This window comes from Oryza glaberrima, chromosome 12 (genome assembly GCF_000147395.1).
Source record: "Oryza glaberrima chromosome 12, OglaRS2, whole genome shotgun sequence".
NCBI classification, from domain to species: Eukaryota; Viridiplantae; Streptophyta; class Magnoliopsida; order Poales; family Poaceae; genus Oryza; species Oryza glaberrima.
In genome coordinates this window covers 2,768,507-2,912,685 of record NC_068337.1, presented here as the reverse complement: position 1 = coordinate 2,912,685, position 144,179 = coordinate 2,768,507, and the positions used below count along the sequence as shown (strand labels likewise).

General features: G+C 40.7%; 11 protein-coding genes and 1 pseudogene across 12 annotated transcripts; 4 read left to right on the top strand and 8 right to left on the bottom strand.

Moving 5' to 3' along the window:
• Positions 1–8,496: 8,496 nt before the first annotated feature.
• LOC127756900 (transcription repressor OFP13-like) lies at positions 8,497–10,048 on the bottom strand. Its single transcript, XM_052282285.1, has one exon. The coding sequence runs from the start codon at positions 9,838–9,840 to the stop codon at positions 8,806–8,808; it is 1,035 nt and encodes a 344-aa protein (XP_052138245.1). The 5' UTR covers positions 9,841–10,048; the 3' UTR covers positions 8,497–8,805.
• Positions 10,049–35,756: 25,708 nt separating this feature from the next.
• Positions 35,757–36,886, bottom strand: LOC127757658 (protein GL2-INTERACTING REPRESSOR 2-like). The gene is made up of 2 exons (XM_052283225.1): positions 36,822–36,886; positions 35,757–36,561 (listed from the first exon to the last, which is right to left on the bottom strand). The coding sequence occupies exon 2, from the start codon at positions 36,553–36,555 to the stop codon at positions 36,184–36,186; it is 372 nt and encodes a 123-aa protein (XP_052139185.1). The 5' UTR covers positions 36,556–36,561; positions 36,822–36,886; the 3' UTR covers positions 35,757–36,183.
• Positions 36,887–49,769: 12,883 nt separating this feature from the next.
• On the top strand, positions 49,770–54,117 carry LOC127758247 (uncharacterized). 2 transcript variants are annotated; one of them, XM_052283875.1, is made up of 8 exons: positions 49,770–49,942; positions 50,063–50,165; positions 50,267–50,374; positions 51,146–51,231; positions 51,480–51,718; positions 52,937–53,126; positions 53,319–53,502; positions 53,593–54,117. In XM_052283875.1, the coding sequence occupies exons 1-8, from the start codon at positions 49,881–49,883 to the stop codon at positions 53,896–53,898; spliced, it is 1,278 nt and encodes a 425-aa protein (XP_052139835.1). In that variant the 5' UTR covers positions 49,770–49,880; the 3' UTR covers positions 53,899–54,117. The 2 variants fall into 2 exon arrangements, with proteins under 2 accessions (XP_052139835.1, XP_052139834.1); XM_052283874.1 differs by having other exon boundaries at positions 50,063–50,183.
• A 14,998-nt stretch (positions 54,118–69,115) lies between these two features.
• On the top strand, positions 69,116–70,930 carry LOC127757643 (B3 domain-containing protein Os11g0156000-like). The gene is made up of 3 exons (XM_052283209.1): positions 69,116–69,734; positions 69,876–70,068; positions 70,236–70,930. Exons 1-3 carry the CDS (start codon positions 69,116–69,118, stop codon positions 70,243–70,245), a joined length of 822 nt encoding a protein of 273 aa, XP_052139169.1. The 3' UTR covers positions 70,246–70,930.
• LOC127757642 (pentatricopeptide repeat-containing protein At5g04780, mitochondrial) lies at positions 69,952–77,056 on the bottom strand. The gene is made up of 4 exons (XM_052283208.1): positions 76,762–77,056; positions 73,948–76,214; positions 73,530–73,682; positions 69,952–70,049 (listed from the first exon to the last, which is right to left on the bottom strand). Exon 2 carries the CDS (start codon positions 76,058–76,060, stop codon positions 74,168–74,170), a length of 1,893 nt encoding a protein of 630 aa, XP_052139168.1. The 5' UTR covers positions 76,061–76,214; positions 76,762–77,056; the 3' UTR covers positions 69,952–70,049; positions 73,530–73,682; positions 73,948–74,167.
• A 5,872-nt stretch (positions 77,057–82,928) lies between these two features.
• Positions 82,929–90,006, bottom strand: LOC127756635 (cationic amino acid transporter 6, chloroplastic-like). The gene is made up of 5 exons (XM_052281990.1): positions 89,499–90,006; positions 88,029–88,251; positions 86,485–86,836; positions 85,580–85,811; positions 82,929–83,807 (listed from the first exon to the last, which is right to left on the bottom strand). The coding sequence occupies exons 1-5, from the start codon at positions 89,926–89,928 to the stop codon at positions 83,242–83,244; spliced, it is 1,803 nt and encodes a 600-aa protein (XP_052137950.1). The 5' UTR covers positions 89,929–90,006; the 3' UTR covers positions 82,929–83,241.
• Positions 90,007–95,780: 5,774 nt separating this feature from the next.
• Positions 95,781–96,347, top strand: LOC127757359 (protein DETOXIFICATION 42-like). Its single transcript, XM_052282864.1, has 3 exons — positions 95,781–95,858; positions 95,960–96,148; positions 96,246–96,347. The coding sequence occupies exons 1-3, from the start codon at positions 95,781–95,783 to the stop codon at positions 96,345–96,347; spliced, it is 369 nt and encodes a 122-aa protein (XP_052138824.1).
• A 15,553-nt stretch (positions 96,348–111,900) lies between these two features.
• LOC127756194 (probable F-box protein At2g36090) lies at positions 111,901–113,057 on the top strand (annotated as a pseudogene).
• Positions 113,058–113,886: 829 nt separating this feature from the next.
• On the bottom strand, positions 113,887–118,106 carry LOC127757339 (mRNA-decapping enzyme-like protein). The gene is made up of 8 exons (XM_052282847.1): positions 116,683–118,106; positions 116,517–116,557; positions 116,352–116,401; positions 115,597–115,741; positions 115,213–115,269; positions 114,996–115,119; positions 114,308–114,769; positions 113,887–114,226 (listed from the first exon to the last, which is right to left on the bottom strand). Exons 1-8 carry the CDS (start codon positions 116,872–116,874, stop codon positions 114,173–114,175), a joined length of 1,125 nt encoding a protein of 374 aa, XP_052138807.1. The 5' UTR covers positions 116,875–118,106; the 3' UTR covers positions 113,887–114,172.
• A 3,640-nt stretch (positions 118,107–121,746) lies between these two features.
• LOC127757340 (G-box-binding factor 1-like) lies at positions 121,747–123,292 on the bottom strand. Its single transcript, XM_052282848.1, has 4 exons — positions 122,788–123,292; positions 122,564–122,641; positions 122,388–122,453; positions 121,747–122,293 (listed from the first exon to the last, which is right to left on the bottom strand). Exons 1-4 carry the CDS (start codon positions 123,121–123,123, stop codon positions 122,195–122,197), a joined length of 579 nt encoding a protein of 192 aa, XP_052138808.1. The 5' UTR covers positions 123,124–123,292; the 3' UTR covers positions 121,747–122,194.
• A 6,128-nt stretch (positions 123,293–129,420) lies between these two features.
• On the bottom strand, positions 129,421–130,621 carry LOC127757912 (NAC domain-containing protein 90-like). Its single transcript, XM_052283504.1, has one exon. It carries the CDS (start codon positions 130,557–130,559, stop codon positions 129,636–129,638), a length of 924 nt encoding a protein of 307 aa, XP_052139464.1. The 5' UTR covers positions 130,560–130,621; the 3' UTR covers positions 129,421–129,635.
• A 9,873-nt stretch (positions 130,622–140,494) lies between these two features.
• LOC127756744 (uncharacterized) lies at positions 140,495–141,372 on the bottom strand. The gene has a single exon (XM_052282120.1). The coding sequence runs from the start codon at positions 141,218–141,220 to the stop codon at positions 140,720–140,722; it is 501 nt and encodes a 166-aa protein (XP_052138080.1). The 5' UTR covers positions 141,221–141,372; the 3' UTR covers positions 140,495–140,719.
• Positions 141,373–144,179: the final 2,807 nt, after the last annotated feature.

Here is a 144,179-nt window from a genome sequence, read left to right as displayed (position 1 = left end):
CTGTCATGTTGCACGTTTTACTTGGCGATGTGTCTTCTTTGCCTTCAATATTCCCCCTCTCCACAATGCAAAAGATATTTTTGGTAACGGGCTAAGGGGAGTGCCTAGACCCACAAAAATGATTTTATTTGGAGCTAGTGCTCTATGTTGGTCAATTTGGCGTTGCCGTAATGATATGGTTTTTAACCATAAAAAAATGCCTAACATCATGCAGGTTATCTTCATGTGTTCCAATTGGCTCCACTCTTGGTGTATGATGCTTTCACAGGAAAAACATGATACTATGCGCAATGGTGCTACACGCTTGGAATTGGTAGCCAAGGAACTTTTACTCAAGTTTGGATGGCGTAGTACCTACAGAATTTCGTGATAGACTCTACGTGATTTTAAAAAACATGATTTTAGTAGATCATATTATCGGCAGAAGTTGGGGGTTTGTCCTATCTCGCCTTTTTTAACCTCTTTTCTATTCACTTCTGGACTTTTTGGTTGTGTGCCTACAGGCAGAGGCCGGAGATGTAACCCATTTCCATTATCTTAAAAAAATGTAATACTCTCTCCGTCACCTTAAAAAAAAAGTGAATCTAGGACTGGATGTGATACATCTTATAGAGAGGTATATCCAAATTTGTAGTACTAGAATGTGTCACATTCAATATGATTGGTTTTTTTTGAGACGGAGAGGGTAAGTGGTTGTGGATATTCTTTAAAACAAAAATCCAGATGTTATTCATCATTAAAAAAGAAGATGAATGCAGTATCTAGTATTGGCATTGACACGATGAGTTTAAGTTTTTTCTGTAATACTATTTTCATCGTCAAATATAATATTTTTTAGCTACGTATTTGTACGTATCCTTTTAAATAACTCGTGGAAATTGTTGCTCATTTCTTAACTGGAAATGGGAGGGGCCCTCTATACTAAAAAAAAAAAGAGTTTCGAATAGTGTCATCGTCATCGACCGCACCTGCAGTTGCAGTACACACACAGTAGCAACAACACAGGTAAGATCAGTACTATACCAGCTGGAGTAGTAGCTAGCAGTAAAAATGGCAGCAACCAACTCGCAATTGCTTCACATCTACTCAACCAATCGATTTTTTTCCAACCTGTCTTTCTCTGTCTCTTTTATTTATTGTTACTACTGATCCCCTGTTCTTTCGTCTTATCGGCTGGCTCCTGTGCTTTATTTCCCGGCCTCTTTCTGAGAGACATGGATCTTACTCCCTTCCTAAAAAAAAATATTCTAAGATAAAAACTAAGATCGAATATGAGATAGTACAATAAATTTAGACATAAACCTATTTTAAGTTCGTTTAATTTTTTATGGGACAGAGGGAGTACCTGCCTCCCTCCCTTTAATTTTAGCAAGTAAAACTAAGATAACGGAAGAGTATTTTAGATAATGCTGCCTCTAATAACATCTGATTTTTTTTCTTTTTGTGATTGATGAACCTTCTCTCTCCGTCTTAAAAAAAATAAACCAACCTCTTATTATATGCTCAGATTCGTTGTACTAAGATATATCCTATTCTAATACGAGATTGATTTATTTTAGGACGGAGGGAGTAGGTCCACTTGTGCTTGCTTCTGAGTTGGCCAGCCTCAAGAACTGAAGGCCTTATCCAGATTAATACTTACCAAGATTTTAATAAGCTGTAATAGTTGCAGAATCAAGAAAATATACTAAAAGCCATAAGCTAAAGAATCTACTACTACCTCTGTACCAAAATATAGTAACTTTTAGCTATTTATCTGAACACGCCCTTATTCAGATACATAGTCAGAAGTTAATGGGCATCTTGGGTAGCTTGTTACAGCGCTATATGCAGCAGCATGTAACAAGGTCTTTTACTACAACTAAGCACATGTTGGCTGTCAAACAATGTCTAGATCATGCTGCCGCACAGAGCCTACCTCAATTTTTTGTGTCGCATTGGGACTTATCCTGTCAGATATCTTGCTATTCCTGTGCATTTTAGAAAGTTAAATTATAAGGATTGGAAAATAATAGAGGAGAGAATTGAAAATAACTTGAGCAGTTGGAAAGGAAAACATTTGTCGATAGGAGGTAGATTGGTTTTAGTTAATTCCGTCTTGTCTTCTCTTGCAATGTTTATGATGTCTTTTTTTAAAAGATACCGAGAGGAGTTCTTCAAAAAAATTAATTTTTAATATCACATTTTTTCTGGCAAGGTGATAATCATAAAAAGAAATACATATTGGCAAGATGGGATATCATATGTCAACCAAAACAACTGGGAGGACTTGGGATTCATAATATAGAGATTCAGAATCAGCATCTACTAAGCAAATGGTTGTTCAAACTAATTAATGAACAGGGTGTTTGGCAACAACTATTGCGAAGAAAAATATTTGAAGAAGTATTCAATTACTCAAGTTGGGTCAAAACAAGGTGATTCATATTTTCGGTCAGGTCTTATGAAAGTTAAGGACAAATTCTTACATCTCGGAACTAGGGTAGTAAATATGTTAAACAAGTAAGATTTTGGAAGGATATTTGGGTTGGAAATTCATCTTTACAAGATAAATTTCCATTTTCATATAATATTGTTCGTAAGAGAAATATTTCAATTGCAACTGTTATAAATTCTGTTCCGCTTAATGTTTCTTTCAGAAGAGCGTTGGTTGGTCAGAACTTAATTAACTGGCATAATTTAGTTGCATTGATTTTGCATACTAATTGAATGGATCTACTGGTTCTTTCAAATGGATCTTCATCAGAATGGCAATTTTCTATTAGATCAATGTATTCATCCTTGATTAATAATGGTCATATTGAGAGGAACAAATTTATATGGAAATTGAAGATGCCAATTAAGAGTAAGATTTTTATGTGATTTTTGTTCAAAGGTGTGATTCTAACGAAGGATAATTTAGCGAGAAGGAATTGGAATGGGAGTAAAACATGTTGTTTTTTTTATGAAAAATGAGACTATTCAACATATTTTATTTGACTGCCATATTACAAAATTTCTCTGGAGAATAGTTTATATTTCCTTTGGTCTAAAACCTCCGGATAGTATTTCTAATGTGGTTGGAAATTGGCTAGGTGGTGTTGACTCAAATATTAAAAACCTCATCTTTATTGGAGCTTCTGCTTTGTGTTAGGCTCTATGGTTGAGTAGAAATGATGTAATGTTTGATAAATCTCCAAATGAATCTTATATGCAGGTGCTTTTCAGGGCAGCACATTGGCTCCGGTTCTGGGCACATCTTCAAAAGTGTGAAGAGCACTAAGAGATCTTATATTCTGCACGTCGAAACTTAGAAATTACGGTCATACAGATTTTTGCTAACTACGGATGGAGATTCATAAAGATACTTCAATAACTGTTTTCTCCTTGTGTGTTGGCCTTATTATTTATGTTCTTATTGTTGCCTGGGTATTCGCTTTCTTTGAGAGAATTTTGTAATAAGTGAATGCAGCTTCTTTGAAGCAAAGGCTGGAATTTTATTCCATTATTAAAAAAATATTTTGAGACGGAGTTAGTGTAGGATCACATAAGACCAAACAAACCTACCAGAGGGGGTGAATGGTAGGGAAAACCAAAAAACCTAAAATCTTTTGCGGAATAAAAGATTAATCTCGAACGGAGTAGATGATGAAGTCCTGTCACCGCCGGTCGAACCGCCCTCCTGTCGCCGGTCAGACCGCCGAAGCCTCGCCGGTCAGACCGCCCGATCACCTGCGGTCATACCGCCGCTATCCCACCGGTCAGACCGCGCGCACACCTGCGGTTAGACCGTCGGGACCCAGAAACACTGGTAGATGACAAACTCGAAGATGTAAACTGAAACTTTTCGACTTTATTGCATCAACTAGTGTTTACAAAGTGCACCAACATCACTTCTCACCAAAATCTCGAACTAAACTTGAAACCCTAACTTTCTCTCAGCTCAAGTATCTTTAAAACTGATACCGGGAGGCCTCACCCTCCCTCTCTATTTATACATGAGGTAGGCTGTGCAAAGCTCATGAATCTAACTCAACTTAGGACTCCTAACCCACATATAGGAAACCCTCTCTTGCAAGTATCCAACTCATCCCTTTAATTATCTCAATCAATCTTTCCGAATTCAGACTCTCTTCTGAATTCAACCCCTCTTTCAATACGTACACAATCCCTCTTGTATACCATATGAATTTCATCTTCACCACGTGCATTGTCCTCTAGCCTTTAGTATCCCACATGATCTCTTGATCCCTGGACATCAACTTCTCCAAGTCGACTCCGATCTATCACCGGCAATACTCTCCTGAGGCCTCAAGCAACACCTGCACATGCAATAACCAAGAAACCATATTCCGAGCACAAGCTTGTCCCAACTTGACTCACATTAGTATAACAACAGCATCCATACGCATAGAAACCATGTAGAAGCCAAATCCCCGAAGGAAACATCCAAATCTAACAAGACAACCCGAAACCGACAACGATCAGGATCTTGCCGGTCAGACTGTCGGGTCGGCCGGTCTGACTGGCGGCACACGACCGGTCTGACCGCCAGGGTCAACCGAAAACTCCCACTTCACAAAATCAACCGTCTTATTAAATCTCCAAATTAACATTAGCAAACCACCAATATTTTCAGCATAAAATATAAATCAACTTCTTGATTTTACAATTAATATTTTTTTTATTTCTTTCTAACTAGCTACTCACAAGCTTTTTTTTTTAAAATCTCGAGCTTGTCCCGATAGGACCAAAGTGTGTACTACTCCTATGGCCAAAAAAATCTGGACAGCTGAGAGCCTTCTTTGGGAGATTGGGCCTGCAGGTAGCCCATGAACACCAGAGGCCCAGTTAATTAAGGTGATTGCCAAGTTGTTAACTCGAGAAAACTGCTCCTTGAAACCCGAGAAAGGTCACTGCATGCAGTAACGAAAGATTACGCCTGCATGCGTCGACACATGGAGTAGTTAAACTACACAACACATGCATCTGTTCACTCTTATCGAGGACGATAATTGGCTCGCGATTTAGGACAAGCACGCGCGCGCGTCGTCATCGCCGTGCCACTTGGGATAAAACAACCACGAACCCATAATTAGAAGCTTCGCCAGATGGAGTAGACGACTACTCCGAGATAATCTAGAAGACATTATATATCTTCATCATAAATATCTATATATAAAAGTAAAATATTTTAAATAAAAAAATAGTTGCATATTATGATAGTTACATCAATTTTACATGATTTTTTATATTTTTGTTATAATAGTCAAAGCTAAAATTATTTGACTTAGTATTAAACTAAAAATGTTTGTTTATGTTTCAGGACAGAGGAAGCAGTGTAGCGTCGTCTTCGAGAAAACAGTGTTATCCACCGGAATTAAGGAGAGATGTAAAATTAAATAATAACTGATTGTGATTACTAGCTAGTTCAGATGCGAAAATATATGAAGAAATTCAATAAGAAATAATTATATAATTGGATTAAGACAAGCAAGCCGCTATATTTTGAGATGAATTAAAATTCGAACTTTAGAAGTAACTTATATATTTTGGGACGTATAAATAATATTATACTGATCTATAAGCTTTGGTAGTGCAAATTTATCAAAAAAAAAAGCTGAAAATATATAGTAGTTTTTATGGGAAGGAGAGAGTATCTCATCCATGGAAGAATCTTATATCGCATTGCTCGAGGATCGAACAATGTAGACTACGCGTGCAGATTGAATTGTACTACTATACAAAACTGACTAATTGATCGACTGCCCCTTCGATCGGTTGTTAGCGCTCAACAGATGGTATATAGAGGGTGAAAACGGTACAAAATTTTCCAACCATATGGATATCGTTTTCATAAAACTAATACTATAATAATATAATTATCTATTGTTATTGTTTCTAAAATTTAATTTTATACTTTCTATTAATGCCATATTGAAGTTAACATTAAATAGTTAAATTCATAAATATGAAATTTTAACTGTTTCCATAAAAATAATATCTTTTCCAACCCTTTTTTATCCCATGTTCCTACAACTCCATCAAATGATCAAAAGTATGGAGTCCTTTTTCCGGAGAGCAAGCTCTACAATTAATTGTCGTAATTAACATGTTTGGTAATTAAATTGTTATCGTAATTTTCCTATATAAAGCTGAACAGTGTGTATATATGTGTGTCATGTAGCTGCTACATGCTGTGTACTGGTAGGAACTGAGATGTCATTGAACTGGTGTGTGGTCGCTGCCACGAGTAACGACGACGATGTGTACACGACGACCGGCCATGGAGGCTAATGTCGCTTTTCCCGCCTACTACGTGTGTTTCAACTACACGTACGTCGTGGCTTTCTTTCTACAGTTCTATATACGTACATAATACTCCTTCCATTACATATTACTCTCTCTCCGTTTCTAAATATTTCACGCTGTTGACTTTTTTTAAATATCTTTAACCGCTCGTCTTATTCAAAAAATTTAAGTAATTATTAATTCTTTTCCTATCATTTGATTCATTGTTAAATAAACTTATATGTATACATATAGTTTTCGAATAAAACGAACGGTTAAACATGTGTTAAAAAGTTAACAGTGTCAAATATATAGAAATGGAGGGAGTACATACTACTCCTTCTATTCCATATTGATCATCATATAATAAAAAATTAAAAACTCCAAATTAATTATCATTATATAATAACACTTGTCCCTTCATATGGTGTGCAATATTATCTATGCATGTAAAATGTGTAATATTATCTATGCATGTAAATTGAGTAAGCGTTCGGTTATTGTGCATATGGGGAGTATTTAAAGTCTACATGTTTCTTCATTATTCTCCACCATGTACTTTTTTTTGAGAACTCTCTGCCACATACTTACATTAATTAAAACGCATGATACACATTATAGTTAAGTCTTTTTAAATCTTAATGAAAAATATATGATGATAACTATGAGGGAGTAATATTTATATACTGCTATATAATTAAGCTGGAGTACTGGCTACTAGCTAGCTAACTTGATTTTTTCGATCGGTAAACTTCAAGCTATGCATGCACTTCCCTTATTGTTCATTCGTACAATATCTCTGGGATTAATTACAACCAGCACGTACAAATATTCCCTCCGGTTCCATATTAATTGACGTTTTGGACAAGATTAAGGTCAAACTTTTATAACTTTAACCATCAATAACTTTAAAAATATTTAGTTTAAAGGAACTAGAACAATATATATAGATTTGTCTTTTAAGTCACTATAATAAAAGTAAACATGCATATATATATATATATATATATATTATAGTAGAAAAATAAGATAAAAAATATATCTTGTAGACCATATTATTGTCCAAAACATCAATTAAAATGAAACCGGAGGGAGTAAGATAGAAGTAATAAAAACATTGGCATTGAATTAAGTTCGCCCGAATGTACGTAATATATCTATGACTAGCTAGGTTCGCAATTTTAAAATACAGTTTGAAATTTCAGCTCTACTCGTGGGTCCTTGTCAAAAAAAAATGATTTGTTTGAATGTTGTGAAAATTTATCCAAGTTAATCAGTGAATATATTTTCAAATTCAGATTATTTTTTTGTTTGAGATTTCTGAAATTTTTCACCATTTAGAATTTATTTTGAACCCATAGATATGGCTACAACAATGCATTAAGGAGGAGTAGCAAAAGACACTAAATTTAAGTATACATTCAAGTGAGCTGGGAGTAGTAGTATTGTGTATAGTGTGCAAGTATGCAAGCACATAAATTCAGGCACATGCAACTACCCAGCCCACCATTAAATATGCCTCAAGATCTGCCCCACACCCGGACCGGTGGGTGTATTGAATGATTTAAATCTGAAGCCTGCTAAGGGGTGTTTAGATGGCGTTAAAACTTTTTAGCCCATGTCACATTGGATGTTTAGACGCTAATTTAGAATATTAAACATAGACTAATAAAAAAACTAATTTCATAAATGAGAGCTAATCCGCGAGACGAATTTTTAAGCCTAATTAATCCATAATTATCAAAAGTTTATTGTAGCATCACATTGTCAAAATCATGGCGTAATTAGACTCAAAAGATTCGTCTCGCGAATTAGTCCAAGGTTATGGAATGGGTTTTATAATTAGTGTATCTTTAATACTCCAAATTAATGTCCAAACATCCGCTGTAACAGGGACTTGGAATAAGTCCCTGGAAACCAAACAGGCCCTAGTCAAATTATTCTTCTCTTTATATTAAATTTCTAGTAAGATGTCAAATGATCATGCATGTGTTTTTATCATTATTTCTAGTAATTATGTGTTCAAAACCTTATATGGTTTAGGAATTTATAAATTAAACTCAATACATACTTGAGCATGTGAATTGATTCTGAATTTGAATTGTCAAACTCATGTTGTCCTATAGAAGGTTAATTACTAATGTATGTAGCACTAGCTACTATATGCACATAATATCACAATTGCATCCAAATTTGGATCCAGCATGGCTGAAAGAAGCATGACAAGCAAAATCAAGATGACCAGCAGTGCAGCTACACTTTAATCCCATCATCACTTTGCAATTAAGCAAGTCTCTCTGCAATTAAGCAAGTCTCTCTGACTCGTTGATCCAAACAGTGGCCGTGGTTAACATATCATCATCATGCAAAATCAAGTTCGGTACAAACCTAATTATCTAAACAGCAGAAAAAGATATATTTTTCGTCCCTAATTTTTCACAAAAGCTAAAATGATTCGACTTTTGGTGAAAAATTAGGGACGAAAAATAGAAAATATTTTCTTCCTTCCAATATCTAAGCTAATCGATCACCTGCCTAGCTTATGGCCGAGACCTCTTCATGGTCATGGTCAGAGGCGGCGCAGCAGGAGGAAGAAGACGAGCAACCAGCTTCCTCATCCCCACCGCCGCCGCCGCCGCCGCATTGCTCAGCCGCAGTGGCGGCGGCGGTGACACTGGTGGCGCCATTGCTGGTGGTGCTGGTGCTCGCGGTGCTGCAGCTGGTGTCACTGGTGGTGGTGGTTGCGGCGGTGGTGGTGGTGGTGGTGGTGTCGGAGGAGGAGGAGGGGGCGGCGGCGAGGGCGAGGAGGAGGTCGACGAAGGCGGCGACGATGAGGGGGTGGTTGTGCTTGCCATTGACGCGGAGGTACCAGGAGAGGAGCTCCTCCAGCGCGTCCCAGTCGCGGAGGCCGTGCGCCGCCACCATCTCCTCCATGGACGCCCTGAAGTCCCCGTACGGGTCCTCCGACTCCACCGCCACCGCCACGCTCTCCTCCACCAGCTGCGACGACGACGTCGACGACGACTTGCCGGGGAGTTGCGCCGCCTCCGCCGCCGCTTTCTCTTTCTCCTCCTCCGCTGGTGGTGGCGGCGGCGGTGGTGGTGGTGGCCGTCGTGGCCTCACCGTGGCGAGGATGGAGTTGGTGGCGGCCGGCCGGCCCGGGCCGGCGTCGAAGAAGAATCTGTCGGTGGAGGTCCGGCGGCCGAGGCTGCGGATGACCGCCTCCGACCACTCCTCGTCGGCCGCCGTCGTCGTGGAGAATCTGTCATCGTCGTCGTCATCCTCACCGGAGAAGGCACAGCCGTCGGCGACGGCGTGGGCGGCGTCGGCGGAGTCATCGAAGAAGACGGAGTTGACCGTCTTATACATCTCGTCCCCACCCTTCCTCAACCTCCCCGCCGCCGGCGACCTGCCACCACCTCCCCCTCCCGCCGTCGTGCATGGCTCGTCGACGTAGTAGAACCCTCGGAACGACGCCGTGTGCGGCGGGTTCTTCGCGCAGGACGGCGAGTCGGCGGCGGCGACGGCCAGCCTGGAGAAGAGGGAGGTGAGGCCACCCTTCTTGGCCATTGGATCGAGCTCGAGAGAGGAGGAGGTGGTTGAGGCGATGGAGAGATGGAGAGGAGGTGAGGTGAAATGGAAGTGCAATTAAGGAGATGGAGTGGTGGTGGCCTGGTGGGAGGGAGGAGGAAGAAGAAGATGGGGGAGATGGGGCCCGTGGGTCATGTGCTCGTATTTATGTATTCTGTTTTGTGCTGTGCTGTGTTTGTGTGTTCTTCTGTAACCAGGTCAGATGAATTGTAGGAAGTAGAATAAGAGATTATGCACTTTTAGGACCAGTTATTTTCAGATTAAGATATGGAGATTTTACCTCGGTTTTTATTAGCACGTTTTTAAACGGCTAAATGGTTTATTTTATGAGAAAATTTTCTATATAGTTGTTTTACAATACCATATAAATCATTTTTTTAGTTTAAAGTAACTAAAAGTCAATTAAATACACCTTAATGATTTTCACAGTTTTGCGTACTCCCTCCGTCCTATAAGGGATTTTGACTTTTCGCTTGCACTGTTTGACCACTCGTCTTATTAAAAAAATTTATGCAAATATATATAAAAAAAGAAAAGTTGTGCTTAAAGTACTTTGCATAATTGCAAAACAAAGTAAGTCACAAATAAAATAAATAATAATTCCAAATTTTTTTTTGAATAAGATGAATGGTCAACCAGTACAAGCAAAAAGTCAAAATCTCTTATACTATCTCCGTTTTTTAATAGATGACGCTGTTGACTTTTTCTCACATGTTTGACCATTCGTCTTATTCAAAAAATTTACGTAATTATAATTTATTTTGTTATGAGTTGTTTTATCACACATAGTACTTTAAGTGTGATTTATATCTTATACATTTGCATAAAATTTTTGAATAAGACGAATGGTCAAACATATGAGAAAAAGTCAACGGCGTCATCTATTAAAAAACGGAGGGAGTATTATGATACGGATGGAGTACCTGTATTTAATCTTTATCTTTATCTATCTAGAACAGGGCTAATTAGTAAAGGCAATTTTGTCGTCATATCTTACTACAGTAGAGTGTAGTGATAAATCCCAAATATAGTGCCTGTTTAGATCTCCTGGTAAGTTTTTTCACCCTGTCACATATGTATGAAGTATTAAATATAGAAAAAAAACTAATTACACAGATTGCGTGTGAATTGCGAGACGAATCTTTTAAACCTAATTGCTCCATGATTTGACAATGTGGTGCTCCAGTAAACATTTGCTAATGACGAATTAATTAGGCTTAATAAATTCTTCTCGCAGTTTACAGGCGGAATCTAAACAATCTACGTTTAATACTTTAAATGTGTGTCCGTATATTCGATGTGACACGATAAAAATTTTCACCCCTGGGATCTAAACACAGCCATAGTATACTTACATATAATTTTCTATGGATAATTTGGGCAATGCCATCACAAAGATACATGAGCTGTAAAATATTATCACGAGTAAAAATGACTAATGGGGCCCGGACCGATGCGTGAATGACACAAATTCTGTGTCAGTAGGGTTTACCTTCTTTCTAAATTGAAAACCACTATTCACAGGTTTGCTAAAAAACGATTGAAAACCTGTATAAAAACCTATGACTTTCCAACAACACTAAACTGTACGAAAACCAGCTAATACGTTACCGATCGGTTTTCACAAACTTACCACCGGTTGTTTTACAAAGACTACATTTGAAGTACATGCATGCACTGCAACAGGCCCTAGTTTGCATATATTAATCCTCTGCATTTCAGACTATTTTAAATTTATAGTGTTGATTAAATAGCCACGGAAATGGTTGAGACGTTTTCCAACCGTTTTCATCCCTATCTACGCATAAGAATTATGTATAATAAGTGTAATTATATCATACGTTTGGCTGTGTACATCCTCTCATGGATGTAGAGGCTGGGTTTTATAACCCATTATCTAAAAATAAGTCTACCATACATTCAAGAATAATTCTAATACAAATCACGTGTGCAAATGATTTAGTACTAGCTTTCTTTTTCAACTTGACATTTTTGAACATCGATGCATTAGTCTTCGATACATACACACACACACATATATATACACACACACATATATATACACACACACATATACATATACATACATACACATATATATACATATACATATATATATATATATACATATATACATATACATATACATACATCGACGCATTAGTCTTCGATACACACACACACATATATATATATATATATTTACATATACATATACATATACATATATATACATATATATATATATATATATATATATATATATATATATATATTTGGCAATTAATTTATCATATCGTACATTTATCAAAAGAAAATTATTAAAAATCTACTAATGTCATTTTCCTACTCAATAATTTTGGGCATTAATGATTTATAATTTTGATGTTTGAACGTGTACATTGTAGGAGACAATCTGGTTTAACTTCTAAGAACAAACTCACCTCTGAAATATGAAGCATGAATCCTGTGATATGAACCTAAGACACTTTCCAGTCATATTAGCGAACCCCAAATCAGTCTCAGATGGATATATTTGATTATTACTTTATCATATCATATATTTATCGAAAGGAAATTATTGAATATAACTACACAACACGACAAATCTACTAATGTTATTTCCCCCTATTTATAGTTTCTACACCAACTATATTTTTCTGTCTATATCACCTATTTCCATATGAATGTATTTGCAATGGTAGCGTATTTTCCTTTGAGTTGTCAACAAGCCCGTGAATGTGAGGGGATCTTATCTTTTACATTTGTATAGTTAGTTAGGTTAGTCATTTGAGCCGTTGCATTCTCCACCATAATCACCATCAATGGTTGAGCATAATGGAGGCCAACATGAGTGATGGTCCCCCACTATATTGGGAAAAAAACTTCATATAGATAGCACAAGTCAATAACTTGTGCTGGTTACTAAAACTTTCTTGTTTCATTCCATAGGTTTTGGGTTCAACTCCTCTTTTAACCCCATTTTCCCCTCCCCTTTTTTTCTACTTATTGCCCTCTAATGTGAAGAAAATGTCTTTAACACTTTCTTTTTTTTCTATAAATTGCCATCAAATGTGAAAAAAATGACTTTAACACTTTCATTTTTTTCCCAAGTAGATCGCCCTCGAATGTGGGGAAAAAATGCTTTTAACACTTCCAAAAAATATTTCTATAGATTGCCCTCTAATGTGGGAAAAAAATTGCTGCTAACACTTTCATTTTTTTTCTCATTAGGTTGCCCTAATATGAAAAAAATGCTTTTAATACTTCCAAACTTCGTTTTTTCCTATTGATTGGCCTCTAATGTGAAAAATAATTTTAACACATCTAATTATTTTTTATCTAATAGTAGTGCATATGTTTTTGGTACTATGAATAATACTTAATTTTATTCTTTTTACCACTACGTCTATTTTCCAAGTAAATGATTCAATCGCCTATAATGAATGATGCCCTTGCTGGAAGTTCTCGATGGCATTTGCATGCATTAGAGAAACATATTGTTGAGATTTTCCTTTACCACTTAGCCATACCCAATCCTGTTTCCATCGTCCTTAATCGTCCTATGGCCAAGAGCGGTCAACTCCTCCATCCCGCAGTCCTCAGTTACACGTGACTAACAACTCAGTACATTCAAGCATAGGCTACATCATCTATGGTAACATCATCTTTCTTTGATTTTCTAGCAAGGCAAGGACCTTTGAGCAAATCACCTTTGTCGACTTGGTGTACTTATATAACCGTTGGTGTGCCAACTCATCTGTACACATATTGTTTTGCCACTACATATCTTCCTCCCAAGTAAATGATACAATACCTGTATTGGATGGCTCTTATGCTGGCATTTGGATGCATTAGAGAGATTCATTGATAGGATTTTTCGTTATTAGTGAGGCATGCCAACACTATTCTCAGATCTTATAGTCATACTATAGCTGAAGCAATTCAACTCTTCCATATTGTAGTATTCCGTTACTTGTGACCCACAACTCACTACACTCAAGTGTAGCCTATGATGGCAAAGGAGGCCCTTCACTCGAAATAACAGCATTAAAAGTTGCTCTTATGGGTGGCAATTATTTCCATTTTCCATTATCCAGTCGAAACCTAAGTTACACATCAAAATTCTGTAGCGGTAACACTTAGCCCCGTTCTTTTCTGATTAAGATACAAATATTACCTCAGTTTTTGTTAGCATGCCTTTCGGACTGCAAACGGTGTATTTTGTGCAAAAACTTTCCATATATAAGTTATTTTAAAATATCAGATAATACCATTTTCAAGTTTGTAATAATTAAAACTCAATTAATCACACGCCAATGTCTTTCTTATTTTTCATGCCCTAACTTCATTTTCATCTTTAGAAATGAACACCACCTAGTGTCAGTTTGGATACATGCAACCTTTTCTTTCTTTTTGGGACTATCTATTACACATGTGGTAGAAAATGCCCCTCAAAATCTTGCAATTTAGGACCGTTGGATAGGCTTTAAGATTCGTGCAAGGCCCAAATCCTAATCCCTTCCTTCTCCTCCTTTCCTTTTCCACTCAGCACCGCACGCCCAAAGCCCCAAACATTGTTTCTCATCGTCGCTGCCACCCAACCACACTGGCTTGCCGGAAGGCATCAAGGACATGAGGCTCCCCTGCCGGCCTCCTCCCCCCCCTTGCCCCCTTCCCCTCTCTCCTCAATCCGGTGCCGACAAGATGCCCCCGCTCCATCATCTTCCTCGTTTCCGACGGGTCTCCGCCACCACCATTTGCCGCCTCCTAACCACAAGCTTACTTTGCCGTAGCCACTAATGCCATCCCACCGCCCTCTTGCATCCTCGCGGCTTTAGCGCTTGCGCCTTGCTGCCCGCCCGTGTCCACCGTCCACCATTAGGCTGCCTCCTCCTACAGCCATCCCTCCAAGCTCGGTGATCTCTGTCCTCTTATCCCTCCCCCATCCCCTGCCTCCCCTACCCAAAAGGGGACCTGGAAGCCTAATTCCATTGCCTTCGTCGGGGTCGCCAGAGGTTCCAAAGCTGGAGAAGAAGGTGGCGTCAGAGCTAGAATCACGAAGAAGGTTGCCGAAACACGAATCGTGAAACAAATCCCAAGGTCAATAATCTGCAAGATTTCAGCCCCAAAATCTGTCACTAGGAATTTAGCCATTCCATTCTTTATTTTCTCTTGTGTGCAGTGTCTCACTTTCGGGCTCATTTGGAAAAAAAAAAGAATTTTTCTCATATCTAGGGCAATTGATTTTTTTTTCTTTTGACGTTAAAGGGCAATCAAATTGATTCCTACGAAAATCTTTAGAAAATTTTTGTGAGTTTTCTGCATTCCAAAGGAGGCATTCATCTGTGTGCATATGCATGAATGTGTACATAGGTGATGCTGGGAAAATATGTACTGTAAACCTAATGGAAACCTGAAAAAAACAACTGTTGAATTGAAAAAAACTTATGAGATTTGACCATGTCACCTAGAGTAAATATTTTACTCACATATTCAACCATGAGCACTTTTGGTGATATGGACAGATATCAGACATTCATTTTTAGATCTAATGGTAGTTTTCAAGATTCCACTGAATATGTAATTTCCACTACATATTTTCCATCTCTCAAATATTTTCACACCAAGGCACTAAGCCCAAGTTTACGGCCTTGTTTAGGCTGTGTTTAGATCCAAAGTTTGGATCCAAACTTCAGTCCTTTTCCATCATATCAACCTGTCATACATACACAACTTTTCAGTCACATCATCTTCAATTTCAACCAAAATCCAAACTTTGCGCTAAACTAAACACATTCCAAACTTTTTCTTCAATCTTTCAACTTTTTCATCACATCAAAACTTTCCTACACACATAAACTTTCAACTTTTCTATCACATTGTTCCAATTTCAATCAAACTTTCAATTTTAGCGTAAACTAAACACACCCTACATCTTCCTCTACACTGCGTGCGGCCTATTTGAAATTTATAGTGTTGATTAAATTAGTTGCCATGGAAACCGAACTGTTTGAATCATAGTTTAAAAAAATATTATATTTTAGATCTGAAGGAGTATCGGACTTTCTTTGTCCTAAAATCCAAACTATGCACGGGGAAGAAGTAAAGGTCATGTTGATAGCTATGTTGGTGAGAGGTGCAGTAAATTGTTCTAGAGCTAGACTTCTGACTCTGAACAGGGATATCAATAAAAATGGATATCACTCTGAAGATTGCCTTGGGGAGTTGTGTTTTGAATCTACAGGGAGTCCAAAACTGAATTTGAATTTCAGAATTTGATTATACTTATTGATCAATGCTACCACTCATAATTGTTTGCCGTATACTCAGTTACCATGATCAAAGCCGACCGGCCGCGCATTCATGCCATCATCGAAATGCATACTCCATCACTCCATGTCTTGTATACTCAAGGTGCAAGCTGCCCATGCCCCATAGTAATAATATATTTTCCTAAACTGTAGCAATTTTTGTCAAGGTCGGCCAGATCGATATAAAAATATATTAGGGTTGACTAACTACGGTTTTTGAATATTTTACGAACTTTGATATATTCCAATGAATTAATTACCTTATTACCAACATATCAGTGCTCTAGGGGAAAAGAAAGGGTACAGAGACGTAGAAACGAGCAAACGGTTAAGCTAGTTCAGCAGCAACATATATTCAGCATCCAGATAATTAAAAATGGGAGAATACGGCGACCATTTTGAATTCTCGGGAGGAACCATAGTGCAATTTTTATATGCATGCAGGTTTCTCCTCTCTTCAAATCGTGTTGATTTGACGTTGGAATTCGTAGGAAAATTATTGAAACAACGCAACTTACTCCTGCTTTATTTCTTCCGATTTGTTTTATTTTTAGGATTAGGGCTCTCCCTCCTACTCCACCCCTCTCTTCTTTAAAGGTTAATTTAGTATCGGCTTTCGTAGGGAATTGACAAATAAGCAAGGACCCTGTTTAATTCATTTCCCTTTGACTTTTTTTATTCTACATATACTTTAGCCAAAACTATCACGAAACTATATATTTAAAGTTGGTGTATTACACAATTACATATTGAACATTGAGCTTTTTAGCTAGCCACAATATCACAACTCTACAAACTTAGTGCCAATTTTTTCACAAAACTATAAAATAATTAACTAGAAAAGGATATTAATGTTAAGAATCTAAATACTAAATATATAGTTTTACAATATACTAAATTTTTATCTTCCATTAAGCCTTAATCTACAAATTTACGTTTCTTGGTAAATTTAGTGCTAATTAAATTTGTAGTTTTGTGATATTATCTTTTTAAATTTGTACTCTATACTACAAAACCTCTCATATATATAGTAAAAATATGATATTGTTACTATAATTATCGAATATTGTTTACTACATATGTGTGAGAATAATGTTAAGAATTACTATAGCTACAGTAGCCATATACAATACTGTAGAGGATAAACATCATACACACAAATTAATATGCATGTACTTCTAGCTGTGTATACATAGGCTTCATAAATGCTTTGTTAGAACCTGCAGCTATCTTTCTTTTTTTTTTTTTTTTAAAAAAAAAAACCTGCAGTTATCCTTAAGGCACAGTTGTAATGGGTTTCATCGTCTCTAGAAAATTTTTGGAGTACGTCCACCGCTATAGTTCGAACTAAAATAACTATAAATTGCTCACATATCTTGAATACGAGGATACCTAGCTAGAATGCTAGATGCAGATTTGAAGGGCATCACGCGGAAGTGGTGATGCGACGATATTGCGATGGATGGATATGTGCGGTCGTTGGTCATGCAGTTCCCATGAAATTCTGGCGATTGACGACTCTGCAACTAACGTTTTTCTTCGGCATTTTTCTGCCCTGCCCATCAGTTTAATTTCAGCACTGTACATGTGATTTTCAGTTGGCCAAGGCCGGTCAGGCACCCGATTCATGGCGCATGGGTCACCGACCAAATTACATATGTGTTTTCTAGTTCTAAGTTATAGACAATGGAAATCGCCTATGAAAAACTGATGTTTAGAGGTAGGATTTAAGGAAGACTGCCCGTGAAAATGAAGAGATTTTTGTAGGTGATCGTCTATAGGTCCCGCTTCTAAAAGTTTATTTTTACAGGTGGCACTATACTACCACTACCAGTAGAAATGATAAGGTTAAATTAGTAATTTACTAATAGAGTGATTATGAGTAACTTTGTCATTTATGTTTTTTTTTCTGGATCAATCCGTGGTCATCGCTTATATTTCATCAGAAAAGTAAAAAAATGAGAGAGAAAAAGTTTAGTCACTACTAAATGAATTATATCCCTCCACACCTTTTCTTTTTCATAATAATGTCTTTCCATGTTTCTACTACCTCTTTACTGAGGTGTAAGAGGTGATGGTATAAATAAGTCTAAACCTTTCGATAAAATAAGATCAGCGATTCAGATTGTAGTTGAGCTCTATTTTTATAGGTGGCATTTTTTAATGTCCTATGGAAATATATGAAATCCAAGCTTGGGAAAACTTGATTCAGCTAGTATACTGAATCAGTTATCAAAGATCTTTCGAATAAAATGATGCAGTTAGTAAATCATAAAGGGGCTGCTATATAACGGGATCCTGTTTTCGAACGGGATGATCCCGAGTAAGTATCATGTCTGATACCTAGGATTCTACACAACAGGATGATCCCGAGTAGGTATCAGGTGTGATACCTATCAGGTATCAGACGATTCTACACACGTTTCAGGTGATACTTGTAAGTATCATGTGATACTTATCAAGTATCATGCGATTTCTACCACGTATCACGTGATACTCGCGATGTATCATGTGAAACCTATCAGGTATCAGATGATTTCAACCACGTACCGCGTGATACTCACGAGGTATCATGCGATACCTGTCATGTATCAGATGATTTCTACCACGTATCGTATCATGTGATACTTGTCAGGTATCAGACGATTTCTACCATGTATCACGTGATACTTGCGAGGTATCGGATGATACCTATCAAGTATCACGTGATTCCTACTAGATATAGCTGGGCATTCCGTTAGGGGAGGAGCACCCCGACACGTGCAGTCGGCCCCTGCAGCCGTTCCTTGTAGACGAGGACAGCGACGGCGGCTGCAGGGGACGGGTGCAGCGGCGGCGGCGGGGGACGGGCACGACGGCGGCGGGGGACAGCGACGGCGGCGGTGGGGGATGGGCGTGGCGGCGGCGGCGGCGTCGACGGGGGACGGGCGCAGCGGCGGCGGGGGACAGCGACGGCGGTGGCGACGGAGGCGACGGGGGACGGGCGCAGCAGCGGCGGGGGATGGCGACGGCGACGAGTGAGCAGGCCTGGTACGTGTATGGATAAGAATTGCGTTGTGGAGGAGGAGCTATCCTCCACCTAGCAGCTGCCAGTATTAATTTTCTTAAGAAGAAGAAGAAAACATAAACAGGCAGACAAATAGCTCTAGCATGATATGAATCACATCAATAATCGAGGTGCATGTCTCCCATAAAGTACTAATACAAGTTTCTACTCCATATATATACTCATCCATTTCAAAATGTTTGACACCATTGACTTTTTAGCACATGTTTGACCGTTCGTCTTATTCAAAAAATTTGTGAAATATGTAAAACTATATGTGTACATGAAAGTATATTTAACAATGAATCAAATGATATGAAAAGAATAAATAATTACTTAAATTTTTTGAATAAGACGAATGGTTAAACACGTACTTAAAAAGTCAACGGTGTCAAACATTTTGAAACGGAGGGAGTATAATTTTATCTAAGATAAGAACCTCACATGGATCATAAATTTTATTCTTTATTTTTTTTTTCCAGGAAACACATGGAACATAGTTGACAAGCTTGATAGTAGTATATACTATTGCTTCTTCAGTATGATACGAATAAGCATGCGGCTTGATTCGATCATATGAGGTAGTACTTTTTTTCTTTCTGAGAGAATCAGTTTTTTTGTTTTGTTTGCGAGAAAGAGAGGAATCAGCTTTGATAGATAAGGAAATATGGGCCCTTGGGATAGAGCCAGAAAGGAAAAAGTCCATTTTGACTCCCTTAAAAAGTCGGCCGAATCTAATTCGTGCCCCTTAACCATAAAACAGGATAGAACGACTCCCCGAAATATTGAAACCGGTATAATTTGACTCCCTTAGTGGTTTTGGAAGGTGGTTTCGCTGACGTGGCACTTACGTGGCAGTGTTGATTGGGTCTTCTTCACACGTGGCGTTGACGTGGTGCCTATGTAATATTAGAATTAAAAATAGATGTGTGGGACCCACATGTCATTCACACACCAAAAAATACAAGGACCCATTGACTGTGGGGTCCACATGGTCCTCCTCTCCCCAACGTTTCTTCCCCCTTCCCCTCTCTCCGACGGCGGCGACGTCGATGGCGATCCATGCCATGTCGCAGCTGGACGGCAGTGCCGACGACTCCTCCCTGTCCCCTTCCCCGGGCGCGAGGATGTTGCCATCGCGGATCTTCGCGGGGCCGCCGACGGCGCGCGGGGTGGCTGACGGCTCCTCCACCATGGCGAGGGGCGCACGGGGTGGACGACGGCGAGGGGCGCGCGCCGTGCGGGGTGGCCTCTCTCTCCCTCTCCCGCTCGCTTCTCTCCGCCTCTCTCTCCCGTCGCCGGCGGCCGCGGAGTCGTCGCCATCGTGGATCTTTGCGGGGCCGCCGACGGTGCGTGGGGTGGCCGACGGCTCCTCCACCACGGCGAGGGGCGCGTGGGGTGGACGACGGCGAGGGGCGCGCAGGGTGGCCTCTCTCTCCCTCTCCCGCTCGCTTCTCTCCCTCCCTCCCTCTCTCTCCCGTCACCGGCGGCCGCAAGGTCGTCGCCGTCGCAGATCTTCGCGGAGCCGCCGACGGCGCGCGGGGTGGCCGACGGCTCCTCCACCACGGCGAGGGGCGCGCGGGGTGGACGACGGCGAGGGGCGCGCGGGGTGGCCTCTCTCTCCCTCTCCCGCTCGCTTCTCTCCCTCCCTCTCTCTCTCTCCCATCACCGGCGGCCGCAAGGTCGTCGCCGTCGCGGATCTTCAAGCTGCTTCGCAAGCGCGCCCACGACTACAACTCCAACGACAAGAAGCGCCTCTCGGCGGAGGATGAGGAGGAGGAGGAGTGGGCCTCCAGCTCCGGTGACGACGAGGCCGCCGGCGCCGTCGTGGCGTATGAAGGGGAAGAGAAAAGGGGGAGAGAAAAGAGAGAGAAGGGAGAGAGAGGGAGGAGAAAGGATGACATGTGGGCCCCACATGTCAGTGGGTCCCACTATGTTTTTTTTTTGAATGACATATGGTTCTCACAGATATTTTTTTAATTCTAATCCCACATAAGCGCCATGTAGGACGAAAACCGGGTCAACACCACCACATCAGTGCCACGTCAGCAAAACCACCCCTCAAAACCAGTGAGGGAGTCAAATTGCACTGGTTTCAATAGTTTGGGGGTCGTTCTATCCGGTTTTCTGGTTGAGGGGTACGAATTAGATTCGGCCTACAATTAAGGGAGCCTAAGTGGACTTTTTCCAAGCCAGAAATGCACGTATATATGGGCCTCAGCCATCCGAAGGGCCCACTTCTCATATAGGCTCTGCACTCTAGTGGGCCGAAATATGGGTATCAGCCCATCCGGAGGGCCAACTTCTCATATAGGCTGTACTCTAGTGGGCCGAAAATATGGTTGTCAGCCCATCCAAAGGGCACACATATAGGTTATGCCATGTAGTGGGCCGAAATATGGGCCGTCCGTCCGAAGGGCCCAAATTTTATGTTAGGCTCTGCCCTCTAGTGGGCCGAAATGGATCTAACCCACATCATGGGCCTCATCGAGCAGGGCCCTGTGGCCCATGTCGTGTCTCGAGCCTGGCTCGAACGAATTCGTAGCCGAACTGAAAAGTATGGGCCGAACTATTAATTTATCAATTGATTATTTGATTATCTCGACGCATGCTCACGTACGTATACGGTTAGGTATTAAACTATTAATTAAATATATTTGTTTGGTTTGTGAGTATTTGGCATAAATACGGTAGACATCATGTTCACGTACAATTCGTTGCAGTATCAATGCTGCGACGACCGAATGCCCATGCATATGCGTTGTAGGCGTACTCCACTACGTATACGTACGTATATACATACGTCGTCGCTAGCTACTAGCTTAAATGCTTAATTAAATCGAATTTGGTGCTTCCATCCATCTACATATTTCGATATGTGTGCCGCTTTTGTAGTACGCGTACGTACGCGCATAAATATATGCATACGTACATATGAATATGGTACAGCTAAAAGTATACGTACCCAGATTAACTAAGGAAAAACAATATATTGCGCCGAAATTACTAAAGATCAAGATTTGCTGATGATTGTATTAGGACTTCTTCAGAATCAAACTACATTAAAAAAAAGCTTTACTTAAATTTTTTGAATAGATGAATTGTCGAACACAAGGTAAAACATTAATAGCGTCATATATTAAGAGTAGGCCTGAATCGTGTATTTCAATTATATACAATATATTTTCAAAATTTTCATCATATTTTAAGAGTTTTAAAGGGGATTTCGAAGCTAAGTCTAGAGCTCAAGTCCTAACTCCTAAATCCCCTTACCTAATCCAGTGGAGCCCCCCTTTTGTCATAGGGGCGTAACAAGCTAGGTGGCACCGTGGTCTACGGACCACCTAAAAATTTAAAATTATAGTATATGTGCTAGTTAATATAGTAAAAATTGTATAGTGGACCACCCTTTTAATTGACATATTACATATAGATGGACCACTTTTACTTTAAATCCTAGCTACGCCTCATAGAAGAGGATCTGAATGTTATTTTTTTCGGATCATGGTATGTTTAGTCCGCTCTAATATTTTTGGATCGTCCCCTGGATCATGGTATGTACAAATGTTACAACCGATCATCAATGTCAATTATTACAAACGATCTAATCTCTCCGTCCCACAGTATAAGAGATTTTGGGTTGACGTGACACATCCTAGTATAATGAATTTGGACATATTCTCTATCCAGATTAATTGTACTAAGATATGTCATATCCACCTAAAATCTCTTATATTTTAGGATAAAGGAAGTAACATAATTCAGTACCTGTACTAGCTGTAGTTCCAGAGAGCCCTTAATTAACTGCAAGCTAGCTGCTGCAACTTTGATATCACTGGTAAGTACGTGTACTTGCATGAGCAATATTACTACTAGAACTAAATAAAAGCTGATTTTATTTAGGTACTAGCACTACTGAGATGGCCTTGATATATAGCTAGCTGAGCTGCTGTTAAATTCAGAGGAGAGCTGCTGTTAACAAGACTACAAGAGCAGGCAGGCAGATGCAGAAGCAGAGGCAGGGAGGCAATGCAACGACTCTGCAGGTGGCCTTTAAAACCGCAGCTATAGCTTCAGCCTTCAGCTATAGCCGGCGAGGTGTGGCAGTGGCAGTAGTGTGCCTGCGTGTGTGTGTGTTTATGCAGGAGCAGAGAGTACATTAACATGCAGGAGATCGATCGATCGAGAGGAGAAAGAAAGTATATATGTCCTGTCCATTGGACATTAACTTGCTGCTTACTGCTAGTAGTAGCTAATACTATAGCTTTATTATTCAGTGCTGCTAGCTAGCTGCATTTGTGAGCATGCATGATCGATGCAGGCCTTGCAAGTAAGGTTTTAAATCTCTGGCTATAAACTGTCACTGTCTTCGGAGATAACTGTTGGAGAAGAGTTTAGCTATTTGCTTTTATGTACAACTGAGCCACTATTTTCATTTAGTTCGCTATTAGCTGTCTGAGAAAGCCGATCTCTTGCAATTCATGGCAGCTTGATGAAGCCTGCAATAAGCTACTACAAGCCTAAGCTTGCTTGGATCATCATCGATCAGCAGCAATGCCATTTTCTGAAATAAATCTTGCTACTGCTACTGCTATGAACTCATCATCATGGATCGATGTCCCAGCTGATAGTTTCCTACCTGGTCTCTTCTTCTTCTTCGTCTTCCTCTCATCAGTCATCAGTGAGGGGATCGATCGGTGTAGTATTAATCGGAGTGACGCAGAGAGGGAGGCGCATGCGTTGGCGTCGCACCGCATGCCATTACTGCAGCAGCGCGAGGAGGCTCAGCTCAGCTCATCTATCTATCTCTCCCCGGCCAACTGCTTGCATTCATGCTGATTTGTTACTACTCCATCTCTCTCTACTTGCATATATTGCAATTCAAGTCTCTCTCTCTCTCTCCTGCAGATATGATAACAATGGTATATCTGATAGATTTTGAGAAGTCTAGCTATCTCCTCTACTACATTTGAAGTACAGCCTGTGTATATCTTTTTTTTAATCAGCTTAATTAATTATGGTTTGTGGTGAAACGCTGCCACATTTTCTGCGGTTTGCCTTTTATTTATAGTATTTTTTTTAAAAAAAGATGCGTCTTTCTAACAATTTGAGAATGTTGCAATGACATTTTTTAAGGAGTAAATTGCATTACGGTACATGAACGTGTCAGGTGGGTGCAATTTAGTGTATGAACTTGTAAAATGCTCATTTTAATGCATAAACTTGTCTAATACATGCAAACTAAAACTAAAATGGCATGACAAGACTAAAATGTGTGCATAATATACTACCTAGCTTTCTTTTTCAACTTGACATTTTCGAACATCGAAATATCAATCTCCGATACATATATTTGATGATTATTTTATCATATCATATTTATCAAAAGAAAATTATTAAAAATATAACTAGGCTTCACTTCAAATCTAGTAATTTCACCTTTCATACTCAAATAATTTCATGCATTAATGACTACAGATTTTGGTGTTTAAATGCATGTATATTGTTCATCTGTTATAAATACAAACTGTCATCTGAAATGTAAAAACATGAATTTTATGCTATGAAGTTAAGACACTTTCCAGTATTGGTGAGCCCCAAACCACTCATATAAATATATTTGATCATTACTTTATCATATCTTATATTTCTCGAAAGGATATTATTAAATATATAACCACATCTCACGACAAATCTACTATGCCATTTTCCTACTCAATAATTTCGGGCATTAATGATATACGATTTTCGATGTTTGAACGTGTATATTGTAGGACACCATGTGTTTCTAAGTACAAACTCTTCTCTGAAATGTAAAACAAGAATCTTGTGATATGAACTTAAGACACTTTCCAGTCATATTGATAAGCCCCAAGCTAGCCTCAGATGAATATATCTGATCATTGCTTTATCATATCATATATTTATCGATAGGAAATTATTAGAAATATAACTACACAACAGGACAAATATACTAACATCACTTTTCCCTCTATTTATCATTTATATACCAACTATATCTTTCTTTCTACATCACCTATTTCTCCATTGATCAAATATAGGCGAATGTTTTGGTCATTGGGAGGGGGACCCACCTTGTAGGTTTAGTCATTCAAACCATTATTGCAATCTCCAACATTCTACACATAGTGGTGGTTTTGCTTGTAACATCATAATTATTCTCATTAATCAAAATTCTCTCGTTCGACAGCTGTAAATATATAGTTGTTGGTGTGCCAACTCATCAATTCTTACTAGTAATAATGTTTTTTTATCACTACGTAATCTTTACTCGGTTACGCCTCGATCTTTCCCAAGTAAACGTTTCGATCACCTCGAATGAATGGTAGTCTTACCAAATGTCGTTGTTAGCATTTGGATGGTTCAACAGATTTGTTGTTTTGCTTTGCCCTTATCACTGAACTGTGTCAACCCTTCTTTTAGACTCTTAGTCATACCATAGACAAAGGAGGTCAACTCTTTCATTGTGAGTAATTCGTTACCCATGACTCACAACTCACTATATTCGAATCTAGGTTATTGTGGCAAGGAAGGCTCTTCATTTGAAATGGTAGCGTATTTGTCTTTGAGTTGTCAACAAGCCAGTTAATGTGAGGGGATCTTGCCTTGTACATTTATACAGGTAGTTAGGTTAGTCATTTGAGCTGTTGCATTCTCCACCATCATCACCATCAGTGGCGGAGCTTAGTGGAGGCCAACATGGATGATGGTCCTCCTAGTATATTGGACGAAAAACTTCATATAGATAGCACAAGTTACTAACTTCCTTTCATATGATGGTTACTATACTTGCCTGTTTCATTCCATGGATTGTCGGTTCAACTCCTCCCGGCCGACCCCATTCCCCCTCTCCCCTCTCGCTTTTTTCTACGAATTGCTCTCTAATGTGAAAAAAATATAGCTTTAACACTTTCGCTGTTTTTATATAAATTGCCATCTAATGTGAGAAAATGCCTTTAGCACTTTTAATTTTTTCCTCTATAGGTTGCCCTCAAATGTGGGGGAAAAATATGCTTTTAACACTTCCAAAAAAAAATCTATAGGTTGCCCTCCAATGTGAAAAAAATGCCTTTAACACTTTCAATTTTTTTCTCTATAGATTGCACTCTAATATGAAAAAAAAAGCTTTTAACACTTCCAAATTTTCTTTTTTTTTCCTATAAATTGGGCTCTAATGTGAAATTTTTTTTAGCACTTCCTATTTTTTAATACTAATGGTATTGTTTATGTTATCGGTACTATGAATAATACTTAATTTTATTCTTTTTACCACTATATATGTTTCCCCAGTAAATGATTCAACCACCTATAATGATTATGCCATTGCTAGAAGTTCTAGATGGCATTTGTATGCATTAGAGAGACGTATTGATGAGATTTTCCTTTACCACTAGCCATACAACCGCATTTCCATCCCCTGTAATTGTCTTATGGCCAAGAGTGGTCAACTCCTCCATCCCGCAATCTTCGGTTACATGCGACTAACAACTCAGTACACTCAAGCATAGGCTACATCATCTATGGTAGCATCATCTTTCTTTGATTTGCTAGCAAGCTAAGGGACTTTGTGCAAATTAACCTTTACGACTTGGTGTGCATATAACCGTTGTTGTGCCAACTCTTTTGTACACATATTGTTTTACCACTACATATCTTCCCCCAAGTAAATGATGCAATACATATTTTGAATGGCGCTCATGCTGGCATTTGGACTCATTAGAGAGACTCATTGATGAGATTTTCCATTATCACTTAGCCATGCTTACACTGTTCTCAGACTCTTATAGTCATTCTATAGCTGAAGGAGTTCAACTCTTTCATCTTGTAGTATTCCGTTACTCGTGACCCACAACTCACTATACTCAAGTGTAGGCTATGATGGAAAAGGAGGCCCTTCACTCGAAACAGTAGCATATTTTCCTTTTGGTTGTTCGCAAACTAGTGCATAGGAGGGGATCTCGCCTTGGACAATTAGATAGATAGTTAGGTTAGTCATTCGAGCCATTGTATTCTCCACCATCACCACACAAGGTGGTGGTATACCTTGTTTGTCAACATGGTGTATATATATAACCATTGGTATGCCAACTTATCTATACACATATTGTTTTACCACTATGTATCTTTCCGTAGTAAATGATTCAATCACCTATAAATGAACGACACTCTTGTTGGAAGTTCTTGTTGGGATTTGGGCGCATTAGAGAGACGCTTTGATGAGATTTTTCGTTACCACTTAGCCGCTCCAACCCCATTATCAACCTCCTTAATCGAACGATGTCCTAGACCTCAACTCTTCCGCAGTCTTCGGTTACATGAGGCTAATAACTCACTTCATTGAAGTGTAGGCTACGTCACCTAAGGTAAGCATCATCTTCCTTTAATATTCTAGCAAGTCGGTGACCTTTGTGCAAATTAACTTGTACACATAGTTGTGAACCGTCTTCCCTTTCGCTGATCTCAAGCATTTGGGTTTATTTCCTCGGAGTGAACATTTGATGTCATTGTCCCTTGATTGATAGCTCATATATCTTGGTGACAGTCAATGGGAGGAGGGGGGGGGGGGTCCCATCTTGTAGGTTTAGTCATTGAAGCCATTATATTGCAATCTCCACCGTCATATGTGGCTTTGCTTGTAATGTAGCTAAATAATTACCTGAAGTAGGTTGTGGTGAAGAGGAGAAGCTAGGACATGAGTTCTGCTCTATTTGGTTGATGGCTTTCAAGGGCCCCAAGAGGGTCCTTATATAGGGGTTCAGTAGGTGGAGAGGTCAATGCTTCTCTTAATTCGGTGTTGATGCAATGCAAAATAACAAGGCTCCATTCATCCCCTCCCCCCCCCCCCCTCTCTCTCTTATGTCATTCATTTCCTAGTTTTGTTCTCTCTATATCTTGTGATTAATTCTAAGATTAATAGACATATATCTGCACATAGGGGTGAAAACGGTCACGGAAAATCCTGATCGACCAATGCTCCTTTTCAGTTTTTACCGGCCGAGCAATGTGCAGATGGTCACCAACGAAAACAAAAATAGGAATGGTAAAAAACATATGGAAATTTAAACGGAAACATTTTTGCTGCATACCGAACGTTTCTGACTTTATCGTGTTCGTACGGTAATTACTTTTTTATACTATGTAATTATTGTAGTTCTAAATACACTAATATTTATGATATATTTCTTTAATTGACCCATGGTTTAGAGAGACCCGTCGATTTCTTAACCAGACCCTTAACTTGAGTACAAGGTTAAAAGGATATAATTTGGAACCTTGAATTTATATTATCATATTATATACTTTTGCAAAGCTAAATGTGCTATTGTACAGTTTAATATTTTCGATATTTATTATCGGCTTCTGATTGATACCGACATGTTTCTGTCCGTATTGTCCCTTTCCAGTTTTTCGATATTTCCTGTATTGTTTTCATTTATGTCTTTACCATTTTTGAAAAAATGGTTTTGGAAATGGTTGAGATGTTTTCCGACCGTTTTCATCCTTATCTGCGCATTACAATGATCTATATAAGTTTGGCTGTGTACATCCTCTCATGGATGTAGATGCTGGGTTTTTTAATCCATTAATTAACAAAAATGTATCATACGTACATTCTAAATTTGAAACAATTAATATAGTTTTTTTTCAGATGAACTTTGATTCATGAACAATTCTAATAGAAATCATGTATGCAAATGATATACTACCTTTCTTTTTCAACTTGACATTTTTGAACATTGACACATCAATCTCTGATACATATATTTGATTATTATTTTACCGTATCATATTTATCAAAAGAAAATTATTAAAAATATAACTATACTTTAAGACAAATCTAGTAATTTCACATTTCAAACTCAATAATTTCATGCATTAATGACTACAGATTTTGGTGTTTAAATGCATATATATTGTAGGATGTCATATGTCCTAAATACAAACTGTCATCTAAATTGTAAAGTATTAATTTTATGCTATTAAGTTAAGACACTTTCCAATATTAGTGAGCCACAAACCAGTCTCATATGAATATATTTGATCATTACTTTATCATATCATATATTTCTCGAAAGGATAATATTAAATATATAACCACACCTCACGACAAATCTAGTAATATCACTTTTTTACTCAATAATTTTGGCATTAATGATATAAGATTTCGATGTTTGAACGTGTATATTGTAGGACGCCATGTGTTCTAAGTAAAAACTGTCCTCTGAAATGTAAAACATGAATCCTGTGATATGAACTTAAGACACTTTCCAGTTATATTGATGAGCCCCAATCCAGCCTCAGATGAATACATTTGATCATTGGTTTATCATATCATATATTTATCGATAGGAAATTATTAGAAATATAACTACACAGCAGGACGAATCTACTAACATCACTTTCCCTCTATTTTTCGTTTATATACCAACTATATCTTTCTTTCAACATCACCTATTTCTCTATTGATCAAATATAGGCGGATGTTTTGGTGAAAGCCATTGGGAGGTGGTCCCACCTTGTAGTAAGTTTTATAGAAATACATATTTTATGGTCCAAGTTGCAAAAAACCACACACACTTTGACATTGGTTACTTAACTACATATATTTTAGATTGAAGTTTCACAAAACTACACCATCAATGAACGGGCCCACCTGCAAGATGACGTGTCTGTTCCACCTAGGATGTGGACTTGGGAGCTTTATCCTAGGTGGAACACTCATAATGCCACGCCAGCATCCTAAATATATGTAGATAAGTAACCATGTCACCTCATGAGTGGACCCATTCGTTGATTGCGTAGTTTTGTGAAACTTTAATACCAGAATATATATAGGTAAGTGTCAAGTGTCAAAATGTGTATGTTTTTTTTTTTTTGCAACTTGAACCACGTTGGTGCAGTTTTATGAAATTTACTCTTCTTTTTTAACTTGATATTTTTTTTTAACAATGACACATGAGTCTCTGATACATATATTTGCCCATTATTATACCATATCATATAATATGAAAAGGAAATTACGGGTGCGCTAAAACACACCCAGAATAAGCAATAACTATAACACGTCCTTTACATAGTAAAATTTTTATTATGCCTTTACATAGTAAAATTTTTATTATGCGTTATATGTTTTCAAACACCTAATAACTTTACAAATAGGTTTAATAGGCGACAAATCTACTAATATAATTCTTCATACTCAATACTTCATGCATTAATGACTTAAGATTTAGAAACTTAAATGCATATATTGTAAGACGTCATATTCTGTTATAAATACAAACTCTCTTCTCACAAGTCAAAGTGGAGATATTCCTCAAGGTAGGGGTGGGCATTCAGTCTGACCGCAAATTTCGGTCTTAGTCTTCGGTCTTTCGGTCATTTCGGTCTTGGAAAAGTAAAGACAGAATTTCAACGCAAAAATGTCAGGACCGACAAATTCAGTCTCGGTCTTGGTCCTGACCGAAATTCAACAACATTTTCATATATGCAACGAAATAATGGAAATTTTCAACACAAAAATCATAAAAAAAATTCGTAAGCACGTATGACTAGGAAAGACACTTATTAGTTTGCATGACTAGAAGAAGTAGGGATGTGAAAATTAGAGTTTAATCCTATTGAATTTAGTGGGTTGTAGGTTGCATTTAGACATTTTTTGTTAATTCGGTCTTTTCTGTCTATTCGATTAACCGAGGAAACTAACCGAATTGACGGGACAAAATTCGGTCTTTCACTACCTGGGACCGAATTTCTCGGTCTTGGTCTTTTCGTTTTGGTCTTTTTTTGCCCACTCCTACCTCAAGGAAATGCTATGGTTGCAACGAGTCCGAACACTTCATCGCCGAACCCTTTGAAATGTAAAACACGAATCTTGTTATATGAACTTAAGGCAATTTCCTTTCATATTTGTGAGCCCCAAATCAATCTTTGATAATATACTTGACCATTACTTTATCATATCATATATTTATCAAAAGGAAATTATTAAAAAAAGCTATAACTAGAATTCATGACAAATCTACTAATGTTATTTTTTGTGCACGATAATTTTGTGCATTGATGACTTACGATTTCAATGTTTGAAGCATATATTTTAGGACGCCGCCTATTCTACTAGTTTATCTTGTGAGAGAACTCCAATCAATTCTTGAGTACGCAATAACTAAAACACGTCCCTTACAAAGTAAAATTTATACTACGTGTTATATGTTTTCAAACACCTAATAACTTACTAATAGGCTTAGTAGGTGACAAATCTACTAATGTAATTCTTTATACTCAATAACTTCACGCATTAATGACTTAAGATTTAGAAACTTAAATGCATATATTGTAAGACGTCATATTTAGTTATAAATGCAAATTAACTCTCTTCTCACAAGTCAAAGTGGAGATATTTCTTAAGGAAATGCTATGATTGAAACCAGCCCGAACACTTCATCGTCGATTGCCCGAAACTCTGAAATGTAAAACACAAATCTTTGTTATATGAACTTAAGGCAATTTTCTTTCATATTTGTGAGCCCCAAATCAATCTCTGATAAGTGTACTTGACCATTACTTTATCATATCATATATTTATCAAAAGGAAATTATTAAAAAAAGATATAACTAGGTTTCACGAGAAATCTACTAATGTCATTTTTTGTACACAATAATTTTGTGCATTGCTGACTTAAGATTTGGATGTTTGAATGCATATATTGTAGGACATCATATGTTCTACATACAAACTCTCCACATTGAATGTAAATCACGAATCTTGTAGGATGAACTTAAGATATTTTCCTATCATATTGTTGAGCCCCAAATCAATCTCAGATAAATATATTTGATCATTACTTTATCCTACCATATATTTATCGAAAGACAATTATTAAAAATATAACTATGTAGGATTGAACAACAAGAACTAAGCCAACCAGAGAGGGGTGAATGGTTGGATCTCACCGGCCCTATGCACCTGGTCTGATTGGTCCCACACAAAGAACACCACTTCTCTCTATTTTTCCAACTATATATACCAACTATATCTTTCTTTCTATATCACCTATTTCCATATCGATCAAATATAGGCGGATGTTTTGGTGAAGGCCATTGGGAGGGGGTCCCACCTTGTAGGTTTAGTCATTCAAACCATTATATTGCAATCTCCACCATCCTACACAAGGTGGTGGTTTTGCTTGTAACATCATATATAGTTGTTGGTGTGCCAACTCATAAATTCTTACTAGTGATAATGTTTTTATCACTACATAATCTTCACTCGGTTAAGTCTCAATCTTTCCCAAGTAAATGATTCGATCACCTCAAATGAAAGGTAATTTTACCAAATGTAGTTGTTAGCATTTGGATGTGTTCAACAGATTTATTGTTCTGCTTTCCTCTTATCACTGAACTGTGCCAACCCTTCTTTTAGACTCTTAGTCATACTATAGCCAAAGGAGGTCAACTCTTCCATTGTGAATATTTCGTTACCCATGACTCACAACTCACTATATTCAAGTCTAGGTTATTATGGCAAGGAAGGCTCTTCATTTGAAATGGTAGCATATTTGTCTTTGAGTTGTCAACAAGCCAGTCAATGTGAGGGATCTTGCGTTGTACATTTATATAGGTAGTTAGGTTATTCATTTGAGTTATTGCATTCTCCACCATCATCACCATCAGTGGCAGAGCTTAGTGGAGACTAACATGGATGATGGTCCCCCTAGTATATTGGATGAAAAACTTCATATAGGTAGCACAAGTTACTAACTTCCTTTCATATGTTGGTTACTATACTTGCCTGTTTCATTCCATTGGTTTTGGGTTCAACTCCTCCCGACCCCACCCCCCCCCCCCCTCGTTTTTTTTCTACAGATTGCCCTCTAATGTGAAAAAAAATATGTCTTTAACACTTTCATTGTTTTTCTATAAATTGCCATCTAATGTGAAAAAATGCCTTTAACACTTTTAATATTTTCCTCTGTAGATTGCCCTCAAATGTGGGGGAAAATGCTTTCAACACTTCCAAAAAAAAAAATCTACAGGGTACGTGAAAAAAATGCCATTAACACTTTCAATATTTTTTTCTCTATAGATTGCACTCTAATATGAAAAAAAGAGCTTTTAACACTTCCTATTTTTTAAAACTAATGGTATTGTTTATGTTATCGGTACTATCAATAATACTTAACTTTATTCTTTTTAGCACTGCATATGTTTCCCCAGTAAATGATTCAATCACCTATAATGAATTACGCCCTTACTAGATGTTCTCGATGGAATTTGGATGCATTAGAGAGACATATTGATGAGATTTTCCGTTACCACTAAGCCATACCAACCCCGTTTACACCCTCTGTAATCGTCCTATGGCCAAGAATGGTCAACTCCTCCATCCTGCACTCTTTAGTTACACGCGACTAACAACTGAATACATTCAAGCATAGGTTACATCATATTTCTTTGATTTGCTAGCGAGCCAAGGACCTTTGTGCAAATTGACCTTTGTCGCCTTAGCGTACATATATATAACCGCTGGTATACCTATATTAAATGGCGCTCATGCTCGCATTTGGACGCATTAGAGAGATTCATTTATAAGATTTTTCATTATCACTGAGCCATGCCAGCCCTATTCTCATACTCTTATATTCATACTATACCTGAAGGAGTTCAACTCTTCCATCTTGTAGTATTCCATTACCCGTGACCCACAATTCACTACACTCAAACATAGGCTATGATGGCAAAGGAGGCCCTTCACTCGAAACAGTAGCATGTTTTTCTTTTGGTTGTTCACAAACTAGTGCATAGGAGGGGATCTTGCCTTGGACATTTAGATAGCTAGTTAGGTTAGTCATTCGAGCCACTACATTCTCCACCATCATCACCATACAAGGTGGAGGTATACCATGCTCGGTTAGTCAATTCCTTAATGAACCTATATGTTTGTCGACTTAGTGTGCATATATAACCATTGGTATGCCAACTTATCTATACACATATTGTTTTACCACTATGTATCTTTCCCTAGTAAATGATTCAATCACCTATAATGAGCGACACTCTTGTTGGAAATTCTTGCTAGGATATGGGCGCATTAGAGAAACGCCTTGATGAGATTTTTTGTTACCACTTAGCCGCACCAACCCCATTACCAGCCTCCTTAATCAAACAATGTCCTAGAGAGGTCAACTCTTCCGCGGTCTTCAATTACGTGAGGCTAATAACTCACTTCATTGAAATGTAGGCTACGTCACCTAAGGTAAGCATCATCTTCCTTTAATATTCTAGCAAGCCGGGAACCTTTGTGCAAATTAACTTGTACACATAGGGTCATTTGATTTATGTTCTTCTTAAGGCCCTACACATAAAAAACATCCTAGGTCCTTTGGTTTGATCCTTGCATAAAGTTCCACTGCAGACTACACCCTCCGTCACAAAAATAAGTTCATTGGTGGGTTTTTGTGTTCAACGTTTGACCGTCCGTCTTATTTGAAAATTTTATAAAAAAATTAATAAAAACAAGTCATGCATAAAGCACTATTCATATTTTCACATCTAATAACAATCAAAATACTAATCATGAAAAAATTTAAATAAGACGGACGGTCAAATGTTACACATAAAGAAACCTACAAATGAACTTATTTTGGGACGAATGATTGTATTTTCTGGTCCACAGCTGCACAGGCTTCTGATTTCTTCTGGCCTTTGTAGCCTTGATGCTTAAGCTCAGATCCTGACTGTTTCTGCAGTTGGCATCAACATATAATTGGGTAATGATGCCCTTGTTTATGTCTCTCCAATGCGTGTGTCGTCTGTGGCCTCTGCAGTGGTCACCCATGACTGCACCTGCCAGAGATGCCCCCCTGCCGCTGTTGCCAACAATATCTGTGACGTCCACTCGTTCTCAGCCGTCAGATTTCGATCAGACCATCACTTTCTTCTCAGCCATTACATGCACACACTTTCTTCTCACAAATTACACACATTACATGCACACACTTTTTTCTCACAAAATTAGAAAATTACACACATTACGTGCACACACTTTCTTCTCAGCCATTAATTAAGTATTAACAACAGCTGTCTTGCAAATTAATTTTCTCAAGAGAAGGGTTGATCATCAGAGGGGCAAAATCAGGTTTAACAATCCCGGTTTTGGTTATAAGGGGTATCCTCGGTTTTCACGCCGTTGTTAAACTGATAAAATCTGAATAAATCTTATAAAAATATTATAATTTAGTTTGATTTCTTTCGAACTTTAAATAAAAACAAACGATTCGTGTTTTCGACCCTATCCAAAAAGTCCAGATTTCGTGAATTCCACGGAGATCGTAAACCCTGCACAATATTCACTCTACTGTTTTTTTTATCAAAAGATAGTGGGGGAGTCCCCCACGGTTAAAATGTTATATAAATAAAAAGGAGACAGTTTATGTACACACTCTACTGTTCTTGGTGCAAGAACAGGACAAGAACAGAGTCCACCAGTCACAAACAGATACACAAGTACTCTCTCTTGACTGAATCATCATTAATGGTCACTGTTTGATTAGGGACAATGATCACCTTCTTAATCTAAAGTCTTATCTTGCATTTCTTCAATGAAAAAGGGGGAGTTACAACTTACTGCTGCTACAAGAACCATTAAGCCACCACCACATAATTAATTCCCCCCTACTAAAACACACACACACCAACCCATAACAATAAAACATAAGGTGACACAACCATTTTTTTGGTTTTTTATGACGAAACCAAAGACACTTAAAGAGGCTACTACTACTATAATAATGATGAAGAAATCCGGCACCATCCAGTGGATGATCCAACGGCTGTCACTCGTCCACGCATGCATGGATCCTGATGAGGTAACCATCCGTGTGAGCATCCACTGGACGGACATGGCCGGCGGCAATGGTGGCCTTGTCGGCGGCGGCGTCTTCACTTGCGCTTGCCGCCGCGCTTCTTGTCGGCGTTGGCGTCGGCGGCGGCGGCGTCCTGGTTCTGGAGGAGGTCGACGAGGGAGGGTTGCTTGCAGTTGATGCAGGTCGGGTAGTCCTTCTTGGCGACCATGCAGTACATGAGGCAACGGGTGCAGGCGCCGATCACCATCGGCGACTTGTCCCCGGGGCTGCCGCCGGCGGAGCTGCGGCCGTCCGACGACACGCACGACGTCGGCGACGACGAGTCGCTGTCGTCGTTGCCGTCCACCTCCATACCCACCGCCGGCGGCGACAGGTTCAGCTGCAGCTCCAGCCTCGCCCCCCTCGTGCTCCCGCCGCCGCCGCCGCCGTTCCCGTTGCTCCGGCTCATGCTTCCCTGATTCACAAATCAAGATCATACATGTAAATAGAACACCATTGGTAGATATACAAAAACGAAAGAAAAAAGAGATCGATTGTTTTTTTGCTCGTGAACAAGAACAGCGCACATCGATCAAGATCGATCTTTGTTTGGTCATGAAAAAGAAGAGCATATCAAGATTGATTTTGCTTTTTGTTTTTTTGCTCATGAACAAGAAGAGTTTATGAAGAACTAGAAGAACAAGTCAATCAAGAATCAAATAACAAAGTTGCTACCTGAAGGTTGTGGAGAAGAGAGGAGAGGAGAGGAGAAGAGAAAGAAATGGACACTGCTCTATTTGGTTGGTGGCTTTCAAGGGCCCCAAGAGGGTCTTATATAGGGGAGTTCAGCAGGAGAGGTCAATGCTTCCCTCACTTTGGTGTTAATGCAATGCGAAAATTCATCTCCCCCCTTCTCTGCTTCCATATCTTTGTGATTAATTCTATGAATACTAACCAGATATCTGTGCATTTACAGTTATCTATAATATCTATAATAAATTAAGTATCATATGTTTTAAACTTGAAACAACATTTTTTTTTCGAGCGTTGTTGCGGTACAGCGGTCGGTACCAGTACCGCCCGGTACCAAAATCCTGGCCGTTGGATCTGACCCGATCCAACGGCCGGTAGAGTTTGGTACCGGGCGGTACCAATTCTGTCCCTGGTGCAGTACCAAGTGGGGAACTGAGGTGGAAGGGCAAAAACGTAAGTTTGTGTGCAATGAGAACAGACTGTTACCCTAGAAATCCCGATCCGCCGCCGCCATGTTCCTCTTCCACGTCGTCGCCGTGTTTCTCTTCTGCTCCAGCGCTGCCGTGTTCCTCTTCCGCCCCGCCGTCGCCGTGTCTGCCACTATCGTGTTCCTCCTTCGGCGCCGCGAGATTGGCCTCCGCATTGTCTGCGAAAGCGGAGGCGGAGGCGAATGAGCCAGCGGCGGAGTATGCGGTTGCAGCGGCTGAGGAGCCGCTCCGGTGGTGGCGCCGGAGTAGGCCGTGGCTGAGGCGCGGCGAAGGAGGAGGCGGTGGAGGAGAAGGCACACCCATTTTCTCTCACGATCCTTCCCTTCCCTAATTCAACGGTTGGATGATTTTTGGTACCACATTCTGCTGGACAGTAACAAATCTCTTTTTTTTCAATTGAACTTTGATCATAAATAATTCTAATACAAATCAGATATACTACCTTTCTTTTTAGTAAATTTTATAGAAATACATATTTTTATGGTTCAAGTTGCAGAAAACCACACAAACTTTAACACTGGGTACTTAACTACATATATTTTATATTGAAGTTTCACAAAACTACACCATCAATGAACGGGTCCACCTGCAAGATGACGTGTCTGTTCCACCTAGGATGCGGACTTGGGAGCTTTATCCTAGTGGAACACTCACGATGCCACGCCAACATCCTAAATATATGTAGATAAAGAACCATGTCATCTCGTAAGTGGACCCATTCGTTGATTGTGTAGTTTTGTGAAACTTTAATACCAGAATATATGTACTTAAGTGTCAAGTGTCAAAATGTGTATGTTTTTCTGCAACTTGAACCCCAGAATGTGCAGTTTTATGAAATTTACTCTTTCTTTTTTAACTTGATGTTTTTTTAACAATGACACATAAGTCTCTGATACATATATTTGCCCATTATTTTACCATTTCATATAATATGAAAAGGAAATTACAGGTGCACTAAAACACACCCAGAGTACGCAATAACTAAACATGTCCCTTACATAGTAAAATTTTTGCTACGCGTTATATGTTTTCAAACACATAATAACTTTACTAATAGGTTTAATAGGTGACAAATCTACTAATGTAATTCTTCATACTCAATAACTTCATGCATTAATAACTTAAGATTTAGAAACTTAAATGCATATATTGTAAGACGTCATATTTTGTTATAAATACAAACTCTCTTCTCACAAGTCAAAGTGGAGATATTTGTCATGGTAAGGGTGGGCATTTGGTTTAACCGAAAATTTCGTTATGGGTCTTCGGTCTTTAGGTCTTTAAAAAGTAAAGTAAAGACTGAATTTCAACGCAAAAATGTCAGGACCAACAAATTTGGTCTCAGTCTTGGTTCTTGACCGAAATTCAACAACATTTTCATATACGCAAAGAAATAATGGAAATTTTCAACACAAAAATCACAAAAAAAAATGTAAGCACATATGAGTAAAGACTCTTACTAGGTTCCATGCCTAGAAGAAGTAGGGATGTGAAAATTAGAGTTTAATCGTATTAAACTTAGTGGATTGTAGGTTGCATTTAGACTTTTTTTTTTGTTAATTCGGTTTATTTGGTTAATCGAGGAAAATAACCAAATTGACCAAACAAAATTGGGTCTTTCACTACCTAGAACCAAATTGATGACCGAATTTCTCGGTCTCGTTCTTTTTGGTTCAGTCTTTTTCTGCTCACCCCTACCTCAAGGAAATGCTATGATTGCAAAGAGCTCGAACACTTCAGCGTCGATTGCACGAAACTCTACCTAGTGGAGTTGAAACTGTTTGATTGGGCTCCAATTCTAGGAGAGGTGGAAAGCTGGAGCGATGTCAAACAACCCCTCAATCTCCAATAAATATATTTGATCATTAATTTATCGTATCATATATTTATCATATAATATGAAAAGGAAATTACAGGTGCGCTAAAACACACGCAGAGTACGCAATAACTAAAACATGTCCCTTAGATAGTAAAATTTATACTACGTGTTATATGTTTTCAAATACCTAATAAATTTACTAATAGGTTTAATAGGTGACGACAAATCTACTAATGTAATTCTTCATACTCAATAACTTCGTGCATTAATGGCTTAAGATTTAGAAACTTAAATGCATATATTGTAAGACGTCATATTTAGTTATAAATACAAATTAACTCTCTTCTCACAAGTCGAAGTGGAGATATTCCTCAAGGAAATGCTGTGATTGCAACGAGCCCGAACACTTCATCGCCGATTGCCCGAAACTCTACCCTCCGAAATGTAAAACACGAATATTGTTATATGAACTTAAGGCAATTTTTTTTCGTATTTATGAGCCCCAAATCAATCTCCGATAAATATACTTGACCATTATTTTATCATATCATTTATTTATCAAAGGAAATTATTAAAAAAGATATAACTAGACTTCACGACAAATCTACTCATGTCATTTTTTGTACACAATAATTTTGTGCATTGATGACTTACAATTTCGATGTTTGAAGCATATATTGTAGGACGTCACCTAGTAGTCTACTAATTCATTTTGTGAGAGAACTCCACTCCCATTTTGAGTGGAGTTGAAACCATTTGATTGGGCTCCAATTCTAGGAGAGGTGGAAAGCTGGAGCTATGTCAAACAACCCCTCAATCTCCGATAAATATATTTGATCATTAATTTATCGTATCATATATTTATCGATAGGAAATTATAAAAAATATAGCTATACCTCACCACAAATCCATTAATGTCATCTTTTGTACCTTGAATAATTTAGGGTATTAATGACTTAAGATTTTGATGTTTGAATGCATATATTGTAGGACGTCATATGTTCTACATACAAACTCCCCACATTGAAATGTAAATCATGAATCTTATAGGATGAACTTAAGATATTTTCCTATCATATTGTTGAGCCCCAAATCAGTCTCAGATAAATATATTTGAGCATTACTTTATCCTACCATATATTTATCGAAAGACAACTGTTAAAAATATAACTATGTAGGATTGAACAATAAAAACTAAGCCAACCAGAGAGGGGTGAATAGTTGGATCTCATCGGCCCTATCCACTTGGTCTGATCGGTACCACACAAAGAACACCACTTCGCCAATTATCATCAAATATCAAAACCAATTATCTATCATGCTAATTGTTCATCATGAATTAATAAATCAAAACACACTTTGATTTCACAAACTAAACCTTACGACTAATGCCATGTTTTTTACTCCCTCTGTCCCATAATATAACCTAGAACCAGATGGGACATTTCATAGTACAAGAATCTAGATAACCTCTCATCTAGATTCATTGTGCTATGAATTATGAAATGTCTTATACGGTCTTATGTTGCTATATTATGGGACGGAGAGAGTACTTAATTAGTAAGTGTAATAATGACTTAAGATTTCGATGTTTGAATGCATCATCTATTCTAAGTATACAAACTCCCTATTGAAATGTAAAATATGAATCCTGTGATACGGACTTAAGACACTTTCCTGTCATATTGGTGAGCCCCAAATCAACTTGTCCTGCTGGTGATTGCCCCCTCTGCGTATCCACCATGCTATTGCCAATACCTGTGAGTATGTTTACACCATGCAGCAGTTGGCAATAGCTGTATGACAGTGTTAACATCTTGAATGCCCTTTATGAACAGAATTTATGGCCACAGCTGATTCTATCTAGCAAAGTAAATGTGCATCAATGTGTCACTGGTTATGTGAATAAATAGATCTTAAATAGGAGATGTGCTACTTTAGGTAAATAGTGTCTTTAATTGAACGGCGAGGTCGTACATATGTCTTTGCAGCCTCTCCTTCAATGCTCTTTACACTTCAATGAAGTTATAGGAAACTAGCAGCCCATTAACTTCAATACTTCATTTGATGTTTCACAAGGTGCAGCTTGTGAAATGACATCTCACCAGCAAGCTTTTAGAACCCTATCGCATCTATGCTTGATTTCTTTTACTGCTTTTTAGTTGGTTATTTTTATAAATGTACCGCTTAAATTTGCTGATGTAATTGGGGCTCTGCTCGTTTAGTCAAAGAGGAGTTTATTCTTGCCAGTTTGCTCTGACAACGAAGCTCTATAGCATTCTAGGGTTGACTCCGAGTGTATCTTGCAGGAACCAGGACGAGACAAGCAACAATACCAGTACTCTGAATAACTTGTGCTCACATAATATAGCTCCAAAAAATATGCATGTATGAAAAACCTAGATCTCATTTTTAAAGAACAAGTAAAATTAAAATCATACATATTTTAAGTGAAGTGTATCTGACCTAAAAGTTGTAAACATGAGACATGGAAATTAAAGATTAGTACTTTCAACTTTCAATCACCATCATCAGGTAAAAATAAGAAGCATCTGCTTATCTGTAGCATATATTTAAGCTGAATTAGGCTCATCTCAAAGGAGGGAAAAATTACCCATTCCCAAGGGATTTAACAGTTCCATGTGAAATTCATGCTTGGTTACTTAGAGGGATATCAGTATCAGACTACTTATATTTCTATCAAATGATAATTGTCCTCAAACTTAGCAGACTCATCCATGGTGGACATATGAGGTGTCAAACTCTTGTTCATGTTATATATGCAATCTTTTCAGTAAGGGAAGTTATATATGTAATCTGACGGTGTAAGCATTAGATAGAAAAGAAGGTAATAGTTATGTTGTTCACAAAAAAGTTTAAAAATTGTGCACATGAACCTTGATAACCTTATACATGAATAAATATAACAGAGAAGAGAATTTTTGTTGTCTAACGGATTAATAATCAGATATGCATATAGGATTTGACCTTATTACATACATAAACAGGAAGTTCTCAAAGAGACAAGGTAGTAATTGTTTTGATAATAGAGGAGCACTTTACATGGACTGTGCACCAACAGTAGACGATCAACGAATGCAACCTTATATGCATTGTTTCCTTTTTTTTCTTTTGAGCAAATTCTATGTACATATCTTAACATCAGGGCAATTGAATGATGGTACTCAGTACTCAGTACCCAGGGGATTTGATTACTGTACAGACAACATGTGCGATTTAAACAAGTATGGACTGTTATTGCACGTGCCAACTTGAATTATATATTCGATGAGGATTAGGATTTTAATTTAAAAGTATATTGTAGACCATTTATTCATAGATTCAGATATTTCACAACTAAGACATGTTTCAAGATCTGTTCTGCTATGTGCAACTAAGGAAAAAAATGTGACATGCCGGATTCTGATGAGTTTCAAACTGCAGAATGAAGTTGCTTGCAAACTGATATGTAATGCTCGAAATAAAAAATCGACAAGCTAAAAATAATAATAATCATACCTTCAGGTCTGATGATCACCAGAACTCCAGATGACAATTATATGAAATCTGTGACACAGGTGAGATTACTGATGTTAGCTGAAAGCCTGAATAAAGCTCTGAGTAAGTTGTGTAAATACGCACAGATCAATGTACAACAAAAATATGTGAGGATAAATATCAAATATATATTATCTATTTCTCTGTACTTATCAATTACTTAAAGTAAATAGAAATTTCCAAGACCATAACTAATCAGATCATTCAAACCCCATGGCTGCTGTTGTCTTGTGGAAGGAGAGAAATAAGAGAAGGGTGATCACAAGTGAGGACAAATCAGCATAGCAGGTGGAGCAAGACAAAGCTAAATCCTTAACAGAAGATAGAACAAACGATCTACAAGTGGAAGTTGTGTATCCAACGCGCTGATTTTGTTTTGCTACTGACAGAAGAAAAATTGCCATTTGTTGGATTATGACATTTCACACTAAACAGAAAATGTACAATATAGCATGATTGGAATGGAACCCTAACTGCACTTCCAGTGTGCTGGTGCAATACAGTCTGTTGAGGTTTATTTATATTAATTTCCAGTTGCAAGAAAAAACACTGACTGGATTACCATAGAATGGACCATACTCACAGAGTAACAGGATTAGATACAGCAGACTCTGAAAGAGTTGGCTCACATTCTTATTGTACTTAAGTCAGCACCAAGTCAAGTGATCAACAGTGAAGACTGACCAGCATGTGGACCCACACAAGGCAATACTCCCAATAGACCTGCTAGTTGTATGTGCATGTGGCATTCCATTACAATGATTTTGCTATCGATACCTCTCATCTGTTTGCCTTTAAGTTTCTGAGACGAAACTATTGCAAACCAATTAAAGGACGCTAGGACAGTCAGAGCTTGCGTTCTTATGCAATAAAACCAGCTACAGTAGCGAAATAACTGTGTAAATCAGAACACTTTAATGTTCTATCTTGGTCACTTCAATTTCATCAGAGTACACATTTCCCTAACTACAAATATGTACTCTACGCAAGAACTATCACTTTTTTATCGCATGAAAGTAGAATGTGATATAAAGCTCACATTTCTCAGAGTAGCAATTCACAATTGTACTTGTATTCTTTCAACAACTATTGTAGTTCTTGTGCGAAATGCTGGCAAACTTTAGGGTGTGTTTAGTTCATGCCAAAATTGGAAGTTTGGTTGAAATTAGAACGATGTGACGGAAAAGTTGGAAGTTTATGTGTGTAGAAAAGTTTTGATGTGATGGAAAAGTTGAAAGTTTGAAACTAAACTCGGCCTTAACTGAAAAGGTAAGAAGAAGAGTCAGGCTCTTCCAAGATTATGATGCAATCATCTTTTTAACCTTAGACATAGATTACCACTCACTGGATGAAGCATGGAAAAGTTACGAGTAAGACATCTAATGATGCATTTGTTGTAGTATATCTTACTAGCAACTTAGGCTCTAGCTAATCAATAGTATTATCGTCTTGAAAATCCAGCAATTTGTAACTTATTTCTCCATTAACTAGTCAGGAATCTTTCCTACATTTATCGTTTCTGCGCCAAGGGATACCAGTATTAAGTTGGCATCGTTCCTCAAAATGGGCTACAACCTTTATGAGCTCAGAGCCTTAAAGGCAGGTGTAAAGAGGGACATGTCTAATCTTTGACCACAAAAAAATGAATTAACCCAGGAACCAGTGCCATCGTGGATAAATGAATCCCATTGACATAACTCTCCAGCAACAGGTAGAAATAACTCAAGGAAATGAGCAGGTACTTCTCCCTCCCTCACCACAAATATAAGTGTTCCAAGCATTTAAAATTTGTCCACAAATATAAGAATTCTAGAATACTACTTATTCATCAATTATATCTCATCTGAATTTCTTCCCATCCTGCCCCCAACAACAACCATCTCTCCTTCAATAATGGACACCAAAGTCTTTTATCCTCAATCTTAAATCTACTAAACAACTTAGAATTGCTTATATACGTGGACAGCGGGAGTACTCTACAAACATAATCAATGCATTATGGAACACAAATTTATAGGATTGAATACAAGTAACCAAGCCTACCAGAGGGGGGTGAATGGTAGGGAAAACCAAAAACCCAAAAACTTTTAGCGGAAATAAAAGTTACCCTCAAATCGATGGAAATCTCGACGTAGTCCTGTCGCCGCCGGCCGGACCGCTCACACGCCGCCGGTTAGTTCGCCTCCCTGCCGCCTGAACCCGAAGAAACACAAATCGAAGAACTCTCAAAGTAGATGACAACTTTATTGCTTCTCTCTGTGTTTACAAAGTGCACCAACAACACTCTTTACAAAAATTTCGACTAAACTCGAAACCCTAACTAAACTAGCAACTCAATTGCTCTCAAAAACGATACCAGGAGGCTACCTCTCTCTCTATTTATACCGAAAACCTCCTACTCAAAGTAGAAGAACAACTCCTAGTCACACTAGGACTCTATCCTCAATTACCAACCAAATTACAATTTACCAAATTGTAATTCTCTCAAACTACAGCCGCACGCATCTCCTATACCGGCTCGGTCTCGGTCTCCATCGCACGGGACGACACCAACTCGGCCTCTCTACCTTGCCCTCCAGGCCGACACGGTCTGTATCCAACCGAGCCGCTGCATCGCTACCTGTTTGCACAGAACGCACACACATGCATGCTACAGTACCGCCCGTACTGTAGCACCATATGCCAGCCAATCACAGACACGATCAATCACACATATATGCATGCTACAGTACCTCGCCGTACTGTAGCATCATATACTCTTCCTCAGTTTTACTCCAATCCCCTTCGCGAACACCGACGCTTGCACGCATACCTTGTGAAGCCTGTTGCGAAGATCTCTCCTACACGGTATCCATCCACCGTGTGGCATCTCGTATCCAACTTCGTCACCCGGTATCCTTAACAGTCTGGATCTCAACTCCTCCCTGAGTTTAGTCCCGATCCCCACCGTTGACCGAAGTTGACCTCCAAGAATCCTGACTCTAGTCACCTTCTCACATGGTATCCCGACCGCAATAGACCTCTGCTCCTCCCTGAGCATAGTCCCGGTCCTCACCATTGACCAAGGCTGACCTCAAGTCACTTACACACAATCAGACAAAACAACCGTTTCTGGGCACAGATATCACAACCTAACCCACATTAGTCACACGCACTCACACCAACATCCACACATACTTTCAAACCAAATCTTTGATTAAATCATTTGCATAGCCAATTGTTCATCACAAATATTAATTATAACAATGATTTCACAAAAACTATTTAAGACACCATGTACTATAACATAAAAAAAAGAAGAGGTGGTCAGAAGTACTTCTTTCTCATAAAATTTTGTCTCGAAGATCTGATTTCCTGAACAAAGATATGTTTTCCTTTGTACAGGACAGTAGGACACGTATAGACCTAAATGAACAACTGAAAAGTCAGGCAAGAAACAGAGGCCGAGTTTAGTTTCAAAATTTTTCATCAAACTTTCAACTTTTTCATCACATAAAAACTTTCCTACACACATAAACTTCCAACTTTTCCGTCACATCGTTTCAATTTCAACCAAAATTTCAATTTTAGCGTGAACTAAACACACCAGAAATGGGCCAGAAACTAATATCCTGAACCAAATACAGAAAATGAGTTAGACAAAATGTATTTCAGTTTTGACACATGGAAAGGGGCCATCCAAGTATCCAAGTAAGATCTTTGCTCGATACAGTTATACAGAGGCAACATAACCTGCAATCAGCAGCAGTAATGCACATGAACAATTGAACACAGATGCTGATTTACCTTTGAGTTCCAGAACGAGACAGATGATGCCACCTCTCCAGCCATGTTGGCAACAACATCCAATAGAGTACCAGGAAGCGCAGAAAAGGTGTCAGGGAACACACATACAGACAGAGGCAATGGTGGTGGTCTGGTGGATGCCTATCTTGTTGTCGTCCCGTCCCGTCTCGTCTCCTCCAGGCAGATATGGCTGAGAGCTCCAGTCCATGCCGCGCACACGAGCTAGGCACGCACGCGGCACGCTCCTCGTCGTCAGGCGACCTGGCTGCAAATCCAAGCGGGGGGTCCTCTTCAGGTGTTGTTGCGAGTCCAATCCAGCCGTCGCCTCACTCTCCCCCACTGGTGCCCTTCGGCGCGGCATTTCGTCAAACACCTCGTCGCCATGCGGTGATGCATGCGCGGTGCGCCCGTGCCGACGAGCAACTTGGCAACAGGAAACAGTCCTCCTACGACGAGTGGCCCAGCACTTTCGAGGCGGCGGCGGTGGATGTTTTCTGCCTCGGATCAGCTTGCCCGCACCGCCGCACGCCGGCGGCCGCGGCGGCGGCGGACGGTTTTGCTCAGACAGAGACGGTGAGGGTATGGCCCGTGGGCCGCCTCTCCACCATTCTCCCATTCTTGGGCCGTCTACCGATCTCCTATTCTCCCTTGGAATAAGTTCACCGGAGGTCCCTCAACTTAACAGCGAGAATTTGCGAGGTCCCTCAACCATAAAACCAGAAATCTCTACCCCTAAACTATACAAAACCGTTCACTCAAGGTCCCTAAGCAGTATATATGGGTGGTTTCGCTGACGTGGCATCCTAGTCAGCAAATAAAAATTTAAAAAGTGCGTGGGGCCTACATGTCAGCTGCACATATTCTTTTTCTTCTCTTTTTCTTTTCCTTCTCTTCTCTTTTCTCTCCTCTCTCCTTTTCTTCAGCGAGGGAGGCGGCGGCAGGCGGAGCAGCGGAGGGCAAGCGGGCGCGAGCGCGGCCGCGGGCAGAGAAGCGGGCGACGGGGCGCGTCACATCACTAGACGTGTCTATGAGCCGCCTCACCGGCGAGCTCTCACCGGCCATCACCAACCTCACGCAGCTCGAGCTACTCATCAACCTCACCTCCAACGCCTTCTCCGGGAGCATCCCCGATGGCCTCGGCTGGCTCTGGCGAATGTGGTATCTCAGCCTATGCAACAACGCGTTCGCCGGCGAGATACCTGACGTGCTCCGCAATTGCACCGCCCTCGATGTCGCGTACCTCAACAACAACCTCGATCGTCGGCGGCGTTCCACGGTGACTCAACGCGTTGCCGAATCTCACGGTGCTCCGGCTCAGCCACAACTCGATCTCCGGCCACATCCCGCCATCGCTGGCGAACCTCACGAAGATCGTGCAGCTCGAGTTCGACCAGAACCTTCTGGAAAGTTCCATCTCCGACGGCTTGTCACGCCTCCCGGCGCTCCGCATGTTAGCCTTGTCGCAGAACAGCCTCACCGGAGAGATCCCGCAGAGATTCTTCAACATGACGTCGTTGCGAGGCCTCACACTCGCGAACAACGTGTTCCGCAGTGAGCTCCTAGCCGATCGACGTGGGCGTGCACGGACCAGCACATTCCTCCCAAGTTCTAAACGCAGATCAAACCATACAAGTGTAAAACTTCATCACCGAATTCGCATTTCTATCTACTCCACGATTCGGACGTCAACTAGCGATAGCACTGTAGTCTGTACCATGAGTTCACGACCCGACACCTCCAGGCTCTATCCCTAACCCGAGTAAGAACCAAAAGAACCCACCAAACCTGGACATCTCGAGCGATTCCCACACGGATCTGCGAGGGCTAGCGAATCTATCGACACTACATAAATCAGAGTAAGTCCAAAGAAGCACCTTGTGGCGGAGGTGCTCCTTGGGGATGCCGGAGACCATGCTTATCTCGCCTGGCTTGATCTCGACGAGGGCGTCGGACGCTGTCGCGGAGAGCATCCGCGCCGGCGCGGGAGACGATGAGAGGAGCGCCTGCCCCAGGGAGGGGAGGCTCCGCAGGAGCGGGGCATCCATCTCGTCGGAGCTGTACGCCGACCGATGGCGGCGGCGCCTGGGAGTTCTTGGACAACCTGACCAACTGCAACGCCTTGGCTGAGATATTCCTCGACGGCAACATGTTCGCCGGCGTGATGTTGAGCTCCGTCGTGGTTCCATCCGCCATTGGCCGATTGGCGACCTCACGCAGCTACTCAAGCTCGACCTGAGTGGTAACTCGCAGCTTGCTCCGCGCCGCCCGCCGCCTTCCGCGCCCGCCTCCTGCCCTCCTCTCCTGCTTCTTCCCCACGCCCCGCCGCGCCCGCACCCGCATATGTCCGCCTCTCCAAAGAAGAGAAGAGAAAAGAGAATATGCAGCTGACATGTGGGCCCAAGTACTTTTTTTAAAAAAATTGCTGACTAGGATGCCATGTCAGTAAAACCGGGCAAAAATACTGCCGAGGGACCTCCGGTGAATGGTTTTGTATAGTTTAGGGGTGAAGATTTCTGCTTTTGTGGTTAAGGGGCCTTAGAAAATCTCGCTGTTAAATTAAGGGACCTCCGGCGAACTTATTCCTTCTCCCTTTCTTGGGCCAGTGGTCCATTTTGAAACGTCAAATGTTTCATCCCTCAAAAAAGAAAAAAAATAAATTTCACAAACTAAGTATAATTCCACCAAACTATTACAAAACGGCAGGTTGATGTGTTGGAGTATATCATAATCACAGATTGAACATTATGTGTACTATGTAAAACTACATATCTACTCTCTCTCTCTCTCCCTAAATATAAGGGATTCTAGTTGTACCAAAATCCTTATATAAGGGATTTTAGTTGAAAGTGACAGGACGGAGGGAGTATAAGCGTATAAGTTAGTACGGATTAATAAAGTTATTATTTTTACAAAGTTAGAAAGCTATAGTTTTATTATGTTTGTAGTTTTGTAAAAATAAAATTGGTAATAAATCTCTAGTTTTGTGATTTTTTGTTTAAGCAATCCCTCCGTTTCTAAATATTTGACACTGTCGACTTTTAAGCACATGTTTGACCGTTCGTTTTATTTAAAAACTTTTGTGAAATATGTAAAACTATATGTATACATAAAAGTATATTTAACAATGAATCAAATGACATAAAAAGAATTAATAATTACTTATATTTTTTAAATAAGACGAACGATCAAACATATTTTAAAAAGTCAACTTTATTTAGAAACGGAGGAGTATATATTTTATTTTTTTTAAAAAAAATACTTAAAAGAAAGAAAGGCGTCTCTTGGTGGCGTGGCGGGCCGCGCAGCTGCTGCACTCCAACTCTCCAAGAGAGAAGGAATCGCGACTTCGCCGCCGCGGCCGCAACACCGACTTCGCCGGCGGCGGCGGCGATGGGCAACGCGCAGGCTTCCGCCTCCTCCACCAGCTCCCCCCGCTTCTCCATGGCGTCCAGGTAGTACCCCCTGGGCATCGAGAGAGCCTTCCTCGTTCTCGCAGCAGCCACTTCAATTCCCCTTACTCGATTCTCCCCTCGCGATCTCACTCGCTCTCGCTGTCTCGTCTCGCCGCGCAGGGCCTTCTCGAGGCAGGAGCTGGACGACCTCCGCCCGCTGTTCGTCTCGCTGGCGGCGCAGTCGCAGACCGGCGGCCGTGCCATCTCCCGCCCCGTCTTCCTCGTGAGCACACCACCACGCGTCCGTTACCGTTGAATCGAGGTTCTGGATCTGGGAATTCCAGTTTACGGAATCTGACACGCGCTGTTGATCTTCGCTCGCAGGAGTATTTCGGGATACGTGGGGCGCTCGGGGATCGGCTGTTCCAGCTGGTGGCGAGGGAGAGCGGCGGGGGTGAGGGGGTCACCTTCGAGGACTTGATCGTCTCCAAAGTGAGTTGGTGCCTTCCTTTCTCCTACTTCTCAATTCATTCGGTCCGTTTTGTTGTTCAATTAGGTGTTGCAAGTGTGAGTTTTAGTGGATTGGACAAATTTATTAGGGCATTCTTGCTTGATTTCTTAGTGCTAGGAGCTCTTTGCGTTCAAAGGGACAAATGTGCTTCGTGCCATATATTGTTCGAAGTTTAGCTAGAATTTATTAGAGAAATTCGATAATTTGACACTTTTCTGTTACAAATTTGCTTTAATTTACATTTGTGCGGATGACATGTGTGACCATCTGGGTGAATGAAAGTGGCCCAGGATGTCAAATAATTGAAGCCCATTTTAAGAAGTGCCAAATTATCAAATCTCTCAATTTAGAGAATTATGAACTTTCATCTCTTTCTTTGCAGTTTTTTAGCTTTGTTGCATGCATGAAATTGTTAGTTCGACTTGATATCATGTTTCATTAACAGTGTCAGTGTACTAGAGCCTTGGATTCTGTCCAAAATGGCAAACACTACAGCAATGGAAATTGTTTTGCTTAACCATACTTCATAGGGTTTTATCTTTGAAACCTTCTACCTCTATATAAATTTAGTCATGAGGTGATGTAGTTTATGTAATTATTTCTTGATTTATCAACACAAATGTCTCTACCCAGTGTTCTAGCGTAAAATGGATATATGCCATATTTTTTATGGATACCAAGTGCTTTCAAACATTTTATTTTTATTTTTTTTCTTGTTAGGTAATGTTTTCTTTGTACAATCTACCATGTAGGCAACATACGAGAGAGGAACTCGAGATGAAGTTGATGAATTCATTTATCAACTATGTGATGTTACAGGAGATGAAGTCTTAGAAAGGTACTGTCGACTGTTCTCGTATAGACTGGTCTTCTCATGGTGTGTACTGTCTATAAATTTGTTGCACTCTTCTGATCCAAATTAATTTATGTGACAAGAATTTCTTCTTTGAAGTATTCTATCAAATACTTAGATTTATTTTGTGTTAGGTTTTATTATTAGCTCTTCTGTTTTTTTATGATCCGTTTACTCTTCTTCTTTTTATGAATGGTCATTTTACATTTGCCTTTGCTGTCCTGGATTGCCAGGTCTGATCTGGAAACTATCTTGGCATCTATTCGTGAAACCATATTTTCAGAAAATAAGGAAGCTGGGGAAGGCTCAAACAAGAGGACATTTGAAGCATTTATCAACTCTGCAGTATTTTCAAAGGATGCTGAAGGAGTCGCAAGGAAGTCTATGTCGCTATCAGACTTTAGGAGCTGGTGCATTCTCATTCCATCCTTGAGGAAGTTCCTTGGAAGTTTGTTGATGCCTCCTGATTCAGGTCTGTTTTTCCATTCTGTGTATTCCCTACAGCAGCAATTTGAAAAGAAATGTCTTTACTGCATTTTTAATAGACTCGACTGCATAGTCTAATTAATTTGTATGATCAAGTATGATAATTGTGTTAATCGGACTAGCATTATGTTTATCTCATACACATATTATTCCTCATTTTTAGAATTTACCCTGTTCCAACTTCCAACCCCACTCAAATGGTGAGTGTAGCTTTTGTGCAGACTACAGATGGTGTTTAGGGGATAAGCCTCTCTTTCACAAGTCCTGCAATAGGAATTTCTACGTCCCTCACATGTAATTATGTGTATAGGCAGGACAAAAGATTAGAAGAACCCCGAGACCATAGAAATCAAAGAGTGTTAAGACATCATTTTCTCTTACTTCTATTCTGTCTATTTCTCAAACATGCATTGTTTCCGGTCATGCTTGGAATGGACATGTACTAGGCCTGTTTTAGGGTACATATACATCTGGAATTACATAACCTGCATACTTTTATTATCGGTTGAGGGAGATTAACAATGGACGTGTTGCCAAGAGGTCATGCATTGAGACGTCACAGCGCATAGCTAACTTGACAGAGGCTTAGGGATTTCCTGTGAACATCCCAATCTCACAATAACAAAGGAAGCTAAAATGGATCAACATTCAATCTACCATCCAGTTTAGTAAGTAAGAAACCTGTGGTTGATTCAATATTTTCATGTGTACAACAAAGCCAAGTCCTGCAGGTGAAATGAATATGCGAGTTAACATAGATCTTTTTCACTTCATTTGGTAATTGGGCAGTTTCTAGTGGGCATGAATGACTGAATGAGTCTGAATGGTGTCAACTGGGCACATGGTGTTGGCATGATTGCACCAGTCTGCTGGAACAAGATGGACAGTTGGTGTAGACTGTAGGCTGCCTGTAGAGGGCCTTCATCTTAGAACATTCCACCGTTATTCAAAGTGAACCTTTGATCAAAATCACCACAATGCTTGTTATTCCTCATTGATATGATCCTACTGTACCCTTGCTTGTACCTTTTGAAACAGTGTCTCTATTGGTTAATTTGCATGCGATCTTTGATTATGCTATACCTTTTTTTAGTGTTTAAGCAGTCTAAAACAATTCTTCATGAAAATATGTGAACTCTGAAAAGACCATATCTAACCTGGATATGTATGGTGTATCATGAGCATGATTTGTGTTATTCTGTAGGCAGACCAGGCTTCCAAGTACCAGCGCTTCATTACCTAGAAAACATCTCCCCAGATTTGCTACTTTTAAATAAAGAGTATGCTTGGCATATTGGAGGTGGTTTTTCACAACAGGAGGTGCAAGAATGGAGGCTTCTATATCACAGTTCTCTTCATGGACAAAGCTTCAACACTTTCTTAGGCAATGTAACGTGAGTACTCTTAAATATTGGTGATTCCATTTGATATAATAATACCCATTTCAAGACTATCTAATTCTAAATAAAAACTACACATACAAACTAAATGTCATGATAATCCTTTCGCTTGGTCTATCATATCTGATATACCATCATGATTTTCCAGTACGTGAATAATCCCTGGGAATGTTTGTCATTTTATAGGAATGGAGATGCACAGACTGTTATCATCGTTAAAGATACTGAAGGATTTGTTTTTGGTGGATATGCATCACATCCTTGGGAAAGGCACAGTGATTTTTATGGTGATATGAAAACATTCCTGTTCAAGTTATATCCTGAAGCATCCATTTTCCGCCCTACAGGAGCGAACAAAAACCTCCAATGGGTATGCTCTGTTCAATTTCAAGTGCTCTCATATGTATCTATGCTCGGCATGTCAAATTTAAAGGAGTAAACCTTATGTATTTTTTTCCAGTGTGCCGTGAACTTCAGCTCTGACTCCATTCCAAATGGCATTGGCTTTGGAGGGCAGCCGCATCACTTCGGTTTTTTCCTATCCGCAAATTTTGATCAAGGGCACTCATTTACATGTACCACATTCACCAGTCCTGCCCTTTCAAAGACAAATAGGTTCAGGCCAGAGGTAATTGAATGTTGGGGCATACAAACGAAGGGGGCACTTGATGAAAAGGCAGAGCTTGTCAAGGGGACAGTCCTAGAGAGATTCAAGGAGGATCGGAACATGCTGAAGCTGGTTGGTTTGGCGAACGCGAGTGATTGACAGCTGAAAGAGGATCACCACGGCAAATTCCTGAGGACCCTGTACAGCACAATTTTACAGAAGAAGATAGATCCTTATATACGATTGTCACTGCTGAACTGAGCTTTATGAAACTTGTTTAGCTGCAAGTTGGTCTGTACTGTGTGTTGTGGCTGTATTAGATCAACTTCAATGCCGAATTCGAGATATGATGAGAGAGAAACTGACTGTATTTTGAAACATTGTCTATTTGTTTGTTAATATAAATGTTGACTGCTGAATATAGATGTATGACATGTACTTTAATAAAAAGATACTCCCTTCATTTCTAAATATTTGACGCTGTTACTTTTATAAACATATTTGACCATTCGTCTTATTAAAAAAATTAAGTAATTATTAATTCTTTTTCTATCATTTGATTTATTGTTAAATATACTTTCATGTATACGTATAGTTTTACATATTTCACAAAATTTTTTTTGAATAAGATGAACGGTCAAACATGTGCTAAAAAGTTAACGGCGTCGAACATTTAGAAATGGAAGGAGTAGTTGGAATACGTTTGAACTGAGGATTCCGAAGAAATGAAATGCCAAAACAAGAGAAAAAGGGGACATGACAAACTCCGAAACAACGAACGGCATAATGGGCATCGATGACAGCATAGCCTGACAATCACTGCACTTGCGAAAGTACATGTACATCTATGTATATATATGCCTGTAAATAGTAGACAACATTTTTGGCATGTCCAGGATCTACCATATAGGGCTGGGGCTAAGTAAATTATGTGCTGGGCCAAATTATTATTGGACCAGGAGATATTGATTTGTCCATTAATTTCTTCTTCAATGGGCACACGGATTGTACCAGTGCAGGGTAAGCTATCCGACTCAGAAAATGAAATTACGATGTACATTCATCATCTGCATGTAGAGCCACAGCCAAAATTTAAATTTCAAAACTTGATTTTTAGAGTAAAATTCAAAGTTTATTTTTCAGCGTGGACTTTTAAACCTTAAAAAAAACTTTTGCTCATAAATTACTTTTTAGTAGCTTAGTTCACTTCTCCATGGCCGTAGGTCCAGCAAATTTTAAAAATCCGTTTCTACACAGAATTTCCACAGCCAAAATTTAAAATTTAAAACTTGATTTTTTGAGTAAAATTTGAAGTTTTTTTTATCGTAGTTTATTTTTCAGCGTGGACTTTTAAACCTTAAAAATAAAACTTTTGCTCATAAATTATTTTTATAGTAGCTTAGTTCACTTTTCCATTGCCGTAGGTCCACAACAAATTTTAAAAATCCGTTTCTGTACAGAAATTTTCGACCATATAATAATTGTTCACCTACAGTCCCGAATACTGTAGCATATCACTAATCTCACTAAATTCTTGTTAAAATCTCATCTACATATGTAAAATATTTGTGAGCACCAGAATTTGAACCCTAATGGGTAGAATCATGCAACTATGATTCCACCACATCATTGTGTTTCCCTCGCAATCCCTTTTCGTTTGTTCTTTCCTCCGAAAATATATTTCAGGAGCACATCATGTAGATCTCAGATTAACCAATAATATAACCTAGATCTGGCTTGAATTACTATGTGATGTGGGGCCACATAATTCTACAATGAAGATGCTCGAGGTTTAATTATGCCATATTCGGGCAAAGATCAAATTACTCCTATTTCATTTTGATATGTTCAACTAACAGAGCGTGAATTATCAAACATATCTGAATAGATCACAATAATTTAGATATCTGAACATAGCAAACCATAATTACATGTATCTAAACACATCTGTGTTCCACATGACCAGCACATCTCATTTCGGGAATACAACAAAGTGTACAAAATGCTGCCGAATTTGAACCATGCAATCTCCTCATGCAAACCGAAGGAGATATATCAACTTATCATGAATCAAGGACCACCAATCAGGAGGGCATAATGTGCACAAGAAAGCTCTCTACAGATGACATCCTAACCATATTTGTGAAGAATTTGCAGTGCATGTGAGATTCGTGATAGAAAGATACTTTGCATATTGGCCACTTTGAAAGGGACAACACCTAAGAAGATCACTACATGCTAGACCTAAACATATGTACATTGACCACCGATATTATTTGTGCCAGCATATCGCGTGAAGCTTTGTATTGCACAATAATAACTCATCAAAGCTTAGTACACTAGTTCTTCTCTCAGAACCAACAAGGCCACGTTATCAATAAAAACTCATGTAGCTAGAGCCAGGGCCACGGCCAGCCCCTGAGCTGATCACTCAGTCCGATCTGATCAGACCCAACTCTCTTCAATCATCACTGAAACATGCATATGCCCCCCATTAATAACAAGATGGACCCAAACACAGAACTCTCAAGGAAAATAGAACATGTATACTTATGCTCCTTTCACATGTAGTCTCATCTAACTACTTTACAGTAGACGCGTTTCCATTATCTACGTGCCTGTACGGCAGGGTCCAGCTTCAGTTTCACCTCTCTTAGAGTTGAAGCCAACTAAATGGTTTCAGGTTCATAAAAAAAAAAGGAGTGAAGTAGACTAGTGATTAAAAAATGAACTAGAGGAGTGGGTTAGGGTTCAGGACGCTCCATAGCTCTACTCCGAACTTCGCTTTTGGAGTTAGATTTTGGAGTTGGAGCCTTAACAAACATATCGTGCAACTAAAGCATTTCATCTTGCCATTAATCTTGATATAATTTTATGCATGATTTCTTCCCATATGTTAATTCTTCATAATCTAACCAATTTATGCATTATTCCTTCTGTCTTCAAATACTTGTTACAATGGGTACTATTCATCTTCAAACTGTCTTATTTGAAGGAAATGAATAGATATTTAGAGTGTGTTATATCCTAAATATAATCATGAACTTTCATACATCATGATCTAACCAGGGGCGGAGCTAGAACGAAAAGATGAGGGATGCCACTCGCTTGCTTTACTCTATTTTAGACTGATATAAGTACATGAGTTTGGATTGAGGGGGTGCATATATGGTGAAAATAATTAACTATAGCTTAAAAAAATTTCTTGACCGAGTTCTTGGGCATCCCCTCTCCTATCTAGCTCCGCCCCTGGATCTAACCATAAAAAAATATTAATGGTAGGGAGTACAATTCACCCCATACTTGGGCCCTGTTTAGTTCACACCAAACTTCCCCAAACTCCCAACTTTCCATCACATCACATTACATCCAAAACTTTCCTACTCACATAAACTTTCAACTTTTTTTTCCAAACTATCAACTTTCCCCAAACTTCTCCCCAATTTCAAAAACTAAACACAGCCTTGCTTCAGCCAGAGTCGGGGCAGAATCCCAAATGCTCAGAATGCCTACCTACACATTGCAAAACACATGCAGATGATCAGATGGTGGGTTGAGTGGCATGCAGAGTTTGGAGCACCAGCACCTTCCACCACCTTGGTCCCTACTAATTAAGTTCCCTCCTCTGATATATCTTATCCCTATCTCCATCAATAACTGTACGCTTTATTCCATTTTTTTCATCTACTCCATGAGTGACAAGATGATGAGGATGATCAAAGCATATAGATAGCATCATGGCAATTTGCAAAACATTATACCGGTACTTCCACCACACTCAAAATAGAACAACTTCTAACCTTTAAAATTTGTTTCAAAATACAACTTCTCCACTTATGTACATTCTCTTATCAATCAATCATAACATTTTACCATTAAAATTCTCTAAATATCTCTCTCTTCAACAAATCATAATTTTCACCAATTTAATTTCATCAACTTTTTTAATAGTCTTGTTTAACCCTAAAACTACTTAGAAGTATATTTTAAGATGGAGGTAGCAGTAGTAGATACCAGTGTGGCTTGCAAGGACAGAATTGGGTAAAGTGCATGCTAGGGGACCAGGGCCCATGGAGGGCCTGCCTGACAAGGCGATCTGCATCGGCAAAAGCCTAGCTAGAGTCCAGAGAGAGAGTGGAGGCCCACTTGGAGATGGTGACGTCACCAGGCATGCACACGAGGTTCAGGTGTCACCGGACAAGGGGACCCACCTGCAGGTGACGAGAATCATTGATCATCACGCTAGCTAGCTCCCCGCTGCTGCTGGTCCGAGGCTTCACCCAAACTACGTCACTCTAGCTCTAGCTAGATCGATCATCGATCAGCTCAAGGAAAGAGATGAAAGAAGGGGGGTAATGTAGCAGTGGTTGATCCGTGGATCAGTCTGCATTCAGGTTACTGATTGGGCAGCAGCAGAGAGAGAGAAGCAGCAGTACAAGAACGGTGTGACGCACGTACCCGATGCATGCATCCAGCTGACAAGATCCAACGAGGCGTGTATCGTGCATCAGCATGCACAGTGGTTAGCCTGGTGGTAGTACTTTCTTCGTTTCAAGATAAACAAATTTAATATGAAATATAACATATGCTAGCATTGTACGTTCGTAGCTTTAGAATCCATCACATCTCATACTAGGTTAGTTCCTCTCCAAGAAAAAAATCCACTATAAAATGGTACTACCTTCGTCCTAAAACAAGTGCAGTCGTGGATATCCGTGTCCAACGTTTGACCGTCCGTCTTATTTGAAAAATTTATGAAAAAATTAAAAAAATTAGTCACACATCAAGTACTATTCATGTTTTATCATCTAATAGTAATAAAAATACTAATCATAAAAAAGTTTCTAATAAGACGACCAGTCAAACGTTGAACGCGAATAGTGTAAAACTGCACTTATTTTAGGACGGATGGAGTAGAGTACTACTAGATCGGATCAACATAGTTGGTTCACACAATAATATATTACTATATTTGTTTTCAGAAGTAATATCTCTATCTTAAAAAAGTGTAACTTGTTTAGATTCGTAACAGTAGAACGTGTATAATACAATCTTATGTTTGACGGAGGAAGCAGTAAACAAAGAAGCCACAAGGGGTAAGCTTATACGTACCGTAGTGACTGAGGTGGACAATTAATCACCGTTTCCAGCGGCATTATGCATTGCAAAGCTGTGACGATCATTCGCGCGCTGTGCAAAGTGTGTACCCCAGCAGCATGCGAGAAACTTGATGGCGTTTTGCTCCGAGGTCCACATGTACAGTAGAGATCGGGGACCTCATCATCACCTTCACTTCACCCCTGTGTGTGGCCCGCGCGCGTGGAGGAGAGCGCTGAGCTAGGCTGGACCGCCGGCCGGCTAGCCGGGGACCCCTGCCTCCGGCTCGCCGGCGCGGCGGCACGTGGACACCGGCGCCCGGCCCCAGCCAGTTACAGCACGCGTGCCTGCAACCTGCATGCCTCCTCCTCCTCGTCTTCGTCGTCGACAACCCGCCTAACAATGGCAGCAGCAGGGGACCAGAGAGAGATATATGTGAGATCAATTCATCAATGGAGGAGTCTAGCTAAGCAAACATAATGCAGCTTGATTAGGCCCCGTTTGAGTTTGCTCAAGATGATAAAGTACGGGGCACGCAGAAGGAGAAAACCTCTAACACGTGATTAATTAAGTTTTTATTACTATTATTTTAAACTTGAGAAATGGATTTGTGTGATATTTTAAAGGAAAAAGTACGAATTACCCCCTGAACAATTGTGGTCGGCCGAATTACACCCCTAAACTTGAAAACCGGACATTTTACACCCTCAATTATCGAAACCGGACAAATAACCCCCCCTAAATACTGTTTTGAGTGGTTTCGACTAGAAATTACACACGTGGCGCCAATGTGGCAATCCAGTCAGCAAAACAAAATAAAAAAACTCCCTGAGCCCACTTGTCGGACTAATTCTTCGACCCAATTCCTTCCGTCCGGCTCTCTCTTGCGCATGCGCTCGGACAAGGAAGCCGTCAGCGGAGGCGGCAGGCAGCCGGCGGTGGAGGCGGACCTCGCCCGTGCAGTGGGTGGCGGAGGCGTACCGAGCAGCCGGCAGCGGAGGCGGGCCTTGTCCGGGCGGCGGGCGGCGCAGACGAACCCGGCAGCAAGCGGCGGAGGCGGACCTCGCCTGGGCAGCCAGCGGCGGAGGCGGGCCTCGCACGGGCGGATGGTGGCAGAGGCGAACCTGGCAGCCGGCGGCGGATGCGGGCCTCGCCTAGGCAACTGGTGGCGGAGGCGAACCCGGCAGCCAGCGGCGGAGGCGGACCTCGCCCGGGCGGCTGGTGGCGGAGGCGAACTTGGCAGCCGGCGGCGGAAGCGGGCCTCGCCTGGGCGGCTGGTGGCAGAGGCGAACCCGGCAGCCGACGGCGGAGGCGACTAACGCGGAGCTCGGGCTGCAGGCCGGTGCGGGACGAGGGTGACGGCGATGGGGCCAAGGCGGCGGTCCTGACAGCAACGACGAATGGGCTCCTCCTCTTATGCTCTTCTCTCTCTCCTCTCCACGCGCGCCGCGGCGCCGGCACGGCCCATGTGGGCGCTGCTCCAGCTCTCGAAGATGGATCATCCGGGGTGTTGTCGCAGCCGGCGCGTCGCTCCACGCCGACTATCCGCCATGCATCTCCTACCTCACCTTCGCCGCCAGCTTCGTCGACCCCCGCCCTTGCCACGACACCGAGTCCGAGATACTCGGCACGGTCTCCACCGACATCCACGCCACGAGCGGCGACGGCCTCGTCCTTGTCTGTTTCTGTGACTCCCGCAACCACGTCCCCACCGTCGGGAGCCGCGGCGGCGAGCTGATGCGTGAGTGGTCCGCGAGGAGGCAGTCACGCGAGCGGGACAGTGCCGGCGCCTGGTCGGCCTCCGCCTCCATCGTCGGCCGCCACTGCCTCAACCACCGGCTGCCCCAGCAAGCTTCGCCTCAGCCGCCTGCCGCCCGGGCGAGCTCCGCCTCCGCCGTCGACCGGCTGGTCCGCCTTCGCCTGCAGAGCCGCCTGCCTGAGCGTGCACGCGGGAGAGAGAAAGAGAGCGACCGGGGAGGCGGGGAGAGAGAGGGGTATGACCGGTTGTAGGATCGAAATGTCGACTAGAGGGGGGGTGAATAGGCGATTTAAAACTAAATGACACATAATCAAAACTAACCTAAGTTGCTAGGCTTGGTGAGGGTGAACTCTAACTAAGCAACTAAGTTATGTTTTGCAAACCTAGGGTGATAGTGGCTCAATTATATCTCTAGGAAAGTAAATCACACTCCTATGTCAATGTTTAGCAATTCTAGGGTGATATGATATCAAGTATGTCTCTAGAAATGTAAATTGCACAAATGTAAATGCGACAATCAAATGAGACAAGGAGACGAGATTTTTCACCGAGGTTCGGAAACTCGCCGGTTTCCTACTCCCCGTTGAGGCGAGCCCAACTCCACCGCTCAACCACGAAGCCACCGCACGCCCCCTTCGTCAAGGGGTGGACAAGGCGGGAGCCGGCCCACGGAGAGGACTACCCAAGCTCGATCACTAGGGTAGTTCTTCCTTCACTCCGAAGGTGGTGAACTCCAAACCACTCACAAACCGGCGCCGGGCCTCCTCCACAATCTTCTCGGAGATGTCACCGGGCAACTCCTCCACAAGCCGTCTAGGAGGCGGCAACCTCCAAGAGTAACAAGCAATGACCCGGCGTGGAGATGATCAATCAAGTGCCACACTAGCTCTACAATGGAAGCAAATGCACTTGACTCTTGGCTAGATCAAATCTCTAATACACTAGATGGATGAACACAAAGCTCAAGTGGGTGTGAGAGAGGTGCAAGGGGTGTATGCAATTGAATTGGGTGCCAAGAGAGTCCCCTTGCTGCTGGTGGGGGAGTATTTATACTCCCACCCACCAAAACTAGCCGTTGGGGGCGAAATCCCCCAATCATTGTGCTCTACCGGTCTGACCGGAGGTATGTGGCCGGTCAGACCGTGCTACTCTGCAAGGGCTAGAAAACTAGCCGTTGAAGTGCAGTCAGAGGGCCCCATCGGCCTGGCCGGTTAGACCGGCGTTGAGTGGGCGGTCAGACCGGCCTCGGCTCGGTCAGACCGCCATCGACTCGGTCTGACCGAATACGGCTCCGTCGACTCTGTATCGGCCACCCCGAGTAGCACCATCCCGGCCTCTAGGGGGCCGGTCTGACCGCGCATGGGCCGCCAGTCAGACCGGCCTTATGCACCGGTCAGACCGCCTTCTTGCGGCCGGTCAGACCAGCCAGGGCACGCCGGTCAGACCGCCACTATGTGGCCGGTCTGACCGCCCCTGGTTAGGCCGAGCCCAGTGAAATTCCAAGTGATTGTGTGTGTGAGATGAAAAGGGAGCACAAGTCTAAATGCATAATGACCTAATGTGGCAATTAAAATCATCTCTTTGCTAGGTCATTACCCCTCTTAATATTACAGCGAAACTAAAAAATAAACTAGCAAATTTGATCGCCCTTCACCTCGATCAATTTTAAAACTAAAACACTACTTTTACCGTTTTCTTTTCTTCGCTTCGCGCCATCAAATTTTAATCCATCGATAGTCATCCATGCGCACACATGACGTGGACCTAACTTAAAATGTATAACTCAAAGACAACAGTTAGTCCACAATTAGTGCTTGTCATTAATTACCAAAATTAACACCAGGGGCCTAGATGCTTCACCGGTGAGCCCAAGGGAGTTATTTTTATTTTTATTTTTATTTGCTGACTGGATTGCCACGTGGGCGCCACGTGTGCAAACTTAAGTCAAAACCGCTCAAAATAGTGTTGAGGGGGGTAATTCGTCCGGTATTAAAAGTTCGGGGTGAGTAATGTCTGGTTTCCGGGTTTAGGGGGTAATTCGGTCGACCACCATAGTTTAGGGGGTAATTCGTACTTTTTCCTATTTTAAATAAACTTTGATATAAAAGGTTTTCACATGAAATACAATATTGTTTGACAGTTTGAAAAATGTGTTAACAAAAAAATCGAGATAAAACTTGTATTTTAGTTAGAAATAAAAGAGCGGGGGGCCTTACTTATGCCAGTCTGCGTGCCGAACTGTTCCGGTGGGGAAGGAGAAGACGACGACGAGGAGCAGCAGTGAAAAGGACCAGCTGTTGCTGCTGCTGCGATGATAATACGATCGATATGATGCATAGCCCCGTGACAGAAACTGCGATATGCAACTGTGCAAGAGTGATGCATCTACACAAAAGTTGTTCTTCATCTTGTTACCTGCTGCTCGCATTGCATTGCTGCTGAATGCTGACGATGATGATGAGTGATGACTGGTCAGGTTCGTGCAGGGACAACAAGCGGCTGACTCTTCTTGGTACTGATACAGTGCAGCTGGGTACGTACCTGTCCCGGGTGCTTTTCTAGCTCATCCAACTGGATCGATCTTTCTTTCAGGTACCCCTTGGAAGAGACCACCAGGATAAATATAAGTTAATTTGGTGTTTTCTGTTCACGCAAGAAGCCAACAATAATGTTACAATTAAAGAGATGTCATTGGTAAAAAAACGGAGATCAGGCATATGGAAATTATTAGCAGAAGTGTTATATTTATTGAGTTTAATACACCAACTACAACTAGCAGCTTAGCTAGAAGATTAAGCCAATGCGAAAAGTGAGCCGCAGTTTTAAAGAATTGACATCTTGTCTATATGTCCATATCATGAATAAATGAAGGATACAAAGAAAGCTGTGGCTGATGAACTGTAGAAACATGAATTAATTAATTAAAAATTCTATACAGGTAAAACCTTTATATTTGTACATTTTGAAAGCTAATGATGGAAAATAAAGAACAATGAGAAAACCACAAAATCAACTTAGAATTAAGTTTGACAATTTAAATTTGGATTGTAGTCAATAAGGAGCAGTTATCTAATTTGAGTACCACAATGCTCAAACTCAAATTTACTACTAGTTCGGTTAGGGACCCCACCCCACCTTCCATGCTTCATTAGTTCCTCTTAATACAAATAATGCAGTTACAAATTGAAATGTCAGGATTATGCCCGTACCCAGTAGGGGAAAGTTTAGTTTTTAACTTCAGCAAGCGACAAAAACAAGCTGAATATACCGGTTAATTAGTGACAAAAACAAAGATATTACTGTACTTTCTCTAATCAAACTTATATGATGTAGCGAAAACTGAGGTTAGTTTTTCCAACGTCAAATGTTTTTGACTAAAGAAAGTACTTAACTAACATGATGCAATAGAGCTGGACTCCATCAATGCAATTATCATCATGTCACTATTAAATACTCCCTCTATATTATAAATCGTTTGTTTTTTTGTCAAACTTTTTTTAGCAAATTATAGTAACATTTCCAATAAAAATAAACTTTGTATCAAAATATATTCGATGTTGAATTTTATGAGACTAATTTGGTATTGTAGGTATTGCTAATTTTTTTTATAAATTTGGTTAAATCTATAAAATTTTGACCAAGAAAAAAAATCAAACATCTTATAATATGAAACGAAGAGAGTATTAATACAACTGGCAAGTCCGCCGTATGAGGGGAAAATCCTCACCTGATCACACCATTGTAACCTGTGTGTGTTCATCCTTTTTAGGGCCTAGTATCAAACTCTCACTTTCTCTTTCTCGTGGTACTCAGGAGGGCCTTGCTTCCACTTTGTCTCCCCCCTTCACTCCTATAGGAGAGTGTACTCTTTAACCCTGACAGAAAGTGAGTAGTAGTAACATGACAGCAATGCAGGCCGGCCCTGCGACTGCGAGGGTAAAAAGGCATCTGAAAACATACCAGTTTTTCTCTGCCATCATCTCCTCCCCTGCCCTTCTCTATCACGTCAGTCAGTCTTTCTTCAGTGCGCCAAAACAGAAGAAAAAAAAAAAAGCTCCAATCTTGAGATCATCTGCACCTCTCCTTTACGCATTCCCACAGCACACACCAAGATCTGTTCAAAAGATCTCAGATTTAGTCGCACCTGCATGGTACAGAAATTTAGGCAGTCGTCACAATACTGCAACATGACCATGCATTCATGCAGAATGCTGTTACAAGTACTACTACTATAATGTTTATCATTAACCTGGGAAATCTTACACAAGAACGCTAATTATGCTAGTACTTGCCTACTAGGTCCAGGACCCATCAAGATCATGGCACTGAGGCAATAAGATCTGCTACAATAACAAAAGTTTATTTTTTTTCATCTTCCATTGAATCAAAGCAAAGAGAGGCCAGAAACTAACCTGGATATATTAGTAGTTGAGGACATGTGTGCATTAGCCGCGGGCCACGTAGAATAGACATCACATTGGGTATTAGTTTACATCAACCAGCGACAAGCCACCACAAAAACAATCTTCGAAGTTCGTACATCTTAATTAAACCAACACCATTCCTAATAATAAAGGTGTTGTATATATGCTCCCCACGTCCATCATGCCGTTCAAGGCTCTTGGTCATACACACATACATCTGCATGATCCTGGCAAATATAAAAACGTAAGTACGTGGCCTCATGGAAAGGAACAGAGCCACACGGAATAACATAATGAGGAGCATTAGCATGTGTCCCCTTATCTAGAGTTTTATCTGAATATACAATTCTCCATAAGATACCAAATTCGTTCATGTGCATGGAGAAACACAAACCTGAATTATCAAACGATTGGGCAGGTGAGCTGCATGATTGAAGCTTGTAGGATGAAGAACCTGCTGCGTGGCTCCCTAGCTCCGATCCTCATTGCCACCTTTAAATATGATGCACTTGGGGCAACAATTCACAGCCAGTGCATGCATATGCACTGTCCAGATGCTATGCCTTGCCTGCAGATGGGTACCAGTTTAGTAGTTCTGATCTGGTGTGTTCCTCCACTCTTCAACAGATACGTACACAGCTATACAACTGAAAGTACAGTACACTGCATCATTTCTTCTTGGTCAATGTTTTGACAATGATGCAATTGTCAATGACTATATTATGTAGTATATGTTTAACTACCATCAGAATCAGAGGCCCTGTTTCATAATTTTCAGGCAAATCCTTCCACTGAGTTTTATAAGATGCAACGAGATTAATGCATGCCCTTTCTTTATTTTCAAGAGTCTAGTATTTCACAAGAGTAGAGACATGCATACATCAGCTGAAGTTCAGAACATAGTAGTACAAGGTACAGACAACCTATGAAACATGAACTACGAAATTTCTCTTTTCGAAGATTAAGAAAGAGTCGAAATATCTTGAAATAAATAATAAGCATAACCTTCTACATGATATAAGCATAACCTTAATGAATTAACTAACTTCTTTTTAAATTAAAATAAAAATGGAAAATCTGGCCTCTTAGCATTCTAAGGTTAAAAATCTAGTTTAAAGTTAAAAAAAACCGTCTTTATGTAAATTAGGCTCCATCATTTGCATAAGACTGCAATCGAGTAACCTCCATGACTTTTCTTGACAAGATTCCATAAGAAAACATGCAACTTGAATTTAATCATGCATGTTTTCACAGCCCAAGAGATGCTAAGCATAGACTCATCATGCTGACAGAGAGATTTACTATAGTAGTTTAATAAAAGTGGAGTATTATATATCATGCATGCGGTTAACTAATACTACTGGAGTATTACATATGCAGCAGATGAAGCCATGTAGGTGGTGATCTTTATTGCATATCTGATACTACTATCTCAGGCCCTGTTTAGTTTCCACACGAAAATTTTACACCCTATCACATCGAACATTTGAACACATGCATGAAGTATTAAATATAGACTAAAAAAATAACTAATTGCACAGATTGCGACTAATTTGCGAGACGAATCTTTTAAGCCTAATTGCTCCATGATTTGACAATGTGGTGCTATAGTAAACATTTGCTAATGACAGATTAATTAGGCTTAATAAATTCGCCTCGCTATTTACTGCCGGATTCTATAATTAGTTTTTTCTATTAGTGTCCAAATATCCCATACGACACCCTTTATAATACTCGATCTGACACACCAAAACTTTACACCTTGGATCTACACACCCCCTCAATGTGCATGCATGCACAGAGAAAACAATAGCAGAAAACTTCTAGGGATTAGTAGTGACTACGAGGACCAGGAGTTGTACACGCAACAGCAGGGGGTGAAGGAATTGGGGACAAAAATCTGCATCACCCCATTCATGAGGTTATTGGAAATTGGAGAAGGGGGATCTCTGCGCAGGTCCAATCTTGATCCTATTTCCCATTTCAATGTTAGAATATTTTGACGTTTGGGAACTTGGAGCCCCCGGCAACACCAAGGCAGAACAGGTAATGCCAAGGCCACGTGAGATAATAATAATCATGTATTTGCTCCAATTTTCCTGGTGCTAGTTAGGCCAGGGTAGAAGAAAACATAATGTTTAGATGATACTGGTATTTGACATATGATCTGGATGGGTGATATTGTGCTAATTGAAAATAAGAAGCAAATAATAAAATTAATGGAGCAATTACCTATGAGGAGATCCGTTAAATCACCGTTATGATTGGATTCTGGACAAAAAAACGCCCCATCTTGGGCCCTCCGGTTTCTCCAAAGGCTGACAAACTGAATAATACTTGGCCATTAGTATACATCAGTGAGCACACAATGTATCTGACCATGTGATGGAATACTTGTCTCCAAAGAAGCAAGCAAAGCGACATTGCTGATTTTATCGTTAATATTTTACAGAATCTGATACAGATCTGTCGTTAAAAAAAATATAAAGAACAGATCATATTATGTTCTGTATTCCAATCCTCCAGCAGCAAGAGGTGCCCCCCCAAAATGCCCTAATGAAATGATAAAGAACCACCACTGATCTTACTTATTACTATTAAGGTTATCATCCACACAAGAAGAAGCAGAGTAATGACCGATGGCTTTACTCCCACGCAAGCACACACACTCCTTACAAGTGGAATTGTGTGTGTCCTGAGCAGGGTAGGTTGTCCTAGGGCAAAGGTTTGAATGGAAACAATATCTTACAGCCAATTCAATTCATTGTGTGAGAATCCAACCAAAACCAGCTTGTAACTTGCAAGTCTTGTCCTCTTAAGGGGTGGTCAGCACACATTCAATGAGACAGGCCTCCTGACAAAACCCCTTGATTGTGTTGAATCTGAGATCAAAGAAATGGCTGGTTGCTAGTAGTAGGAGTACTCTACTCCATGGCTGTGCATGATAATTAGAGCACACAGCCCATCCACCTCAAATGTCACATCTCTCACAAGAGGCCTCCTCTACCCTGAACAAGTTATTGCCTACTCCCTCTGTCCAAAAATAAGGTAAATTATAGGTTTTCGTGTCCAACTTTGACTGTCCGTCTTATATAATTTTTTTTATAATTTGTATTTTTATTGTTGTTAGATGATAAAAAATGATTAATATTTTATGCGTGACTTGTCTTTTTAATTTTTTTCATAATTTTTTCAAATAAGACGGACGGTCAAACGTTGGACACGGAAACCAAGGTTTGTCTTTTTTTGGGACGGAGGGAGTACACCAGCTATTCCAAGTGGACCACAAATATAAACTGCTGCCAATCTATCAATCCACCCCTTTTAGCTAGTAAATCTATACTAAAATTCCATGTCTTTCTCCACAGGTTAAATTGCAATGCAACAAGAACAAGCCTCCTCATTCATTCATTTCCAAATGAACAGTGGGATAGACTCTTATTGGAAATTGGGTTCCTTACCCAGGACTTCCAAAGCCAAATCGAAATTTGGTGCCCTGCAGCAACACACCAGGAAGCTAAAGGAACCTGGACCTCTACAAGTTAAAATGGGGAGTTAAGGACAGTGGTCATACATGCATATGCATAGGCCCCCAACCACCCATGCACATGGAAAGCAATGGTAGGGTCTACCCCCCTGGATGGCTGTGATTAGGCCACAATGGCCAGGCACCAACTTTTAAGTACCACCACCTGATCATTCCTCATCACCTACACTCAGACTATATATTCTAACCTCACCACCTTTGAACCCCCCTTCACTTTGATTCTTCCTGTCTACCTAGGTTAAAAAAACTCCCCATCTCTCTCTCTCTCTCTCTCTCTCTAGAGATCTAGCAGTAATACATGCATACACCAAAAGAACCTCATGTACTAGTAGCAAATATCAATACATAAAGCTCTACACTTCTACTACTAGTATAGTTGGAAGGCTATAAATGCCTAGCCATGATATATGCATGGTTCTCTACACAACACACCATCATCATCTTCATCTCCTACCTCCTCTCCTCTCCTCTTCTCCACTACCCAACTTTTGCTCCCAACACATCTTTGTTTCGATCGACCGATCGATCAGCTCTAGCTCAGCCGCAGCAATGGCCATGCACCCTCTCGCCCAAGGGCACCCCCAGGCGTGGCCATGGGGTGTAGCCATGTACACCAACCTGCACTACCACCACCACTACGAGAGGGAGCACCTGTTCGAGAAGCCGCTGACGCCGAGCGACGTCGGCAAGCTCAACAGGCTGGTGATCCCCAAGCAGCACGCCGAGAGGTACTTCCCGCTCGGCGGCGGCGACTCCGGCGAGAAGGGCCTCCTCCTCTCCTTCGAGGACGAGTCCGGCAAGCCATGGCGGTTCCGCTACTCCTACTGGACCAGCAGCCAGAGCTACGTGCTCACCAAGGGCTGGAGCCGCTACGTCAAGGAGAAGCGCCTCGACGCCGGCGACGTCGTCCACTTCGAGCGCGTCCGCGGCCTCGGCGCCGCCGACCGCCTCTTCATCGGCTGCAGGCGCCGCGGCGAGAGCGCGCCCGCGCCGCCGCCCGCCGTTCGCGTCACGCCGCAGCCGCCCGCCCTCAACGGCGGCGAGCAGCAGCCGTGGAGCCCAATGTGTTACAGCACGTCGGGCTCGTCCTACGACCCTACCAGCCCTGCCAATTCATATGCCTACCATCGCTCCGTAGACCAAGATCACAGCGACATACTACACGCAGGTAACTAACTAAACACGCAATTGCATATCTAGTAGTAGAAACTCAAGAACAAATTAATTAAGCACTTTGATACTATAATTAACATGCAACTACAGCAAGTGATTAAAGATCATATACCTTTCGCGGTGGAACAATTTGCAGGAGAGTCGCAGAGAGACGCAGACGCCAAGAGCAGCAGCGCGGCGTCGGCGCCGCCGCCGTCGAGGCGGCTCAGGCTGTTCGGCGTTAACCTCGACTGCGGCCCGGAGCCGGAGGCGGATCAGGCGACGGCAATGTACGGCTACATGCACCACCAGAGCCCCTACGCCGCAGTGTCTACAGTGCCAAATTACTGGTCAGTATTTTTTCAGTTTTAACAGCCATCTAGAATTACGGTTGCAGCATTAAGCTAGTAGAGAACGAACTAGAAATCAAATGACAGCAACGACCAGCACTTCTCCAAATCAAATTCAATTGTTAATTCTAAGGTTTTCAAACAATTCTCTTGTTTTTGCACAACAGGGGCAGCTAGTTGATGAGATGATGAGGAGATCTGAGGCCTTTGCTTGCAGAATCCTAACCACCAACAATGAAACTAGTTACTACTACCACCAGCCTACTACTACTACACTCTGAACCAAGTGACAGGTTCGATTGAATTGACCTGTTGGAAGGGAAAAAAGAAGAAGTGGGGAGAGATCCCTTGTTTCCCGGGCAATCTTCCTTCCATGAATCATCAGAGTGCCCCTTTTCCTGGGTTTTTTTTACATTCTTGTCTTCCAGAAACCCTACTTACAGTACGGGGGCCCTTGCAGCAGGTGGGGAGGTTTCAGGAAACATCAGGTTGAAAAGGAGAGGGAGGAGAGAGATGGTGACACACCATGAGAAACAAACAGGAGAGAAAAAGAGAGAGGAAAAATTGACATGTTTTGCAAGTATGTATGTGTCATCTGTAGTATGTGACTGTGAGTGGGTCCATGAACAAACTGTGAAGTTGATGTATCCTTCTCCTGCTGCCTCCCCTGAACCTGAAGAAACAAAGTAATACCCCAATGGGGATTTTGTTCTCTTCCCCTTTTCTTCTACCACTACTACTGTTTCTATACATGCATGAATGACTCTTCTACTGTTCTATACTTCTACATGCATGATGCATGAGTTGTTCTTTGTTTTAAAAAAATAAATTTAACCTCGTGCAATCAATTCATTCAATGCTTTCACCTAATAATGAGTAATGCAAGGAGGAGGGGGGCATGTGCAGTGCATTTCTCCTTCTCTAAGCAACAGGGTGGTGGTGATGCACTAGCAGTAGTAGGAGTAGTGAAATTATGGAGAAAAAATTCATAGTAGATGCCCCAAGGACCATTAAAGAAGTGATGTGCCACAAGCAATGCCGACACCTGGGGATTTTCATGTCCTGATCTTTTACTAGTCTATTAATGGCCGGTCTCTACCTTTCTGTTCCCTCGGGAAGGAAAGGCACAACAAAAGTTAGAGTGTACAAGTGGGCTCAATTTGCCCTAATAGGATACAAAGAAAAAAAGGCTAGCTAAGTTGATGGTCTAAGGCACACAAAAAGGCCACTAAACTCCAATAATCCGCCAGATTCCCCACACAGCATGCAGGTATCAAAAGATTAAAAAAAAATGGAGATCTGTCTCCTGCTTTTGTTGCCTATGTTAGAAAGGTTTGTACGAGGCTAAACCACAGGTTTATTGCTCTGTCCGGTCAATAATCCAAAGCAGCAGATGCCTGGAGAAAGGAACATGGAGGCCTAACTGAACTGACGTGGTGCTATCAGCCTCTTAATTAACTTCAGGCAGTTACCTCGTGTCAACTAATGAAACACAACCATAGCTAATTAAAACAAAAGTACTCCTACCTGAAGAATCTAGAGTGAAAGCTTTGCATTACCTAGCTAGGCCACCAAGCTAATTTGGAGGCAAGAGCACCACTTGGTATGTATGACGACTGAGCAAGCTGCAAGTTGCCCTAAGAAGGTAGGTACACAATTTCTACATGCAGGACAGATTAAGTATAAAACTAAGGTTAGTACTAGAATAGAGATTTGATTAGGAAAATAAAGAATGAGATGCAGGTCTCAGATTCATCTGAATGGGGGGCTTCCTCGCGGCAATTGTGCTAGTGATGATTAAACTTAATAGGTTAACTACCGTATCAACAGCAAGATTTCCTGTCTGCTTGCAAGAACCGTAGCCATGTGCAGGGGGAGCTCTCCCTAATGACAAAAGATGAACCTTATCCGAGGCACTCCAGGGTTGCATGATTAACGCCTTTGAACCCCAAATAATATATCTTAGCATTAGCAGAAAAGAGTCATGTGAGTGCCATAATGATAAAGTAGACCCTCACTTAGTCTACTTAACGCATACCGAGAAAAAGGATCTGTTTTTTTATATATAACAAAAAGGAGGCCTTGTCAAAGGAACAACTGCCAAGTACAGACTAATCACGTCATCTATGTTAAAAATATACAGCTGATTGTGCATCTCTGTCTGGAACTAAACCCCTGTCCTACCTGCCTAATTTTAGTCTCTACTCAATGTAGTTACTGCCAGGGATAGAGAATACAGGTTTAGGCAAAAAAAAAATTAGGTGGGTTAAACCAAAGAATTACTAAACACGATGCATGGTGGTAAGCAGGCAATAGAATTAACTACCACATGATTAAAAACGGTTATACGAGATGAGATTGAGGATGCGTCACATGAGTGACTCAGTGACCCACACACCCTTGGCTACTGGGACTACCAGAACCTGACCCACAAAACTGGATGCAGCCATGCAGGGGCCCAACTCAAAAACCGGACCTACAAAACGCTATGATATACCCACCACCAACACCAAGGAAGGCATCGCTACTGCATCATCAGCCACAAGGCCAGAAAGCCCGCAAGATCCCATTTTTCGCTACAAGAAGCTGCTGCCTTCATGTAGATCATGAATGGGCATGGTCCACAAAGAGATGGCTAACCCAGATGAATGGTCATCTCTTGTAGGCATTATTTGCCCTTTTCCTGAGTACTACCTTCAAGTGGTTCTAGACGCCAGCTTTTGTACACAAACAGTACTTTCCTTGAAAAACAGGTGTATCATGCGCATGGTGGACCAGTATTGGACTGTAAGGACCAAAGATATGGCCGGTTCTACCATGATAGAGAAAACTATATAACAGTCAGTAAGTTGGTAAGGGTGAGAAATGACAAGGACAAACATTTCCCCTATGTTATGCCGTAAGTATAGACAGTGAAAAGATGTTTTCAGTCGTTGATGACAAATGCCTTGACGTAGCAACATCATAAAGTAACTGATCATCATGATCAAGAGAATATGACAAATTAGTTTTTTAGGAGTACACTTGTCGACATCCTAGCGTAACCAACAGCTCAGGTTTTGTCTATTATGACTGATGAACATATTAGAGGCTTTTAGGTAATGAAAATCTGAACCAATGCGCTTGCTGTTTTTGTTCCAGAATATCAATAATTTGCCATACTGAAGACAACACTAGATAGTAGAAGACTATTACTACGAAATTAAAAGCTAAAAAGGAAAATCTGATACTCCCACCATACGATTAAAGTTTCAGGGAAATCTGGTTGTTAGTTGTAAGCAGAACAAAAGAATTGCAAGAAACAAACAAACTACAAGTTCTTGTATTTAAGACCAACAAATGCTGGAGTACAATTATGTGGAATGCAATAAAATATACCGTATTTAAATACAGCACAAAAATGTATAGAAATCGCAAAGGACATGATAGGAGCAACAGAAGAAAAAGAGAGCGAGGAATACCACTTTCCAGAATTCATCATTTTTGGAGTGGAAAAATGATGAGAAAGATTCGATTATAGGAGCGTAGATGAAATGTGCATCCAATTGTGCAGTTCAATTTACTTCAGAGCACTAGTACAAACCAAATAGTTTCAATTGCAACTTCTGTAGGCTCTGAAATCAATAAATGTTGAGGTCAGAAGAAATCCATTTCCCTGAATATGTCTAATAAAAAAAAAATCTTCCGGTCCATATTTTCCCATGTATATTTTCATATATACAAAACTTGCATCGATCTACTTCCCATGAAAGCATGTCAGTGCAAAAACCAAATCATGGATTTTTAAGTGGCTTGCAATGCATGATAAAATCACTGTACAAGATAATATCTTTGTAGGTCGCACAATCTATTCAGTATCTCATATAAATAAGGACTCACATCTGTGCTTCCATTTGCTATGCACAGTTCAGATGATTGTGTTGATATTACACCAAATGGGGCCAGCAGCATGACATTATTGACTTGGGTGACAAAGAATATCAATATAAGTCCTGACACAGATCTTTAGTGCGGCAGTGCCACTACTCACAGGGCAATAATTTTCTACATGATGAGGGCACCGCTGGTAGATGATTGGTATTCCTCATTCAGTCCTAGATCACCAGAAGTCCCCACAAGAACATGAGCCATCCTTAAAATGGTGAAATCTATTGATATCTCTGACAATGACTTGGCGTTCTGTAATACAGGATACAATCTTCATAAAGGAATGACAGTCTCCGCAGATCCTAAGGTTCTTGTATATAGTAATTGGTATATTAAGGGGCAAGCTGATTAAACCAAAAGCAAATGCTAGTTTCTCACTGTGGTGTTTAAGTAGCTCCTCTTTTTGGTCAGCATGCACATCATGCAGATCACATTGTGTGTTGGCTCTGTGAGAAATCTTTCTCATCTCATGGTAAATTTCCTCCAACTTATTGTATACATCAGTTATTCCTGGGTGTTCTCTCTCTCCAGCAACAAAAACATGAATCTTGCCTTTCGCCTCGATCCAACTCCTGCCCATCTCTTTTTTAGCACCACTATCCCTCAAATACTTCCTTGCAACAACAACATTCTCCCAGTTTCCACTGGCAGCATATACATTTGATAGCAAAACATGGTTCCCTCCATTTTCAGGCTCAAGACGGAAAAGCTGTTCAGCTGCTATTCTGGCTAATCTAATATTCTTGTGGATCCTGCTTGATCCAAGCAAAGATCCCCACATAGATGCAGTTGGTTCAAATGGCATTTTATCAAGTAATTTCCAAGCCTCATCAGTCTTCCCAGATCGCCCCAAAACATCAACCATACAAGAATAGTGAAGGACATTAGGTTCAGCGGTCCGATCAGACAATAGCAGGTTAAAGTAGTGACGGCCCTCTTCAACTAAGCCAGTATGACTGCATGCTGACAAGATGGAGAGATAGGTAACTTCGTTTGGAAAAATCCCCACCTGCTGCATTTTCTCAAAGAGAATCATTGCTTCCCAAGAATGAGCATGCCTAGAAAAACTAGCAATCATTGCATTCCATAAGACAACATTCTTTTCTTCCATATCAGCAAATACTTCATATGATTTTTCAATCTGACCACACCTTGCATAGACATCCACAAGAGATGTTGCTACAAAGAGGTTCCTATGAAAACCATGCTTAACAATAACTGCATGCACCTGTGTTCCTTCAATTATCAATGCTAAGCTTGCACATGTGCTGAGGATAGATGAAACAGTGAATTCAGTCAATTGCATTCCTTCCCTTTGTGTACTCCGAAATAAACACAATACCTCTTCATGGAGACCATTCTGCACAAATCCTGCAAATAATGAACTCCATGTAACTGAAGTTTTCTCAGGCATATTCTCGAAAACCCAGCAGGCATCCTTTATCATATTACACTTTGCATAAACATCAAGAAATGCAGTCCCAACAAAACTGCTAGAATCAAGTGCAAGCTTGATGGCAATAGTGTGTAACTGTTTGCATTCAATAATAGCATATTTCGCAGCACATGCGCAGAGAGTGCTGGATAAGGTAAATTCGGTCATCTGGGTCCCTTCTCGGTGCATTCTTGAAAAAAGCTTCAGTGCTTCTACATCCTCTCTATTATGAGTATATCCAGCAATCATGGTATTCCAAGAGATTATGCTTCTGACAGACATTGCATCAAAAACGCGACGAGCACAATCATTCTGGCCACATTTTGTGTACAAGTTGATGAGAATATTGCATGTGATAGTATCAGTTACCAGCCCAAAATGAATGGCTAATCCATGGCAGCTTTTCCCAACTAAGAGGGACCTCCTCTTTGCACATAACTGCAGAAGTTCGTGGAGTGTAAACGCGTCAATCAAATCCCTCTCGACCCTAACAAGATTTTTATCCTTGTGGACAATCCTGTGGTTCGGCTTGTCACAGAAAGCACGAGTAGCAAAATAAATTCCAGAGCATGCTAAAGTAAGAGCCTTGGTCCTTTGGCATAGAGGATGGTAGTGAAACCAAATGCCCATCCATGCAAATCAACTGCTCATACGTTCATAATTATACTTCAAGCTAACTTTTTACCAATTGACTTGGTTTGATGCACTGATGACACAAAAAGCGGCAGCTAATAGGAAAGTTTGGATGCTTGCCTGCTGTTAAGAGCACAGGATCCGTTGTGGCCTGAAATGATAATTTCTCTTGTTAGTTCACCTTCAAAATTTGAGAGTTTGATAAAACCTCTGGTAGGAAGAGAATGTCAGCAACAACGATGTGATATTCGCCATACTTCGATTTTTTTTTTCAATCCTGTTGCATGAAATTTGATCAGGAAAAGGATGCAAGTTCTCATGAAAAAGGAACTCTAAAATGTTACAGATTTTCACTAGGCAAGATAACAAAGATATAAAACAGATTAAGGAGCAGGGAATTCTAATGCCTGGTGAGCTTCTGGGTTTAACACTGATGGACTACAGAATGGGGTTGCCATTTTTACTAGCCCTTTGAAGCGAAATAGCATTTCAACAGTAGTAGAAACCCGGAGCAAAATTAGTTCTATGTCTCAATTCCGAATGCTCAACATCACATCACTGTTTTATTCAAAGCAGTGCAGGATCATGTTCCAGTTCCATCCATCTGAAATAGCGCGCAGACACCGCACGCTGGCATGCAAACACAAGTAGTAAACCATAAAACAGGGAAACGAAGAGGCTTACGCTTACCCACATACCTCCCCCCCTCTCTCTCTCTTTCTCTCGGCTGGGCATTCCGTCGAACACCTCCCGTGCGCCCCGCGCGCGAACACAGCAGCACAACCGCCGCAGGGGGGAAGCGCCAGCCACCACGCGCCTCCGCTCCAGGGGGGTTGAGGGGGGCGGGGGGAGCGGGCAGGATCTCCGGGAATCCTCGCGGGTGGAGGGGAGATGACCTGCGGATCGTCGCGCGGAGTGGAGGTGGGGGAGGAGGAAGACGAAGCGCGGAAGCGAGAGGCGGCGGGAGTGGGAGAAGCGGAGCGGATTAGGAAATCAGAATTTTGGGGTGATTTGGGGTTGAGGCCCAACTACGTTATGTGGGCCGAAATTTATAGAGAGGCGAAATTATCCACACAGGCCTTAGTTGGAAAGGCCCAAAATAAAGTGTTTATAGACAAATGGGTTAGGAAACGATGATTTGTTTTTGAAGCTCCATTGTGAATCCATTTATCGTTAAGGCCCGTTCGTTTAAGATACATATTTTACTTTATTTTTCGTTAACACACTTTTTAAATTGCTAAACTTTCTCTATAAAAGCTGCTTTAAAGCATTAGATAAATCTATTTTCTAAGTTTGAAATAATTAAAACTTAATTAACCATGTGCTAATGACTTTCTCATTTTTACGTGCATGTACTTAATCTTTATTTTCATCACTACCTGACGAGGCCATATTAAGTTCATATTCTAGAAAATGAGCCTCACTTCTATGGCTTGCCTGATCTTAGTGAACTAAGTTGGATTTTTCAGTAGGGAATGTTACTCCCGTATCTAACCAAACAGTTACAGCGGTATAGATTAAAAAGACGATGGTAGCCATTGGGTGACGAAATGGATTTTGAAATTTATTGATATTATCTAGAAAAGATATTATCCATAAGTATGTCGGCATTGAAAGCATTATAAGAACACCTAATAACCTATTAGGTACCACCTAATAACACTTCAACTTACCATACCAAACTTTAGGCTGCCGCATCTTTTAACCTTTTGTTTGGTTTATTGCTACAATTATGACTTGCCACACTTTCTTAGCACATTGCCCCTCTTGTCATATGCTCAATCGTTTGTTCACCAATCATTTAGTTGTTTGATAGTAGGGTGTATATCAAACAACCACAATACGATTAGCTACGAGCATGACACGTCGGATAACCTATCGAACAACCATTGTTCAATAAAGGTTGCTGGACTAATTAAGAAGGTAAAAGCACATTCATGTAAGGTAAAAGCACATGCATGTAGTGGCCAACAATAATAGGCCATGCACATGCACCATGAGTTTTCAAGTTGTTTTTACCATGCAACCCCTTTCAAACAACCAAAGTTCGACAATGTGCTAAACTTACAATTTTAGCCAACAGATCTCTACTTTTGCAATTTCTCATTTAAATGGTGTTGTTTCTAAAAATAGTTCTACAACTTGTAGGGAAAAAATTATGACAAGCCACACTTAACTAAAGTGAGTTATGATTTATGACAATGTTAGTAACCAAACAACCCTTACATGCAAAAGTACATAGAAGTACTACTAGAAAAATGTCACGGGAAATTCTACTATGCACACAAGCTTTCCGTACACACTCCGTGCACATCAATTAACAAATGTCAAAAAAAAAAACTAAAAAAATAGACATATACTCTTAATAGTATTATATATATCTGCAAAGTCTCATATTCAAATTCATTATATTTTAGCTGTAACAAAAGGTGAAAAATCTGACAGTTTTAAGGGTGAAAATCTGTCAGAATTTTGTCTTTTTTGTTATGGCTGAAATATAATGAATTTGATGATAATATTTCACACGTGGATGTAATACTATTGGAACATGTGTCCAATTTTTTCTAAAATTTTCTGTGATATTTGCTAGTTGGTATGTACGGAGTGTGCACGAGAAGCTTGTATGTATAGGATATGTTCTCTAGAAAAGTACTATATAAAACATCGTTGGGCCACACGGGTTCCCCATAATAATTACGTCACATCCTTTTGCCTAATTTTTGCAACATAGGTTTAAATTTAAAAAGGTACCAAACACCAAAATATCGAAAAGCCATTGCACCAAATCTTTACTAGGATTTGAGGAGGCTGGTGTGATTTTCCACCACTATACAAAGAATTCTATCTTTCCAATAGACATTTTCATGATAGGTGGAAAGGTAAGTACTTAAAAAAATGCAACCTGAAACTTTTCTTTATGAAAGACAATGCTGGAGAAGTTACTCCCAAAATATCTCCAGAGACCTTCAAAACTTTTATAAACAACCCACCTGGAGATATCGATGGATGGGCATAGAACATCAACACTATCACCAACCTTTTTTATTGAAGGGGAAAAGACACACATACCACTGAAACTTCGTACCACGAACATGGTTAACTCATAACTGTTTTTTCATGAGATGGTGACGCAAACTACACTTGATGCTGCATGATTAAGTTATCCTATAGCTTAATTTAATGAAAGCTAAATCCATTGCCCAAATCTTTGCCTTAGCTACAAGTCAATCTGAATTCTGAAAAGCTTTGGATGCAGGCACAAAGTAACAGTTGTTTTGTGCTGCCTACCGAAGAATCAATAATACTTTCACCTGTCGAACACTTGCAACATTCAGAACAGAGGCTGGCAAAAAAAGAAACAAAAAAAAATCCATAAACTGATGCATAATTTCTGCAGTGTTGGCATGCAATCTGCAGCTTGTTACATTCACGCATCGATTTGGACATTGGAGTTCGGTATTGTGCACTTTGTCAGTGTTCTTTCTTGATGTCTGCCTGACTCTGCAAAGTAAACGCGTCCAGATGCATCATTCTACAGGCATTGTGCATTATGCCACTATCTTATACTGTAATACAATCTGATTGCGATTTGCACAAACTGTTACATACCTGTCAAACTTGCAAAACATGTGTCATATATATATGGTCAAATACAAAGAGCATTTGATGGAATATGATCCTCTTTGTTTTTTTTTTTACAAAAAAGGAATGATTTGCATACTTGCATTTCTTTCTATCAATTGCAAAGCTCTGAATATTTCAGGGAAGAGAAAAATTCTGAACAATTGCATTCCAGTGCGCCATGCCCATGCTTCAACCAAAGACAGAGTATCTATTCTTTCAGAAGGTGCAAAGTAGTAGCACAGTGAACCAAATACTAACAACCAGCTGCATTATTGCATAGGCAGCCCATAAGATTTGGTCTAAAGCACAGGGAAAAAGCCATGATCACATGCCTGAAATTGAATAGATCCTTCTTGGCCATTGTCAAAGCTTAGATAAACCTCAAAAATTTGTCGGCAAACGAAGACGAACACCAACCGAAAAAACTTCTGAAGAACAGGATAGAGTGCGTGCTGTATCTGTCACTCTGCACTTTCAGAAGTTTCGGTTAAGTGGTGAATTGATGGAGGTGGAAGAAAAGTAAAAATTTCTTTCAGCCGCCCTCTGTTGCTTAGTGGATACTAGATTTGATTCTTGCACTGATCATTTCAGAGGGAAAGAGAGGTAGAGAGAGTTATCTGATGGACAATCAGGAGCTTTCAGGTATTCAGAGAAAAATTCAGAGCATGCTCAAAAAGAAAGAGAAGCACATAGTGGCAGGTTACTATGCTGTCCCTTCTGCATCAATACGTCATGCAGGATAATCAACAGTTACATGCATATATATCTCGTTATTTTGCCAATCCAGTTGTGACTGATATAGGTAAGAAAGCTCTCTGATGTCAAGTACAAAAGATATGCAAATGCAGACAAAGCAAAGTAGCTGAATTGTGGCTCATCCATTGCCTGAAGAGATCAGTGGAAGGTCTGCTCAGTGCTCCAGAAGCATAAGGATGGTTTTGGGATGGTTCTTTCTTCCAACATGTATCATCAACTTTTGATTCCATCCTAAGATAACATCTTCAATCCTTACCCGAAAACTTATCTTTACTTCTTCACAGCGAATGATTCAGAGAGCAAAAGTGGCATTTTGATCCTTCGACGATTGGTTGCTTAATTACCTATCAGATGATCCATGGAAAGTGTTGTCATCATTTCGATTGAAGTAGCATATTTCTGTACATAAAAAGTACTCCAATATATATAATGTGCGTCAGTGCAGTGTGAAGATGATGAAGGCATGAAAAAAAACCGGCAATCCAACCCTGTTTTGCACGAGCGTTGTTAGCACGAATCCAACTGAAAAAAGGCATGCGAATCCATGAATCTGATGCATGCAAGATATACATATGCATCGTCTGTTATCTCATCATCAATATGATCTATGAAAGATTAGCATCGAGATGTAGATAATGATTGCTGCAATCTTAGTAAAAATGGCACACGACCAACCAATCAATTAGTAGCAAAAAAGAAAAAGGATATATGGAGAGGTGTAGAGTAGAGCCAGCTCAAAGAATGCATATATATCCTTGCAAAATGGACGTCTCTATCTTGTGCTACTGGGATAATCAGCTCGTGCCAAATGTGTGTGCAGCAAGAACAGTGCAGCAATGGTGGATTCTTGATTTGGGTCTATCCTGAGAATCTGAACAAGGATGTAATCCATTTGCTTGTACGGCTCGATCCGGCCCTTCTTCTCCGAGCTGTGTAAAGCTTCTCGCGTTTCTGTTGATAAATAGTTTCAGATTTCGCTAAAAAATATAGTTTCAGATAATAATGCTGATTGTCACATATTCACAGAGGAGGAGGATGCAATCATGTAAACATTCCCTCCGTACCGAAATGTATGACGCCGTTGACTTTTCTTATAGCATCTGACCATTCGTCTTATTTAAAAATTAAGTATTAATATGTAAAAGTATAAGTTGAGATTATATTTTCTTTGATGATGAAACAAATCACAACAAAGTAAATAATATTTATATTTTTTAATAAGACAAATGGTGAAACGTTATGCAAGAAAGTTAGCGGTTTTATATATTTTGGGACGGACAGGGTACTTTGCTTCAGTTATACTACTTCAAGTGATAAATATTTGACGTTTAGTACGAGAATGGATCATTTTCATTTAAAACAAACTTTGACCACAAATTACTTCTGAAATGCTTAGTTAATTTATTTTAAAAAATCGGTATGTATAGATTTACCTTGGAGAGAAGTATCAAAATATCATAAACTTATTTTAATATAAAATTGATGATCAAATTGAAAATTAACCAAATCTTATCTAAAGATCAAATATATTTTTACCAAATGGAGTATTTGTAAAAATGCAAGTTAAAGCTTCGCAGTCATGGACTCATGGTATTGGTGATCAACTCTCATTAATTCCTAACAATAATATAAAACGTAAAATGGACAAGAATCCTAACAATAATATAAAGGTAAAATGGACAAGAATGTATTGTTCTAGAGGCTACATCTATCCTGAAAAACTTTATTTTTAACTATAAACCTAAACAGCTTGTCTAGGTGTCTAGGTTTGCTCTATAGCTATCATTTCCATCCAACCCTCTTGTACACTTGCCCCAACCCTGAGGACTTAATCCATCGAGGTCAATGGTATTTGGGCTGGTGGTGTCCTATGGCAGCACGAAATCTAGAGGAATCACGAGGATGGAACCCAGCTTCCATTGAAGGCTTTGTTCGGTTTAAAAGGGATTAAAGAGTATTGGAGGGGATTGATGGAGAATAATTCCACACCACAATAGGTGTGGAATAAATCCCCTCCAATCCCTTCCTCTTAGGGATTAACCGAACAAGGCCTGAATGTGTGAATCGCCTACTAACCAATTAAGCAACAAGAGGTTTATGCTCAAATAGAGAACTACTTTCTATAAATATAATAAATATAGGAATTGGGTCTAATACCCATGATCCTCCCTGTGTCCGCTCTTCTCCCTCTCCCATCCACTCCTAAAGAAGTAAAAGTTGATGATAACTCATTGATAGCAAATGTGTCCTTAAAATTACTTATTGTTCTAGTTTTTTTAACTCAAACATTTGCACCTTTGACCACCAATTTCTACAAATTTATATCGTTTAGCACCATAAAATTTTTATTTTTAGATTCACCATGAGAAATACTTTCACGAGATGTAATTCATGTGTTGTTAAAATATAATTTTTTTAAAAAAAAATTGATAGTCGAAGATATAAATGTTTGACTTATGACAAATTTAGAACGAGACGACCGAGGTAATAACCATTTTCTTGAGGGGATTTTTTTTTGTACAATTGCATATTTGCAAGATAAAGTTACATTTCTCTCTTTCCTTCCACTCACTCACACTCCTGTCTATTTCCTTGTCTTTTCACCCTGTTAGCATCTTGAATCTTTTTTTACCACCAAAAACTACTTAGAGCCTTTTTTTTAATCCAACACTAAAAAACTACTTTAGCCTGAAAAAAAGGCTGAAACACCATATAGCAAGAAAGAAGAAGAAAAAAAAATCTACTACAGAGTACACTTGACCAGCTGTCCCTACATGTCAGCCACCCCCCAAAGCTAGTTATACCTTGCAGCCCTCGTCGAGCACCTTGGCGCCGTCGAGCGCGGCGGCGGCCTCGTCGGCGTCGTAGCTGGCGTGCACGCTGTAGAGCACGTAGACGAGCGCGGCGGCGGCGGTGAAGAAGCCGAAGCGGACGTAGGAGGGGCGGTCGAGCGAGCCGAGGAGGAAGACGTTGAGGAACACCGACGCCGCGGGCACCCACGGCATGGCCGGGACGCCCCACAGCTCCGGCCGCCGCGCCTGCGGCACCAGCGCCCGGAACGCCGCGACGGCGGCGGCGGCCGCCGCGCCGCACGCCACCAGCAGCCCCGTCCTGGCCCCGCCGCGCGGCGCCAGCTTCCACACCAGCGTGAAGCAGAGCGCCACCAGGGAGAAGGCCAGCAGGAACGCCAGCGTCGGCACCGCCCCGCGCCGCCGCCCCTCCTCGTCGTCCTCGGCGGCGGCGACGTAGCGGCGGTAGACGACGGCGTTGGCCACCATGTAGAAGACGAAGAGCGTGCCGATGCAGACGAGGTTGAGGAGGATGTCGAGCTCCGTGAACAGCGCCAGCGCCGCCGTGAACACCCCTGCATCGTCGCCAAGGACCAAACTGTTTATTCCCCAGAACAAATGGATCAAAGTGATCAAACAGTTGTAGAAAGATACACCATCCGTTTTATATCATATAAGTTATTTTAACATTTTTTAAGTCAAATATGTCTAAATTTGATCAAATTTGTAAAAAAAAATATAGTAACATTTTTAATATAAAACAAACGTACTATCAAAATACAAAATATATTCAATGTTATATTTAATGAAATTAATTTGGTGTGATAGATATTACTAGATATTTTCTATAAATTTAGTTAAACCAAAAAATATTATCTAGAAAAAAGTCAAAACGATTTATAATATAAAATAGATGGAGTAGATTCTAAACTCTCGAGATTACACCCCGCTTGCATGCATTTAAATAATTAGAAAAAGAATAAAGAAAATTTAGTAAGATAAATTAATATATGATATATCAATTCACAAGCATATAAAATCAAATTTAACATCTACTACAAGTTGAGAAAAAAAATAATTGTGAATATACATTAATTATCTATAGTTTATTTTTTCTAAAATTTATACAAGTCAAAATTTAACTTTTTATATTTCTGAAATGATATATCATTTAGTAACGTATCTTATTAATTTCTTTTAAAAGAATATAACTATTTAAATGACATATAAATATGGAATCGAGGCAGTGTCACTGTCTTGACTACCTGAAATTAATTAGGAGGAAGGTAAGTTGAATTGAGAAGTCAGAAAAGGGTCACACGGATTTCAGACTAATCACGGAAGATTCATGAGACAAAAGAGTACTACCCCCTAGCAGTACTCCCAAATCACGGGATTACAAGTGGAATTCAAAGACACGGGCTCTAATAATTTCCTCTCACAGTGAACATTACCATCCTACAAATTCTCACGGCTCATCAATCAAAACCATTGCATCGCACAGCCAATCACTCACTCCCTGACTCACTCACTCGATCAGCATGTCGTTATCCTGTCAAATGTCAAACAGTAGTAGCTAGAACCGTGAGTTTGAAGACGATTAGTTAGTTAGTTAGTTAGTTAGCTAAGCAGCTTTTCATTAATTGCGTGTGTGTGGCTGTGTTTGTGTTGGTTGTGCTCTCGTCGTCATCTTCTTCTTCCTCGCCGAGATGAGTTGAGAGAGAAGCCAACAACCACCACCACCACCACCACACCCGTGTCATGTCCGCCGCTTTAATTTCATCGATCGCGGTTAGCTAGCTTCCCTGGCCGCAAAGGCTAACAAGAAAAGGCAGACTGATGCTGCTGTTATTAGTTTAGACACTGTGTGAACAAGAGCTGGTACTGTACTAGCTAAGCTAGCTCACTGTTTCGTCGTCAACTGGTACTCACATGCCACTTGACTTATGGGAAAAAAAACATCCATGTCAAAGTTTCTTTTTTAAAAAAATATATATATCTTTAACACTTACAGCAATATTTGGTAATTTTTTTAAAAAAAATTGACCATCGATAATTTCTTTTTTTAAGATAATATAATAAACCGGCCTCTATACCCAAAAAGGATGTACACAGCCCCAACCATCGATAATTTCTCAGATGGTTGGTTTAGAAATAAAAACAAACAATATCCATATATTCACCATGAAAAAATATAATATGATCGTTTAAACTCATCAGACTTTATAATTCACAATAAAGCAAAATTGGTTCATGGAACTAGAAATTCAACCGAATCTTGTGTTAAATATCAAATATTTATTATTTACGACTCAGAAGGAGCAGGTATGTATAATAAAAGGCTCACCGAGGAAGGCGGAGGCATTGACGGGGGTGGCAGTGCGAGGGTTCACCCTGGCGAGCCAGGCCGGCATGACACCGGATCGGCCGATGACGCAGAGATACCTAGCTTGTCCCAGCATCGCTACCATCAGCGACGTTAGGATGCCAAGGCTAGCGCCGGCGCCGATCACGTTGGACACCCATCCCCACCCAGAGCTCCCCTTGAACGCCCCAGAGAACGGCGCCTCCGTGTCAATCTGCACCACACCAGAACACAAGCACAACAAAAATAAATATTGATGTTATTTTTCCAAATTAATTCCCAATTTTTCGAGGGGGGGAATGTGAGCATATGGATCAGAAAGGTTAATTTTGCAGATTCTTTGATGTATTTTAATTCATCCTGTTGGAAAAAAAAAGTAGTAATACTGTGACTAGATCTTTTTTACTGTAGATTCATCCAGCTACTACATATCTATCCCGGAAAGGTTGAAAGCGAAACAAAGGATTAGAAAAAGAAAGAGATTCGTGTGCCGGCCTCCTATTCTAGCTATAGCTAATATATTCCCCAGAATTATCCTCTAACATCAAAGCCTAGAAAAAAACTTTTTTTCCCCTTGGTTTTTAATTATTAGCCTAGGAGAGTGAGACTACAATGTCCTATTTGGGAATCTCCGTTTTTTTCTATAGATAGATTCCTTTGATAGCTTTGATAGGTAGTATCCCCTCTGTCCGGATATATAACAAATTTTAACATTGAAAATTTATTCAGAATATTGCAACTTCTCTCTATACTTCTCATCTCAACTAGTGATAATTATCTCACATTTAATGTTTCTCAACCAAACTATCAAAAATGCTTATATGTTTGGATGGAGGGAGAGATGACGCTAGGCCCAGCCATCTCAGAGAGAGGGGAGGTGTACTTACCGCGTCGTAGGGAAGAAGCATGGACATGGAGGCGGCCATGAGGCAGTAGAGCAGTGTGACGAGCACGACGGAGCCAGAGACGCCGATGGGGATGTCGCGTGACGGCCGCTCCACCTCCTCGGCCATGGTGGACACGGCGTCGTACCCGATGTAGCTCAGGTACACCATGGCGGCGCCGTTGAACACCCCGGCGGCGCCGTGCGGGAAGAACCCGCCGGGGTTGTGCTCCGGGTCAGCGGGGCGCGTCAGATTCCGGGTGTCACCGCGCCAGAACCCCATCACAATGACGAACATGATGAACAACACGTGCACTGCCGTCAGCACCATGTTCAATGACGAGCTCTCCTTCGTGCTGCGCCATAAAAAAATCCCATCAAAATAATTCTTTTTCTTAAAAAAAATTGTAAGAATATTGTCATGCTGACCAAAATGAATCTTGGTCATGGAAACATAGCTATCAGAATTCAATCATAATGTACTGATTGATTCTCCTCTGAATTCACCAATCATTTCAGGAATTGTATTCCCAAAATCTCAGCACACATTTGTGCAGGGGACAAGAACAAAAAAGAGTGGTTCTTGACTGTTTTGACTTGATACGATATGCCAGAGCATGGGAACACAAGGACACAGCCCGGACGGCTTCTTTTGCAGATTCTTCCTTTGGACAAAGCTTGCCAACACATTCGCCACAGATAACACATTCGATCGTGAAAGAAAAAGGGATGGTAAAACGGGCATTTGGAATAGCAGAGACCGACCATTCAACAAGATCCTTTCTTTCAGAACAAAATCTCTGAATTTTTTTTTTCTCTGCAGAGGAGGACCATGCAGCCATGGAGCAGGAGAAATTCGACCAAAATTAAATTGGCACCATGCACATTGTGTGAACTTTGAGCTAGAATTTGCCAAGAAGAAAGACACAGGACTACAGGAGCAGTTGCAGAGAAGACAAGGGAACAGACAACGCAACAAAAGTTGCTTGCACTTGCTCTGCAAAAGCCTTGCAGTACACATCCGTAGGAAGAGACAAGAACTCTGACACTTGTGTCATAAGCAAAACCAGCACAATTTCTATTATAGGCTGTGTTTAGTTGGATCCAAAGTTTGGATTTTGGTTGAAATTGGAGATGATGTGACTGAAAAGTTGTGTGTGTATGACAGGTTGATGTCATGGAAAAGGACTGAAGTTTGGATCTAAACTTTGGATCTAAACACAACCATACTCCCTTGGTCCCAAAAAAAAAAACTTAAGCTAGGGTGTGTTTAGTTCCACATTAAAACTAAAAGTTTGAAGAAAAAAATTAAAAGTTTATATGTGTAGCAAAGTTTTGATGTGATGGAAAAGTTGAAAGTTTGAAAAAAAAAGTTGGGAACTAAACCCGGCCCTAGAAAGAGTTAAGGATAACGAATTTGGACAAATGATAGTCTAGATTCATTATAGGGGTCACATCCTCTTCTAGATTGAGTTTTTTTTGGATGGAAGGAGTACTCCCCCAACAAAAAAAAGTTGTTTTTTTTAGTTTTTATAGATGTGTGCGTACCTGTAGCAGATGCAGACGGTGATGAGGAGGATGACGCCGACGGCGACGAGGTCAACCTCGTTGAAGCCCTTGGGGAGGCCTGGCACGGCGATCCGCCACTTGCTCGGCGCGTCGACGCCCACTGCCGTGCCGAGGTACGCCGTGAAGCTCCTCGCTACGGCGGCGTTGGAGAAGACGTACTCCATGATCAGGTTCGCCCCTGTCAAGAACGCCGCTAACTCCCCTGCACAACCAAACAAACTCAAAAATCTGATCCATCTGAAAAAAACATAACGCATTTTGGACTTTTAGAGAGCAGAAAAATCGTCTCAAAATCTAAATTACTACTACATCCATCTTAAAATATAAGTATTTCTAACTCTAGAAATACTTATATTCTAGGACAGATATAGTAAATTACAAGCAAGTTAATAGATGCAAAGGTGTATGTAATTTCTATGCAATTATGCTTGGTTAGCTGAAGAGTGATATATTTTTTTTTGTGAAAAATAAAATGAAGTGACTGCAAAAACTGATGATCAGTCACAATGGGATCTTTTTGGTCCCAGGTGGAAAAAAAAAAGGGTAAGCGGTTTGGGAGATGCAAAGAAACAAAGAAAGGGACTTTGCAACATTATTTGGACATGGACATGCGCCCGTGTAATAAAATTTGTTGGGAGTCACAATCTAGCCAAACTCCTTTTTTTTATGATCCATTTGGTGTGAGTTTCTGAAAAAGAAAAATGTTGATATGAAACCTATTGACAAATCTACGTGCATGTAACTAAATAAAGTTGGCACAATATTAGGCTTCGTTACTAGTTTTGGAATGCTCATTTCCCTCGAACAAATAATAAAATAATCAAACCACCCGTAGTTACTTGTCAAAATAAAAAAAGTGTGAAAATAGAAATTAGATCGGATTTTCAAGCCGACAAATTTTTTTTAAAAAAAACATATGAAAAATCTAGTAACCTTTAAGAAAAGGAAGAGCCAATTAATATGAAATCAGAGAAAGACATTTTCTTGCTCATACAACTTGAGCCCATAATAAATACAGCGAAAATATGCAGGGCAGCATCAATCAGCAAAAGTACAGGTATTATAAAATTTATCCAAAAAAAAAACCATAGGAGCAAACAAAAGGACAACAGCAGCCGGCTTAAAAGGAAACTGCCATGTTCATATGCATATAAATGCTCACAAAAAGAAACTGAAATTTGCACTTTCTAGCGTGTAGATAGATAGATAGATAGATAAACCGAAGGATGGCGAAAAGCCAAGCCATAGAGATAGATAACCATCAAATCTTTGAGTACAGAAAAAAAAAAGAAAAGAAAGAAAAGATAGAACCCAATCTTTAATGACGTAATTACATGAACAAACGGCCCAACAAAATGAAACGAAATTTGAAGAAATCCTGAATTGACGCCAAAAAAGAAGGGAAATATTTAAGTCATGATCTTGGCGTGATTGAGCAGCTGAGCTCACCGAAGGTGACGCGGAGGTAGCTGAAGGCGCCGCCGGCGACGGGCATGTCGACGGCGAACTCGGTGTAGCAGAAGGCGGAGAGGAGCGCGCAGAGGCCGGCAATGGCGTACGACACGACGACGGCCGGGCCCGCGTAGAGGCGCGTGGCGCGCCCCGTGGTGACGAACACCCCGGCGCCCACCATGCCGCCGAGGCCGAGCCCGACGAGGTCCGGCCACCGCAGGGCGCGCGCCATGTCAGCCCCCGAGCGCGCGCGCACGCGGCTCATCTCCTCGCCGGGCGAGGCCGCGGCGCACGCCCGCGCCGCCAGCCGCCGCGGCGTCTGCGCCAGCGCGCGCCCGTACGCGCGCAGGCTCGAGAACGACGAGCCCCCGCCTCCGTCGACGCAGCACGTCTCGTCGGGCGACGGCATCAGGGCGCCCTTGTCCATGGCTGGAACGCTGTCCCTGTCGGCGGCGGACGACGGCGATGCGGTGGCCGACGGCCAGGGAGAAGGAACGGCAGAGAGGAGAGGAGTGGATGCGTACCGAGCGGCAGGTCGGGAGCGGTTTTTATAGAGGAGTGAGTGAGCCTGTGAAAAGGTGAGACTTCAATTTTTACCGTTTTAGTTTTACAGTTACCAACGGTGAAATGTGACGGTAAAATGAGCTGAAATTTTGAAGTTTGACTTTTTATGACAAAAATATGTTCCAAAGTGAAAGGACATGAGAATAAGAAAACCACAGTAATTAAAGTTGCATGTTTGTCTAATCCTACAACATGGAAAATATGGGAAATGAGAGGACCGAATAGTTTTTCAAATGGTTAGACTTATTTTCCATAAAATTGAGTCATATGGATGAGAAACGTCCAAGCCTCACCCATTCTAATTATTTGATATTACATTCTTCTCTAATATTCGTGTTTTTTTTCATATGAATACGATTCAATGGAAATTTATCTTTACATACGAATAAAAAAGATTATATTGCAAAGAATAATTAGAAAATTAAATATAATAATCCTCTAAAATTCCTACAGTAATATCCTCTAATTCAAAGGGAGCGTAAAAAGAGATAATTCCAAACTGAAAACACATGCTGACACAATGTACGTCATCAAGGTCAGCATAAGGACTCGCGAATGGACAGGACCAGACATGCAAAACTTGCATATAGGATTGAAATTGTAAAAGTCAACTTAGAAATTAAATAGGGATTTTATGTGGAATAATTGATTTTTCTTTTAGCAATGGTTTCTAGTGGAACTCTCACTTTTAAATTTGCCCGTATCTTTCTGTTTGGAAGTTTCCGGGCCAGATTTTGAAAGCTTTTGAAGAAGATATTTGGGTGGGAAGGATTTGGTAGACCTAGAGATCATATTCTGGTGCTAGGTAATTTATTTTCACAACCAAATCCTAAAAGTTCACCTTTTATGTTAAAGAATTACTAGCTATGTTTAATTCTCTTTCTAAAGGAGCTCTATAACATCTCTTTGAGGCTTGATCTCTGTTTTGGACAAATAAACTATCAGTTCCTATATGAAATTCGAAGTATGTTTTCAAATGAATTTTGCCAAATTCCAATTAATTAACCAGCTGGAGTGCTGGACAGACATGCTCGAATTGAAAGGGTCCATAAAAGCTCATCCTAGGTACAGTTGTCCAACTCCCGTATAGCCCATATTTGTAGTGGAGTACACCATTAATTTGATAGAAGCAATTCATCCACATCCAAACGGACCAAAACAGTAGTAGACACTGTCCACAACTTCGCTAAATATCACCTCTATGATGTATGATTGCATCCGATATGTATTAATACATGTGAGATCCTTGTGTGGAAAAATAATTTCCAATGAAAATTTTACGGGATTTTTCCACGACTATCTCCAGAACTTGATAATTCGAAGCCGTAATTTTCGTACCGACAACGAAAAGCCCATGTGTGGGTGTGTGACGGTGTGAGTGTGACGATAGCGGCTTAGCTAATAACATACAGATTATTATGATGTGTCGTGGGCATCTCCTTAACTTGAATTGGGGATTGAAATTTGTTGATGCCTATGTATGTGAAGTGGAAGTTTGTGATGTCCCCTCTATCTCTCGTGTGTGCCTACGCGGCAAACGTGCAACCAAAAGTGATACTTTTGTGGTGTTTGTCAATGTCCATAGCTTTAATATAAAATTGAAACAAAAAGTGAATTTGCCGTGGTTTTTCTTAGTAATCTGTCCCGGCCATTTGGATTAATAAATTTCCAAGTCCAAGTTCCTCTACACCTTTTGGTGATTTTGCAATCCAAGGTGACATACATCTCCTTTGTTGGCTCCTCGTGACATCAAAAGATCTTCCACAATGCAACGGCCGACACTTGATAAAATAGTTAGTATGTTTGTGTGGTATTTAATTGCTCTCTCCATTATTTGTCATTTTAAATGATTTTTTTCTAAATATAATTAAATATTTCATTAACCAATAAAAACATCCGACCACTGCACTAGCTAGGAGTGCGCAGCCAAAAAACTAGGAGTGCGCAGCCAAAAAAAAACTAATGTGTCAAAGCAACTAATTTATTATTTTCAAAAAAGGTATAAACGTTGATGCTCATATACGCGTGTGTACACTCATCACTAAAAGCATATACACCCCTATAAATACTTTCAAAAACAGTCCCACATATATCTTGCAATTGAGAAAGTCACTAAAGACGTCTCGTTATCGGCGAGCAGTTGTATACCACTGAAAGCTAGAATAATTACCCGCAAATATCAACACCTTTGCCCGGTCTAAAACTTGAATTCGGACGGATAAATTCCACCACAATGAACTTAATCAGTTGAGCTATGTTAAACTCACTAATTGAATTATAATTTAGTATGAAAAATCACAATGCGCTGGATATATACTTTTATCGACAAATCTCAAAATATCAAAATATCACTTTCATGTAGTCAATTAGGGCAGCTTTAAATATGGCGACTAAAGTTTGACGACATGAGTTGGTGTACAACAAATAGTTTCTCTTCTTTAAAATACCATAAATGTGATAATAAATTATAGTACTGTTTAAGGAAACACAAGTTATTTTATTTTCCCGTCGACAAATATAAGCATTCTAGATTTCTTTTTAAGATTGAAGAGAAAAGAAAAGGATTTAATGCTCCTCACTTACTAAATGAGAGAAGGTCTGAAGTGATTGGAAGATAGTTAGAAGTAAGATGAAAGAAAATTAAACTATGGTTGATTGATCGGACAATATATTAGTACTTAGAATTTCTTATATATGAAAAAACAAAATTTAAAATCTAGGAATCATTATATTCAACAACGGGGGAGTAATTAACAGTAAACGTAGCTGTTATGCTTGTTTTACATCACGAAAATAATCTGGTAGATACATCGATGTTGACTTGTTTGGTATCGAGTTCAGCGAACTGATGACCCATATGGTTTCATGACAAGAGCCTGAGCTAAGCTATGCCAGGCGAGCAGCCGTTGCGGGTCCCGCTTGGTGGTTGGACGGTTTCTCCATCTCTTTCCCTTGTCTCTTGCGCAAGATTACCAGTATCCCGATTTGTATCCTAGTAACTACGATCTTACCAAGCCGAAACGATACCGATCCCACCTAGTATCTTAATTTTCATAGTATCTCGATCCTACTATTCATTACTACACGATCCTATGAAATCTTAGGTGGTATCCCGATTCTACGATCCCTACGATACTACAAAATATTATTTTAAATAACATGGTTTGAAAATAATGTAACTAAATATGCTCAAATTTATATAAAAATCAGTTAAATATATCAAAACCAATGTGGTTTCTCTTGATAAATGTCTTTATTTGCATTATATATATCATTACTATATTTTTTTTATACAAAATGGCTATATATAATTAATATAAATATTAATTAAACTTAAAAAAAGAAAATCTCTTAATATCCCGATACTACGATACGGTATTACTTTGAGCAAAACGATACTACCTAGTATCCCGATCCTGATAACCTTGCTCTTGTGTACACTTCTCCTAATTTGGTACTCCCTCCGTCCAAAAAAAGACAAACCCTGGTTTCCGTGTCCAATGTTTGACCGTCCGTTTTATTTGAAAAAATTATGAAAAAAATTAAAAAGATAAGTCACACATAAAGTATTAATCATGTTTTATCATCTAACAACAATGAAAATACTAATTATAAAAAAATTTCATATAAGATGGACAGTCAAACGTTGGTACGAGAACCCACGGTTTGCCTTTTTTTTTTTTTTTTGGACGGAGGGAGTAGTTGCTGCATTCATGTCTTCTCTCTGCTGCACACAAATCATGCTCTTATGCAGGTGATGCTGGCCACTTAGTTAGCTACCATAAGTTAAGATCCTTTGTATTACTAGTAAAAATTTCATGGAAAGTGGACAAATAATATTTTTCCACAAAATATGGTTGACATTTACATGTAAATTTTCAAGTTGCATCCAGGAAATTTCTCCTTAATTTTCCGACAAAATTATATATAGTTGTTTCAACCTCACTAAGAGAGAAGTATTTGCATATAAACTTTCATGGAGCATCCTAGAAATTTCTCCTAAACTTTTTTTTATACTGCCGTATATACGATTTAGTTGTATAACTCATATATAACTCATATACAATCATAGATCAATCAAAGAAGAGCATGTTCATATGCACTGCAGCCATTTACCATCGTTGATCAAATTCAGTCATACGTGATTTGGACGGTTGGGTCGTATGTATAGCAATTTTTATTTTTTTAATAGAATTGTATATTGTTGGTTCTACCTCACTGAAAGAGATAGGTTGACACCTTATAATACTGGAAACCCTGAAATATAAGTGGAAGGCACATTAATTATATTTCTAGGAACACTAAACATTTTAGCAAGCGACAAAGTTTGTTCTCTTGTCGAACAAAAACAAAGTTAAAGGGTTTTACATTTTTTTGATAGGTTGAATAAAAGAGGAATTAAACGGCTAGGATCGGACTAACAAGTTGAGTGCATTCCTTTGGCTAAGCAAAAGGCACAAGTTGAAGCTTATTGCTAACGCACATATATAACCGTCTCCACTATCAATCATGTGAAAGGTTCTTTTTCTACTCATGTATTCTCTTTCCCACTTTCTAGCTACCCTTTTCAGCATAGAAGAAAGTCGTTTAGGTAGGGAAAAAATAGCATGTTTATTGTCTTTGGATAAACCCAAATAGTAGAAGTACATTACACAACAAAAAGTAAAAATCATTATTTGTAGGAGGGAAGGAAAACTATAGGGGTAGGCGAAAAGGGACGAAATATATATAGGAGGAACGATTAAGAAAAGAAAAGGATGGTTTCCTTAATCTTTGTCCCAAAATATTCTAAGTTATCAATCAATTATAACCATCTCTCATTTAATTTTTCTATCAATTTTCTCTTATTAACCAATCACGACTATATTATTTTACTTCACATTTACTTAATCTTTAGAAAAACATCAAACATTCTTATGCTTTAGGAGGGAGGATTAAATAGAGTAAATTATTTGTATAACCTTAATACGTACCGACTATAAATATGCGAATCTTATTTAAAAAACTAGAAAATAAAATATGTTTAAAACTTTTGGATAGAGGGAGTAAAATTAGTACACGTACTACCAGTTGGATTAAAAAAGACACGCTAACTCTCGGTGAATTGTTGGGCTGATAAGCAGGAGAGTTACTATACGTACGATCTAATGTTTACGATCGAACGTCCCTCTCCTACGGTTTATTAACGGCTGCAACTTTTGATACTACATAAAATAGATTGTTTTTCCACTTAAACGGTGGGGCGTTTAATCGTTACTGAAATGGTAGGCAAACTATTGTGAATAGAATTGATTGGAGCGAGAGAGATTGAGCGAGAGAGAGAATTGAACACACTAGAGCAAATGGATCGATTTCTCATTAATCAACAATACATTATACAATGTGAAGCGGTGTCAACCGCAGGGGACACAATGTTTGAGAATATCGCATCAGTTGTCGAGAGGGACGCCAAAGGGAGAGAGGAGCGATCTCCTCTTATCTACTGGTTAGATTTAGGAACCGTTGCTCCTATTTTCTTGGGTGGATGAGATCACCTGTGGTTTCTTAACACAAGAGAGATGCTCCTGTGCAATGTACTTGAAGTATTTTACTCCGAGTAGAATTAATCTGGACCGTTTATTTTAAAGGGCAGGTAAGTAATCTCCTAGTATCCTGACGAGAGTGGTGGCCGTGACGTTTTGCGTTATGCTGGCGTCGCGCCATGGCGCGACGGCCATGGCGGCGTTCCAAATCTGCGCCCAGGTCTGGCTCGCCACGTTGCTCCTCGCCGACGGCCTCGCCGTCGCCGGCCAGGTGAGCTACCTACCTACCTAGCTAGCTAGCTTAGCCTACATTCCGATGATATATGCATGGCTGCTTAATTAACTTTGCTTAAATTGATCAATCAACCTCAGGCCTTGCTTGCCAGCGTGTTTGCAAAGAAGGGTCACTACAAGGTGGCGGTGACCATCGCCCGCGTGCTGCAGCTCGCCGTCGTCCTCGGCGTTGGGCTGACGGCCTTCCTCGCTACCGGCATGTGGTTCGGCAGCGGCGTTTTCACCAGCGACACCGCCGTCATCAGCACCATTCACAAAGGCGTTTCGGTACGATGGTCATCATAAGTAAGAACAGATTAATCTTCAGAGATTAGTAAATATTTTTCTCATGAACATATCTAACGATTGTCTCCAAATCGATCAGTTCGTCGCTGGCATGCAGACGATAAACATGCTGGCCTTTGTCTTCGACGGTGAATGGAGGGGAATGGCGTCGATTAGGATAGGACAGGGAGAGGGTGAATAGTTAGATAATAACAGATTACGATAATACCCCTACGCGAATTATTATCTCTGGACAAATATAGCCCTCCACATTTCTACTCTAATAAAATTTGGTGGAAGTAGAACTAGATCTCAACCCTACGATTAAATACGATTAACGGCACAGATTAATTTCTATTCCAAGTAGAAAGCACCGGAGCGATACTCTTAACACAAACATAGTGTGTACAGTATTTTCCGACAAGCTCCTTCAGTTTCTTTTTTTTTTCCCTTTTCTCGAAGATCGATTAATCGATCGATACCACGGAATATCCGATTGGCCATCGCCCGGATAACCATTGCCATTAATTCCCTTTTCTGCTTACCCATTCTAGCTTCAGATAACGGGTGACAAGTGGACCTTCATCCCTCTGCTCACAAGGTATCCATCCCTCTTTATACAGTAGATAGAACGTATAGTACCTCCTCGAGCAGTGTGCCAGCCCCGTATACATACTGTATTTTCCTTCTTTCCCGATATGCCCTCCAAGCTTCCGTGAGATTGCCCCTCGTGAGGCAGGATGATCGGAGGGCTATTCGATAATTTCATCGGCGGGCTACGTGGGCAGCAGCGCCGGATGCATGCCTGCAAGACAAGACGCGACGGGATCTTCTGATACGCCAGGACTCTGGTAGGCGGGCCCAGTACGATGGCCTCGAGGGCTTGGGGATGTGGGGCCCACGAGGCCAACCTGCCACGCTTCTCGAGGCGTTAAAAGTAGTAGGCCGCCGTCACGTCACGCATTTGGCATGGGTCGGGTCGCCTCGCCGGCCGCAATGTTGGCCGTTGTGGGCTGCTGCTCCTCTGTCCATTCCTACCGGAACTGAGCAGTACAAACGTGTAGACATAGACATTCACCCACATCATACACTCAACTCTTAAGGGCTCCTTTCATTCGTAGAAAAAGTATAGAAAATTTAAAGGATTTCATTCTTATAGAAAATTTTTTTATGAAAGCCTTTGAAACAAAGAATTGAATCCTATACTATCTTTTAAAATTCCTACGGAATGGCTAATCCTAGAGATTTTGGAGAAAAGTTAGCAAGCGATCCAACCTCTTGGAAAATTTTTTTTGAGTCTATCTCTCTCATCCGATTCCTGCGTTTTTCCTGCGGTCCAATCAAACGGTCATTCCTGTGTTTTTCCTATATTTTCCAATCATCTATTTTACACCTTCATTCCTATCAGAATCCTACGTTTTTCCTATTCCTCCGTTTTTCTATTCCTGCGATTCAAAGGGGCCCTTAGGGTCTGTTTGGCACAGCTCCAGCTCCACCCCTCTTGGAGTTGGAGCTCAGCCAAACAGTTTCAGCTCCATCAAAAATAGGAGCGAAGCTGAGTGAAGCTCTCTCACAAAATGAACTGGAGTTGTGGAGTTGGATTTAGGCAGCTCCACAACTCCATTCCAGACCTAACTCCTGGAGCTAAATTTAGGAATTAGAGCTGTACCGAACATGCCCTTAATGTACTCGCTCCGTCCCAAAATATAACAACTTTTAGCCATCATAATTTATCTCAAAATATAACAACTTCTCCACCTTCCCAACCAATCACAACCCTCCACCATTCACTTTTCCCACCTACATCCACTACTCATCCAATCACAACCCTCCATCGCTCACTTCTACCTACTTTCTTAATAACTGTGTCCAACCCAAAAGATTCTTATATTCTGGGACGGAGGGAGTATACCACTCATCACTCCGTCCCAAAATATAAATATGTGTGTGGTTTTGGAACTTGATGGGATAGGATGAAACCATCTTTGATCTTAGAGTTGGGATGATTCCACCCATATATTTGGGGTCTGTTCGGCTGCCCGGACTGCGGTTGTGCCACAATCGGCACGAACAATGCCACACTCACTGTGCGCAGCTGTAGCCGCAGCCGTCGCAGTCGGCCTGCCGAACAGGCCCTTGGTTTATAGGATATGACGATCCCAATTTTTTGTTTGGTTGAAGGGACGAGGGAGAGATCGGATGGATGCCGTTTGCAACCACCATCAACGACGGGCGGCAAGTGAGATGGGCCGGCGGGCAGGCAAGCAAGCCAGCATCGAGCAAGAGGAAGAGCAGCGAGGGCGGGCTTGCAAGATGGACGACGACGGGCGGAGATGTGTGACGACGGCCTAGCAAGTGGAGGCTCTGCCTCGACGACAGTCGGGTGGGCGGAGGAGTGTGGATGGCCGCACGGCGCCGCCAACGACCATCGTCATCGTCGCCGCCACCACCAGAGCACTCACCCTCGCCCGCCATTGTCTTCGCTGCCACAACCATCCCGATCGTCGGATCTGCCGTCACCGAGCCCCCTGCCACCGCTCGAGCCCGCCGTCGTCGTCACCGCAAACGCACTAGAGGGTGGCGTTACTGAATTCGTCGCTTGCCGTGCAGGCTAGCAGGGTGAGCGAGCGCGAACGGTGCGAGTGAACGGGGTGAAGCGGCACGGCTCACGCCGTGCGCTCGTCCAGTTGATTTTACCCGATCAGTTGGTCCCAAACCTGAGAGAAATATTGCTCTGCAGGGACCAACCCAACCCACTCACCCCTAAGCCAAACACATCTAAAAGTGGGTTCACCCCATCCCATCCCATCCTTGCGACCAAACACTACCTAAGTGATTTTTGGTGGATGTGACATATCCTAGTACAATGACTCCTTGTCCAGATTCATTGTACTAGAATATGTCACATCCATCCAAAATCTCTTATATTTTGATACGGAGGACGCGCAAAAAAAAACTAGATGAAAATTTGATAACACCTACAACAATAAATCCGAAAAACCTCATATACAGATTAAATTGGTTGATTTTTTTTAAAAAGGGGGAGTACACATTAGCTATATACTCCTAATTTGATTTTTTTTTTGACGAAGGGAGAGTACACATTAGCTGTATACTCCTAAGTTAGTATGTTGGAGAAACTCGCAAACATCTTACAAAACTGATAAATTTATTGCAGACATACACCTCACTATCAATGGATATGTATCACATACCAATGAAAGAATAATAATCCATAAATACGCTGGGTGCACAAATACTCTCTGGAACAGAAATAATTTTTTTATACATAAATCTGACATAGGCAGGAGAACATACAATACATTATACGTAAGGTACTCATTTATTTGTGTCCTTCCTAAATAAACATATTAAAAATTATGTATACTATGTACTTCACAAATAACACAAGAGTAGCAGCATATCCATATGCATGTATCCTCAATTAGGCCAGAAAGAAAAGTATATTAATTTCCTAAAAGGCCATTGCATGCGCTTGTTGACTCTTAGCAAGCCGAACGTACAAGAACAAAATATCATATCGATCAGTACATAAGTTAGGGGAAAAGAGAGGAATTTTCCGCCAAAGGGGTTGACTTGCATTTTCAGCAACATCGATCAATCAGCTCGTTCTCAATATTAACTAATTAACCCCCGTACACATGTACTACAGTACTTCAACGCAAAAATTAAGTTAACACGACTGATTAAATTTTAACGTGACTCAGCTCCATCGTATCGTACAACAAGTTCATGTGCACAAAAGTCTTTAGCTCGCCGAACATGTACACACGACTCTATCTGCTCTCGCAGACGGGTGTTACTTATAAATCCGTGAACCTTAATTATTTCTTCTATTTTTTAATATAATACTTTTTATTATTGTCCATATTTATATAAATACTAATGAATTTAGACAATATTATAAAACGGAGGGAGTAGCTCAGTAAAATATAAAGTGAAAAAACACATACATATGTCCATATAACATTGCAGGTAATTAATTAATACCTGAACATATTCTCTGTACATAAGTTGTAGATATAAGATCGAAACTAGTCTTTGTTGGGGTCAGCGACCCCTGCGAAACTCCAAATTAAATCTTCTAGCGAAACACTATTTTGATTCAAGATTCACCATACCATGCAATGGAGTTAATAACCCCCTTGATAATTTCGGCTGCTGGCTTCAACCCTGTCTTTGGGTGCACTTACCTTACCTAAACATACCAATGACACCATAAATTATAAATAAATGTGTGCATATACTTTTAAATTTCAATAAGTACATATAGTGTAAACTCCCATGTTTTAGAGAAAAAAAGACTCATGTTAGGTATCATTTGTCGTGTTCCTGTCCTGATCGATATAGGTTGGTTAGCCTTTCGCTCTTTCTGTCGATCTGTACCAATAAATCAAAGATGCTTAACTACTGTTGCGTTATGCCTACCTGCAGGGTGAAAGGCACCAGCAAATTTATTTTTTTAGAGAATTAATTAGTACCAGCAAATTATTAATTATAAGCGCGGTGCTCTCTACTGTACTCCCTCCGTACTCGTAAAGGAAGTCGTTTTACACAGTGACACGGTCTCCAAAACACAACTTTAATTTCTTGTTTCTATAAAAATATTTATTGAAAAGTGATATATGTATACTTTTATAAAAATATTTTTCAAGATAAATCTATTCATATAATTTTTATATTTTCAAACTCAACAACTTGAGAGTTATTCATGATTTATATTTCTAACGTTTGACTTAAACAGATGGAGTACTTGATAAATCGGTGCTCTACTGCTCTTCATCGGGAATTAAATTAATTGAGGCATAATTTCGTAGCCTCAGATTAAATTAATTAGTTTTCCACAAACTTATGTATTTGAAGATTTTGAAATTTGAGGGGACTAGAGTTTTTCTCAGATTATTTTTTTATAATACACTGTACCATCGTTCCTAGCAAATAGTACGTACGAATATAATATTTATATAGGTAAAATTGCTCTACGACACTTTAGATTTGTGATGTTTGCTCTAAGAGCAAGGCCAATAGTGCAGCTAGCAGCAAGCTCCAAAATTTTGTCATGTCAAATAGAGCTAACTCATACAATAAGCAAACTACAAGTTACCTATAAGCTGCCTTGGTTAAAGCATACATACATTAAATACTTATATAGATACATCAGTTGTTGAGACCACATAATGTATTTTTTATTACCTCTTCTGGCTGCATGCGGGCTATATGGTTTCGGGTGTTGTGCAAGCGCTGGCGGTAAAACAAGCGCCTGCTTGTTTCATTATTGACGATTTTCTTTCCTTAATCACTGATTAAGCTGGTTAGCAGGTTTTGGAGTCGGTTTAATAGAGCTATTGTACCTGCTCTAAGATATGCTAGTTTTGTGATTTTACCATAGAGCACTTTATGGTTCTGGGTTAAAAGCACAATCTCGATAGCCTAAACAACTAAACAAGGTATGTACAACAATATCGGTAATAATTAATATCCCTAATAAAGATATTTGACAATTATTTTCATATATCCTTCATCAGCAATGAAGAGACAAAACTTCACAAAGGAAGATTTTACCCTTGGATCACCTTGTATAATTCACATTTAAATACATTTGAGATAATTCTATAAACTGCAAAATCAAAAGTTGTCACAAACTATGGAAATAAAAGAATATTTTTTTTCTAAGAGTTGTTTGAATCCAGACAACATTATTTCAAATTTATTAGTTTTTTGAAAAAAAAGAATGTATTTGAATTATGTAATTTGGGATTGTTCAGATTGTTATCAGTTCCAACTTTATCAGATTTTGTGCATTACCAAAATTTGATAAGATAATAAACCAAACATTCTATTGTCATTGACACACTACCAAATTCTCATATTTCCAAAAACTTACTCTCATAAGAACACTACGAAATTTTGGTAAGGCTACAAATTAAACCCCTATAACACTATCAAAATGTGCCAACTTAGCAATGCCAAATATTGATAAGGTTGATTTTGGCACCAAACTAAACAAGCACTTAGCCAAAATGTGTTCAAATTTTAAATTTTCGCCTCAAGAGTAAAACTATCATTTGCAAAGTTTTATCTCGATCTATATTAGAAGGGGATATATTAAGATAAGAATCAAAGTGTCTTTATAAAGAGCCATATAATTGGAGTGTCCTATGTCAAAACCAGAGTGTCCTAAGCAAATACCATAAATATAGAGTATACTGAATAATTTTTTCCGTATTTATATATTTGAATGAGCTATATGAGTGTCACATTAATTTGAGAGGAAAACGCGAACAACTTCGGGCCACATACGATCGATGAACACTAGTATAGTCTCGTTAGAATGCATTGCAATTAGTCCATAAATACATGCCGCTTTGTGCCTAAATCCTCAGTAGACCTCTGTTTATCTTAACACACTGAATTCCTAGAAGCCCTACCTTGATCTTTTCATTAATTTACTTGTGAGCTGGAGTAGTCAACATGTGCATGCAAAAAACAACAAACCTAACTGAACCAATGGCCACTGCTCGCATCAAATCAAATGTCCAAATCTTGTTCTTAGGCTAGCATATTGGTCCACTACAGAAGCCGATCTTGCACCTAATCACCATTATTTTAGGACCAGCTTTGGATTGAGCTGCATACCACTCTCCAAAAGTGACAGGTACTAGCTAGTCCATACTTGAGAGCGCCCACAGTTTTTGTTGCTGCACACATGCTTCTATACTGTTTATGCGGCTAAATTGGCATGCATGAAAGCATGATTGATTTTGCTGTATATTAAAAACCCAAACTTACCCAAATTTAATGTGTAGAGTATGTATTATTATGCTGCCAACAAGTTGCAGTGATCACACCACTTTTCAGGTTGGATTACAGAGGAAAATTATGCTTATACTCCTACCAGCAAGATGCTGCCAAAGATAGACTTCTAATTCATATTGTCGAAGCGTTGAGTATATCTTAGATTTTCTTGTGGTGGAATCTATTCATCCGGATTTAAGTCCTATACAATAAGATGTCTATGATGACTTAATCATATTATAGAGTGTGTGCGCGCGTGTTGTAAGCGCTTATATTACATAGCTTGCCGAAAACTAAGCAAGTTTTAGTACTATCAAATTTGGTATAGTAGATTTGCTACTGTGGACAAAAAATGGCTTTAATCCAAAATCAAAACTAATAAGTCATTATTGGAACTACCAAAATGTTGGTAGGGTATAAATCGACACCAATCCAAAATGTTCTTTTCAGCTGCTGTGTGGCTTTCACTGAAATTTTTGTAAAATCCTACGGAACATGTTTGATGTAGCTATTGAGCTTGAGTTGAATTAAGGTCTTGATGATGCTTTTATGTCTATGGGAGCTGTAAGGGATGAACATTAACTGGTGCCTTTCTTTAGATCTTTATTTTAAAAAAGAGGTATTATACCAAATGCAAGGGGGGCGTACTAATATTTAGATTTGCGACCATTCGAAAGGGCAGAGTATATATTCTTCGCTATCACAAGGTACCATGCAAATTAAGGATATCGACAAGCTACATATGAACAAATATTCTCACACATCTTACTTAGTAATTAACCTATATATTTTTTTAGGAAAGGGATCTATCCCCATACATGCATGCATGTTACTAGCTATCAACTATATATTAAGCTAGCAACTAGCTATCCCTGATAAATATATATGATGCTAGCTAATTAACGTCAGAGCGAATCAACAAGGTAGGATGGGAGCCAATGATAATTGATGAAAGATATCAGCCACACTTTTTGTGTAGATCATATCAGCTTAATTACGATATAATATTATCACTAGTTGTATATATAGCTTTCTGCCACTTTTAGGACAGTTAAGTTACTAGGCTAACTTTAGCCATTTTTTGAAACAAAAATTGATGCTCTACCGACCATTAGCCAGCTATGGAACCCCCACAAAGCTAGCTAGCTTGATGAGCACATTGGTGAACAGCAAATCGTCTTTTTTCCTCCAAAGAAGGGGTCCAAGCCTTCCAACCTCTTGGTTGGAAGGGACCATGCAACCATCGATCGACCAGCTATCAACCGATCAGTACTTCCCTGATCTTGTCCAAATGATTTATGCTGCTCTACACTACAGGACACAACATTTTCCAAACCTCTGGGTTTTTTTTTATTATTTTCCATTGCTTATTAATTTCTTTGATACTCGATCCGCGTCCGCGAAGGCAATCGCTCGGATCTTCCCCTAACCCAACCCGGGAATGGACCGAAGGGAAGCGCAGCATGAGGAATGTCCACGTCTCGTCGCAGCATGGGTCATAAGGCGGTCGGTGCAGTCCGAGGCACAAGGGTCCTGGTACTACCTAGGTGCGAAGAACCCCAAAGGTGAATGCGCAGTGAGCAAAAATGTCACTCACCGGCCTAAACGATGAGCATTACTTTAAAAATTGGTGGAATGCTCACTCAGAAATAAAGACTATGGATGCTTGTATATATTTATGGTTAGTTATTATTTTAATAGTTTATCTATCTTAATAAAGATATATCGGTATGTTCTCTCAGATGTAGTCATATAGATAGAATATGCATACGTGCTATGTTCAAAAAATATTCCTAGTTGGTACTAACTTGGTATACGTGTCCTGTTTATCATGGGTGGACATAAATCATCAATGAGCCACCACATTGTAGATGGTCTATAGTGGACATAAAGTTACATAGACAGTAGTATGTTGTGAGTTGTGACTCGTGACCAATTATATCACAATCATCGAAATTGCCCCATAGTTACAATGTTACTAAAGCCAGCTATATATAATGCAGAGGCCGAAGATGGGTTAAAAAAAGGGAGAAAGTTCACGCCAGCATGGCCATTGGGCATTGCTATTTGACCGTCATTGTGATGAGACAATTTTTTTTTTGACGGAATGAGACAATTTTTTAGGGAGTACCTATGCATCTTTCAAAATATTTTTATGATCATATCACACAGATCTGTAATCTTTATATTAAAATCCAATAGACACAGTAAAAAGTAAAAAGCAACTAAAAACACAATAATGGACACTAAATTACCATATCATCAAGAAAAAGACCAAATCGAATATAAATTTCAAAATTTTTATGCAAAGATTCAAAAATTATACTGTAACTTACAAGAAAATGAACTGTAAATTTGAGTGAGAAAATCAAGTGAGCGATAAGAAAAAAATCTTTCGAGTGAGATATAGCAAAATCAATTTTTTTTTATAGATGATCCCAGAAAGAACATTATTAGACTATTAGGCCGGTGCAAGCAAAGTGTAGTTCCATAATTCAACGGCCCATATGTTCCTGCTTGTGCGCGGTTGACAATGCGGCCCATGCATCGATGGTCCTTGGTGATAGGCCGGCCCCGTTGCCTACTCCGCATTCATCAGACAGCCCAGGCCCAACGTCGCCGCCACGTACGAGGCAACGGCCCAGGAACGGATCGTCTTGAATGAATAATTCTCCGTCCTTAAAAAAAAAAGGAAGGCATTCTAGGAATTTAGGTTGTTTAATATTATTTTCTCTGTTCCAACCTTCAAATTTGTAGTATTAGAATGTATTATATCTCATTTTAGGTTGCTTTGGGATGGAGGTAGTACTATCTGTGAATGAAAGGTGCAATCCTGTAATTAGTCCACTAAATCTTTTTTTTTTGTTGAACAAGTCAATGAAGGGAAGAGCATCACAGATCGATAAACATCTCGATCGATCTTACACAGGGAAAGCATCACAAAGTCCTGTTTGAATTAGCTAAAACCAGATTATATGGATTATCGAGTAGATTATTCGTGACATACATTAGAAAATATGATTTCTTCAAAACCTTTTTTTCCAAATATTTGATCTAAAAATATGATTTAGAAATAGTATTGCTTGGATTTTTTTTTTCAAGCTATTGGTTAGCTTTATGCCATGTAATATTCAATTAAACCCTACAAGCAAGTGAAGCATCAGGTCATGCATCATGTGCCATTTCATTTATTTCAACCTGGCTTAGCATGTTTCTCTTCTTGCGGACGGACAAGCTTGTCAATTCCAATCTGACGGTCTCTGGAAACATGTAGTAGAATGTTTTGGTACCGAACGATATCGGTGTACCATCCAAAGCTTTAGGGATTGTTTAGTAGAGCTAGCTCAAACTTTTAAAATAACTCTAGAAGAACAAAGCCGTTAACTCTCTAATTCATTTTTCAAAAATCAATTTAGCCCAATCCACTCTCTTTTGAGGTGAAGTTGAAACTGCTTGGCCAGGTTCTAATTCCAAGCGGGATGGAGATATTGAGTTGAAGCTAGATCCCTACCAAATATGCCCTTAAAAACAGAATGTACTGCTTGGCTAGGTTCTAATTTCAAGCGGGATGGAGATATTGAGTTGAAGCTGGATCCCTATCAAATATGCCCTTAAAAACAGAATGTATATCAATGTACAATATTTCACCAAAATCTCACATGTCATTGTTATATTAAAAGAATGCAAAAAATATAACATAGATAAATGAGTTTATAGCTCAGCATAACTTAATAATCGAGTAAGACAAATTCAATGGATGAACGAGTGGTATACAGATTCGATAAAATATCAGTAGGAAATTAACCGGAAAGATCCGAATTGATTGGTATTTGGACAAGAACAGTACACATCGCTAGCTGCATATTGTTTTAGATGTTAAAATAGCAGTAGCACTGGCCATTCAGGCCAATACTAACGGAAATGATTTTTTTAAGAAGTAATGGAAATGAATTTGATAAGCTTGGAACTGACCTTTTTTTTTTGAACGGTCTGGAACTGACCATATTAGTTAGGTTATAGATCGTTAACCCAAAACTGTCATTGCTTACCGGCATGGCCTAGCAAGCAGGCAGCTAGCTAGCCGTACTTATTAAACAGCACGGACGTGATTAGCACGTGGTGGAGTTGAATTAAGGAGATATAAAACACACCACACGTGTGAGTTATTCACGGGAACGGAAATACCACACGCTAATATTTCTGCTGCGTATGTACAAAGCAGAGGCGCAGTGCTGACAAGCTTATCTATTATATACTAAAAGTCTATTAAACTTCCTACAAACGCTCCCAAGCTACAACGTGGCAATTCTACAAATGCTCCTAGGTCATCATGTGGCATAGTCTAATCTCACCGTTAATTTTCATTTAAATTGATGGAACCATTATTTTATACCGTTAGATTAGATCTATACATATCCATTATTATATCCATTATTTCATACTAATAGATTATATCTATGTATATATAATATCTTTCTCCTCCGTACTGTTTGCCTGCCGAAGGAACAGAACGTATGTATGTACATACGAGATACGACAACCAAAATAAAACATACATGTATAGTACTGTCAACAAGCAAATATCTACAATATAAAGATAAAATATATTATCCCACAAATATATACATGCAGTTGAACTAATTTTAATGTCTGTTTTCACTTGATGGATCCATTAATTTATTTATGTGTTATTGATTTTTAAATTAATAGACATGTTGTTTTATATAATATAATATCTTTCTCATGTACATAATGTTTGCCGGAAGAAAAAAAATATATACACGTACTTACTATAAAGATAAAGCCAAAATAACACATAAACATAGGTACTTAGGGCCATTGAAAAATCGACGGTCTACAGTATAAAGATGAAATATATTACTTCATAAATATACTCATGCGGTGTTAAAACTAGATCTACAATATAAATATCAAATATCAAATCAATCATCTTTAATTGTTCATCTTTTAAAAAAAATAAATGATATATTTAATTTGTGATCTTACAAACACTCATAAATCACCATGTGGCGCTCCAACAAATGTTGTTAGGCCGCTACGTGGTACTGTATAATCTTAGCATTGATTTATATTTAAATTGGTGGATCGGTACTATAGACCATTAAATTAGATGTATATATACTTAACTGTTAAAAAAACATAAGTACATATACAAACATAAGTACGTACTTGAGATTGAAAAGGAAATAAAGCTTCGGTAGTACTATTCATAGCAAGAAAAAAAACTATCTATTGTATTATTTATCTGTCTATCTATTATATATTATATACTCCTCCGTCCCACAATACGGAGGGAGTATTAAACTAAAAGTCCATTAAACTTCCTACAAACGCCTCCAGACCATCAAGTGGCACCCTATAAACACTCACAAGTCGCCAAATGGCACCTAATAAATAACAGAAACCCAACCATCTATTTTTACTTAAATCAGTGGACCTATTGTTTTAGATGGTTAAATCTATTTTATAAAAAGAAAAAACATCCGGAGCCAACATCCATACCAACGTACAAAAGTACGTAATAGTTTTAGATTATACTGACGAACGTACTTACTATATGTACATCCATCTTTTCCTTCATTATTTTATATTTTAAGAAGACTAAAATAAAAATTACTTTTACAATTCAAAAAGAAAATCATAAATAGACCAACTACTAGGTCTAGCATCTCTCCCTTCGTCACTTTAAAAATCATATGAACGCTTCTAAATCACTACGTGGTGCTATTAAATTGGAGAAAGTACTAGAAAAAATACAAAGCAATCGACCACCAGTTTCTACTTAAATTGATGCATTTAGGTTGTTATATATTTTTTAATAAAAAATCTGTGCGGTGGTAAAATCCATTAAACATTTTATAAACACCTCTAAGCTACTATATGACATTCTTAAATTAAATAAAATCTTAGAAATTTCAGAAAAATACTATTATATACTAAAAGTCCATGAAACAACCTATAAATATTTCTAAGCCGCCAAGTAACACCTTACAAACGCTCCTAAATTGTTAAGTGATACTCTAATTCGCACATCGATTTTCAATTAAATTGGTAGATCTATTATTTCATTTTCGAAGGTTAGATCGTTTTTTTCTTTTAAAACACACACATCCACAACCTCCCTGTCAAGTACATACCAACAAGCTTTCTTCATGAGAAATTAAAATCAATATTATTTTTGCATTAAAATACCACATATCTCCACCCACTAGGTCTAGCAGCTCCTGATCTGTCATTCTAAACATGCTACAAACACTTTTAAGATGCTATACGATGCTATTAAATTAAATAAAATACTAGAAAATATTAAAAATGAACAAAGCATTAGACTATCGATTTGTTAGTTTTTCTAATAAGAAAAACTCTAAGCTGGTATATGAAATTCTTAAATTATAGAAAATTCTTAGAAATTTTGGGAAACAACATCCAACCATAGGATTAGACATAAATCGATGGACACATTATTTTCAATCAAATGAAACATTATTTTAGGTCATTAGATCTATTTTTTTTAAAAAAAAAGAACACCCCAAACCCTCTCCCTCCTCCTTTACAGCATGTGGTATTAAAAGTCCATTACACATCTTATAAACTCTCTTAAGATGTTACGTCGTTCTCTTAAATCAAAGAAAATCCTAAAAATTCTGATAAGAAAACAAAGCATCCAACCATCGGTTTCGACATAAACATCTGACATATTAATTTAGGTTGTTGTATTAATCATTTAGAAAAAACATCCCAAACCTCCCTCCCTCCCTGCCCGTCGTAATGTACAGTGTGCGCCATTCTTTTCTCTCTGTTTTTTTTATCTCCTAGACAATTAATATTAAAATTATCTATATGGGAAAAAACACAAATGGATAACATACATATGAGGGCTACGTACCTATACAAATTGACTTTGATACTTTGTTGTTGGATTTAAAACACATACTTAATATAAAAATTCAAATATATTTATGAGGACTATTAGAATGAAAAATATAAAATTTTAAAATACAATCAAACAAAAAAAATATATTATTTGATTTGTTTTGGGTTGTAAGGTATCAATCTAGCAAGTTAAAATACCCTAAATTTTCTGATAGCAACAACCTCCTTTTTTTGAGATAAGGGGCCACCTCCATAGTTTCGACACAATATGTTCTTAGCAATTCAAAACCACATGATCTCAAATAATTTTATTTTATAATTTATATGTTGAAAGAGTAATTATAAGAAAATACCAGCGTTCAAAGAATACAAAATAAGTTTAATTTTAGTTTAGAATATAATAAAAATATTTCAATAAAAACCCTGTACATAAATATTCATAATAAAATTTCACTCACATTACATAAGAAGGTAGCCCGCGCACCTTTCTAGTTCGATTTAAAGGAATTTTTAACCATAAGAATAGAAAATTTAGAGAAACGGAAATACATGCACATTTTAATTTATAGCAATTTTTCAATATATTTGAGTGAATGAAAAATTCCATATGTTTTTTCTCCGCAACTTAAAAAAAAGAGAGAAAAAATTGATTTTCTGTACTACAAATAACACCTCATATGAATTAATTAATTCTTAGATATCTTTTTTTTTGGGGTTTTCTCGAAATCAAACAAGCCCTCCAGCAGAAGCAAACCGTGTGCGCGGCGGCGAACTGTGTTCGCACGCGGTACCTACGTACGTTCATCTGCCAACAGAAACCCAAGTTCTTAGCCCAAACTACTGGCCGCCATTAATTAATGGAGACGGCCGGGACCATGAAAATATCGATCGGCATCCACCATCTAATCATCTCTATCTACTACTACATGATTTGTCTAAATCAAAGCATTCTCGGTTTTCAGGAATGATACACGGCACGACTGAAACATCTAGGATGTGCCACGCCCACGAGTCCTTTCAATTGAGGATCTTTTCCATTTGCTCCTTTTTGTTTTTTAATATAAGACCCCGTTTAGTTCACAAAATTTTTTTCCAAAAACATCACATCGAATCTTTTAATACATATATGGATCATTAAATATAGATAAAAATAAAAACTAATTGCACAGTTAAGGAAAAAATCGCGAGACGAATCTTTTAAACCTAATTAGTCCATGATTAGCCATAAGTATTACAGGAACCCACATGTGCTAATGACGGATTAATTAGGCTCAAAAGATTCGTCTCGCGGTTTCCAAGCGAGTTATAAAATTAGTTTTCTCATTCGTATCCGAAAACCCCTTCCGACATCCGGTCAAACGTCCGATATGACACCCAAAAATTTTCATTTCCCCAACTAAACAGGCCCAAATACAGACGCTAACAACACACATACACTTACCTATATAAAAACCCACGCACACTCTATAATTATAAGTATATTTGAAAAATGGGCAAGTATATTTTGAGATTGATGAAATTATCGTAGACTTTTCGCTATTGAGAAGTACATCACTTACCACCAAATATGAGCACACATGCCGATTATAAAACATAAACTCGAATGGCTGGTTTTCACGACAAGAACACATAACCAACTACTCCCTCCGATTTTATTTTAACTGACGTTTTGGACAATGACACGGTCTACAAATTATATCTTTATCTTTATTTTTCTATTATAATATATACAATAAATAAATGTATGTTTACTTTTATTATAATACTTTTAAAGACAAATGTATATATATTGTTATAGTTCGTTTAAACTAAATTTTTTTGAAGTTATTGGTGGTTAAAGTTATGACCGTTTGATCTCAACCTTATTTAAAAAATCAATTATTATAAATTCGGAGGGAGTATGTGTGGATCGGTGAAAAATGAATTTATTTTGAAACGAACGGTGTGTTACCATGCAATAATTCTCTCCTTCGCTTCCCGCCAACGCAAACCCCTACTGCCGCCGCCGCCGCGCCGTGTCCGTCGTCTCCTTCTTCTTCTTCTCCATGGACGAGACACGAGTTGACCTTCGCTTTCCTTCCATCCGGAGTGATCGATCGATCTCATCCCCGCACGCGCTCCCTTCACCCACCTCGATCGAGCTCCATGTATTTATAGACGAGACATGGTTGCTTCCAACCAAGCACATCCACGACAGTGGCATGCATCTTCTTGACCTGATGACCATGGCGAGCGTTTGTTCCGCGGCGGCGGTGTCGCTCGACGGCGCCATGGCGGGCGCGACGACGACGACGGCCATCGAGGACATTCCGGGCGACGTGCTCTCCCTCGTGCTACGCCGGCTCGACGACGGCGCCTCCCTGGCCGCGCTCGGCTGCGCGTGCTCCGCCTTCCGCGAGCTCGCCGCCGACGCGGAGACGTGGCGCGGCCTCTGCCTCGCGACGTGGCCGTCGCTGCGTGACGTCGACGGCCTAGACGAATGCGGCGGCGTCACCGGCGGAGGAGGGTACCGGGCGCTCTTCGTCGACGCGTTCCCGCTCCCGGCGGAGGCCCGCGGCTTGGTGCCGTCGTCGGCCTCCCTCCTCCCGGCCCGGCTCGTCTCCGCCGTCGACCTGCACCACGGCGAAGTCTGCCTCATGTCGCGCGTCGTGGAGACGGACGCCTCGTCGGAGTGGTTCTTGGGCTCGCCGTTCCGCGTCGACGCGCTCGTCCAGGAGGGCTTCTCGGCGCCGGCGCCGATCACGCCGGCCGAGCTGACGCTAAGCTGGATACTCATCGACCCCGCCACCGGCCGCGCCGTCAACGCCTCGAGCCGGCGTCCGGTGTCCGTGGACCGGGAGTGGCTCGCCGGGGAGACCGTGGCGCGGTTCACCGTGGTGCTCGGGTCGTCGCGCTCGACGCGGCGGTGACATGCGACGACCGGCACGGCCACGTCCGGGAGGTGAGCCTGCGCGCGGAGGACGGCGATGGCGGCGGCGTCAGCGGGCGGGACGTGCTGGCCGCGGTGGCGGCGGCCATGGAGGGCGCGAGGCACGGCCGCGGCGCGGAGGCGGCGGCGTGGCGGCGGTACGAGGCGTTCGCGAGGGGGAGGGCGGCGAGGAAGGTGAAGAAGGCGAGGCGGGACGGCGCCGTCGACTTCTTCTGCTCCGGCGTCGCCGCGGCGGCGTTCGTCGGGGTCCTCTCGACGCTGACGCTCCGGTGACCGTGCCGTGCGCTGCGGCCGGCCGGCGTCCCCTCCGGCGCGCGGCGCACTCTGACGTGGCGTAGGTTTCGGTGACAACGTAGTGTGTACATATTGGAATTCAAATTGTTTTGAGTTGCAAAACAAAATCAAGAACATAAATGTTTAAATATGTACTACCTCCGTTTCAAGTTATAAGACTTCCTAACATTGTTCATATTCATCTAGACATATATGTATGTCTAGATTTATTAACATATATATAAATATGAGCAATGCTAAAAAGTCTTATAATATGAAACGAAGGAAGTATTAAATTTTACTACGAGCGGGTGCGACCTGCCTAGCAGCCAACAGGATGGGGGATAACAAACGAGCATGTGCATACTACTACGTTCTTGTAGCTACTCCCTCCGTTTAACAATGTAAGTCATTCTAACATTTTCCACATTTATATTGATATTAATAAATCTAGACATATATATCTATTTTGATTTATTAACATCAATATAAATCAATATAAATGTAAAAAATGTTACAATGACTTACATTGTTAAACAGAAGCTTTCTGATGAAACGAGCTTGTGCAGAATAGAAGTAGAGCAATGGCATAAGAGTAGCAGCTGGAACAATCGATGGATGACGATGATTCGACGAGGGAGCAAAGTGCCACGGGTTTGCCACGGTACGTATATCCACCAATAGGCAATAGCTACTCATACTCGCTCTGGCCACAAATATTTGATCTTTAGAACTGACCAATGTGTAACAATAAGTTTGATCTAAAAAAATGTGTGATATCCAATATCTAAATGGCAACTGTGCAGTATATCACACAAAATGGACAGTATTTTAACGTTGCCACACATAGTCCAGCTTCCGATTTCGAGTTTCCAACAGGAAACAAAAATACTATACAAGTACAACCATTTGGAAGAAATACTACCAGCCATTGCTATAAAAACTCTACATCAATAATGCATCAAGACAAAGCTGCACAATCTCTTCGCGGACATCCGATATAAAAAGAAGCCAAAGCTGTACATAAAGTTTTGAGAACTAAAGCACACAAAACTACGAAAGAACAGGTGAACTCTCGTCAAGGCCAGACACTCCATAAAGGCTGAGTAAGCAGTCTACGCATGTGCATTCTGTAACTCCTGATAGAGCAAATTGATGAATTCGTCGTTCTGTTGGGCATGAGATAAAAGAGTTAAAAATATATAAAGAAAAAGGTTATTCAACCATGTGTTTGTCAATGTGAAACATACCTGAACAAGCCTCAGGAGAGCATCTTTAACTTTATCCCTCGAAATAACAGGCTCATCGTTGTGTACAGGGGTAAGTGATGCAGGTGGTGTTGGCGGCGGAAAGGGTTGAAGAAGGGGTGTACCATGTCCATATGCTGGACGGTGAGCATCGGCAGAAGTTGGATGAAAAGGTGATGCTGTGGGCATAAAGGATGAAGCTGGTGCCACCAATGATGCAGAAGACGATGAGGGAGGTGCAAAAAAGGCTGGAGTTACAAGATTTGTTGAGTGGCTAGAATGAACGTTAGTGTCAATGACGGGCAGTGGTGGAGCTGACGCAGCCCCTGAAGGAACACCCATTTGATGTGTAGGAGCAGCAGATGGGATGATCAATGGTACGTGTGAGGATGCAACAGACTCGATAGGCTGATGAGTTCTTCCAACCATTGGTGTAATTGATACATTCCCAACATTAACAGCGCCCTGCAGATTTGTTCAGAACAGAACTCAATATTGTGACAAGACTGACAGTACAAACATATATACATGTGTGACTGGTAAGAAGCAATATACTAGTACAAATGTAGCAATCAAGATGCAAATAAAGATTTACTAGGATCTGAGGCAAGCTATTGTATATTATTTGATGAACATGAAAAAAAATAAAAGGTAGAATGCAATAGCAGGGAGTTTAAAGGAGAGAACATACACTGAAATAATCAGTCAATGATTCATCAGGGGCATTAGAAACTAGAACAGTGGACGACGGAGAAGGTTCAAGGGGGCCATCTATAGCAGCGGATGTAGGAACAGCTTCCAATTCCTCAAACTCACTGCAGTACACCAACAGAAATCAGTATAATTCCAATATATAGCTAAATGTAAAGCTTAGAATGCAAGTGTAGTTCAACTCAAAAGATGGGAACCTTTTTGTGGAAGGTACTTTGGGCTTTGGAGGCACTTTGGCGTAAGCATTCAATATCCTGAACCCAAACAGATCAATTCAACCACAGTTTCAGTCAAAGTGTATGTACTTAGACATAATATAATTTAGAATCAGAAAAAGGATCACATTTGCAACTACTAATTTACGATTTGGTGAATATACTAAACAACAAAAGTAAAAAACAAATGTCTTTTACACAAAAGAGTAACTAGCGAAATTAGTTCATGGCATAAATGGAGATAGCAAGGAGCACGATTCTTAGATGGTTCTCATCTGTCCCTGTCCATTCTTGTTTGCCCAATCTAAATGACCCAGTCAGATTGAAACATGTCACGCAGGTGAGATATTAGAGAAAAGGCCTTACCTTCCAAAAACACCTGCAACAGCATCACAGTCTTGTTGGTTATAAAACCAAATACCGTTTACTTCTTGTGCAGCATTTCGGTATAACAAATACGGAGGCTGAAGTTCAAATTCAAAGTCACTCAATAGATCCTCCACGAGATTATCTGTTACGAGTTACGACAAAAAAAACAGATCTTAGATTATCTGTTTTTTTAGAAAATGGATAGAAATCCAGCCTCTATATCTGCAAGGGGATATACACAGCCCAGATCTTGGATTATCTGTTACAGGCTACAACAACAGAAACAGATCTTTTCATGAGGAATCCAGCATACAAATCAAATTCATTAAAAAGCATACAAATCAAATTAATTAATATTGAATGTTGCAGTTCATCGTCTAGACTATGATGTATTGAGCTGATATCTGCGTAACTGTGTTAAATACTGTGGTTATAAAAAAAACACCTTCTACAAAATCATAAAATGCTCTGCTACTCATAGATGTAGATATACCTTGATCATAGCTGATTTACGTATATATGCCATTTGGGTGCAGAATTTCAGATTATTCTTTCCAAAAGCCTATAGTAAATTAAAATCCTAAGAAGAACTAGCCTGCTAATATCTGGATATGTGTCAGAACTACAGATCAGAGATCACAGGTCATAGTGGTACTACAGATCAGCTCAATCAGTCCAATATCCAAAGTTCTAAACAACAAGCGTGCTACGAAATACGGGCAACAGGAAAAAAAAACTCATCAACTACATACCGGTGTTACGCCTGTTCATGACGATGAACTGGAACCTCGGCTGCTTGTTCCTACACGCGATCCAACGCGTTCCAGAAAGTGTTAGATCTCAATCAGCACACACGCAAAAACCCCGATCCAAACCCTAAACCACCATTCCCGAAGCCCAAAACACCCCCGCCTCACCTCTTCACCACGAACAGCGATCCCTCGACGTCCTTCCGGCTCTGCACACATAGACCCAAAAGGGAGACAAGGAAGAGAGAAAAAAAAAACACGGCGTCAGATCGGATCATATGGGCGGGGACACCAGCGGAGGGAGGCGAGCAGATCGGCGCACGGCCTCACCCACCCACTGGTTGAGCTCGATGTTGAAGTCGTAGAGCGTGACGTGGGCGGCGGTGATGAGGATGTCCTCGACGGCGGGGTCGAGGCGCTGCAGCACGGTGAGGTTGAGCAGCCGCGTCCCCTCCGCGTCCATCGCCAGGTTCGGCGTCACCTTCCCCCCCGCGCCTGCCGTCGTCGCCGGCGCCGGCGGCCGCATCGGCGTCGGATCGACGGCGCGACGCGGTGGATCTGAGCAAACCGAGGCCCGAGAAGGGAGCACAGAGCAAAGCAGCTGCCTGCGCGGAGTGGGGAGGAGAGAGAGAGGAGGGGAGGAAGACGTTTCTGGAAACTATCCGGTGACACGTCGGACTGGGCTGTCGGGGCCCACGGCCACGTGTGGGCTGTGTTGTCAGGGCAGTTAATGTGGGCCCACGGAGAGACGCGGTTAAAATGGGCCTGGCCTGGTTGAGGCCCAATTAAGTACACGGCCCAGCTTTCTCATCGTCTCCTTCCGGAATAAGTTCAGTCTAGGTCCCTCAACTTGTCGTCCAGTCCGATTTTCGTCCTCACTACAAAAAACCAGATATAATACATCCCTCAGCTTACAATACCATGCAAATGAGGTCCCTCGGCAGTATTGATATCTGGTTTTAGCTGACGTGGCGGCTACATGGATCCTTTGACTAGGTAATTGTCCCACGTGGCACTGACATGGCGTTTTACGTGGCAATTACATAAAAAAAATCATAGGGCCCACATGTCAGTTACACAGAATAATATAATAAATGGTGGGGCCCATTGGCCCCATGCGTCATCCTCAATATACTCCCTTCTCCCCTCGCTGGAGTCAGAGCAAAGGCAGGCGCGGCCGGAGGGCGGACCAGTTGAGCGGCGGCGGCGATGACAAATTCTTCACCGGCGAGCGCGCTGGGAGGCCGGCGAGGCAGCGCCCGAGCTGGAGCTCGGGTCGTCGGCGAGCGCCACATAGACACTCGGCGAGCACCCGAGCTGGAGCTGGGGAGGCCGGCAAGGATGCGCCCGAGCTGGACCTGGGGTCGCCCGATGGGGAGCGCTGCCGCCGCAAGCGACAGGAGGAGGGTGCTGCGGGTTCTGCTCTATCGCCGCCGCCGCTCCCGCTCGCTCCACCCGATGGATCGGACGAGTACAGGAGGCTGGCATCCGATGGCCACCGCCGCTCAGCCCGCCGCACGCCCCGCTCCGTCGGCCGGCCGCTCTGCCTCGCCGCTCCGCCCTCCGCCGCCCATATGCCCACGCCCCGCTCCGTCTGCCGGCCGCTCTGCCCCGTGGCGCGGCGTGCGGCGGCGAACCTTCTTCTAGAGAGAGGACGCCGGGCTGAGCTCCTACCTGACGAGCGCCCCTCCTCGCCCGGCCACCGCGCGCCGCCCCTCCTCGCACGGCCGCCACGCGCCGCCCCTCTCCTCGCCTGGCCGCCGTGCGCCGCCCCTCCTCGCCCGGCCGCCGCGCGCCGCCTCTCTCCTCGCACAGCCGCCGCGCGCCGGCCCTCCTCGCCCGGCCGCCGCGCGCCGCTTCTCCTCGCACGGCCGCCGCGCGCCGCTTCTCCTCGCACGGCCGCCGCGCGCCGGCCCTCCTCGCCCGGCCGCCGCGCGCCGCTTCTCCTCGCCCGGCCGCTCGGCCTTGAGGAGGTCGGCGGCGGCGTCGACGGCGAGGTCCGCCTCCTGCGTGCCGTTGGCCTTCCCGAGCCTCGGCACGGCGGACCTCAAATGGTCCTCTCACCGGAGAGACTCAAAGAGAGGATAGGGATAAGAGGGGAGAAAGAGGATGACATGTGGGGCCCACGTGGGTCCCACATTTTATTATTATTATTATCTATGTGAGATTGACAGTGGGTCCCACAGGTTTTATTATTATTTTGGATCGAATTGCCACGTAAGCGCCACGTCAATGCCACATCAGATGGAGACCGAGTCAAATTAGCCACGTTGGCGCCACGTTAGCCAAAACCGCCCTTAAAACCGCTGAGAGACCTAATCTGCACCGGTTTTAATAGTTGAGGGACCCGTTGTATCTGGTTTTTCGATTGAGGGACGAAAATCGGATTCGTTGATAAGTTAAGGGACCTCAGACGAACTTATTCCTCTCCTTCCTCCTGTTCTGGCTTGGCCTTTACTGTCGTCGCTAACTTCTTGCTGACGACAGTCGGTTAATCTCTCCCCCTTAGATTGAATGAAACAGAGAAAATTAATTTTATTTTTATGGTAATGTAGAATTATTTTCCTCAATGCCCTTTAATCTCTCTCTTGGGATTTACGGAACAAGGTCTACGAGAAGTTTGTCATGTTTGTAACCGGTGGCACAGTTTTAATATTTCTCTTGGGATTTAACAAGGTCTACGAGAAGCTTTTCATGTTTGTAACCGGTGGCACAATTTAATTGACGGCGATGTTCTCGCTGGATAGTGTATACCTATTAAAATATAAAGTGAATTATCCACCTTTTCTCATCAGTTTAAGCTTTTGAGTTAAACTGGTCGATACATCTAACTTAAACTTAATACTAGATGGCTTGCGGTTGCCTCATGTGCTAGCAACGTACTAATGCCAATGCCGCGGCGTCCATGGCCGTGCTCACTGGCCACGGAGACGAAGACGGTCGGAAGTTGAAAACAGTATCAATTTTTATTAATTTTATATAAAAACGCTCATAGAAATTTAAAAAAAATAAATTTTAATAAATTCCTTTTTTACTAATTTTATAAAAACGCTGACAGAAATTAGAAAAAAAAACTAAATTTTACAACCAGCAACGATCGATAAAGATATATATTCTTATTGAGATCTTTCACGGTGTTTGTGAGGTATTTAGAGGTACTTGGAGGTGGAATAATATGTATTGTTGATCAAGAGAAGGATAAGGTAGAAAATAAAATTATTGTAACATCAATTGAGTAATTAACTAGTAAAACATGAGTAATTTTTTAGTGAATTGAATACCTCCAACCATTGATCGGTATATCATCGTAGATCTCGGTATCATTGTAGGAAAAAAAAAGTAAATTAGATTACTTCGTTGATTTAGCGACTGATTAGAACGTAACACTCACGTCTTCTTTCTTCTTTCCCTTTTGCTTCGTGCGTGTTCTAGGGTTTAAACCTGTTCACCGAAGGGAGACAGAGGGAGAAGCGTCAATATGGTTGAGGGTTGAAGAGGAGACAGGATCGGCTGATTGACGGCTAGACAAGCGTATTCGTAAGTTATCCTTTGCTTATTTACACAGTTGATTAGTTATTTATGTAGTTCACAAATTCCCTTCATAAGGGACAAACAATATCTCCTACATTGTTCTTCTAGAGTTTGAAGAGGTGCAGCCACGAGAGGCACGGTCGAAGAAGGTTTTGGCATGGTCGAGCGTTTGAACATGAGACAATATTTGATTGATCTTAGTGCCGATAAACGACTTAACTCGAACACAACGTAAATCTACAAGAAACCACGCAAAAGAGAAAAATGGCATAAATAAATACACATAACACTGATACCACATTATGTTAATGCGTACGGTCCTATCTACGCGGTACCTATTATAATTTGGGGGACAAATTCTACCCTTTTCACTCTACTAGCAAAATTATATGTTTTACTCTTAATACCTAAGTATCTATATAAATACTTAAATACCTTAAGTACCTATATCAATAATTAAATACATTTAGCATAGTACCTATGGTTCTCCTTTAGCATAGTACCTATATCAATACTTAAATATATTTAGCATTTAAATACCTTTAGCATAGTACCTATGACTGAGAACCGTGGAATCCTTTGAAATGCAAACCCCATAAAATTTCTCTTATTATTATTATATTAATTTTACGTGAACATGTATCGCTATGTCGGTAAAATTTCAATACCGCTTTTTCCCCTACATGGTGGGCCAGCTTGAGCTGCACCTCGATGATCTCAGCTCCGGCGGAGAGTGGCTGACAAAGCTGGAAGGCACAGTTGCTGTTGGCGTTGTTGCAGCCTTGCAGGTTTGGTTCTTGTCTCATTACAGCAGTGTTTGTTTATACTGCTAACGCATGAATTTCCCAAATTTTGCAACGCATCCGCAGGGATGAATTCAAATCCGCGAAGAACTCGGGAATGTTGCGTTTTAACCAACCATTATCATCAAAATGCTGATCTCGACTAATTGGCGTTCTTAGACCTTCAAAATAGTTTACACAGACGAATGTTATAAACGTTCGTCGATATAAAAGAACGACGACTAACCTCCTCTAACCTCCTTGATCCCTTCAAGCATTAGTGTCACTCCAGACACACTAGATCCCTTCAAGCATTAGAGTGTCACTACAGACGCACTAGATGACGACGTAGAATTACACGATATTTATTAGCGAAGTTCAGCTGAAACATAATCTTCCTAGCTCCGATTACGAACACTCCTTCCCAATCAAGATAAGTCCTAACCACTACGATCGATGACTTCACTGCCATCATTTTCCTTATGTCTACACTACATTATAGTCGCCTCTGCGTGTCTACACTACTCAACATGATTATGGTGCCCCCTCTATTTAAGAAGAGGGGTCTACACTAGTCGCCATGATTATGGTGCCTCCTCTCCATTTAAGAGAGAGCAAGCCTATCACAGGATTCAACTCTCTAACTATATATTATACCTACCCTCTAACTATATATTATACCTATTCCAACACTCATTGTAGTCGCCGTGATTGTGGTGCCCCGTCTCTATTTTAGAGGGATATTATACATATTCCAACTTCAATCCCAACTCGTATATTCAACACCTATTCTAACACAAACATCACATAAGAGTAGAGTAGGTATGTATTCTATTGCTGCTTGCCACATACATGCTTCATTACCCAGCACACATAGAATCTTTTATTTTCTTTTTTTCCCCACGCATAAATGAAACTGAACTGGCTAGAACACCCATGCGGAACAAGGATGGACCATTGGATCCCACATGACAATGATTAAACAAATAATTTCAAGCGAGCTTTTTGCATCATCGCATCGACAACGAAAAGAATCTGGACATGCACAAGGTGCCAGATAGTGGAGCAGTGTACCACAAAACACAGGAAGAAAAAATGGTTATATCCATTACAGATGTCAGTGTGGCACATACACAGCACTACACAAGTGCCAGAGCATCCAATAAAAACATTTTCAGTTCCCAATTCGCCAGCAGCTAGCTACAGCCGTACAGCAATGGCCAAATTGATTTGACCACTACTAGGACCAGTAGCAGCAGTAAAGTGCAGTCATGTGGCAAATGGAGGAACATGCTAGTAGATTCTCTTTAATTTGGCCTTAACTCAGAATGGTACTTAGCTTAATTTGTAGTACAAGTAAAAGAGAAAAGGGATTAGGGATTAAAGTAACTGGAGGTTTGGATTTGGAACATGCTAGAGTAGAGTAGAGTAGATTCTCTTGGGCTCTCTTTGGCCTCAGAATGGTAGGAGTAATAATAATTTTGTAGTAAAAGAGAACAAAAAAAGAAGAAGATTATACTACTAAGAGATTAATTAGAACAAGGAAAGCGAAAGATGATGCTGTGCCTGTTCTTTGAGCTGCTTGTTTGTCTCCTTCAGTGAGAGGTACTCCTGCATCACTGTCTCCCTCTCCTGCACCCCCAAACACAACATCATTACTGTTAATTGCCAGCTTAAGCTACATAAAAGATACAACTGTTGATCTTGTCAGGTCTAATTCGCTCACCTTCTTCATGCTCTCATTCTGTGTTGACAGATCTGCGACCTTTCTTGCCAGTTCATCTCTAATAGCCTGAAATTGATAGTCCAGGAGAAACACTGATTATATTGACACCCAACAGTCGCAGCAATTTGGAGTACAGTTTGTGCAATTTCCAACTATTTATGAGCAGATCGGATCACCTGACGGCGGAGTATGGTTTGGCGTGCGGATTCCCGGTTGGCGAGCACTCGCCGCAGCCGCTTCGCCTCCTTCTCCTCCTGCAAATTTGTAGGAGAAATTAATTAAAGCAGGATAGATTTGCAGCTAGGCGATTTCACCAGCTTCAGTTTCAGTTTCAGTTTCAGTTTGATAGGCGAGCGATGTCACTGGCTTTGGCTTCAGTTTCAGTTTCAGTTTCAGTTACCTCGGTGAGCATGTGGCGGGGCTTGGTGCCGTAGGCGGTGGCCGGCGGCGGCAGCGGCGGTGGCGCGGGGCGGCCGGCGCTGGAGCCGCTGCTGGAGCAGGAGGAGGACTGGATGATGCTGCCGACGTTGTTGCCGAGCTGAAGGCTCAGCCTCGTGGTCGCCATCTCCTCGTCCTCCTCGTGAGCGGCGGTCGGCTGCAGCTGCAGCTGCATGGCCGGTTTGACGGCGGCGCCGGCCATGTCGGCCAGAGCCAGGGCCGCACCGAGCTCCACCACGTCCACCGCGAACCCTCGCCGGCATTGCTCGCCTCCGCCGCCGCTGTGGTCGTCCGACATGGGAGGAGGAGTAGCCGCGGGGAGGATCTTGGCATCTGGCTGCTCGCCGTGGGGGCAGGCGAGTGCGGCGGCGAGGGGGGGGAGCGCGGCCTGATATATCGAGGGCGCGCCCGGTCGCCGGCCGCCACGTACCCGCGACACAGGACATCACCGGAGCAGGCACACGTAGGCTGTGGGGGAGGAGGAGGAGGACACGTGGAGCCACGCCTCGCGCCGCGCATCCCGGACAAAGCATGCAAAAAACGTACTAGTACGGGGCTACTGACGCGTGGGCCCCACGGCGTCAGTGGGTGACGGTGTCCTCCCCGGTCAAAGCGGCGACCGATGGCCCTCCTCGGCGGCCCCCACGTGGGTGTGGGGCCCACGCGTCAGTGGGTGGGATGGGGGGCGGAAGCGTCTGGAAGGATGGCCACCTGGCCCACCCCGCGGCCCGGGCTCGGTCGGTCGGTCGGTTGGCATGCGGTGCGCTGTTGCGTTCGGTCGGAGAGTTTGTTTTTTGGGTCGGAACTTTTGTGTTGGTCCGTGAAGGCGTCTGCTAGTGCTAGCAGACTTAGGGCAAGTCCAACGGGTCGGCGAGACCCGCCCCCCCCCCCCCCCGGTTGCTTGCTTCGGCCCATCCGTCGTCTCGTTCGTCGACGCGGCCAGCGCGTGCTCCCAGGTGACGCGACGGCGATGAAGCCGGGATCAGCTCTCTCGCGCACGGAACAATGTCCTGTGCATTGTCTTATGTATGCAACAAAATGACTACAAAGATCAATTATACACTAGATCATTATGATTTGTATGTCAAAGGATGAATTAAACACTCTACAGACAGCCAAACCAACAACCCATTGTGTAAGCCGTCTGTTTAAGCTATCTATTTGTGTAAAAAGACAGCAAGCTGTCTACACGGTTGTACTTGCCCTTATCACATCATCACATGAGTGTGGTCACGCAGCCAAAAGGCAGGCTTTGGACTTGGGCCATATAAAAACCGGCCTGTACAATCGGCCGACAAAATAATATAACGGGCAAACAGTATAGTTCAAGTTTGTACAAGTTATAGAGAAAGTCCAGACACACACATGCACATCAACACGTACCCCTTTTAAAGTACCTTTCCAAAGAAACTGTTAAATATGGATTTGATACGCACAGTTAATTATGAAAACCGTGCCTACTACAAAGGTGAAAATAGCTTCTACTTACTATCCAATACTAAGTAGAAACATGATGGTGCCTCGCAACTCTGATCTTTACACAATAGTACTTGCGATTAAAGACCAAGCTAGATTCCGGGCAGGTCGGGTGGCTGCACGGGCTTCGTCGCTGACGTCTCCACTGTAGATAGCTTATGATGTTCGAAAATATTAGTCAATTACCAGAAAACGCCACTACTCGTTTGGGCTTCGTGACATCCCTGACTCCGCCACTGTCGCAGTTGGTTGTTCTCATTACTAGGAGTGAGCCAACTATGCTATTGTCGGTCTTCAACTAAGAGTGTGTTTTGATAATGGGAAATAGAGGGTGGAATTGGGATTGGGAAATGAATGAAGGGTTAGGATTAAATGAAAGAGGGAGAATGAATGGTTAGGATTTAAAGATGTCTTTTAGTGGGTGAGAAATCATTTCCATTTTCCATTAGCCAAACATTGCCTAAGCTGTTAGTAGCTATTGGATGAAAGAAGATAGAGGGGATGGTGCCACTTGCACGCTTGATGTACCTAGCTTGTTGTTTTGGACTTTGGTAGGAACGTCTCACGGTGCTAAGGAAATTGGTGGCATCATTTCGAGCGAGGGCACAGTCTACCTATTATATACTAAAAGTCCATTAACCTTTCTATAAATATTCTAAAGACGCCATGTGGCACTCCTATAAACGCTCTTAAGCCACCACATGGGACTATCTAATCTTACCGTTGATTTTCACTTAAATTGGTGGACCCGTTATTTTACACCATTAGATTAGATTTATTATTAAAAAATAATAACTTTCCCCTCATGTAAACACGACTGCTGTTCTCCGTAAGTATGTACGTACATATCTATATATATATATATATATATATATATATATATATATATATATATATATATATATATATATATATATATATATATATATATATATATATATATATATATATATATATATATATATATATATAATTAAAATATTCATAAGGATTCCGGTAAAAGTTTCGTCCGTTTCTTTCTTCTTCTTCTTCTTCTTTTTTTTTATTTTTTTCCGTTTTATTTTCTTTTCGCTGTCCGTTCCTTTTTTTTCCGTTTCCTCCTTTTTTTTTCCCGTTTCCCTTCTTTTTCGCTTTTTTCCGTTTTATTTTCTTTTCGCCGTTTTTCTTTCTTTTGTCGCTTTTTTTTTTCAGTTTTTCTCGTGTGCCGAACCTTGCGCCGCGGTAGTTTTTCTCGTGTGCCGAACCCTGCACCGCGGTCACGTTGATTTGCTTTCCCATGTGTGTTTTCTTCTCCAATTGATTGCAAAAACCGATTTCCCACTACTCTCTCATTATTTTTCTCTCAACAATTTTAGGGATTTCGATAAAAAAAATGGAAAAGGGAGATCGAGGGGATCAAAATCCCTCTAAATTTTGGAGATCAAGAAAGATTCAACCAGATTTGATGGAGAGGATCGGCTCCATCATCATATAGACACGAGACTATGCGAGCTCGAACGGATTAAATTTTGGAGATCAAGAAGATTCCCGACTACTCTCTCATCATTTCCCCTTAACAATTTTGCGGATTTTGATTAAAAAGGAAAAGGGAGATCGAGTGGATCAAATCCCTCAACAATTTTGGAGATCAAGAAAGCTCGACTGGATTAAATTTTGGAGATCAAGAAGATTCCCGACTACTCTCTCATCATTTTCCCTTAACAATTTTGGCGATTTTGATTAAAAAGGAAGAGGGAGATCGAGTGGATCAAAATCCCTCAACAATTTTGGAGATCAAGAAAGATTCGACCGGATTTGTCATTTTCCCTTGACAATTTTGGGGATTTTGATTAAAAAGGAAGATGGAGATCGAGTAGATCAAAATCCCTCAACAATTTAGAGATCAAGAAAGATTCAACCGGATTTGATGGAGAGGATCGGCTCCATCATCGTACGGACACTGGACTATGCAAGCTCGACCGGATTAAATTTTGGAGATCGAGAAAGATTGGACCGGATTTAATGGGAGGATCGGCTCCGTTATGGTACAGGCCCGGGATTGTTCGAGCTAGGCCTACAGGTTCACTTGTGGGCTGAGCCGAAGAGAGGTAGGCCGAGCAGAGGGAGGTAGCGGACAGGGCTAGGACTGAAGCTGGAAAGGAAGGAATGAGCGTTGGATCCAAAACCAAGGAAGCATTCGGTCTAAAACCAAGGGAGTAAAATGTATAGGATAAAGAAAACGTTTTTACCCCGTTGCAACGCACGGGCATTTTTTCTAGTGACTGAAAACAAAAGTTGAGTATGCACGTACGATTGAAAACAAAGATTACCTTCTGCTGCAAGAAAATCGACGGTCATCTATTTTATTTTTTACAGTATAAAAATAAAAATATTATTCACAAATATAAATATGTAGTTAAATTAAAATGGATAATAAAAATATAAAATATCCGATCAATGTTATTAAACCATCTATTATTTTTTAAAAAAATTATATATCCAATTTATGATTCCGCTGTATTTTTTAAATAAACTATAAAAGTTATATTGTTGTCCTAAATATATCACGACACATGGGGCCGACATATAATAGTTAGTTGTAAGGAAATTTTTCAAAAAAATCACATCATATTTTAGGGTGTGAAACATCAGTTTACAAATATAAAATACTAATTTAAATCTGCATAACAACACAATTTAGTTGTGTTTTTCAAGTACATCCGAGATTTAATTGTAATTTGTTTGAGATTAACATTCTCAAAGTTTTTCAGAAGTGGGCAGTATACATGGTATATAGATATGAAAAAAAAGTTATCAACAACATTTCCAGCCAATGGTCTTGCTATAATCCATCATGAGATTTATGGTCATATATATTTTCTTTGCCAAATATTTTCTTAAACAAATGAGCAATGAAGTAACATGCATAATAAACTACTCATATTATATTTTCTTATACTTATGAAATTTCAATATGTCAGGCATAATTGATGGATATATGTCATAAACTCCACTGACGTGACTATAAGTGTACTCCAATGGATTAGTTATTGTAAATATGTTTGGAAAAACATGTACATTCTTTAAGTATCACCGAATGATTAACTTTGCTCATTTTTAAAACAGAGTATTCTATTTATATCATAAAAATTTAGGTAGTAATGATTAACATCATAAAAAAAGTGTGTCTACACTATACCACAAATCTACTAAAAACATTAGAAAAACTATCTTGATCAACTCCATCTTCCATTTGTCCTTTCCTAAAGGGCACCAAGCATCGATAACAGAGTTTGCTACGGTGCGGTAAGTATATATAGCATGCAACATATGGCTAAGTTAATCTAGCCCCAGTGTGATCCGCCATCGCTAATAGTGCTCAACTTCGTACTTATCGATGCAATACTTAATGAATTAGGAATTAAAATTGTGCTCCAAGCTGGTCTTGAGGAGTACAGCTATATCGATGTGGGACCTATATTTGAAGGCAACGGAGAAAGAAAGTCTTGGCAGCTATGATCGGCTCTACTCAGTAGAGTAGCATCCATGTTTAACTTAGGTATCCCATTAATGGATAGAAGTAGTGGTATTTTCACAATATTTTTATATGGATTTAGAAATAAGTGAGTTATGAAATTTAAGTAGAGGATATTTTAGTGTATTAATGATGTATTAGGCCTATTTAATTGGTACATATGCAGTTTTATTTATTAATAGATGCTCAACTTTTAAAACATAATAAGTCATAGTGACGATAAAAGATTTATATGTCACTCGATCAAAATGTTTTTATTTAAATATGAGAAACATTCTTATCATTTAATACTCCCTCCATCTATTTTTGATAATCATATTTCATCTTGGCACACAGACCAAGGATAAGTGATTCTACTTATCATCCATTTAAACATGCTACTAGTCATTCCTCGTAAACAAGCGACTCATTAATATTTATATTTCTCAATGCCCATGTATCCAATCATGTGTAGAAGAATAGAGAGTCACGCATTAAATCCGAAAAAGTCATTAATATGATACTAAGTTGTTGGATTGAAATATGCCTATCAAAAATAAATTTTTCAGATTTGGAAATATGACTATCAAAAGTACATAGAGGGAGTATCATTTAAGTAGAAATGATGATATATAACTTTTTTATTATTGTTTTTATAAAACAATTAACAAGATGCGCATCGCATCTTCGCAGGCTTTCTTTCTAGTTTACCTAAAGAGAAAAATTGAGGATAAAGAGAAAAAAGAGGCATCATCTTAGTTATGCAGTACATATGTTTTTAGTTACGCAATACAAGTGTTGAGTAGATTGTAACCATTAAAATAGAAGGCGACTTACGTATGCTCATATAAATTGGCTCAACTTCAAAGCTACCATCCCAAGCAGTTATCATGACCTTTCTTTATGATGTGGTATGTGATGATATCTATTTTGGAGTTTACATTTAAGGTGGCTATCACTGTACTTCAGCACGAAATAAGTGGTTCACCATAAGTCTTTCATCGTCTGTTGACTGCTTATTAGCTCATCAGTTACAACCAAAAATAATTTGGATTTTGAAGCATAATTTCATAGTTAATGCTGGGCCTTTTACTCATTGCATAACTTTGTTTTTTTAATTAAACCTCTAGGAATATAGATAAAAATGTTTACCCCATATTTTTTTTTGTTTATTACCTGTCTTTTGTAACGTACGATTGTCACCAATATCCTAGATTCCTTCTCTTATAGTTTTTCTGATTTTTCCTTTTCGAGTTTTTCTCATCCGATGCATTATATTTCTCCACTTTAGAATTTCATTTTTTTTCTAACCTTTCTTAAATTTTTGTATGCTTGTGTTTTTTCTGTTGGAACTTTTATTATTTATATTTGAACTCTATTTTTCTTTTCTTTCCTGATTTTTCCTTATGACTTTTTAATAAAGCCTTCTGTTAACACACATAAAGAATCGGTTTAAATACGGGCACACAAAACAAGAAAACTATTAGCGTATAATTAATTGAGTTTTAATTATTATGAACTTAAAAAATGGATATATTTGATATTTTGAAACAACTTTCATATAAAAAGTTTTCACACAAAATGCATTGTTTAACAGTTTGAAAAACGTGCTAATGGAAAGCGAGGTAGAATCTTCATCTTCGTGAGAAAAGAACAGGCCATAGTTCAGAATTTATTTAAGAAAAATTAAAGACAAGCAGAATTGAGAGTTGGGAGGTAATAAATCAATCGAGTTGACCTGAACATAGAACACTATGGCAATTAGCAAGCACTGATCAAACTTACTACTACTAATTACTAGTAATTCAGTTATTATGCAGTGTGCACAAATAATCAATCAATCAAAGCTGTGGCGCCCATGGGCCAACAGCGGCAGGGCTGAAATCGATGTCGTCGTTGAAGCTGAAATCAACGGCGGCGGTAGCGGAATCGGTGGCGGCGGTAATCAGCGAGCTCCAGTCGATGGCGGCATCTTCCGACGAGCCACCGGAGCTGTCGTGTGAGCACTCGTACCCGCCGGCGAGGGCGATGAGGTTGCCGTTCGTCGCCGCCGCCGCTGCCGACGATGGCAGCTGACGTTGTTGTTGCTGGAGCTGAGGTTGATGGTGGCTGATCACCGGGGGCGCGTCGAGGGGGCGGCGGTCGAAGGATCGGAGCGTGCCGGTGCTGACGTACACCCGGCACACGCTCAGCTCGTTCCTCAGCCGCACGCACGCGGAGGACGACGGCGGCGGCGCCATTGGTGGCAGCTGCACGGCCACGCCAGCGGCGTTGTGGTCGTCGTCGGCGGCGGCGGCGGCGACGGCCTTGTACTCGTTCATCTTCCACCTGGTCTTGGTGCCGGAGGGGGCGCGGCCCTGGTAGAATACCATGGTGCGCTTGACGCCGATGACCCTGGCGGCGGCGGCGGAGGAGGAGGAGAAGACGAAGGACGGCGAGCCCGTGGCCTTCCAGTAGCCCGACGGCGTGGTCCGCGCCGGCCTGCCGCCGTGGAGCTCCCGCTCCGCCCTCGGGCAGAAGAAGAACCACTGCTCCCTGTCCCCCGCGGTCGCCACCCCGGCCATGGCGGCGAGCTGGGAAGGGTGGTAGCCGTAGACATCGACGACGGGGATGACGCGGGCGACGTCGTCGGCCCTCGTGCCGGCGAGGCGGTGGCGGAGGTAGAAGCCGATCAGCTCCTCCTCCGTCGGGTAGAATCGGAACCCCGGCGTCGCCGCCGGATCACTGACAATCCTCGCGCCGCCGCCGCCGCCGCTCATCACCATCTATATATTCTTGTATGCATGCACTTCAATTCACCTCTCAATAGATTGCTAGCTAGGTAGAATTGAAGAAGGTTCACAAATCACAAATTTAATTACACTCGATTTGTGATCTTGGGATGTGTATATATATATGTGTGGGGCTCGAGTTCGCGTGAAATGAATGAATTGGTTTCGGAGAAGTTTACATATGCATGGACAATACGTACGGCCATGGTTGACGTGTGGACTTGCGCACAGAGGGAGAGGGAGGGTGGTTATAGTACTAGTACTCCCTCCAGTTTCATTTTAATTGATGTTTTAGACAATAACATGGTCTACAAAATTATAGTGCTTTGAAAGACAAATATATATATCTTGTTATAGTTCCTTTAAACTAAATATTTTTAAAGTTATTGATAGTCAAAGTTATAAAAGCTTGACCTCAAACTTGTCTAAAACGTCAATTAATATGGGACTAGAGGGAGTACTCCATTTATCAGTAATGTCAAGACCAGCCTAACCTAATTAAGCTAGCTAGCTTATAGGCTGTGTACTATTGGAACTTGGAAGGTTGGGAACCAAAATAGAGCGGTAAATTAGCATATGGTTAATTAAATATTAGCTAAAAAATTTTAAAATAGATTAATATGGGTTTTTAAAGCAACTTCTATATATATAAAAGTTTTGTAAAAACTATATCATTTAGTAGATTGGAAAACACGCGCGCTCAAAACGATGGAGCGAAAGTTCAAAAAAGATATAAAGAACACAATCTTAGTGAAGTAGATTAATTAGCTAGAGAGTTATGGACTTTGGCATGCTACCATGCTAACATATAGGCAATACCAAAATTTTAGTAGTAACGATTTTTCTAGATGAGGGCCCCTGTGCATTGCAGGCCGTAATTGGTCGCTTATGCAAAAATTGCTCTGGGGGGAGGGGTAGTTCAGGGTCGCATGTGAAAACGCATTATCGCATACGGCTCCTTAAGAAACACATCTATGATAATAGGCGTATTATCGCATAAGGCCACTTAAGAAGCCCATGTGTAAAAATCAATTTTTGTTGGGGGCTCTTAAATAACCATATGCAAAAATAAACCTATTTTCGCAAGTGGACCTGCAACCAGTCCACCACGCCTTAAAATATCAAATTTCTCTCTTCACTACTCACTTCCCACCCCCCCCCCCATGCGGTTTCTACAGCGGCGGCCCTCTCCCTCATGGATCTGTCTCTGTCGGCCTTGTTTGCGGTAGGGTCTCGACAACGGTGGGCGGCGGACTGCATCGACAATGACGACGATGGCTCTCTCCCTCACGGAGCTAGCGGAGGGGCCTTGGTAGTGGCGGCACCCGACGGCGATGGGCTCACAGGCTGCCAAGGCGGTGCCCGATCAAGGGTTTTGGATTTATTTTTTTTTAATTTTTAGAAAATCGTTGTAGTCAGGCGTCCTTACTTATTCGCATGCAAAAATCGGATCTTTACATGCATGCGGCCTTCTTAGGACGCCATATGTGAATATGCATTTTCGTATGCGGTTGTTGCGTCCGCATAGAAAAATGTCAATTTTCGCAAACACTTGGGCTCCAGGTGGGTGGTCACCTGCGAAAACAAGTTTTGGTCTGCGAAAACAAGTTTTGGTCACATGTGAAGATCATTTCTATAGTAGTGTTATATGTGTTACTAGCATGTTTTGGTACAAATAAAAAACTAGCCAAAATACTATTAAAACGGCAACAATTTGGTAGGATCAAACCAAAATAGCCCTATATTAGCACGAAAGCTAGAATTAACACGATTGCAAAAGCTAGCACATTCGTGTCGTTGTACAAGTTAATTAATTTGATCGGTTTAATTTGTGCCGTCAATTTGTTTGTACATGCGGGGCGCTATAGTAGGGGTGAAAACGGGCGGTTACGGTTGGATTATGATAATTTTATATCTTAACTCATATTTTCTTTTAAATTCGGAACCGGATACAGATAGTGCCATATAAATATCACTTATCCCATATTATTTCATTCAAATCAGATTTGAGAACCGATATTAATTTATCTCTCTAATTCATAGATATTAAATATAATAAGGTAATTAAAGTACTAAAAGAGATACATCAAGAAAAAAATTACACAATATTACATGTGAGCACGTAAAATAGTGATTAGCCAATCTTTTATCATATTTTTAGGTGGATTTATAATAAGTTTTCGTACATATTTTGTAATATGGGACATACGGGTGGATACATGTCTTCCCATATCCTAACCCATTTTTTCCTAACGAATTCGGATAGTATTGGGATCTCTTTTTTTTTTCCTCCCATATATTACTCCTGCAAGCCTCAGGTCAAGCAGGCAGTTAGGAAATACCCGTTCTATTTTCACCCCCTAAAGCATAGTACGTGTGTAAACGTCTTTTGACTGTAGACATGAATGTAGTAAGATAATGATATCGATGAAGGTATCGTTGATGGCGATGCTTAAAGTAATTAACCAGTCAATTAATAAGCTGACTAGATCGTAAAAAGAAGTTCTGAAAAAAAGGATCGCAAAAAGACGATGATGAATTGATAAAGCAACAAACTACTCGCGTTGACTGAAGTAGTCAAGGAATTGATCGAAGTCCAGGTCAAGGTCTACTCCTATGAACTGAACTGAACTGACACGAGTATATGACAAGCCTATGGATCGGAGGAGTTAATTACTTCCGTGTTGCTTTAAGGCTCTGTTCGTTCTGGGGAGTTAAGGGGAGATTTGAGTCTCGTTTTCCACGCGCACGCTTTTCAAACTACTAAACGGTGTGTTTTTTTTTAAAAAATTTCTACAGGAAAGTTGCTTTAAAAAATCATATTAATACATTTTTAAAATTTAAAATAGTTAATACTCAATTAATTATGAGCTAATGGCTCACCTCGTTTTACGTATCTTCCCAATCTCCTCAATCCCCTTCTCCTCAAACACACACGCTAGGGCTGTAATGACCGGGTATGTGTACAATTATCTAAATTAATCAAATAAGCTCAATATCACTCGCTTCGTTTCACTATTTAACTTTTCTTCTACTCAAACTTCTTTAAACTTAATCAAATCTAAGACAGAGTAACATTTTTTCATTACACAAAAATATACTACTAAAATATATTCAATATTAGATTTAGGAAAACTAATTTGATATATTATATAAATGTTGCTAAATTTTATTATAAACTTGAAAAAAATCAAATATGTTGTAGTATGAAACGGAGAGAATAGTTAATAAGGAGTTAAAGGCATATGATTGGCATTCCCTGATGGTAACTGCGAGTGTTTTTCAGCTAGCATTATTGTAAGTTTGCAGTCCTTCAGCTGAGATCACCTATATAAGCTACATGCTGTCACAAAGAATTGCTCGGCAGTTGCCATGACCATGCAATGGAAAAGATGATGAAGTTTTCACTCTTTTCAATTCATACACTGCACCAGAGCAATTGCTAATTATATATATTAGCAGTAAGCACCAAGCACCGAGTACTGCCAAGAGAATTGAATGAGAGATTCTTTAATGACCTGTTCAATGGAGCTGATCGTTTGGATTATTGCCGTGGATTGTTTGCATCACGTTTTTAACGATATGATTTCTCTAAAGACCTTCTACGTGAGACCAGCTGTTTCTGTACAGTGTACAGTGTACTACTTCCTCCATGCTAAAAGACGTATTAGCCTTTTACACATTCTCAAACATTATACTTTATCTTTACTTTATCTTTAGTGTCTTTCATAATATATTATCAACAATTACGAAATTAATATTATATGAAAATATTTTTAAATAGAGAAACGTGATTTCTAGCTACATGCATGGCCTTAGATACTCATACTTTTAGTCCAGTCATTATTTAAAATTTTCAAATATTGATTTTGATAATTTGAAAGGATGCCTTAAATTTTGAAATAGAGAAAACATTTATTAGGTTTATAGTATATGATATTTAACTCATTCCATATGAAAAAGTAGATCATCCCATGATGGATCCACTGTATATCGATAATAAGGATGCATTATATTTTGAATCGGAGAAAATATTTATTAGGTTTCTAATATATAATATTTAACCCATTCCGTATAAATAAGTAGATTATCCCAACGTAGATCGACTATATATATCGTTTTAGTGGAAGGCTGAATGACTAGGTCAAGTCAACCCAACACGTCCTCTCGTCCTTGAGGACATTGTTTTCCTTGGTTTGCAGGTATAAAAGGATGTATAGATTATATTCATTTGAGCAGGCTCTCTAAACATATATAAAATACATGGTCGGTCTTTAAATTTAGATTGGGTATCACTTAGATCCATAATATCCATAATATTATAAATTGCTCATCTAGAACTATAATATGTAATCTTGATTTAATGTATTCACATGTATAATTGGGCTAGTTTTGTGCAACGACCAGGCTATCCATGGTGGCAAACATTTTACGTTTAGCCCTCTCCCTACAGTACACCCCCGATCCGACTACCACCCCCACTCCCCGTCATTCCCCAAAGGCGAAGAGATGGCGGTCACGGGGTGGCAATTATCGATAGGTAGAGGTCCCAGAGCAGAGACAGACGATGCGATAGGGAGAGGATGATCCCGCAAGTTCGGTGAGTTGCTATGGTCGCTATGAGGACGAGTGATGGACCTCATGTGACTTGAAGGTAATGAGGTGCTTAGCGAATATCCTTGGTGGTGATGACAAAAAGACGCTACACTACCCTCACCGAACTTTGCCTCCTCCCTCCCTTCCCGCATTTTGCACCACCCTATACTCACCGCACTTCATGTTGCTGCCGCTTTCTCTCCTTGTTCTGAAAGAGGAGAAGATCGATAGAGTATAGAGAGAAGTTGGGTTGAGGACAAATCTTTTTCCTACTCTATTAATAGAACTTCGCACTATCTAGTGCGAGTCGTTCAAAATAAAAGGATAAATCTAAAACAACGGGGCTAAATGAAAAACATTTGTCACTCTAGATAACAACACCAGCGTCGGAGATTTGTTAAATGGGTTTTTGGATCTTGGGTGATACATTAAACTAAATTTGATTTAGATAACCAATTTGTTGTGATGTCGCGGTCCAAATTTAAGGACTGACGATGTATTTATCTTTTTGTTAAATCATTTATCACTACAATTAAGTGCAAGAAATTCAGTCCAAATCTAGAACAGTCTTTCCTGTCTACGTAGCTACTGCTTGCGACTGGGTCTGTGTCAAGAACGCGTACACCTTCAGTCCAGAGCTGCGAGCGAGGTGGCACATGGTGGCACTGTTTTTTAACAGACAGTAACATTGTCTTCGCTCTGCGATGATTCATGCAACGCGTCTCTGCTCCAAGCACACGTCGCCGTGATGCTATGCTCTGTCGCCTTCGACTGAATACCATTTCAACGTATGGTTAGTTAATTTGGTGATCAGCACAATTGTTGAAGGATGCCAAACATACCGGTCCAATGAATCCAGCTTCTTTAATTACCTTTTTCTTCATCCGGTTTTTGGAATGTGGATGGGAATTTTGGAGACTGGAATTCTACATTCTGTTGAATTTGGGGATCTGACAGAAGAGAGCCTAGCAAGAAACTTCTATTTAGTTGTATGGCATGGCTCTGTATTCTAGCAAGCAGCTTCTAACTGACCATTCAACCATGGTCCAAGTTTTGTTTGATTCATGAGTCCATACAAGTTCACTCCAATTCCATGATTCCATCTCCACTATGGCTAATGCACATATGGTTCAACAAAGGAGCTGGAGCAGACTCCATGCTGATAGATGGTTAGGCCATTTTGACAGATCACACTTTCTGATTAACAACAAGTCTGATCTGATCTCATTTCTAGACAGGAAGAAAAGCAGGGCACCAACTGTAGCCATGTAAAACCGGTGTGCAATTTAGGCTACCGAATTAACCATAGTTAATGATGCTTTTTCTACGTGATTGATGCTGTTCTGGTCTACACCTACGATCCATGCAGGCTGCAGCCACAAAAAGGTACTCCTAGCGCTACTAGTACCTTGGAAATGGCTGTTGAAATTCAAAGTTTTCAGAAATTCAGAGTTAGGTCCAATTGTTGTACACGTGTGGGTTGCTCAACCAAGGACTGACTTCAAAGTTTGAGATAGTCCACGCAGCGAATTCAGGACGTTTTCAGATCAGTAAACACATACAGCCATCACGCATCACATAAGCACCGTGCATACAAGTACTATTAAAAGTGGAATGTGTACTAGAATTCAACATATTTTCAGGCTTCCGAGGAGGAAAGGGTTTGTGAAGTGTGAATTCAAACGTTGAAAATCTAATCAAGCCATCTGGAATTCTCTCTTCTTTTTTCAAGGCACTCGTAACAGTAGCCAAGCCAAATTTCAGTAAATTCCCAGGATTAAAGCAAAAGATGACTGGTTTCCAGAAGACCTAGCAATTGCCAAGAAAACCTCATACTTTGGACCTCAGCTCCATTCAAACAACAATTTTATAGGATCTATGGATGGCATTCAAACATGAAATGCATCAGCTCTGGTGTAAATTCACTTGCTCTTGTACTGCATGCATTATTGCCTTGTGAGCATTGGATGCTTGGCATCTCAGGAGTACTAGGGTTTATTGTTACATCTCCCAGTGAAGTAGTTGAGGAGGAATCACCACAGCATATTCATTGGCAAACTGCAACAAAACTGTTTTCCTTGCAGGGGTGCAGCATCATCATAAAGTTGTGAACTGGATCATAACAGAACATACTATTATAGCCTGGAGACTGGACCACAGCAAAAAGCCATGCCACCAGGCACCAGCAATGTCACAAAGAAACAGAACAGTTGTATGACAAACACATAGATCACATGACCACAGAAAGTATATCTTATCTGGCCAACAAGAGCACAGTGATCTCAGATAGGTGCTCAGAATATTTTCTTTCAGGATGCTTTCACTCCAGACTATATTTAGATCCATGCTGCATAACTACCATTATCATTGTCTGATTATCATCAATGTGATTACATTAACAAGTAGTAGTTCTTCTGAACATCATGTGGCTATATATACATACATACATCATTGATGATAAACAAAACTTCGCTGAGAATGGGTTACCATGAGTATAATTTGTACACACGTCGTATATTTGTCTCACCAGAACTACAATAGGACATCAGTATGGTTATGAAGCAACATATTGCATGCCCATTGCAGACTATATCACTTATTGCAATCGGATCAATACATGTTGAAGCCAAAACAATGAAATAAAGTAAGCAGCTGGTCATCTAGAGATGGTCAATGAATACACCATTTGGCAGCATATGCTATTTATTTTATACTGAAAACATGAGTTGGGTACAATCAAGTATGAGCTAGACATCACACATGCTCACTAAATAATTTATGGTCAGCAGGAGTACATAATGAAAGAAATATGGCATGTTCAGAGCAGTTGAATCTCATAATGTACAGCCCTCAGGACAAATAAATTGACATCCCAATAATTTGAAGGAATCAAATAAAAGCAAGAAAGTGGACCTGATCCTGAAAGGGATATCAAACGATTTAATGTAAAGATAGTGTTACTTTTAGCATCCAGACAACACAAAAAAGGTCAGTATCAATTCTATAAACAACTTAAGGATGGAACCTACATTGAAGTAAAATAAAGCTCCAAAATCCATATTAATGGTCAGTTGCCCTTCTGAACAAAATTCTTCATGTAGTACGGAACTTGAGAGTGGATGTGTAAATCTGAAGTTGATTGTACTTCATTAAAAGACAAAAGAAAAACCATACAAAAGAGAAATGCAGCATTGGGGCGCATCCATGACGACAGTATATGTAGAACAGCCATTTGAACAAGAGAACTTCATTGCTCTTAATCTGACAGATCACTAGAGCACTAGACAAAATGTGCCAAGTCACAAAAGATGGTCATGGTGTCAATTATCACAATCTCTCAGTCATGTTCTCTTGTTCAAATGGCTACTCGACTAGTCATGTTCTTGCAATCTCTTAGTAGTGATGAAACAACACAAATCAAGCATTCAAGATTCAATTATTTGATGATTGTACTACTGCCTCCATAAACATAAAACTATGCATAATGTGCCACATTAGTGACAGACTGGCAGGTCATCGTTAACATGTGTATTCCCACGGGCTATTTATATTACATTTGCATACCAAATACTTGTATAAAACTTTATTACAAATATATATCGACAGTTACTGAGTAATTTGCTTGATTTAATGGTTTAGAAAGTCAAATTAGTAAGTACAATTTTTACTCAGCTTGGACTTTCAATTTTAGTTTGTTCATGATTTGATAATTCTGAAATTAAGAATTGATAAATATAAGTTTTATTCATCTTGGGAGTCTTAGTTTAGTATTTTTTTTATCATATTAATTCAGAAATTTGAAATTAATAATGTCCTTGTATATAATTTGGTCTCAGCTAGGTGGATGGCCGTATTCATCAACTGTTTTCTTCAATTAACTTCAGAGTTTCTATATGGACCATATTTATTCACTCTTTCTTTGATTAGCTTTCTGAATTGTATGGCATCATATTTTGAAGTGACTGAACCAAACAACTTTATCCCACAAGTTAAGATGGCAAAGACATATTAGCTGTTTCTTGATGGGGATAATCCAAGGACCTTGTGTACTTGAGGTATCATTAGCAGATTAGCTACACCGCGGTGGAATGGTGGTGGTCCTTATACCTGAACAGAGGGGTGACAAGGCAATCAGCTGCACAGAAAGAAATGAGAGTGGGTGCAATTCAAAATAGGCAAACAGCTCCTTTATATCTGGTCCTGGACAAGACATAAGAGCAGATGATTCCATGAAAATACTAGAACGCCGTGCAGTGGTTCCAGATCTACAGCAAAGCATAACTATTGAGATGTGTAGTGAATTTGAAGGACCACCAAAAAATGGTGTAAAGGACTTCCAAGGAATCAACATCTATGCTTTTAAGATGAATGTGTTTTTCTTGGTACCAACTACCTAGATAAACATTTCTTCCTAGTTCCTACGTCAACTAGATCTGTTTGACCTACGAGCAACTTGGCCTACAATCTATACATTGATACAATCATTTGCCAATAAAAATAACAAAAGCAAACACAATGTTCATCTTAAACACCACTGTTAGGTTTCTCTATTGGCAATGTTCAGAATTAGTAACTTATCCTCAGTTTCAGCTAAAACGAAAACCAGAAACAATATGGCAGCTGGCGCCTGGCATCTCTTCTTAAAAACTTTTACCATTCTTATACTCTCTTGGACAGAACCAGGAAATATGAGATAATCACACAGATACTTCAAACACTCAAATCTGAATGGTTCCACCACACCGAACTGCAATGCAGCCAAAACTATATAGTAGATTGCAGTATCGAGATGAAATTCCACACCATTAGCTAGAACATACTACCTCCGTTTTAAGTTATAAGACTTTCTAGCATTGCCCACATTCATATAGATGTTAATGAATCTAGGCACACATATATGTCTAGATTCATTAACATATATATGAATGTGAGCAATGCTAGAAAGTCTTATAATATGAAGCGGAGGAAGTAACACTTAACATGGCACGTCTGATTAACAACACAATGCCTATGAACAAACATGGAGGCAACTAAATTCTCAGTATCCTACTTATAATTACCCCAAATTCAGCAGTTCCAAAGTTTTCCAAACAATTGCCATCTCTGGTGCTAAGAACTTCAATTTGCGCCTTACGAGCCTCCGTTTTGGGTGATTATTAGTAGCTAAACATAAGTATTTGAGCATGTGAGCTGAACTCACCAACAACTAAATTTTCCATCCATGGCACCAAGCTACCGATAACTAAATTTTCACCTATTCAAAAGCAAGCAAACATAAATCAAGCAAATACTGAATTGAACAGAAATCAAGCAAATACTGAATTGAACAGATGTAAGGACCAAAATTTCCATCTATAACTGATGGAATAACTTTGTTATTGCGCCGGGTTGTACACCTCGCAAACTCGCCTCAATTCTTTCCATCCCATTCTAACGAAGGGGAAGAAATCAAAGATAGCCGGAAACACACAACTGAGGGGAACAAAATCAAAGGAAGAAAGGGTCAAAACTTTTTTGGTTTTATCCCGAGAGCGACGAGACGACTCGCCTCCGCCCTCTCAGTCGAGGAATCCGGTGCGGCGCAGGACGGCGTTGCGGACGCGGCGGAGGTCGCGGCCCTTGAGCGTCCTCCCGGCGCCCTCCAGCACCGAGCTGTGCGCCGCGGCGCGCCGCGCGACGACCTCGTGCGGCGGGACGACCATGGCGGCGTCCCCGTCCTCGCCGCCGACGGATGACTGCGCCGCCGCCCACCTCCCCCTCCTCCCCGCCGCTGCCGCGGCCTCCCAGGGTATCCTCACGGGCGCCGACCTCGCCGCGCCCGCCGTCGGGGTCAACGGGGCGGTCTCCGGGACAGGTCGGGAGGCGGACCGTACGGCGGCGGGGCCCGCGCGCTTCTTCTTCTTGCTCCCCTCGTCGTCGGGGAGCGCGGCGAGGAGGCCTGGGGCAGAGGAGGCGGGCCAGAAGACGTCGCGCTCGAGGAGGTCGCCGTCCGCCACCGCGGCGACGGAGGAGGAGGAGGAGGCCGGTTTCCGGGGGCGGAAGAGCAGGAGGCGGTCCATGGTGGGTGGGCGGATGTGCTCCGGGGATCACCAGGACGGCGGATCTCCGGCGATGTGGCGGCGCTCCGGCATCGGAGGGTGGGGGGCGGCGCGGGTGGAGGCGAGAGTGAACGAGGCCGCGATTCCGGCGAGGTGAGGCGGGGGCGGTGGGGTGGTTATAGGAAGGGAAGGGGAGGGGGTTGGTTTTACATTTTTGCAGTTAAACCCTTACACTTGTTGCTAAATTCGTTAGAGCAACCACAATGCAAAGAAAAAGCGGGTAATAAGTTACTCCCTCCGTTCCATTAAAAAAAACAGATGTGACACATCATACATAGTACTATACTATGATACGTACATACTCATATCCGATCATAGATTTATTTTTTATGGAACGGAGGGAGTATATATAATTGTGGTATGTGGTAGTAGTTATAACCGAATAGTATGCTTACTACTAACAATAAGTTATTAAAATATATTATTTACTCGTGTATGTATAATAATCTTCTCACATACTACTCTGTCAAAAAAAAAGAGAAATACTAGCTATAAACCTGGATATGTGTATGTTTAGATTCGTAGGTAGGGTTGAGTTTTATATGTGATGGAGGGTAGCATTCCATGTGGGACCCACTTTACTTATCACTTCAGGTATTAAACATTGTGAAACATGCTAATAACTATTATTGTTTCACACCGGAATCCATCTTACTACTTAATACCAAGTTGCTAAATAAACACTGTGGTTGCCATTAGAGCAGGTACAATAGCAGGCTATTAGCCCGCTGTAAATATATTTTATCGAGATAAAATATGAGAGAGAAGAACAGCGGGCTACAGATCTGTAGCCAGCTGCAACGCAGACTCCAAGACGCAATGTGTGTATGACAGGTGGGACCATATATTAATAGTATAGTAAACAACTATTATATGAATTGGCTATTAGATTGGCTATATATGAATTAGAGCTAGTAGTGGGCTCTACTATTAAATTTGCTCTTAAGGGGTAGAACCGAAAGTAAGTGCAAGTGCAACACCATGTTCCCTGTTGTTCTAACTTGAGTATAAAATTCTCGGTATTAAGTTAATTAGTGTTTAATTCGTAAAATTCGTAATTAAAAATTAAAATTGAGCAGATTTACACCGTATTAGAATAAACTTTACTGAATTCGCAAGTTAATAAATAAATATATATATTTTGGACTACATAGTTTGCTTGGACTACATAGTTTCATGCAAGTGAACAGTGCCCGAAATTTCAAACCTGAATCGACGGGAGTTTTGTTAAGGAAAAAACCGTTTATGTCTAATGCATGATTAATTAAGTTTTAATTATTTTAAATTAAAAAATAAATTATTTAATATTTTAAAGCAACTTATATATATAGAAATTTTCGTACGAAATAATCATTTACACTATTTCTATCGGGTACCGATATGATCCAAACTTTCAAAATTTCGACAAGTTCGGTCTGAAATAATTTAAATTTTTTAACAAAATTTGATCAAATTTGAACTTTTTTTTGCCAAATTCATAAAAGCTTGAAAAAAAATTAAAAAAAAGCCGAAATCTTAACATAGATTCGAAATGTCAGTCCGAAATTTTGAACCGTTATTCACACGTACCGCACCCTGTCTCAAACTCCCAAATATATGTGCGGACGTGACGTCCTACATACATACGGGCAGGTAGCTAGTGCGTCATGGGCGTTGGACTAAGCAAAGCCACGCCAACGGCGGCGGCGGCGACGGCGCCGCCGCCGGCAAGCCGGCAGCCGCTCTGGTTCGACCTCCCGACGGACCTAGCCGGCGTGGTCCTCCTCCGTCTGCCCTCCCACGCCGACCGCGTCCGCTTCGGCTCCGTCTGCCGCCAATGGTGCCACGCGGCGACGACGGCGCCGCCTCCGCTGCCCCCGGCTCTCCCGTGGCTCAACTTCCACGACGGCACCCTCCAGAGCTTCCCCGGCGGCGAGCGACGCCGCTTCAGCCGCCTCAACCGGCACACGATCTGCGCCGGCTCCACCGCCGCCGGCTGGCTCCTCTTCAGGCGGCCGGGGCACGGCCCTCGCCGCCGCCACTACCTCAAGAACCCTCTCACCGGCGAGGTCGTGCGCCTCCCGGGCCACTGCCACTGCGGCGACCCGGCCCGCCTCCGCCGCGAACACCCGCCGGGATCCCCCACCGCCTACTTCTACATCCGCAAGGTGATCGTCTGCGGCGGCGGCGGCCTCGTCGTCGCGAGGATCAGCTACAGTCACGACAACGCCGACGACGTGGTGGCGTGCTGCCGGCCGGGAACCTCGCCGTCGTGGTCGGCCGGCCCGTGGGAAGGCAAGGGCTACCACGACGGCAAGGTCTACACCGTCGCCGGGAGAGGCGACCTCTTCGCCCATGAAATCACCACCCACAGAAAGACCAAACAACCCATGGTTTCCGATCTCGCGACACAGATCATTCAGGTCGGCTTGTTCGAGAGCTTCTTATTGGATGGCACCTACGCCGCCGTGAGATGCAAGAGATTACACTACCTCGTCATGTCGAAGCAATCAAATGGACTGATGTTCATATCGAGAGCTTGGGTGATGAGGCGATCTTCGTTAGTACAAGCTGCTCCATGGCAGTTCGTGCGTCGAGCTATGGAGGTTATGTGGAAGCAGGTAAAATATACTTCGCCGACTATGGTGCAGAGCGTCGGCACGAATGGCCAGCAGATTCATCCTGTGGCGTTTATGATCTGAGAAGCAAGACAATTTCACCGGGTGGACCGCACATCAGTCGCCGATCCAGTGCGACGTGGTTCTTTCCAAGGTAATTACAACTAATTAATCATGGAGGAGATCATCATCTAGCTAGAATGTCAAGGTAATAATTGAACTGCAGGCAATTTGTCAGTGCTTCCAGTATTACTTGCTGCAGTAATTCCATCAGATGATCCTACTGTACATGTGTTGATTGATGAGTGAGAATCATGGTTTAC

What these genes read in the sequence shown, in the direction of transcription:
- LOC127756744 (XM_052282120.1), bottom strand. Translation starts at nt 141,220, where the DNA reads ATGGACCGCCTCCTGCTCTTCCGCCCCCGGAAACCGGCCTCCTCCTCC.
- LOC127757339 (XM_052282847.1), bottom strand. Translation starts at nt 116,874, where the DNA reads ATGCGGCCGCCGGCGCCGGCGACGACGGCAGGCGCGGGGGGGAAGGTG. An exon ending in ACATCGAGCTCAACCAGTGG is followed by an intron (nt 116,558 to 116,682) that starts GTGGGTGAGGCC and finishes CTATGTGTGCAG; the next exon opens with AGCCGGAAGGACGTCGAGGG. An exon ending in CATTGACTGATTATTTCAGT is followed by an intron (nt 114,770 to 114,995) that starts GTATGTTCTCTC and finishes ACAAATCTGCAG; the next exon opens with GGCGCTGTTAATGTTGGGAA.
- LOC127757359 (XM_052282864.1), top strand. Translation starts at nt 95,781, where the DNA reads ATGGCGGCGTTCCAAATCTGCGCCCAGGTCTGGCTCGCCACGTTGCTC. An exon ending in GCCTCGCCGTCGCCGGCCAG is followed by an intron (nt 95,859 to 95,959) that starts GTGAGCTACCTA and finishes AATCAACCTCAG; the next exon opens with GCCTTGCTTGCCAGCGTGTT. An exon ending in CCATTCACAAAGGCGTTTCG is followed by an intron (nt 96,149 to 96,245) that starts GTACGATGGTCA and finishes CAAATCGATCAG; the next exon opens with TTCGTCGCTGGCATGCAGAC.
- LOC127757912 (XM_052283504.1), bottom strand. Translation starts at nt 130,559, where the DNA reads ATGGTGATGAGCGGCGGCGGCGGCGGCGCGAGGATTGTCAGTGATCCG.
- LOC127756900 (XM_052282285.1), bottom strand. Translation starts at nt 9,840, where the DNA reads ATGGCCAAGAAGGGTGGCCTCACCTCCCTCTTCTCCAGGCTGGCCGTC.
- LOC127757643 (XM_052283209.1), top strand. Translation starts at nt 69,116, where the DNA reads ATGGCCATGCACCCTCTCGCCCAAGGGCACCCCCAGGCGTGGCCATGG. An exon ending in CAGCGACATACTACACGCAG is followed by an intron (nt 69,735 to 69,875) that starts GTAACTAACTAA and finishes AACAATTTGCAG; the next exon opens with GAGAGTCGCAGAGAGACGCA.
- LOC127757658 (XM_052283225.1), bottom strand. Translation starts at nt 36,555, where the DNA reads ATGAGCCGGAGCAACGGGAACGGCGGCGGCGGCGGCGGGAGCACGAGG.
- LOC127757642 (XM_052283208.1), bottom strand. Translation starts at nt 76,060, where the DNA reads ATGGGCATTTGGTTTCACTACCATCCTCTATGCCAAAGGACCAAGGCT.
- LOC127756635 (XM_052281990.1), bottom strand. Translation starts at nt 89,928, where the DNA reads ATGGACAAGGGCGCCCTGATGCCGTCGCCCGACGAGACGTGCTGCGTC. An exon ending in ACCGTCTGCATCTGCTACAG is followed by an intron (nt 86,837 to 88,028) that starts GTACGCACACAT and finishes TTTATGGCGCAG; the next exon opens with CACGAAGGAGAGCTCGTCAT. An exon ending in CAATGCCTCCGCCTTCCTCG is followed by an intron (nt 83,808 to 85,579) that starts GTGAGCCTTTTA and finishes GCGACGATGCAG; the next exon opens with GGGTGTTCACGGCGGCGCTG.
- LOC127757340 (XM_052282848.1), bottom strand. Translation starts at nt 123,123, where the DNA reads ATGTCGGACGACCACAGCGGCGGCGGAGGCGAGCAATGCCGGCGAGGG. An exon ending in AAACCATACTCCGCCGTCAG is followed by an intron (nt 122,454 to 122,563) that starts GTGATCCGATCT and finishes TATCAATTTCAG; the next exon opens with GCTATTAGAGATGAACTGGC. An exon ending in AGAATGAGAGCATGAAGAAG is followed by an intron (nt 122,294 to 122,387) that starts GTGAGCGAATTA and finishes TTGGGGGTGCAG; the next exon opens with GAGAGGGAGACAGTGATGCA.
- LOC127758247 (XM_052283874.1), top strand. Translation starts at nt 49,881, where the DNA reads ATGGGCAACGCGCAGGCTTCCGCCTCCTCCACCAGCTCCCCCCGCTTC. An exon ending in CGCTTCTCCATGGCGTCCAG is followed by an intron (nt 49,943 to 50,062) that starts GTAGTACCCCCT and finishes CTCGCCGCGCAG; the next exon opens with GGCCTTCTCGAGGCAGGAGC. An exon ending in AGGACTTGATCGTCTCCAAA is followed by an intron (nt 50,375 to 51,145) that starts GTGAGTTGGTGC and finishes TCTACCATGTAG; the next exon opens with GCAACATACGAGAGAGGAAC.